The following is a 121,744-nucleotide window of genomic DNA, read 5'->3' as shown; positions in this document are numbered from 1 at the left end:
CAGAAATCATCATCAACCTTTTTCTATTTTTTGGTTCAGATTTTGTTTCCCAGAATGTTTTGCTTGATGCTGTTTTTTAGTTTTACTCTGTAAAGACAAAGACTTGTAAATGTTTAATGTTCATTTAACAAACTCTTGCCAGTAAATAACATAAATGTAAATCTACGGTAAATTACTGGCAACCCAGCTGCAATTTCTAATTTTTTTACAGTGTAACTGATTACAGTTACATTTATTTTGTAATTAAATGACATAAAATCGTTACATGTAACTAACTGACACTGCCTATACCACATATCAATGAGTGCTCTGGGTCAAGGGACTGCACTTCAGGAATGATACGCAGGTAAATGGCTTCGATCTTCACATAAAAATCTTTCTCAATGATGTTCTCGATAAGCAATGTGTATAATATGATGTGTGCAGTTGTTGCATAATTTCTATTTATTTCAACGTAACCCTTGCAAATTACATTTGTTGGTAAATCATGGGCATATTAGAATATTATAAGATTTCTGACTTTAATAAAAATGGGTTGGTCGTGAGCCAGTTTTTTACAGTTAAATAATTGGAGAATATGAATTTTCACTCAGTCAAGTCTGCATACCCTTTCAAAAACTACAAAAATGAAATACAACACACGCTCATGTGCACACGCGCACACACACAAACATTTCGTAAGAATTCATTGTTTTCAAAACAACATTTTATTTTTTATTTCAATATACCATCACATACATAACCTTTTGTTAATAAGTAAAAGGTTATAGGTAAATTAATCACTTCTTTTGGCTGAAAAAATCATTGCACAGCATGGTGATGCAAGCAACCAGGGTGACGTACTCCTGGAAGTCCACAGTTCCATCTCTATTAGCATCCAGATCCTTAAAGATCTTGTCGAGTGCAGTCTGGTCAGTGCTTTTCTTTAACAACAAAACCACATACACATCATTTTAACCAGATGCACACATTTGGATATTTTCATATTGTTAAACAGTACACAAAAAAGATACAAATCATTAATTTAAAAAAATAACAGAATGTTATAGACAGTCTGTATAGTAAATGTGTGCAGATTTTTACTGCCTTAGCTCTTACTGTATATAATGCAATTAATTGTCCTAATTTTCTAACTAAAATAAGAAACTACAACAGTCATTCAGTTCAATTTATAGTGCTTCTCACCCCAAAAATGTCAGCCATCTCAGCAGTAAGCAACTCCTTGAGCTCTCCTTTGGACAGGGTTGTTTTGTCTCCTTCCTTTCCAGAGTATTTATAAAAAACTGCAATAAGCGATGTCATTGCCTTTTGAAGTTCTGAAGCAGACATGTTGACTAGAAAAACAAAAGAGAGACACAAATAATGTTCATCTTTATATAAAGTATGTTGAAAAATTACCTAAGATATGTTAAAGCCAGCAAAAGCATATAGCATATGAAACAGGATATACCACTCTGTGCAACACAGAGTTAAAATACAAGGCGGAATAAGGATGGGTAAAGGGGCGGGTCTAAAATTGTTTAATGAAAAGAAAGAAAGAAGTGGGAGTTGTAAAAAGGAGGGCAGTTTTTAAACGCGGATTATGGCCAACACCCTAAGCACATCTAACTTAGCCATACAGAGAGAGAGGGAGAGAGATCGACATATTACTGAACGCATCATACTACAACTTTTTCCATGTTATAAATCCGATTCTTCCTCCAGCACCAACTTTCCTTCCTGTACATAAACTTTGCACAGTTTGTCAGCTCTTTAAACTGTTGCTGTGATGTTGGAATCTCAAAGATATCTTTAAAATCAAGGAATGTGAGAGAGATGCATATAGGAAGTGAAGCAAGAAAGACAGACGCCACAGATGAGTTTAAAGCATGATGGGAGGAGCCTGAGGGTGCAGTAACAAATTTAACCAAGCTAAGCATCAGACCAAAATCAGGAAGTAAAGGATGCCAGTGTGCAAATAATCTAACATTTTTCACACAGTAGCCTACAAATTTAAGTAGTATAGTAGCAGAGCAGCATTCAGGTCAAAATCGGTCAAGGATTCTTTACTTCTTTCTAAAGAAATACAATTGACCCAGAATAAAAGTTGCATGCAACACTTGATAACATTTTTAAAAAATTATGTTACTTATAACAAATCTGATAGCAGCAATAGCACACAAAACATAAACTCACCTTGGATTCTGTGGAGTTCACAAAGAGGAATAAGGAAAAGCAAGTGAAGCGAGGGAGTGAGGGCTGGGTAGACACACAGGGGGTTATATGCAAGAAATGCCACACCCTCTAATTTATCTCCTCCCACTGTATACAACCCCTAACACACACACCCACCCACCCATCTCTCTCTCTCTCTTTCTTTCTCTCTCTCTCTCTCTCTATCTATCTTTCTCTCTCTCAGTCTGTCACTCTCATTGTTTATCTTCTATAGAAACTTATGTTTACTTAATAATTAGGTTTGCAAAATAGAGCAGGTGGGCTTGACTTCTTTTGTTCATGTAAAGACTTTAACTAGACTGGTTAAACCAGCTCTCATTCACAGACGCTTATTAAATTTGGGCCTTCGGGAGAATTCATTCCTAAAACCTGACTTCAGTGTCAGATATATGCTGGGAGAACCATTCATACTAGTGAAACTGGAACCACTAAAAGTAAAAGCACATACTACAGTATAAAATGCATCACTAAGTTAACATGCAACTAATACTGATTATGTTGTCCAGTTATTCAAAATATATGGATTATAAATTATTCTATAGATAAGTTAATCTTTTTGGTGGTGGTATGTATGAAAGTATGCCAGTTAAAGAGATGTACTATTGTTTTGGTAACAAGTTTGCGGCATCAATATGGAAAACCAGATGAGACACTGAGACGAGACAAAATGATGTCAACCTTTAGAATTTTGAGGTATATTTTACACAGCTATAGGGCATAATATTACACCATTATTATGTTACGAAACCAACTTACGAGGGATATGTGTCATTAATCAGTAAAATAGGCTGCCGTAAGTTGTGTTGCAATAATTGTAAGCTGGTTTAACAATTCAACTAACTGCTCCCTCGTGTCTCCGCGGATGCAATCCAGTCTTCATTGTTTTTAAAGGACAATAACACAAACAAAAGAACAACTGGAGTATAAATGCACCTTACAGGATAAATGCAGTTCCTGTTTTGTTGGAAAACACAAAACAGCTGATAATCTGCAACAAATGTTGTGGAAGAACAACAAACAAAAACAGCGTCTTTTTTTCAAAACCGTTTTATCACACGCAGTGAAAAATCACTGCTAGATTACCAAGTCATTTTATTGTTTTTGTCATTTTTACTCTCCTCCACAGCCACTCACGTAAAATCCTTACGGGGAGAAAACTTAAAAACTGCACTTAAACAGAGATTTTCTTTTCTTTGAGGACTGATGTGAAAAGTAAATATGGCTTTTGAATACCAGGCCACTAGGTTGCAAAATGCACAATGCAGCGTTTCAACTTAATTACTATGTGGGGCAATAGGCTAGTTATAGCCTTTGTTGTATGGTATGCACTTAGGAGATGTAGAGAGAAAGAAAAGATTATAAGATTAAAGACTGTCAAAGTGAGGCAATGAAGATTGTAAATGAGATAAGTAATAGCAAAAGAACTTAAAGAAAGAAAAAAATTTATTCAAAAATACTATGAAAGAGTTTTAGACAGAGCGGGAACTGAGAAAAGTCAGGGAGGGAGAGAACATAAAAAAGGGGGCGGAGGAGATATGTGGACTAGTTTAACCTCTGTCATTATGTAAGAGTCTGATCGTGACTCATGCGGGTAGAATTTCAGTTTTTTTTATTGTGCCACAGTTGTTCGTTGTGCACATTTAACGTTAAGCACAGTTGAATGTGTGTTTAACTTGTTTTCACTGTGTTTTAATGAATGAGTGTGTATAAATTTACACGTTTTACACTTTCTTTGTAGCTGCTAGCCTGCTTATTTCTCTTGAATGAGCTATTCAGTCTCTTTGGAATACTCGCTCACACACAACTTTGCAACTTTGATACAACAGCAGGGAGAAGAGAAATAAGAGCTCATGATTCAATTTAGTGGATTTTCTTGTGAGTCATCCTCCAAAACTGTCTCTGAGTAAGTTGGGTGTTCCTGCTGCCACCAGCGCTTTAGCAACAAAGAAGAAAGAGAGGGCGGGTTACTTTTTCAGAACATATAGGTGAATCGAAATAATTATGGGAATAAAGGTAAATATGCAAAAGAATATACGTGAGCATGAGTTGAGTAGAAATATTGGATGTAGCACAAGGAAATAAAGTGCCAAGACAGCATCGGTATGAAAAGCCTTGCGGCAAACTGCGGTTACAGTACGTGTATGTATGTGCCCAAACGCCTACATACGCAAGTAAACTATGGTTTATTCGTTTATGTGTATGTGTTAAACAAAAAACCAGCTGCTCAACTTTTCCTGTAGCTTAACTCCTATGGCATTGTGTTGATTTCACAAAGGTCACGAATCTGATTTCAGGAAACACCCCTTGGACAGCATGCCCAATATCATATCGGATTACATGTTAATATGAACTGTAGTGTGATGTAATGGCATTCGGTCAATCTCATATTTTTCCCAGTACCCAAATGGTGAAAATGTTTAATAACAAACATTTTATGTGTGCATATACACAGGTGCTGGTCATATAATTAGAATATCAATAAAAAGTTTACTTATACAAGTTTCAAGAATGGGATATTATATTCATTCATTACACACAGACTGATATGTTAGTGGACTGCAGGACACTCTTTGTTAATTTCCCCCATATTTTTGAATGGGTTTTGTTTCATAATTCTCTCCAGGATGTGGTTATCCCTATTGCTTGCACACAGTTTTTTTACCACATCTTTTCCTTCCCTTCGCCTATCTATTAATGTGCTTTGAAAGGCTCTGTGAACAGCCAGCCTCTTTTGCAATGACCTTTTGTGCAAGGTGTCAATGGTCGTCTTTTGGACAGAACTAGACCATTTTAATGCCTTTGCAGGTGTTTTGAGTTAATTAGCTGATTACAGTGGGTGTCTTCAATATTGAACCTTTTCACAGTATTCAAATTTTGTGAGGTTGAATTTGGGATTTTCCTTAGTTGTCAGTTATAACCATGAACATTTAAAAAGGAAAAAAAACATTTGAAATATATCAGTCTGTGTCAGTGTCAGTCAACTTTATGATGATATTCTAATTATATGACCAGCACCTTTTTTATATAAATATATATTTATTACAACTAAAAACTTTAATAAAAGCCTTGTAATACAAGACAATTACTTTATTTCTTATTTCACAATATACACAATGAATAGACAAAAGAGCCTCAGTCTTATTTCATCCAACTTTAAATCTCTGTGTGCCAATTCAACCTTTCCTGCTGTGAATCTCTCCACCCTGGCACACTGGCACAGTCAACTTTACAAAAGGAAATCCTCCATCCTACTCCCTTTCTTTATTCTGTACTGTAGTGTCCTATACTCTATTGTGCAAGGGTGGGCATTCCTGATCCCGGAGGGCCACTGTAGCTCCAACCCTAATCAAAACACCCGAATGCTATTTCTAAGGCCCTGTTTACACGTTCATGGTTATTTTTAAAAACTGAGAGATTTACCTTCATTTGTGCCCCTCGTTTACACGCAAACTGAGAACTCGCCTCTGAAACCGATTGTTTCTAAAAACTTCGGCCAGAGTGGAGATCTTGAAAATCTTCGGTTGCACGGTTAAATGTAAACTGAGACAAACAGATGTTTAAGAAGGCAACGTCACAGAGTATGCGCCAGAGCTCGCATCTACGTCAAATGTGCGACCTATGTTTACATGTGACTGCTACTCTGAACGCTTCCAAGATCACATTTATGTTTGTGCAAAGTCGTTTCGTGTGTTTATGTCGAGGAGCAGAGACGAGTGCTCGGAGGTCAGCAATTTTATGCGTGTTCAAATTCATGCGCCGCTGCAAGAACCGACAGGCGGATGATGTCAACGTACTGTTGAGAAATCACACGTAATGGTCTAATTTCGAATCGCTCTCGCGGTACTTTGACGTCATCGAACACCTACTCCAACACAAAGAACCAGTCCACGTCACCACCAGCGCTGCCAGTGATTGGCTTACGTGGGCTTGAGCTTCTCTTGACGGCATATATGCACGGGTACGTGTAAATAAACACTTTTCTGAAAACCGACATGTGTGCACGATATTATTTTGCAAACCGGAGAGGTTGAAATGTCCGTTTATGAAAATAGCCGGCCACGTGTAAATGTAGCCTAAATCATCCTGCAGCCTTTGATTAGATTTTTCAGGTGTGTTTGATTAGGGTTGGAGCTAAATTTTGCAGGACAGTGACCCTCCAGGACCTTTCTCATGTCTATGGATGCAGGTAAAAGAAGCTCTTCTGCAATTGTGTCATTGTTTTTTATCTTTGCAATAAGTCACATAGTAAAAGGTGCAACAGTGTATTTGTTTGGAGCAATTCTCGATGCCTTTATCTTTGCAAGCTGGTTGTTATAAGTGTATTATTGTTTCAATGGTTTCAAACACACTTTGTAACATACCACAAACTGATGTTTATGTCATGTAAATCCATCATTTATATATCTGGAATCAATTATTCTTTGCCATACATGCCTTAAATAAATAATTATTCTTGTCACATTTCAATCAGGAGTAACCATCATTGTTAAAAATAAAGGTGCTTGAAAGGTTATTCACAGTGATGCCAAAATAACCAGTCGTTCAAAACAAGCTAGATGAACCATTTGCTTTATACTTTTTTATAATCTAAAGAACATTTTTTACTTTTTTTCAACAAAAGGATTCTTTGGGTGTTAAAGATTCTTTATGCAACCATTCACTCACAAATCTTGACACACCTTTAGTTTTAAGAGTAATGTCAACAGGTGTCACACATGCCTTTTTAAAAAATATTTTTTTTGATTGCTTCTTTGTTCTTTTGATAACTCTTTTCAAACTCTCATTCGACCCACCCGTTAAGAAACACTGCTATTGACACTGAACTCTATTAATCAACATTTATGTTATAGACCTGAATGTTATCTCAAATCGTGCGGCTTGTTTAATAAAGGTGTGCTATTTGAATATGCAATACATAGGGACTAGGGGATGGGCTCTTTTGACTCTGCATGGCACCCATAAGAACAACCTTATTTCAATGTGCTTAAAAACCCGATAACTGCAGATAAAGATCACTGCAATCAGCCACAAACCCTCTTTTATCATTTTAACAAGTTTGCATTGGCAGTCATTAATGTCATTTATTAAAGAACACATACGTGTATGGGTGGATATCCATTTATTGTACACCTCAGGTCATTACAGACCTGGGGTCTCATGTAAAAAGCGTGCAAATGCACAGATTTGATTGTAGATTGTACGCAAAAACGCACGAATTTAGGTTCTGTTGACAGTCAAATAGTTTTAGTTTAAATAAGGTGTCATCAAAGTCAGGCTCTACTTTGGTTTTGCACACGGACAGTATAAAGATGATAAGTATTATGTTTTTTAACAGGTTGCTGTGAAACTAATTTTTTTTTTAATTAAATTATTTCCTGCAGGCTATCAGGAAATGTTTTAGCAGGTAGACAGCAGATTGTACTGAATAGCGTGAGTCATTACCTGTCCATATTTGAATACTGTGATGAACCGAGACATTAAAAATATGACTGCACAGCTAATGGATTCAGACAGCCTTAATAGACATAATGTAATGTGGTGTAACTAAGTCTCAAAAGCTCTTTGTGGGTAGACTGTTCAAATAAGGGATTAGTTTTTTATTTCATCACAGATTTTAAACATTTAAGCATAAGCCTTTTGCAAATCTGTTATCATTCGAATAAGGAAACCATTTAAATTACAGCATTCCCGACCGTTGTGTGCATGTTACCTGCTTGATTATGAACTGTATGTAGAACTACTAGTTTGGGTGTGTCTACTTATCATGCTTTGAGAGTATCTTGGAGTACTTGACCCGAATCCTTTTCTAAAGTAATATTCATAACACAGTAAATACATTGTGCATGCATCATACAGTTGTGCATCATGTTGCAATCACAATGCCATAGGGCTAATTAAAATCACATTATGACTTCCTTCAGCGTTAAGTCAATGTTAATCTTTATTGGATACAATATTTTCCAGGTTACCTCATGAGAGGTGCAGGTACCAAAGGATTTCTTTCAAGCGTATAATAAACACCATCTGTTCCGTTTAAGCGAGTCTAATATAAATGCTGTGTACTTTGTGTGTTTGTTTTAGGCCCATGTGGGTGTGTTCCCTCTTAAATTAGGTTGTTAGATCGGTTGTACAGGTGCAAGGACAGGGACTGCAGTGTGGGAAAAACAATATTTACAGCTGAATGACACAGATGTGCCCGCAGAATAGTCCGCATGCAGCATCTCAATGTAATTTGTATGACGTCTAAAAAAATATGTGATTGAATATTTGGAAATATTGAGAGCATTTTTAAATAATGAGAAAAAATCATGCCAAATAAAGTAATACTTCTGGTAAGATTCTTTGCTATTAAACTTATGCTGATACAAATACAAATGCACGGAGACCACATTGCAAACACGCAAAGATTTTTAATATTAAAAGATGCATCACATTTATATGAATGTGGAAGGTCAAATAAGGCAAATGGCCGCTCTAATCCCGCCTTCCGATAAAGAGAGCCAATCATCAACCGTTAGAGGATGACATTATCTGGTTTATGAACTGCACATGTGCAGTATATAACAAGTCTTGTTGTAACAAGACCTAGGCTGTTTCTCAATGTCAAGGAAGGATCCTCGGAAGCCAGAATTTTGAGGATGCTACGTCATCGACATCCGTCGAAGGACTGTTCCAATGTCAAGGACCCTTGGAATTGAAAAATATACCATATACAGGAAAGGATGCATATGTGTATCCTTTGCGCCCTTTGCGCTCTCAAATCACCCAATCCTATGCGTGCAGCGCCGAAAGCACACCTTTTTACTGACGTAATGACGCAATGAAGTGCACTTGCTAGCCTGTTTCATTTACGTTTTCTTCGAATGCTACAGAGGAGCCTTGCCTAGCCTCTGAAGGGAGTGACTTGTAAGGACTGGTCCTGCCAAGGAAGTATCCTTGACATTGAGAAACGGCCCTAGAGGCATTGCAAACATGGTGGCGCAGTGACATGACTTTACTTAAAAAGACTTTAAAACCACTTACAAATGCCATTTGAGTCTATGTGGAAAAAGTAAATAAAAATGATAGACAACTGGATAAACATTATGCTTATAAAACAAGGGGGCCAACAAACAGGTAGACATATGGCACTTGTTTGACTCCACAATACAGTATTTTACATTGATTACTCATATATGGATGTTAAACGGTCTTGGTGTGTATACTTTCATAACCATCATGAGAGGTTAATTTGCAATGGTTTGTTGAGAAACAGCTGCGATACAATTACAGTATACACATAAACTGCAAATCCTTTATGCCTTTAAACTTGAGTGAAATATTGAGAATTTCAACATATATACTCTTCCCGACACTTCATCTTGTGTCTGTAAATGAATGATGTAACCCACTACACCCACTGTTAAACTCTCTTTGCAAATAATTAAGATGAATTGGCTTGTCAATATGGGTACATTATTTGTTTTTGCATTACTGCAAGACTTTGGGTTTGAATAAGGCCATAAAAACATGAGGTAGTATAGTTCAAACAGAACTTCCTGCATTTCTCATAGCACACCCATGTTTGAAAACCATTTATGAAATGAAAGCTGCAATCAGCGATGGAAGGCCCCTCGCACGCATGTGCATCGCCACCCAATGGCCTTAGGACAAACAGTGAACAGTGGGAATATGAATTTCAGTGTGTAAATATATGTGGATATTCTAATTAGACTGACCAAATATGATGTTGATAATTTTGTTAAATCTCTTAGAGCAGTGAATCACAGTGTTTCCTGCAGCCTCTTGGTGGCGCTATGACTGTATCTTTATTTTGCTATGTTGATGTGTTCAGGCCTGGACCCTCATTAAACGCGTGAAGCCTGGGGCAGGTCGGACATTGTATGCCTGAATTACAACAACTTCCAGTTTCATGGTGAAACATCAAACAAATACGCCCTTCAACGAAAAGTCAAGATCTTTGCAATTTATCATTGCAAAGTCCTTAAGATCTGTCTGACAAAAAAAGATGATGATCTAATTAAATTTCTATGAGTAAAACAGTGTAAAATCTGACATTTCCTGCTGCCAGCAGGTGGCTCTATGACTGTATTTGAATAATTCCATGTTGATGTGTTCAGGCCAGGGCACTTATCAAACAAGTGAAGCGTGGGAAGGGTGGCCATTCGTGCCAGTTCCGTCGGACACGTCCCGACCATGTTTTCGGGTGCGTTCTCCGGAAGTCGCGTTGGTCTACCGCATACGTCATTGAGGTTTAATATTTCGGGTTCAATTTCAGAAAAGCAACCGTTACATTTCATGGTAAGAATGAAACTACAATTTGTATGTCTTAAAAGAAATAAATCTTAATTTTCTAATGTATTTTAACTGAAACGAGAGAACCTCGATGACGTATGCGGTCGAGCAACGCGACTTCCGGAGAACGCACCCAAAAACATGTTCGGGACGTGTTCGGCGGAACTGGCACGAATGGCCATCCTAAGTGGGCCAGATTCGACATTGTAAGCCTGGGTTAGAACAACTTCCTGTTCAATGACACAGACCAAATATGGTTTTGATTTAATGAAATCTGTAGGAGGAGTTTGTTTTTTGTAGGTCTTGTTAAACCTTTTCATGTGTATACAGAGCGGCACATTTTTTAATGCTCTTTAGACGGAAGAAAATATGTTGGGGGACAGTTTTATGACATTTTATAAAATACATTCATTTATCATGAATTCTGTGTAATTAAACCTAAAAAAACAAGGCTACTAACCAACAGCACTACTTTGTATACTTTAATATGTTTTGTTTAATTAAATGTTACATTTTAGAACAGTTTTTTGGTCATAAATTTTCTTTGGGGGGGCCGCGAAGGAATGCACTGTACACAAGGGGGGCCGCACACAGAAAAAGTTTGAGAACCACTGCTGTAGCAGACACTGACTATACCAACATAAAAGTGAATTCATAGATGTTCACTTCTCCATCACCACTCCTATCCAGATTTACTCGTTCTCCGGAGAGAAGGAAGATTCAGTGCTATATTAATTTTTACATGATAAGCAGGACAGAGCTGTAGCTGGTGGGTTGAAATGTGGGAATTATTTCAAAATGTTACTTTTTAAAGCTTAGGGTCCAACATCAATAAACAAATTTCTTGTTGGGACTCCACATAGGGCAGCAGAATGTAAGAGATACTGAAAGCAGAATAGTTGCATTAAAGAAGTATAAAGATCAGGACTATTTTAAGAATCTCATGCAATCTTTTTCTTGTCAGATAATAAACCTCCACTTAACAAACATTCATCTTGAATTCGTTTTTTGCAGGACTGAGGATTTGAATAAAACCATGAAACATGAGACAGTTCAAACAAAACCCACGCCTTCTCAACAAATGCATGTTGGATTAATAAAACGAGAAATGTGAGTTTTTGTTATTTTCTCATTGGGGTGGAGTTTTTAACATGCATGCGCTCCGTATATGTTTATGAATTATCTGAAGTAAGTCTTACAACAGTGGTACAAGCAAGTTAAAAAATATTACAGCACATTCACAAAGGATGACAGTTTTCTGCCACCAGGCGTGGCAGAAAAAAATGAGTACATTTTACAGAGTGATCCTCACATACTTTTTTGCATGTGCATTTGCCTGCGACATGCATAGGTCAACTGTGGCAGAGCTGCAACATTAAAGTGTCAGTTTAGGATTGAATTCATTCAGGTTGTGTCTGTAAATTATTATTTTTTTATTTTATTTTATTTCTTGAACCAAAGTTACTTTCACTTGTATTTGACTACTGCTTTTATCTAAGCTGGGTTTTAGTGCACTTAGGCTATATATTTTATAAACACCCATTCATTCCTTTGAAAATGAACCTATGACTGAAATGCTCTTTCATTTAAGCTACAGGAATAAAATAACTTGTGTAACTATAAAAAAAGAGAAGAATACATGAGTAGCTCCAAAAGATTTTTATTAATATCCAGACAAAATCCAGAGAACAATAAATAACTATTGCATTTTATTCTTTATATTTGCAGATTTACAGATAGATAATTTCATGACTGGTTGATGATTAATTGTACTGTAGAATAACAATGAGAGATGCATTCAAGAACTACACAAAGATTAGAGACCCGATGGGATGTAGGTGATTGCTGTAAGACGGGCATCAAGATTTCAAGAAGCGCTCACTTCTTTTGTCGCTCACCCTTCCCGCCATGTGTCTTTACGTAGTAGCCTCTGGATAGACAAGCCACATACTGACTGAATTCCCGGAAGTTCACGTTTCCATCACGGTTCTTATCCAGAGCGTCCATGACCTCCTTAATATTCTCTGGGTCCAGTTTATCCTGAAAAAAAAGACACAGAGAAGGAAGATTCAGAGCTATATTCATTTAACATGATTGTTTGTGAGGACAGAGCTGCAGCTGGTGGGTTAATGTGGAAATTATTTAAACAGTTTTGAAATTTTATTTTTTAAAAGACTAAGACGGCAGCACAGTGTAGGTCGGAGATGCCGAAAGCATTTTAGTTGCATTCAAGAAGTGACTATTTAAAGACTCATGCATTACTGTTATGACTCATAATGGTAAACCCCCTTTTCTTTGGTTGCCATAATAAACCTCCACTGTGCAAACATTTATTATGCGATGGATTTGTTGTGACATGCTGGAAGACTCTCTTTTTTGTTATTTTTTTTTAAACTCTCTTACCTTGAAATCTGGACTGCTCAGTTGGCTTTTGATGAGATCTTTAAGCTCAGCTGAACTGAGCTCTGATTTCTTGTCGTCTTTTCCAGCAAACTCATCAAACACCTCCCCAATGGCCTTGATGGCTTTCTCCAGCTTAGACATATCTAGAAGAAAACATTTAAAATTAAATGAAGAACAATGAAAACAAAAGTGCATTACAATAAAATTGCAAGCTTTTCCATAAAATTATGATATTTAAATCAGAATGCAGTTTAAGCAGTAATGTACAAGCACACAAAGCCTGTTAAGTAAAACATTGTATATGAAGAGAAATGAATAAAAAATACCTCAAGGCTGTTGTGATCTGAAGTTTTGCAGAGAATAACAGTGTTTGCAAGGTCTAAAGCACAAATTTCTTACTCCTTACACACCCACAAACACTCAAATATATACACACAGGGTGATTCATTCTTGGGCAACAGGACTGGCAGCACACCCAAACAAAGTATGCCAATGCTTTACAAGGAAACAAACAAACATGTAAATAAACAAGTTAAACGGGGTGTTACCCGTCTAAACACTGAAAGTTTGTATTCTGCATTGTTACAGTTATTTCATGGGCGTTAATAATATATTCAAATCATGTGTTTTGCCCAAGAAAAATAAGGAATCTGAATCACATTTTACTATAGAGACGAGGCGTTTGTTTTTTCTGTGTCTGTTTCAGCCTCTGAGTTTATGTGCTATGGGTGTTGCCCATCCTGCCCGCCATTTTCCACGTTCTTTTCTTTTGTGATTACCCACTCTTTGAACCCTTTATATGTTTTGCATTTAACTCTAAAAATAAAGGACTCATTGTTATAAGACACAGAAAAATTATTTTGTGGTTACTGGAAATGTTTACTTCAAATAATGACTTTTTAGCATAGACCTGAATCACAAGCTTCTTATCTGAAGAAACAGACATTTCAAGTCTGGACTTCAGACATCAAAGGGGTTATTGCTATGGAGCATTGATTGCAGACATCCGATGACTAGTCCAGCCATGCAGGCCTTCAGCAGGAATGCATGCTTGCCACATTGCAAAAATATTTTCAAGCAATTTACAAACACACTATATATATAGCTTTAGAAGTAAATATGTCTTGTGAGTAAGCAATACATTTTTTTGTTGCATGCACAACTTTTGTAGGCCTCTTAAAGGGATAGTTCATGCAAAAATGAACATTTTGTCTTCATTTACTCAACCTTTATAAAATTTTCCATTCTGTTGAACTAAAAGAAATGTATAATGTGTTACATGTAGTATGTAATCAATCAGGAAAATGGACCACCGATGACTTTCAAAGTAGGAAAAAATACCACGGTCAAAGGTGCTCAAAAACGGTTTGGTTACAAACACATCTTCCTTTGTGTTTAGCAGAACAAAGAAATGTGGTTACTAACAACATGATGGCGAGTAAATGATGACAGAATTTTTGGGGAAACTCCCTTTAAACCAAATACAAACAGTGATGCACAAAACACATACTGGCCAATGACTGCAAATAATTTTATTGATCTTCATTAAAACAGATGTTGCTTTCAGCAACAGGATTATTCAGTATTTAATCTATTACTTAACATTTTAAAGACACATACGTGTCGACATGATATTCGTTTTTGGACCTTTAAAGAGTAAACATATAGTAACCACACCCTTTGCCATACTTTCACATTCAATGATAATCCCAACACACTTGAATAACTAGAATCGCAAGCATGTTAAAACAACAAAGTTAATGTCAATACTCCTAATCTCTGAGACTCTAGGGCATTTACTAAAGAGGGTGTGTACTGTATTGAAAATGCATTCACCTTATATAGCCTACCTTTTTGTTCATGTCAGGTTTTCCTACATTGTATTGTGTAAACCCATAAACACATGTCCTGCTTTAAACTGTAGTGCATACACGCACCCTCTTTCCCACACTGTAAAAAATGCAGAATTTTTGTCAAATCAACATATATTTTAATGTTACTTTAACTTAACGTGTCAAAACTTAAAATATATTGAGTTGCATTGCAAAACCAAGTTGTTTTAACTTAATGCAGCATTTTATTTTACAGTGCAGATGAACACACATACAAGAGAACATCACTGAAGCCGTTGCATGAGGATTTTAGGAGAGGAGAGATCAAAGCCACTATAAAACTTGTACATTTATATAATGGGTTCATTCAAATATCAAATGCATTCAAATGTGAAGAGCTGATACTGCATCAACACAGAGACAATGTGTGGCGCATGCAAACTACAACAAATGTGGTGTCTATGTTGGGTATCAGTTACTAGAAAAAACATTCACCTGAAAATGAAACCTCAGGGGCCTCATACATAAAGTATGCATACGCAAAAATCCACGGCCAAAAATCCATATTTATAAAAACTGTTTTTGACGTGGAAAGTGCTTATGTCAGGGTCTGAGCCATAGGCTGCGTCCGAAAATGCATACTGTATAGTAGGTACTGAATTAGATGAAGTACCTACTTACTTGGCATTAAAACAGTAGGTACTGTATAGTATGAATCCTGGTAGTATGAACGAGATTCGGACGTACTACATCCGCCATGTTGCTACATCACGTGACATATGTCGTCATCACGTCATGTCATTTCAGCGCGAAAACAGCTGCATGCCTCTTCTTTGTTGGATAAGTGCCGGTTCACACCGGCTGCGTGGCGTGCCTGTTGCGTGTCTTTCGCATGTCAGCTGCGTGGCATTTTCTATGCCCTTGCTTACCAGAAGCGTTTCTGACACTGCGCTGCTGCTGCAAGACTATGTATGTTTCCTATTGATAAACTGACTTGACGCTTCCAAGACGCTTGCGTGTGGCTTGAAAAATAGGCGTCGGTCCTATTCCTAGCATGCACGCGTTTTCGGTGCGGCTCGAGCCGCGTCTGAGACATGCGTGTCATGCAGGTGGTGTGCACGGTCAAACCTGCTAACATGGGAGCCTAACTAAAAATGGACACGCCACGCAGCTGAGATGCTCACGCCACGCAGCCGGTGTGAATTGGCCCTAACTCCTCTCTCGGGGCATCATGGGATAGTGAAGCGTCCATCGTATGCACACTGCAAAATCTAACCGGAAGTAGGTCATCCGGGTACTTTTCGCATACTGTTTTTCGAATACTATGTATTCGGACATACTACTCGCCTCGCCTACTGCTTTTCGCATACTATATAGTATGAAGTAGGCGGTTTCGGACGCAGCAATAGACAGTAAAAAAAGATGGACGATGCGACGTCGCCTCCCTCCATTGTAATGAATTGAAGCCAAAAATGTCCGACCACGGTCGCCGCCATGTTACGTAAAAACGTCCGTTTGGAGCCAAGGCATGCGCAGAAGGAATCGTCCGTGGAGCCAGAGGCGGAGCCGCGGTATCAAACTTCCGCCCAAACGTTTGCCCAACCAATTCAACCACGCCAGTCATAACGACACGCCCCGTTTCTAAAGCATTAAATTACGAGCTAAAATTAAACTTATCACAAAAATGAAAAATTGAACATATATCAGCGTGATAACTACTACTTTAAAGGACCAAAACCATCTTTCGTAAAATTTTATAGGAAGTGTAAATATTTTTTTTATTTAGAGCAGAGTCCCATTCGTTTCAATGGAGAGGGCGGGGTTTATGACTTGTACTGCAGCCAGCCACCAGGGGGCGATCAAAAAGCCAGAGGCTTCACTTTTCAAGGCTTATGAGGCACACCCGGTCTGAGCAGATGTACACACTTTGCTTGTATGATTGCTGCAGGTTTTTGGAAATATTAGCTTTTGAAAGGGGATTAAACATTTACAAGCGTTCTTTTATATGACATTAATTAGGCATCGTTTAAAGGCGGAGATCTGAAACTGCTCAGCTGCGCAAAAGTTCAAGATCATTTGCGATTTATAGATTTGAAATAAAGCGGTACACGCGTTTTCTGTGCGTACGTTCGTTTTATGAATCACACCTACGCAGGTGATCGTAAGATCAAATGTTGAATGGTTTCTACGCAGAATTTTATAAATGAGGCCCTAGAACTTTGCTTTGCTGTTCTTTACTGAACAAACGGTGCATTTTATTAAATGAATCAGATGCATTGAGGCATTCAAATTACATGACATGCCCTTTATCTCACGTAGGCTACTAAGTCAGTCATGGAGAAGGTGGTTGATAAGAGGAGAGGCCGATGTGAACGTTGTGTGGAACAGTGCTGACATCTCGTGGTCATTTTTTAAAACTACACCAGCACAACATGACGCAGTCTCTATTTCTACATCTTTACACTGATGAAAAATACAAATACTAAGATACTAACTCCTATGGAAGAATATTGAAACTATTTCTAAAATATTGAGTCCATTATTAATTTTTCTTCTGATTTCTCAACTTCCTTAAACATTTGTATTTGATGTAGATATACTTGCAGAATACATATACGAGTCATTTGTTTCTGAGTTATTAAAGCTATTATGTGGAAAATTAAGAGCAGTATTGTCCGACAAATCATGTGATTGTGGAAGAAAAAAAACATGTTTGTACTTGCTCGAATGATCTCATGTGGCTGACACACCCTAAAGTCATTCATGGTTGCTAGGCAACTTAAACATACTTTAAACACACCCACGTACGGTCATTGGTTCCTGCGGTTAGAGGAGTGGCTGGCTACTGAATAGCAATATAACGTCTGGATCCTAAAGCTTGTACAATCCATTCAGTTATAGAGTATATATAATCAGTAAATGCACAAACCAGTGAACATTTTGATATGTTTAGTAAAGGTATTTTAGCTGAATGTCTGTAAAAAGTTGTATACAGTAAGAATGTTAGTCAGTGTTAGTCTATCTATTGTTCTGCACTGCTAGGGCTGTTTAAATTTAAAGCTATATTATATAACTATAAAAACATCATGATATAAAATAAAATTGCTTTACGAGAATACTTATTTACTTTACTTTTTACTTTGCTGGAATAATAGACTTTTGTTGAGAATTATAAAGACTTAGGCAGGCCAGTATCGCCACTGACCACAAAATGTCCTTAAAGAAAGAAATATGATCATGTTAGGCATTATTGGATTGGTGGAAATCTGTTACAAGAGATTGTGCCACTGTATCTTGTGACATCCCTCATGTGAGTGATTCAAACTCTTTCTAAATTTTTGGTTCTAGATGGAAAAAATCAATCACAGCTGAGTTATTTTTGTACAGGATGTCACTATGGAGAGACCTTTAAAGGGGACATACCATGAAAATCTGACTTTTTCATGTTTAAGTGCTATAATTGGGTCCCCATTGCTTTTATCAACCTAGAAGATGAATAAGATCAACCCAGTAACTTTTGGTAAATCATTCTCTGCAAGCATGTGAAAAAATAGGTCATTGAAATTTGGCTCCCCTATTGATGTCAAAAGGGGATAATACCATCCCTTAATCTGCACTATCCAACCACACCACTGCCATTTAGTACAGAGATCAGCTCATTTGCATTTAATAGGATACACCCAAAAACGACACATTTTTGCACACACCTACAAAGTGAAATTTTTAACTAATAAATTATCTATATGATATTTTGAGCTAAAAAAATCCCAGAGATCATTTAATATAGCTTGTTAAAATTGCCACCATAGGTGTGAACAAAAATGTGCCGTTTTTGGGTGTGTCCTATTAAATGCATATGAGCTGATGAAATGCAAACACTTGATGGCAATGATGGATGACATCACAAGATCACAAATTTCAATGACCTATTTTTTCACACACTTGCAAAGAATGGATTACCAAAACTAAGTGCGTGCTTCTGGTGAGTATAGGGAGGAGGGACAATCGCGCTGGGACACAGTTTGGTTTGGGTGGTGTGAGTGCACCCAAGTTACTGGGTTGATCTTTTTCACATTTTCTAGGTTAATAGAAGCACTAGGGACCCAATTATAGCACTTAACCATGGACAAGTCTGATTTTTATCATATGTCCTCTTTAAGGTAGTCTGGAGATGACTATTGTCCTGTTACTTGAATATTTATTAGTGCTTGGTTACACTGCGGATACACTGCAGCTGTCCTGCAACCATTCATGTTAAATTAGGCACTTTATCTAACCTGAAGGAACTATTATTGTGAAATCACCCATATTACAGGTTTTTCTGATCTCCTGATTATAATCAGGTGCCAACTGCCAAGACAGACCTGATAAAAATATTTTTGCAAGATAATTTTTTTAATGACCAGTTTTCATAAATCTAATTTCTTTTTTTATTGGGGAGTGATTGCTATTAATACAATTTAGTATAATACACAAGTAATACAGTAAAATCTTAAACTTGTTAATTCAAAAATTGTCATCCACTACACACTAGAGGTCAGTCTACTGAATTGTGCCTCTTATTAGAGTGATATCCTGCAGTTGAATACTAACTGAACTTTCACGACACCGGCCCTGTCCCAAATGGCACAATCCGGATTTGTGGTCCTCCTCAGAGTCTACACTTTGATGACATCATAGAGTGCAGACTTTAGGTCCCCTTGATGCGAGTCCACGTGGGTGCACTGGAGTCGTGTTTTGGGACAGACTTGCTCTTTCGCAAGGACTTCTGGGTTGGTAAAGTGCGCGAAGCCTGCTGCATCAGGGGGGCAAAGAGGGTGCTGATGAGCACACTTCTAAGCGTAAAAATGACAGATGGGACACCCTACGGAATCGTAGATTAAGCGAGCACGTGCAATTTAAAGGAACAGTATGTAAGAAATTTATATCAATTAATCATAAAATGGCCCTGATAGATGTTAAGAAATCATTTTTATTTCCGATATTTATATCACTCACAACAGTGGTCTGGCCAGGATATTGTCATTTTAAAAGTGGAGTTGCAGCCCTCAACTGATGTTTATGTTGTAATTTTGTGTATGGGCCACCAGTTGTGTGATTGCAGTACCAGTTTTAGCCACAAGTTTTGTGATTGCAATACCGGTTTTGGCCACAATCCTACATACTGTTCCTTTAAAGGAATATTCCATTTTCTTAAAAGAAAAATCCAGATAATTTACTCACCAACATGTCATCCAAAATGTTGATGTCTTTCTTTGTTCAGTCGAGAAGAAATTATGTTTTTTTGAGGAAAACATTGCAGGATTGTTCTCATTTTAATGGATGTTAATGGACACCAACACTTAACACTTAACTCAACACTTAACAGTTTTTTTAACGGAGTTTCAAAGGACTATAAACGGTCCTTTGAAAAAAATATGCTCTTTTTAAACCACAACTTTTCGTCTAGGTCCGGTCCAGGGCGACCTAACGTAAATGCGTAGTGACGTAGGGAGGTCACGTGTTACATATATAAAACGCACATTTGCGGACCATTGTAAACAACAAACTGACACAAAGACATTAATTAGTATCAGTTGACATACAACAACGTAGGAACGGTCCTCTTTCAACAAACTTGTAAACATTGGGGCGGAGTCCTCTGTGACCTCTTGACGTCATGACGTATTGTGTGGGGTCACGCTGGCACATCACGACCGGATCTAGACGAGAAGTTGTGGTGTAAAAGTGTATATTTGTTATTTTTATTGTCAAAAATGACAATCGTTTTGCTAGATAAGACCCTTATGCCTCGTTTGGGATCGTAGTCCTTTGAAACTCCGTTGAAATAAACTGTTAAGTGTTGAGTTAAGTGTCCATGAGACTGAAAGTCCATATAAAGTGCACCATTTGGGACAGGGTCACAGACATGCACTCATGCAGAATCATGTCAGATAACATGATACTCCATATTTCAGCAGTGCAGCAGGCACAGTGACATTACGAAGGGCCTGAAAATACTTCCCTGTTATTGCAAAGAATTAAATAATAAATATTCTATTGAAAAGAAAGTTACCAAGGGGACTATTTTCGGGCACTGCGTAATATCATTGCGCCTGCTGCAGCCATGTTATGACAGCAAAGTTTATTTTGCCAGAATGAGTGCTAGCCATATCAACTTTTAATTTTCTGGCGGTTTTACTACTACTTAAGAGTAGGGATGCACAGATAGGATTTTTTTGGGCCGATACCGATTTAAACAGACAACTTCTGGTCGATACAGATGCCGATATTAAACACTTGTATAGAATACTATACAGTTGGTCTATTAGTTTATTTCTGCATCAAATTATTTTTACTGAACACGGATTGGATATAATTAACATTCAACTGACCAACATAATAAGAGAGACACAAATTAAGCTAAAACAAATATAATAAGACAACATGACAACCTACAAAGGTTGTTTTTGCTATTCAGCATTTCTTTTATTAACAACATTAACTCATTTTTTTTTTTACATATAATGGATTGCTTTAAACAGAGTATACTGTAAATATTGCTACTTCAAAAAAAGTTGGACTTCTTTTCCTCCACTAAAGTGCAGTCTGTTTTGTTTATTGTCTAAAACATTTGAGCCAGCTCAACAAAGGTTTTCTGTCTGTGCTTAAGTATAGTGCACACCAGAACATTAAATCATTTGAATTTAACAACAGACATGCAACTCATTACTTTTATACGGTTAATTAATAAACAATTGGTATCGGCCTTTCATTATTTACCACATACCGTACATTTTTGTAGCTCTAGATTTCACTCTGTTCCGTAAACGCACGGATTTTGTACAAAACTTATCGATTTGAAAAGCGCTGTGCCCCTGATTGGCCAGCTAATCTGTACGTTGTGATTGGCCTGAATACCTCTGACGTCAGCAGGAAATGTGACACTCTTTACCATGTTTGAAAGGCAGGCGTTAACTTACAGGCTGTGAGTCAAAGTGGGAGGAATTATGATAATCACCAATCCCAGGAAGTAAACTGTTGCCTACAATCCGTGTGTTTGTTGCAGTCCAAGAAAAGAGATTCATATCGGAGACAATAACTCACGTCATCGTTTACTTTGCGGTTTGTACTTTTTGCATATTGTTAACGTACTAATACACACCTACACTAGCCTGGGTGCCAGCCGATCTTAGCCCCGCCCACCACTATTTGAAAATCGGGGAAGATCGGTCTGGGGATTCACCGTTGAGGAGCTACTATGCGAATACCAAAACCGGCCGACGAATCAAATTGTGAGGGCGGGCTTTATACGATGATGGACAGATGTTCAACAGTAACGTATCACCCACGTCACCAAAGAGCGCGTGTGTTCAATCTGTTTACAATGAAATGGCTGCCGCTGGTGAATTCAGATGTGTGGATTCTGACATTGAGTCTGTTCTAAAAGATATCGACAGAGCATTGATTTAAAAAGCGGGACAGAGAAACGCGATCAAGGCATTTGTTTATGTTTTCGCCGTCCTTCCTATGGAAGACAAAGTTAAAGAAGCAACTGAAATGGGTATCACGTCGATGCAACTCGGCGTGCACGACGAGATGGATATAATTAGCGGTCGTTGCCAGCTTCTTTTCGGAAGCCTGGAATCGTGACTGCTGAATAAGTGGAGGGACATGCTAGGCTCCGATATTTTTCAAGCCAACGTAATGGGTAGCTGTCGCCGTGGATGAAGTTCACCTAACGTACAAATGGTAAGAGATAGTCTTACTGTATGACTTAGTAAATACTTAATGTTGTGATATAAATGAAATGTTGTAAACATGGAAGGTGTTGATGTACCTTCGCTAACTCAGACTTAGTATAATTACAATGATGTTAGTATCATTGTAGCGAAATTACTAGCAGTTCGGTCAGGCTGCTAAAGACGCCATTTCAACATAAGTCACACACTCCGTTGCTCTGATTGGTCGTAGGTCTATCCAATTGAGTGCAGAGGCATTTTTCGGTTGAGACACGCCTCATAATTTTAGCTCAATGGAGCGGTATCAGACTCAAATTCTGACTAGAATTGAGTATGACAACGTCAGGCTACACCTACACACCAAAGGAACTAAATTGTGAATCGGACAATAGGCACTCTTTAAACAATTGTTGGGTCAAATATAATAATTTGGGGTTAATTTTCAACTGGCTTGTTTAAACCAAACAGCTGGGTTTGTCCCATGGATATTCAACTAAAGATATTTTAAAATGTGACTTTGCCTGTGAAAACCCAGCTGTCTTTTTTGTGTTTTCTGCATAAAATCTTCCTACACATTATGTGAAAAATAACCTTGACAAATGTGGTGTTTATATGTAAAGATTGTCTTGTTTGACTAAATAAACTTGTCATAAACATAAAATAAAAGTGTCATAAATTTAAGTTAAATACAGAGCTTAATATTTGCAATAATCCAAAAGTCTATCAAATCAATGGGCTCTTTGGCAGGTGAACCATAACTTTCAGGTAGGGCTACAAAATGTGTCATCCCTGTGGCATTCTATATCCGAATTTAACATGCATTTCACATAAAGGGTCACAAATGTGGAAATAATTTGAATATTATATGTTATGATTTAAAAGCATCATCTGTTATTCTCTCTTATTCCACGCACAACGCATCAATCTGAGATGCTCTAATGCGTCTGCACCCTTGAGTGAATTGTGGAGGACACTTGATAAAGTCTTCAAGAGCCTGTCAGAGTTTTTAGGAGTGAAATTATGACTTTTAAATTGCACAGAGGATTGTGGGAGGTGCTTAGAGCTAGACTGCCAACAGACAACAGGAAGGCGAAGAAATAATGGAAATGTGAAATGTATTGAATGTTTATTTTCATTGTAAAAGTTTACAGTACATTTGGAGATCATATTTTTGTCTCTTTGCACATCCATTGGAAAGAATTAACCACATCAAAACATCATTTCATACACTGTATACTTTTCACAACAGTGATGGCTTCAAATCAAGGCAAGTGTCCATTTGAATAATCCATAAAAAAACAGCAACAGAAAAACAGACATATTTTCCTTCTCGTTTCACCGTTTAATTCTTTTTAACCCCTAACTTTGTCATGTGGAGCTGGTACATCTGTTCACAAGCAATGGACAGACCGACCACAAGAGCCACAAACTCCTCAAAATTCACCTCTCCATCACCATTAGCGTCTAGATCCTTCATAATCCTGTCTACTGCAGCAGGATCCTTCTGAGACTAGAGTGAAAGAGAAGAGATTCACCATCAGACAGAAATCAATGAAAGCGTGTTAAAATATGTAGGAAACTATTCATAACAAACATCTTAAAGCAGGAGAGGAATACATTTCTATGTGTGTAAAAGATGATGAAGTTGAACCTTAAGAAAGGTGGACAGCTCTTTCTCCATCAGCTGTCTGAGCTCTTTACGACTCAATGATGTTGCGCACCCCTCAGTGCCCGCGTAACGGTGAAACACAGTGATGAGAGTTTCCATCGCTCTCTCCAGATCAGACGGCATTGTGGTTGTCTGAAAAAATATAAAATATTCTCCATCATCACATAAACGTATACCAAACGTTCATGTGAATAAAATATGTGGCAAGTATTCATTGTTCCCTTGCAGTTTCCAGGGACATATTTGTATTATGTCTCTCAACACAACCTTATAAAACGGACAATGTGATTTAAAGACAATATTTGGCAAACACTTCATTGTTCTCTTCCTATCTCCAGGGGATTTGGAAACAGAGGTGGATTTTTTGGAAACACGCCAAGGAATGAGCACGCCTTTCATGCCCACCCCAAAAAATGCAATAAAACGCATTCTTAGGCGGTTTTTTTATAAATGCTGTTAATATTAATACTGCTACTATAAAATAATGGCACTGTTTTAGTTTTATGCTGTTTGATCAACATAGAACAACTGTGCAAATTCACTAGTCCATATGATTCAATTACTCTTGCTGACGTTCACGGAATCTGCACATCCATCCACGCTAATAAATATATCATAATGTCATCATTATTTATAACATGTTTTCGTACCTACTTCAGTTTATCGATCGTTTAACTTTAAGATACTTTATAAGTAAAACAACGACTTTTTAAGTTAATCACCAACGCTATCAATGTTGTGTAGGCTACATTTCTTTTCATCGTTAGGATGTTTATTTAAAAAATAAAGAAAAGGTTGTGCAGTAAAAAGTACTTACTGTAGTAAAGGCAGAGTGACACCTGAAAGACAGACAGAGAGAAAGTCCTGCGCAAGAGCTGGTCAAGACAGAGCCGAGGAATTTATACTGCGGCTCCGCCCGAGTTTCAGTGAGTCACATTAACCGTTTAAAGCTTACATTATACATAACACAGACATTATGAACGTAAAATATACACAATATTTTAATTTAAACACATGTTAACACAAAACAATCAGAAATGTGAATTGCACTTTCTTCTTATTTGCACAAAACCGACGTTTTCCACTGCTCCCAACGTATTTACGTCACAGTGCATGGAACTTAACACATACTTGTAGATTAACAAATAATGTAACATCAAATAATGTAAAAACACTGTGTAAGTTTACACAGAGAGGAACAGCCCTTCCACCATTTCCGAACGGAGTGACTCACAGCTTTTAATAACACCATTTGCCAAATGTGAGAAGTAGACTTATCATTATGTTTTGGAAAGGGTTGCTGTTTTTGGCTGAGATTACATGCCATTCCAGTCTGCCCAGTAGGATGGGAGACTTGCCTCTGTGTGTTCAGACTTTTAACCATTTCATGTTTGTGTGAACTGTACACTGACTATATATATAGTAATAGTTATCTCAACACCAATACCATACAGCACATATAATTGACTGAACAGTATTTATCCAATGCATGTACCAGATTAACATGTCTTAATAACAGCTAGAAATATTATACATGCAATTATTTGTATAAAATGTAAGATTTTTTGCAGGACAATAGAGAAAGGAAGCTAGAGAACATGGTGATGACACATGGTGTTTTGTTGGGGCTTGGTTGTGTTGTCATAGTAACTTTCTTGCAAGTACTACTCTGACTCTGTCTGAATTTTTTTCACTGCAAGATATGACACGCTGTTCCCTTAAATTGCCTAATCAGGAGTTTGGTCCACAATCTATTCTTAGTTCATAAAACACTATTAAAATAATTGATTCCGTTTCCAAAATACAACAACTATTAAGGAAATTATAAACTAGGTATTGTAAAAATGGACTGTTAGTTTCATATTTTTAAAGTGCTTTTGTATCTTTCGCCTATGACACTGGCATACTTGAGCTATTTCACAACTCTCTGCTTTAAAATGAAATACTTAAAAAAAAATATTTGGGTAGGTCTACTGTGGTGTTCCCATGCTTTGGATTCCATTCTGATTAGATCTCTTTCTCCTGTTTAAACTAAAAGATTTTGGATGAATAAAAAATAATGTGGCTCATGATATAGTCTACAAATGTATAATAATTTACAAATGCAATAGCAGTATTCAAAAATAATAATTTTTCTTTTCATACTGACTGTATTATATGGATTTGCATTAACAAGAAAACAGGATCAGCACTCAAACAGATTTGAAATCAGAGAGACCAGACTTCCTTATTTCAACTTTTAATAACAAATCCTTTAAACAAAAATATTCAACAAGCAGAACCAAAAATAAAGCCAGAACTGCCAAAACAAAAGATGCTTGGATATCTTAACAATGTGACTGGAATGACAAAGCCTGCCGGTTACAAAAACATCAGATATTGTAGTTTAAGTACACAGCAGTTTGGTGGCTGAATGGGTGACTGGGGGAGTAAGAGGATATCATAAGTGCTTCAGTTCTTTCTTTTGCCTTTGCTGGTGATTTTGGCTGGAGCTGGAGCAGGTGCGGCCTGGTACAGAGCTGCTGATACTTTGTTGATGTAATACAGTGCAAAGATCGAAAAGATCAAACATGTATGGAAGAGAAAAGAGAAACAAACAGTGTTGGTATATTTATATGCATGTTCTCTGTTAAATACAAATTAAAGGGGACATTTCACAAGACTTTTTTAAGATGTCAAATAAATCTTTGGTGTCCCCAGAATACATATGGAAAGTTTTTGCTCAAAATATCATATAGATCATTTATTATAACATGTTAAAATTGTCACTTTGTAGGTGTGAGCAAAAATGTGCCATTTTGGGTGTGTCCTTTAACATACAAATGAGCTGATCTCTGTACTAAATGGCAGTGGCGTGGTTGGATAGTGCAGATTAAGGGGCAGTATTATTCCCTTCTGACATCACCAGGGGAGCCAAATTTTAACTGGGTTAATCTTATTCACATTTTCTTGGTTGATAGAAGCACTGGGGACCCAATTATATTGAATGCTGTCAATTAACACAAAAAATATTTTAACTGTATAAAGAAAATGTATGCATTGACAGTGACACTCCATCAACAAATCTATGTAGTAGCAGCATACCCAATACAACTAAAATAGACTTGCACTTTTGGTCCTTGTATTGTATTCAATCTGTTACTCATTCATACTCACCATGTTGTCACACACACACGGTGCACCAAACCAGAGGCAAACAGCGAGAGGAACAGGCACACAAGAACTAATGGAGAAAAACAATTTCAGGCATGTACAAAACTTGTTTGTTAAAATCAAGGTGTGCATCATTGTTCTGTTATTATCGTTCCACCATTGAAACTTTTGGGTGTAATGGTACATCACTGAATGGAAAATTCTGGTCATATAATGCTCATACACATCTGTGAAAAACAGTCAAGTAGCTTTAGGTGGTAGACCATGGTGCTATGGCACTGGGAACACATGGATTGATCAAATGTATGCACTATAAATCACTCTGGATAGAATACATAAATGAGAACATCATACTTACTCTCTGGGAAGATCTTGGCTTGAAAGCCCTTGCCAAAGACAAGGTTCTCCAGGTTATTGAAAGCCTGTAAGTGCAAGTTAAGTAGTAACACACGTGTAGATAAAAACTACCCATGCCAACCTTTACAGTACAGGGAGTGCAGACTTACTAGGCAAGTTGCATTCCTGAGGACCACCTCCGCCACTGCACAACTACAGTGCTCTTGGTCAACCCAAAATGCCAACAAACCCTCAAACCCGAACATCCAAGCAGCAAAAGTGAAATTTTGGCCTTCCCAAGAGAACATTTCCATGTACATCATCACCAGGCAACCACCAGTGTGCACAACCACCAGGCAACCAAATGAAAAACAAAGATTCCACCATCTCGCCTGCTTCTTTTTCACCTGTTAAAGTCTACATTTACAAGAAAATAATAAATAATAAAAAATATATAGACTCAGTGACCAACATAGCCACCCTTCCCCTCGACAACAGTCACAAGCCCTCCATTCACAGATTCAGTCAGTTTCTTGATCTGGTCTGAACCAACATTTTGTGCAGCCACAACCACAGCCTCAGAGACACTGTTCAGAGAGGTGTACTGTTTACCTTCACTGTAAATGTCCTGCTTAAGAAGGGATCAAAAGGTCTCAATAGGGTTTAAGTCAGGTGAAGAAGGGGGCCATGGCATTCGTTTTTCACCTTTAAGGCCTTTACTGGCCAGCCATGCAGTTGAGTACTTTGATGCATGTGCTGAAGCGTTGTCTTGCATAAAAAAGTCTTCTTGAAAGATGCAGATTTTTTCCTGTACCACTGCTTGAAGAAACTGTCTTCTAAAAATTGGCAGTAGAGTTGTTTTTTATTTCCATTTTCAACCCAAAAAGGTCCAACAAGCTCATGTTTAATAATACCTGTCTGTGCCTGCCTGCCTCTAATGTAGAAGACACTTTGTTCAAGCAGTGGTACAGGAAAAAGTTTGCATCTTTCAAGAAGACCGATTATTTTGCAAGACAACGCTCCATCACATACACCACAAGCACTCCACTGCATGGCTGGCCAGCAAAGGCCCCAGAGATGAAAAACCAATGACATGGCCATCTTCTTCACCTGACTCAAACCCTTTTGAGACCTTTTGATCCCTTCTTAAGCAGGACATTTACAGTGAAGGTAAACAGTACACCTCTCTGAACAGTGTCTCTGAGGCTGTGGCTGCGTCCGCACAAACTGTCGGTTCAGACCAGATCAAGAAACCGACCGAATCCGTGAATGGAAGGCCCGCGACTGCCATCGAAAAGAAGGGCGGCCACATTGGTCACCGAGCCTACATATTTTTTTATTTTTTATTGTTTATTAATTTTTTTTGTAAATGTAGAGTTTGTTTATTATTCTCACTTTAACAGTTGAAAAAAAACAAGCGAGATGGCAAAATCCCTGCCCTTCACCCAGTTGCCCAACAATTCTGCACACCAACAGTTGCCCAACAATGATGTACATAGAAACACTCTCCCAACAAAGCCACATTTCACTCTTACTACCCAAATGTTCAGGTTTGAGGGCTCGTCAACACCCTGAATTGACCAAGAGCACTGCAGTTGCACAACAACAAAAGTAATCCTCAAAAATACAACCCGCCCAATAATTCTGCACTCCCTGTATAATGACAAGCACATTATAGAACATGATGACTGTATGCATGACAACACAGCAGGATACAGTGAGAGAGCAGACGAACAGCACAGAGCCCAGGAAGCCTCCTAGGATGGTTAGCACCTCGGATGAGCCAAGCTGCCGACTGAACATCTGCATTCCTGCAAAGACCAGGACTGACAGCAGACTAGACAAAACTAACGATGTGCTCGTGTTCACTGCTATGAGAACAGAAAAAAACAGTTAGGAGGACATTAAAACACTTTTTCTAAAAATCAAAGATTCAATTAGTTTTTGAATGTCATACAAAAATATTTATTCTGTATATAGAAACGATAGGAATAAACAACAACTACAGATCACTCCAATTAACAAACTACTCCCGTGAAATGTGAAAACCTATTTTTTATTCATTTGCAAAAATAATGACAAAGCAAGCAAAGTTCTCAATGGTCATTTACAACTGTTGACAATTGGTTCCGCTACGAACTTAATGTTCATTACGGAAGACTTCTAGTTGGGAACTTGAGCAGACGTTAACTTAAACAGAATTAAATACTATTTACACACTGAAAAGGTTTAAACGACAAAACAAAAAAAGTGAATCAATAATGTAAATAAAAAATATATACAGAGAAAATACTAAACAGAAAATGTCTAAGAATTAGGACACGTCAGTGTACGCTCGTTAATACGTTCCGTCTGGAAACCTTTACTGCATTGATAAAAACCATACGTTTAATAAAATAATAAAATGTATTCTATAAGTCTGTTATTATATTGTCGAATTTCATTTTTGTCTCTTTATATTTAACAATAACTAACATTAAACATTAACATTAATAAACATATACAGATTTGCGTAGACAAAATGCCAACGATACGTACAACGTTTGTTTTAATAGTATAATAAATGGGAAAAGCATTTACATTTTAAATATTAGATGATGTACCCTTTACTAGATGATGAACATTCACATCATTAACTAGAAACTTAAATTTTAGAAACTTATACGATCAAGCTTTCTCCAAGAGCTACTATCTTTCTTTTAATGCTAATGCATGTAGAATGTTATACATTTATCATTTTAATAGGTGTTATCTTGAGGCTAAGTGCAAAATCCTAACTTACCCATTTTTAACAACCGGCAAATAAAGAAATTGTACGCTCGTCTGTGTTCCGTCCAAGGGCCAGCAGAGCAGAGATGACGCGAACCTGACGTGTATAAACTGAGCCAGCTTCACTGCAGAAATCCTTGAGCTCCATCTGCTGGAAACATAAACGAAGTGCTGCCACGCGTTGTTTTTTAAATTCTTTAATTTTAATTTACATTAATTTCAAAGAAATATTAAATTTTTATCACTGCTATATTAAGCCACAATATAAATATAGAACTTTTATATTATATTATATTATATTATATTATATTACATTACATTATATTATATTATATTATATTATATTATATTATATTATATTATATTATATTATATTATATTAATCATAGTATATTTTTATATGTTTTACTTCAAGAAAGAAATAAATCCTATTTTTTTGCTTGCCTGGTACCTGACCGTTTGTCGTCTCAGCATCCAGTAAACTACGCATGCTCATTACTGCTCCTTCTCACAACATCTATCAGCTATATGGACAGTTATACATCCGTCAGTATAGCGAGAAGAATCTCTGAATCAACATGGATGGCGTTAAATTGGACCTTTCCGATATATTAGACCCTCACAATATCATTGCAACGTAAAGGTCTTGTACCAGTAGCTATTTAGGTTACAGGTACAGCGATTTCTTTTCGAGTTCGTGGTATCCTGATCACAGTACATTAACGATTCGTTTAATGTAGTTATTATATAAACATATCTATATATAGAGAGAAAACCGGATGCCGAATATTAATCGCAGATTTATTTGACATACACTGAACATATAATTTCAGCAATGGCAGATGCGGAGCTGCAAACCTTCACATCCATCATGGACGCTCTCGTGCGCATAAGCGTAAGTGTATTTGCATCAGTACCACATTTCCCACATTATCTGTTGTATGTATTTGCGCGAGGCTGGTATTTAAAAGTGTGTGTGTTTTTGTAAATGAATGCGCTTCATTGATCTGGTCAGATGTGTAATGAAGCGAAAAATGTGGTGTTTTCAGAAGACCATGTAGTTACAGTTAGGCTTGAATAGCGCAACCTAGATATAAACTCATGGTTTATTTACAACATAATACTTCTTAGACTATTTGTACATAGAACCAGTCTGTATTTCATGTTTCTTACCCCGTGCTACCTCGTGACCAACCTCTGTAGCTCATGTGGGCCGTGACTGTTTCTGATATATTCGTCTTTAAGAAGAAATAAACCGAGTATTGTATTCTGGCATTTAGTCGGGTGCATTATCTGTCAAATATAGCCTATCTTAGCAGCATTTGCATCCTCGAATTTGAATTTCATCTGACGCATTACGTTACAAATAATTTACTAATCTGATCCAGCATAGCCCTTGGTTTAAACATGATACATTCCTGCGTATTTACTAAAGAAGTCGTTAAAAGAAATATGCGAAGGGATATAAAATTAGATGAAGAAAAACCAGCTCTTATTGATGAACTGCTATAGCTCGACGGGATGCGTGTTGTCATGGAGACGGGATGCAGGCATGCTAAGGCCTAGAGAGGGAGGCAGGAGAGCCTGTGGGAAACGCCTGCATGAGGAAAACACGTGCTTCCTGTTCAATGTACAATTATTATTGCAATGAATCATATTTTCATATTAAAAAGTTGCAAGCTTTTGAGTGAAGTAAGTGCTTGAGTGTTTTTAATAATTGCATCAGGTCTATAAATATCATCACATTATCAATCATTCAGTAGAGCTTTGCCACCCACATACTGTGTCAACCATGCATCGTTAACCAAGTATAACTGCTGGTACAAGGAATGTGATCTTTCGGCATCAGTGTGACGTTTCCTATCAATCATTCATGTGACCAAGTCTCTTTCTCTTTCGTATTTCTAGTCCAATATGAAGAGCATAGCGAGGGAGCTACATTGTCCAGTGTGTGAGGAGATGGTGAAGCAGCCAATTGTGTTGCCATGTATGCACAGTGTGTGTGTGCTATGTGCGGCTGAAGTTTTGGTTCAAAAGGGTTACCCCTCACCTGAACTGCCCCCAGAGCCCAACACTCCAACCTCAAGCCCCAACACACGCTCTCCTCGACAGACACGCAGACCTCCGCCCAAAACCGACCGTTTGGACCGGGTGATCAGAACAGGTTTGAAACAGCCGAGAATCAGATTTTGTGTTTGAGAGAGGTCAATATTTATGATATTATGCTGACTGGTTAGCATCATAACTCAAATTGCAGTATAGTTTTAGCACTCATTGTTAGTGTATCACTGCTGAAGCAGACATATTGCATCTGTGCAGCTTTTTGCAAGTGCCTGTGTGGTTAAACGTAGCAGCCGTCGTGATGTGCTGATTCTGAATGTATCAGCACACACTAGATTCTGTTCTCTTTCTGCATTGATTAGCTTTTTCTTACTTCTTCCTGGCTTAGATTTATAGGGCATTAAAGAAGCTATAATGTTGAAAGCAGCTGTTTCTATTTGTATCCCCCTCTTTTTCCTTGTGCAGTGTGTGGGACACATCCAGGTCGCAGGCGTAAGGACACTCCCCCTGTGATCATGCTGTTCCCCTGTCCCACCTGCCGAAAAGACGTGGAGCTGGGAGAGAGAGGCCTTGCAGATTGCCTCAGAAACCTCACCCTGGAGCGAATCGTGGAGAGGTTTTTCTTTCATGTTAACTAACCGAAAGCGTTAAGAAGACATTCATTCCTGTAATCCGAGGCACAGAAATGTTGTTCTGCTGGTTTTGCATGCCAGATTAAGATGTTCTGATCGTGCATAGGGACATCGCCATGGAGACTGACAGGCCTCACAAGTCTTAACACTTTACGTGGACCAATCAAATCACCTTTACGTGTTACAATAGCATAGCAGAATGAGTTTGAACAAAGAGTTAGGGAACAAAAAGAAAAATAATGTTTCTTCCTTCCAGTAAATGAGCATACTTTTCATTCCGCACTTTAGAAAAAAATGCATACAAACAGCCCTAAAAGAGCCTGTTGGCAAATATCTTTAAGTTTCAATTTTAGCTTATTGAAGGAAAGAGCAGAGGAGATACATGAAAAAATGAAGCAAAAGAACGTGCACACACATACACAGACATTAAAAGTTAAATTAGTGAGCGCCTCTTATAGTAGTAAATTATAATAACTATACCCCGGTCCTAACTCTAGCCCTCAGGACCAGTTTATTATTTTATTTATTTCGTATAATGTATTCTGGATTCTGAACAATAGATGACTAATCTCTCTCTGTTTTTTTAGGTATAGACATACAGTAAGTCTCGGCAGCATGGCTATCATGTGTCAGTTCTGTAAGCCTCCTCATGTACTAGAGGCTACTAAAGGCTGTGCTGACTGCAGGTCCAACTTCTGCAATGAGTGCTTTAAGCTGTACCACCCCTGGGGTACACCGCGGGCCCAACACGAACATATTCTGCCTACACACAGCTTCAGACCCAAGGTCAGAGCACAGGGGTTCATTCCAAATGCAAAACACCATTGATGGGTGATTGTAATCTAAGATTCAAATTTCTGAGCCACAAACATTACAAGCACTACTGTACAGTGGTTTCCATATCCAACAAAATCAAATCTAGAACCAAAACCTATAAACAGTGTGTTACATATACACATTATACTGTATATATAACATATAACCCAATCTCATGGAAATTTGTGTTATTGTCACGTACATTTTTATTAATGTTTTTGTGTTATTGACACGATTTTTCTGCTGTTTTTCATGCCTCAGGGGCTCGAATGTTTTTTTTTGTGCCACCCAGCATGAATTCCTATAAACCGTTTTACAGCATACGTGATCAAATAGCCTGCTCGCACATTTTGGCAATGGAAGTGGTGTTGTTCCCCATTGGTTCTAACGTGTTAGCAACTCAGTAAGTTTATCAAAACGGTTTCCCGGCATCAAAATGTCTGGTTTTTACGTTTGGTTGCATTTATATAATATACTAATAGATGGTATGCATTGAAGTCACTTTTCCACGTGACCACGCCAAACTCGCTCTGTTGAGTGGCAAATATTCAATAAAATGTCTGGTTTTAATAGCGGGTGCTGCGAAAATGCCAGTAAAACTGACTGTAATCAGCTTAAATAGAATTTAGTTGGACTTAGGTGGACAATACTTTAGTTACATTAGTTACATTTTCCAATCATCTGTGCTTTATTAGGTTGTTTGTATTGGGAAAAACATTACTTCACTACATTCTAAAACATAGAATCATACTGTGTATTCTTTAATATTGCATATTAAAATGTATTTAATACCTAATTACATTAAAATTGTGTAATTTTACTTGAGTAAAAGTACGTTAATGTACTTAAATATTAAATGTATAACAAAAGCTTATTATTTATGAAATGTAATAGAGTAAAAATTATGATAATATGCTTTGGAATGTATGCTTTCCAAAGAAAAACACGGATAAGATTCAAATACTTGAAAAAATATGTTTAAGTAGAAAGTAAAACCTCTGCTTGATAGTGACCCTAGCAACCCACATGTGGTCTGTGGACGTTGAAATGAACGATCAATATACTTCTCCTTTCAGTGTTTTTTGGCAGTCTGTAAAACGATAGCTCAGAATTCTTGTTAATCTGTTAGTACAGTCTTGCGCACAACAGCTTTTTCCAATTTCAACGCGTTTTCACTGTGTTTTCGCCGATGTCACGCTGTACTCAAATGCTGCCACTCTGTCTTTTGCCACTCAGTGAGCGTAACCGCAGTCCATCTCGCCGGCGGTGACGTCATGTGCATGTATCTGGCCACTTTATATTTGGCCATCTGCTAACGTCTTCTATCCACTGATCTGGTAGCTGTGTTGGAAAAGTTGGTAAAGTCAACTTTTTAAAATAACTTTCTCTGTCTGTGTTGCTTCACTGCTGATACTTGCCATACTTCCTTTGCCAAAATGTACGTGCTTACGCTGCCACGTCATCATTGTGTACAAACAGTAAAAGGGTCTATAAATGGTTTTACGTGTCTGTGCAATGCATGGCTTTCTTTATCGTGTCATTTTATATTTTGTTTTCTCATAGTTTTTTCTTATTTTTTTTTACCATTGTCACTTGGGGTTTGGTTTAGAATCACTCTCTGTGACTTCCTAACCCAAACCCCAACTCTAACCCCAACTCCAGGCGAGAATAGTTTTAAAAGTGGATGAAAAACATGTAGAAACCAATGCATAAAATTACATCCTAATGCAAACCCCGTATCTAACCCTAACCCCAAGCGACAATGATTTAAAAATAGAAAAAAAACGATTAGAAAAAAAAAAATAACACAATAAAGAAAGTCGTGGCACAGACACGAATAAACATTTATAGAAATTCGTGCTGGGTGGCTTGAAAAAGACATTCGTGCTCCAGAGGCACAAAAAACGAGATCACCAACACAAATCATTAATAACATTTTTCTTGACAATAACACGACTTGCCATGAGATAGGGTAGCATATATAACAATGTTGTTTTCCATTGCATTATTAGGGCAAAAGCTCATGGGTTTAAACCCAAAGAACACACATACTGATAAAAAAATTATGGCACTGTAAAAAGGAAGTAATATGTCATTTAAAGTCCTTTTGAGAAAAGGTTCATATTTGGGTGAACTACTCCTTTAAATAGCACAGAGCAACGGTGTATAGGGCTTATTGTTTCTCAGTAGTTTAAATGGTAGAGCATCCAAAGGACCACACATATTGATCAAATGTATACCTTAAATGAACTGTAAGTCACTTTGGATTTAGAAGTGCCTTTCAAATGCATAAATGTCAAATGTTACAGGATAGGAATAAATCCCACACAGGTATTTAAATTTTTTTTTTGCTCAAAGCACTCAACAGAAGGTTTTTTATAAACAATTATAGTTTCCCTTTAACCCCATCTTAGTCATTTTACTTAGACCATCTCTCTCTCTCTCTCATATCCAGGTATTAGTGTGTGTCGAGCATGAGCAGGAGAAGTTGCAGTTTTACTGCAGGTCATGTCAGCGTCTGTTGTGCTCGCTTTGTAAACTGCGTCGTGCCCACAGCGGACACAAGATCATGCCTATTGCCCTGGCTTACCAAACTTTAAAGGTATCTGCTCTTAATGTTAACAAAATCCTTAAACGCTTACATCATAGCCCACTTTAGTCTTCAACATAGAAGTACCCATCATGAGGTATAAAATAGCTATTTGGGCTAATCTTAAGAAGCTTTAGCACTGCACAACTCTCAATGTTGTCTACAGTGTTGTTTTTATTATAACCCATCATGTTGTGAACTTACAGGAGAAAATTACCAAGGAGATGAACTACATCTTGGCCAATCAGGATGCTGTACAGGCACAGATAACCCAAGTAGAGAGTGGCATCGCTCAGACTGAGGTATACACTATATCGATATAAATCAATTTTATCAGATCTCTCCATGTAGGACCTTAACTACACATCATGACATTTATTATTTCTTTCTCTCCTCTTCAATATCCTACTTTTGCTGTTCAGGTAAATAGCGCAGTGGCCAACGAGCAGTTGAATCAGTGTGTGAGTGAAATGCGGGGGGTGCTGGGGGAGCGTCAAGGTGTTTTGGCCATGTCGCTGGAGGAGGCCCGTGCACAGAGGGCAGAGGCTCTGAATTCCCAGCTGTCCGAAAAACAGAGTCTTTTGGAAAATGCGGGACTGCTCACATATGCTCAAGAGCTGCTCAAAGAAACCGACCAGCCTTGCTTTGTGCAGGCTGCCAGAATCACACACAACAGGTTAGGGAGTTTTTGTGGGTGTGTTCTGCTGTCATTGTGTGTTTGTTCATGACTTAACCATATTGAGTGTTTTCATAGAGACTTCTGTGATTATTCAAACAAAAAAAATGTTGAAATGTTAGGTTACAATTAATTACAGCTTTTATTCAGCAAGGTTTCTTTATATGGTTTCTATTGATCTTTTTCTCTTTAGATTGGTCAAAGCGATAGAAAATCTTCAGCATTTCTCTCTATCTGCTGATCCCTCGTTTCGACACTTTCAGATCGATGTCTCCAGAGAACTCAAGGCACTCTCTAGCATGAACTTCATACAAGGTTCATAAAAACTTCACTTCCAAATGCCTTCTCTAGGTTTCTTTACCACAATCTTAGACTTTGCAATAGAGAGCTGCAGGGATTATGCATTTTGTACGCCATTTTTGTTAGCTTCACATGGTCCATTGACAAAAGTCAAGAGTATTTTTCCAAACCCTTTTGCTTTATCACAAAAATCAGCTCTTTTATCAGCAAAAGGTTTTGTCTATCAAAATAATCTTCAGAATTGAATACAACTTTTATGAATTTAAAAGTAAAAATATCATCACCAGAAATTAAAGGCTAACCTTATGTAACTGAAGTGTATCACTGTCACTTGACTTTATCGTCATCACCACCAGGCTTCTGACAACTTTTAAAAACATTTTAAACATGTTTTCTGATAAGGAACTTCCATGTGAATAAATTCCCATCCACATTTTTGGGAAACTGTACGCATGTAGCATTATGTTTGAGATTTTTTTGTGTGATGATGTAAATGTCGCATTATCTAGCAACTTGTTAAGCAAAAACCTTTTTTAAATTTTTTTTACCTTTTATAAATTAATATTTTAACCTTTTAAAATATAACAAGGCGGGTATTACTGATGTGTTTAAAGCTTTAAAATAAAATGAAAATATCTTGATTTTGTGTTAACCGCAGAACTTATTTAAGTCGTTTAACCAAAAACCCATTTGAATCAAACCATTGATATTGGGACAAGAGAACTGGAAGTGCTAAAATGCAAAACTTGATTCTGGGTTTTGCTTACAAAAATACATAATCCCTGCAGCTCTTTATTAGATGCACATTCACACTAGAGTGCGGCAGGGATGACATATTTTTGTAGGCCAACCTGAAAGAGAGTGGAACACTGGTTCCCTTGCAAAAAAGCCCATACATTTTTCCCATAGACTTTTGGATTAATATATAAGCTCTTAAAATAAGTTAAAGGAATATTCCATTTTCTTAAAAGAAAAATCCAGATAATCCACTCACCACAACGCCATCCAAAATGCCGATGTCCCTCTTTGCTCAGTCGAGAAGAAATTATGTTTTTTGAGAAAAACATTGCAGGATTTTTCTCATTTTAATGGACTTTAATAGACACCAACAATTAACACTTAACTCAACACTTAAAAGTTTTTTTCAACGGAGTTTCAAAGGACTATAAACAATCCCAAACGAGGCATAAGGGTCTTATCTAGCAAAATGATTGTCATTTTTGACAATAAAAATAACAAATATACACTTTTAAAGCACAACTTTTCGTTTAGGTCAGGTCCAGCGCGACCTAACAAATGCATAGTGACGTAGGGAGGTCACGTGTTACATATATAAAACGCACATTTGCGGACCATTTTAAACAATAAACTGACACAAAGACATTAATTAGTATCAGTTGACATACAACAACGTAGGAACGGTCCTCTTTCACCACACTTGTAAACACTGGGGCGGAGTTTCGTGTTCGTCCTCTGTGACCTCTTGACGTCATGACGTATTGTGTCGGGTCACGCTAGCGCATGACGACCGGATCTAAACGAGAAGTTGTGCTTTAGTGGATATTTGTTATTTTTATTGTCAAAAATGACAATCGTTTTGCTAGATAAGACCCTTACGCCTCGTTTGGGATTGTTTATAGTCCTTTGAAACTCCGTTGAAAAAAACTGTTAAGTGTTGAGTTAAGTATTAATTGTTGGTGTCTATTAAAGTCCATTAAAATGAGAAAAATCCTGCAATGTTTTCCTCAAAAAACATAATTTCTTCTCGACTGAACAAAGAAAGACATCAACATTTTGGATGACATGGTGGTGAGTAAATTATCTGGATTTTTCTTTTAATAAAAATTGTATGAATTTTGAATGGGATTGTCACGATTCTCCAAATCCTCGATTCGATTACATTTTCGATTCGTAGGTCAGAGCCCCTAAGGGCACGTGGGGCAAAAATGTAATAAAATTTAGTTTTGCGTGCGCATGTGAAACTATTGCATGCGCACATGAAACTATCGTGTGTAGTTTCGCATGCTCACGTTAATCTATCGTGTGCGCACGTGAAAGCGAAAGCCATGGCATGAAAATTTGACTATTTCCATGTTTAAGTGCTATGATTGTGTCTCCATGCAGTGCTTCTATCAACCTAGAAAATGTAATGTAATACCACCCCTTAATCTACACTATCCAATCACAGCACGGCCATTTGGTGCACAGAAAAAGAGAGAGAGAAAATAATTCACAGCACAATTGAGTTTCAATTGCAACAAACTGCTCATTTGCATTTAAAAGGACACACCCAAAATGGCACATTTTTGCGCACACCTACAAAGTGGCAATTTTAACATGCCATAATAAATTATCTGTGGGGTATTTTGAGCTGAAACTTCACATATGTGCTCTGGGGACACCAAAGATTTATTTCACATCTTAAAAAAGTCTTGTGCCATTGCCCCTTTAAAAATAAATTCTGCCCATGAAGGATTCGCGTGAGCACATGAAAGTTTCAAGTGAGCACATGAAACTAAACTTTAGTTTTTTTTTACTCCAATGTTACCTTAGGGGCTCGGTACGATTCAATTCTCGATTTTTTTTTTTTTTTTGAAAGCACAAAAAATGCTATGCCATTTTTAGACTAGACTTTTATGAAATATAATATCTGACCTCGAACCCGGAGATGCCCTGCCATGTTAGTCGTGGTGCCAGTGGCAATGGTACACGCACATACCTGATAAAACGAACCTTCCTGTCAGATGAACATTCCTGTCAGTACTTTGCACTTTAAAAACGCGCTTTTATTATAGTCAGATGAGATTGTGAGACTATACCCCAATAAGTCATGTTTAAATGCTGTTTTCATAACTCTTAAGCAACTGAAATAAGTTGTTGTGAAACTTAAACCGATCTCAGTTTAGAGAAATGACCGGTCCTGGCACAGATGTCGCTCTGCTGTGCACGCCCGCGTGCTCTGATTGAGTTCAGCTGAAGGCGGGAGGCGCATGCTGTTTTTTTGTTTCTCGTGTGGTTTCTCCTGGATCTGCCATGCTATCTTTTAACTGGCTGAAGCTAGCTAGAGTTAGAGAGGTTGACTTGCAGCACTCAACACGTGTTTTTTTTCGCTTGGCAAGTCGACCGGACGTAACATGGGGGCGTGGCAGCATCAACAAATCCATTTTTTATCTGAAATTCAACGTTGTGACTTACTTTCGATCGATTACGATTTATCGTGACACCGTTTATTCTGCAGTGTAAATGCGTTTTCTAGAATAATAAAAAGCAGAATTTTTACATCAAGCAGTTGTGTTCATCTGTAAAGATTAACTTTGTTGGACAAAACGTGTAAGAGTCATAAACTTTTGTTAAACACAGAGCTTACTTTTGCGATAATCAAAAAGTCAATTGGAAAAATGTGTTTTTTTTTGCGAGGCAATTAGTAACCCACTAACGTCTGGGTTAGCCTACAAAAATACGTAATCCCAGTAGAACTCTTTTTTTAATCCACCTCCTTACTTTTCCTTTTGCAGCCCCATTGGCTCCTGTGATTGACACTCAAAAGACACTGGCCTATGATCAGCTCTATTTGTGCTGGCGCCTCCCACAGGACTCCGCCCCTGCCTGGCACTACTCAGTGGAGTTTCAGAGAAAGGTGGGTGGGGCTGGGGCACTATGGGGTGCAGTGCGGTCCGAGGGAGGACCTGGCAGCAATGGCACACACTGTCTGTGGCAGCGTCTGGATGATGTGGGTGGGACTTGTGCAGTGATTGACAAGCTGGAGATGGACAGCGTCTATGTCCTAAGAGTCAGAGGCTGTAATAAGGCAGGGTATGGAGAGTACAGTGAGGAAGTGTATCTACACACACCACCTGCACCAGGTAAGGCACACCTGGACAATATAATTCAATTAAGCTGTTATAAACCAAATGTACTTCATACTTCACATTTATTTCCTTATCTTTTTTTCCAGTTTCTCTTGTTATTAAACGTTTTAGATTTAGTTCACCTTGAAAATCTTGCAAATCATTTTGTCTTCCATCCATCCATCCATGCATTGATCCCACAGGATTACTCTGTAATGTTTAGTTGCTTCTCTAAGACACAAGTAAGAGCAAACAGAGACTTTTACTGATATCTCCTGGTACTCTTGAGAAAAAGACTGCATTCATTTGACACATCTCTTCTAGTCTAGAGTTTCAAACAATATCTTAAATATGTGGTCAAGATGTGCCATCATACCAAAGTCAGCATTCCTTACCCTACATTCCTTATCAAATTCTCCAAGTTTTCCAGATAATCTATATGCTGTCCATTCTTTCTCTCATACATTTTTGTATTCCTTAGTAGTTTTCTTCTCATTACACAGCCATCTGCTCTCTGACACTGACATTTTTTTGCTATTTTGTTTTTTTCTCTTGTGTCTCCACCTTTCGTTACTCCTGCTGATTCTTTGACTTGTATTCCTATTCAAATGGAATATATCAGCTGCTTGATTTCCTGTATCCTATAATCCTGGATTATGTACAAGTTCCTGCTATGTGTCCTCTTTGTTTCCCCTCTCTCTCTCTCTCTTCCAAAATCCCCTAATTTCTTCCCCTTGACTTTCCTCCTTACACTTTCCCTCATTTTCTCCCACTTAATATATGTCGCCCTACCCATTTCTTTACTTTCCCTTCCTAACTCTCTTTTAATTTTGCGTCCTGCCTCCCTGCGTCCTCGCCTTTCCGATCCTTCTCCTCCTTCAATTCCTCTCCTCCTGCATACCTCAATCTCAGTGTTGTCCTTCTGCCTGGATTCTCGCTGGGGTCTGCATGCGGAGCGGGTGGCGCTGGGCAAAGGGCAGACGTATGCCCGTAGTGTTCCCGGGATGACTCTGTTACAGGCAGCCGATCGAGCCCTGACGTCCTGTCACCTCACCTCGGACCTTCTCGTGGCTGACGTTTCCATCACGCAAGGACGTCACTACTGGGCATGCTCAGTGGAGCCTGGATCCTACTTAGTAAAGGTGAACATGCAGAAGGCTAATACATATCTATTATCTAAGTAACGTGTTACGTAATCCAACATGTTACGTATAAAGTAAATTTACATCTTATTCTTTAAACAATCAACATGTGCTTTTCTGTCTATATCATTTATTTAGTGATTAACTTTATATACAGCATAATATCATTATACACTCACCTAAAGGATTATTAGGAACACCATACTAATACTGTGTTTTACCCTTCAGAACTGTCTTAATTCTACGTGGCATTGATTCAACAAGGTGCTGAAAGCATTTTTAGAAATGTTAGCCCATATTGATAGGATAGCATCTTGCAGTTGGTGGAGATTTGTGGGGTGCACATCCAGGGCACAAAGCTCTCGTTCCACCACATCCCAAAGATGCTCTATTGGGTTCAGATCTGGTGACTGTGGGGGCCATTTTAGTAAAGTGAACTCATTGTCATGTTCAAGAAACCAATTTGAAATGATTCGAGCTTTGTGACACAGTGCATTATCCTGCTAGAAGTAGCCATCAGCGGATGGGTACATGGTGGTAGTAAAGGGATGGACATGGTCAGAAACAATGCTCAGGTAGGCCGTGGCATTTAAACAATGCCCAATTGGCACTAAGGGGCCTAAAGTGTGCCAACAAAACATCCCCCACACCATTACACCATGCATTAATGAGAAATTTAACAGGTGTTCCTAATAATCCTTTAGGTGAGTGTACAGCTTTCTATTCTGAATGATTAGCCTTCTTTCAAAGATGTAATATTTGGTTGCGTGAGACAATGTTTTTTTGTAATTATAATCCTGTGTAGATACACACACAGTATGCTGCTACTGTGTTACACTGTATCTTACCGTTAAAGATCATAAAAGCATTGCCTGAGAGAATTGTGTTTTGTTTACCTGTAGGTGGGAGTGGGTTTAGAAGCAAAACTACAGGAGTGGTTTCATCTTCCACAAGACATGGCGAGTCCACGGTAAGGAGGATTAAATATAACAACAATTATACATAAATACATATAATTTTATAATCTGTCTTATCCCCTCATTTCTCTAGGTACGATCCAGACAGTGGTCATGACAGCGGGGCAGAAGATGCTCAGGAATATCCTCCGTTCTGTTTTCTAACAATAGGCATGGGCAAAATCTTACTCCCCAAATGTGGGACATCTAGCACTTCTACCGGCCCCCTAACCATCCCCCTGCCACCGCGCCTCGGACTCTGCTTGGACTTCGAGAAGGGACGGCTGACTTTCTACGATGCGCATTCTCTGCGAGTGCTGTGGGAGGGGACTGTCGATTGCTCCGCCCCTGTTTGCCCAGCCTTTTGTTTCATTGGTGGAGGGGCTCTGCAGCTGCAGGAGTTAATAGCCAATCACAGTACAGAGCAGAACCCGCCAAGAAGAGTGACCATTCAGACACGTTCAACGGATCTCAAACACTGAAACAAATTTTGGCCATGAATCCAGTCTACTACTCGGCACCTTTAAGCAAATCTTCTTTTATCGTTTTCTAATGACTATTTGTCTACCTGCTTATTTTGTAGATGATTATGCATTCATTAGCGCTATTTTATATTAAGATTCATTTGATTTGTAAAAACTGAATAGCAAAGTGTTTATGGATGCTGTTAACCTGTAGCATGCTAACAACCTGTGATAAATAATGAGGAATTATTGCCAAAATTAAACTAATTAATGATCAGGACTAACCTTTTGAATGTATGATAGCCAATGAATCCTCAGTATTTACAAACTTGTTTTTCAGCATTGTTAGCATGTGTACCGCCCAGTATGGGTGTTATGATAATGACTAAACACTTAGGTCAGTGTATGTGCTTTAAAGAAAGGTCAAAATGACATTTTGATCACATTTATTTTCATTTGATGACAACTAAAGATGTTACAGCAGCATATTGAGTTTCATCTGTGTTATAAGCAGTTTTTTAAATGGAGTGTCCGTAGCCTACTTTGAGGTTAAACTTAACGTTGGGCATATTGTGTTGGTGTCAATACATATCTTGTGTATAGAGACCATTGTCTTTGTGCTTTGTTTGGACCAGAACAGGGCTGTATGAAACAATAAAACGATCTGAGCTACTTGTTACTTCTGCTTTCGTGTGGGATTCCTATTTCAACGCAACACAACCGTGACCGTCTCACCCATCCAGTGGACTACTGTCTGTACTGACACACACACCTCATACATTTTTAAAACTTATTGTCATAATCATGACATATGTATTGTTTTATGATAACAGAGTGGTTATAATAACAACAAGCAGATCAGAGTAGGCTGGATGCTGCTTTTGACTCTCCTGAGTGTATATGTGTGTGGGTCAATGTGAGGACCTAAAGTTTGAATTGTATGCTGACTGTGAATATTTTGTTTATATTGATTGTTTGTGTGCGTGCGTGCGTGCGTGTGTGTGTGTGTGTAATGTTGCAATAAAGACTGTTGTCAGTGTCTGAAAGCTCTGCTTTTGGTCATGTTCTGTGCTGTTTAAATATACTAGTCAACATTTGAATTGGATCAAAAAGGTTCATCAAATTGTCCCAAGACAAGAACAGGTATTGGGTATTGGTTTGGACACCTTTTATTTAAGGTCTTGATCCACTTTAAATGTTGACTAGTGTACATTAATTCTGATTGATGTCTTGTTTGATTTTGTTGATGTTAAAGATCTGTAGCATTTCATATTTGAGCCTTTTAAAATTGGCAAAATGTTTGTAAAAGACACATTTAACAGCAAAAAAAGAAGAAGAAATAAATCAGCAACATTTCTCACTTGTATTATTTTCACGAGCCTTGATTTTTATCCTGAACCAGTAAACACTCCCTTGTTCATATTAATGGCCATCATAATACTTTTACATAATCTTTATGACAAATAAATAATAAGATAATAAGTAGAAGTAACAGATGTATTAGGAACAAAATGCCAGTGTATGCAATGAACAGGATTTAATGGCAACATTACCATAGTAGTGCAAGTTTGTTGGTCAATGAAAGTGACAAGGCTACGTGGCACATTAGTGAATTGGTGTGTTTGGTTTAAATATATGAAGAGCCCTAAGCTCAGTGTAATAGCTGATACACATTAGATATGATATAAAAATAAAGGTAATTTACTTGTCATTTTTTTCTTGTTATCAGAAATAAACAGGGTTCCCACACCGTAACTTCAAATTCAAGGACTAAATGTGGGGACACATTTCAAGTGAGAGCAAGGTTACATCGTGTTAGCTTTTAAAATAAATTGTTACAGTCCCAGTAACACTTTGGGGACTCCTCCAGGGCTAAGTGCGTCTGAATGTGTATAACAAATTCAACCAATGGTGAGGCTTAACGACAAAGACAGGGTGACGCGGGAGCCAGGAAGTATATTGCTATCTGAAATAAGACGGCGTGGGATGCATGAAGTATGGCAAGGGAGACGCAGCGTCTCGTTCCCTTCTCAGGGAACAACAATTACATACGTAACCCGAGACGTTTTCATGTGTCAAACACAACTATACAAAAAAGCATTTTGGTATGAATCAACATTCGCATACAGAAGATATAAGCATTTAAACAGTTTACATGTGTGTTAAAAAGTGTAGAATTTTTATGATATTAACCTACACTACACAGGGAATAATATGGATTTTTTTCCAGAAAACTTCTTGCATAGAATAGATTCAAGCAGTTTCAATGACCTGTCTATGTATATTTTCAGAAAATTTCCAGGGTCTTGAACCCCCCCCCCCCCCAGATTCACAAACTTTCAAGGATTTCAAGGACCCGTGGGAACCTTGAATAAAGGACTGTTTAGCCCACAAAAGCTGTTTATGTTACTGCTACTGAAACTCTGCAGAAAATATCAAAGAGTTTGGTTCCAAAATGAGACAACAGCTTTTTTAAATTTTTGGCAAAACATGTTTATTATTACGTTGTCATGTTTTTATTGTGTTTTATTGTGCTGTATTTTTTAGTTATGCAGGCTTAAATCAGAACAAACCAACTGCAGTTTGATTGATATTAATTGGAATGTACAATCAGAAAAGAGTAATCTCGTTTTGGAATCAAACTCTTCATATATACATTTTTAAGGTTCTTAGTATGTAAATTCAACAATCAATCTGTTAAATGTCTGACAAATTAAATGATAGATTTTGTCTGTATACCTGTAATTTCATATAATCATACACTGTAAAAATTTGCTGTAGTTATGCAGTTGTTTGCGAGTAACTTACTGTAGAAGATAAAGACTGAAAATGTTTCATGTTCATTTAACTTTAAACAAATTGTTGCCAGTAAATAACATAAATGTAAAATCTAAGTTACTGGCAGGTAGTTGCCAGTAATACCCAGTAATACTGTCATTTCTACAGAATTATTTTACAGTGTAGTTATGACTGTAATACCTTTTATACTATAATCCTAACAAAACAGTAGATCATGGTCATCACTAAAACGCTGAATAACCTGAAGAACCAGGAAGCATGCCTAACAACATGAAGATCAGTGTTAAAAATGAGGACTCATTTGTTTAACTGTCAAACTGTAATAAAGGAATTTAACGTCAAAGTTTAATGAATAACAACACAGTATGATGGATTAGTAATCACATATTTATATTCAAAGTTATAAAAGAAAATGGTAACACTTTACAATAAGGTTCATTAGTTAACATTAGTTAACTAGTTAACAATGAACTGCACTTATACAGCATTTATTAATCTTTGTTAATTTCAACAATTACTACTACTTTATTAAAATCTTGTTAACATTAGTTAATGCACTGTGAACTAACATGAACAAACAATTAAAAGCTTTATGTCTATTAACTAACATTAAAGGAACAGTATGTAAGAAATTTATATTAATTAATCATAAAATGGCCCTGATATGTCACTAGACATTAAGAAATAATTTTCATTTCAAATACTTATATCACTGACAACAGTGGTCTGGCCAGGACATTGTCTTTGAAAAACTGGAGTTGCAGCCCTCAACTGACGTTTATGTTGTCATGTTGTGTATTGGCCACCAGTTGTGTGATTGCAGTACCAGTTTTAGCCACAAGTTTTGTGATTGCAATACCAGTTTTGGCCACAATCCTACATACTGTTCCTTTAACAAAGATTAATAAATACTGTAACAAATGTATTGCTCATGGTTTGTTCATGTTAGGTTATACATTAACTAATGTTAACTAATGAACCTTATTGTAAAGTGTAACCAATTAAGAAAATAAATCCTTAATATTTAAAATCTTGTTTTTATTATTATCATGTGAACTGCCCAATATGGGTATTAAAATAATACAAATACACATTCACATTCACACCTTTATGTGATTTATCTCCATTTAAACAGATGGTTGTCGTATTGATCAGAGTTTCATCTGTTTTAAGCAGTTCCCAGTGTTTTCAAACTGAGTGTTAGTACTTTCAGGCTAAAGCAGGAGTTGGTATACACTGTCATATAAAAATGGTAAAAAAAAATTCCCAAGCTGTCACTGCGGCTGTACTCTTTATAAAGGTTGTATGTGTACCATTCAGCTACAAATATGTATACATTTGGTGCAAATATGTACTTCTGAGATACTAATATGGCTCTTTCGGTGCACTTTTTGAAAAGGGTACCACCCCAGTGACAGCTAGAGACACATGTTTTTTTTTTTTAGTTGTATATTTATTTGGGACCCTTGTATATGTGGTTGTTTGAGTCCAAATAGGGCTAAATTAAACATCCATTGAGTAACCAGAATGTCAACTAAACAATCTGACATACTTGTTATTCCTGCTTTTGTATGCGACTCACATTTTAGTGCTACACAATCCAGCCACCACTTATTTACTTTCTTCTCATCACTGTAAAACATTACAAGCAGGTTAAACTTAGAAATAAAAGTTCATCTGCTGCCTTAAAAATGTCAGTCAAATAAACTTAAAGATATGATTTGTTTCAACTCACAAGTACTCGGAGCCCATGTGTAACTACATTGGAAACATGAGTTTAACATTTAAAACTTGCCATGATTATCTGAATAAAAGTAGTAAGTACACATAACTTAATGAGACTATCATGTTTTACAGTTGCTTAATAACTTCTGTCAATGCCAATTCCAACTCTGATAACCTGACAGGATGGTTGAGAGTATAGAAGTGTGTATATAGGTCATTACACTGAAGGTTCTGAATCTGAATGTATTTAAAGATTATGGCTATTTTTGTTTTATAACTGATAGCCAGGTCTTGTTCTGTACATTTCTATTAATGTTGAGGTTATTATGTACAGCAAAAGTGCATTAAAACATGACTTGTTTCTCACAAATGGCTTCTGTGGCTCAGTATTTGCACTAAAAACACTATAAGCAACGTTTTGTGTTCAATCCCAGGGAATGATTTTATACCTAAAACCAGAAACCTGCAGCAAAACACACCCTGATTCCCTGTCTTTCCGGCTCCAATTAAATGACCTTCCCAGTATTTATCCTTTTACGTAATCTTAATCACATATAAAAACTGAGAAAACAGGTGATACCTAGATCACACAATTTCTGGATTTCTTGTTCAGTGCAGGTGTGGGTGCAGGTTCAATATTTCTTTTCTGTTTTACAGTTCCTCGGCTTCAAGAAATCTGTTAATATGGCACAATTTGGACAGCGGTTACTTATATTGAGTCTGTGCTTGCTGGCTGCTGTGATCAACACTGAACAAAGTGAGTATTCAATGTCATTGAAGATCATTTAAAAGCATTTTTTGTTATGTAGATTTCAGTGCTTTGCCATGAGATAACTGAATGTCCTCATTATATTGAGTTGCATGTTTAGCTTTGCCATCTGAAACTCACTCTTTTGCTCTCTGTGGTTAATAGGGTATCTAGAAAATGATCAGAGTTATGAGGTATGCCTGAAGTACATGGAGCTTGGCATTGTACTGGACTCGCCGGGGGTTTTTAACATGGTGATGCAGGAGTTTGGATTGGGCATGCAGGTCTGTCAGAAAACTGGGATATGTGGACAAATGAAAAATATTATCTTTAATATTTACATTTAAAAAAGAATTAGTGATGAAGAAAAGAAGCATACACATGTTCATTATTCAACTCTCTCTCTCTCTCTCTCTCTCTCTTCTCTCGATAGGACGAAGAAATTATTTGGCTGAAGAATATGTTTCAACGTTCAGATCTAAATCGTGACAGACACCTTAGCCTTCATGAGTGTGCAAGTTTCATAAAACAAATGGGATATGGGAAATAAAATACTGTAACACTAAGCAAAGTTGTTCTAAGTTAATTGAATGCATGTACTATGTGGGAAAGATTTTCTTTTTTTATTATAAACACTCAGTTATTGTTTAATATCTTTGTTGGTGGATTTATGTGATGTTCTATTAAGTAAAAATAAAAGTAAAAAATTGCTGCTGAAAATAAACATTTACCAACACTGCTGTTTACTGCTATGCATATTTGAGGGATTTGCAAACAGCAAAATCTTTAAAACAAACAAACTAAAATATCCTTATGTTACTTGGATGGTGCTTGGCTCTTAATGGAGAAAACGTCCAGTAAGTAAAAGCCCCAAATATGGGAAAGGCCTATTTCTTCAATGTAACCCTGTCTGTAAAACACCTAAAACATTTATTAAAATTGACTGTTTTCTACAAAAAAATCACTCTATACTGTAAATAACTTTCTTAAAATATAACCTTGATATCTTTCATTTAAACTATGGCCATAATTTGATAATGAGACTCACACAAATAGCAAAATTGAAATCAATGGAATATTGCATGAAATTGTTCATTAATTTATTCAGGTAAAGATGACGTGTAATGTATCATTTGTCACAATCATTAACCATAACTTCAGAAACACAATACACACACACACATGATGCGAAAGTGACAATATTACACAATTTGATTAAGAGGTCATAATTGAAGTATGTAAAAGAATGTCAAATTAAATCCTCTTCAGACGGACATTCACTGTTTCATATGTAAGTAAGTTTTATTGATTTAAATCTTTAGTGTCACATCAAACACTAAAAAAACAACCTAAAGAACCAACCAGGACGAACCAAATATCTATCACGTTTCTCTTGTTAAAACACACATATGCCCTAAAAACTCTTGGGGGGGGGGGGTTCCCGTACAGTGCTTATTCTAATCCCAGACTTAAATGCATGTTTAAGATGCCTTCATTTAAAAACATACCGGTATATAACATATATATGTTACGATATGTTTGTAAAAACAACTAAATATTTTAATCTAACTAAGGAGTCCTGCTATAATTTAAACCCTGTCCAGGAAACTGCCCCTTTATGTAATGTACTAAAACATGACTTTGGGCATCCAAATTCACTTTTCTTCTAAACTGGGTTGGATCATTAACAGATTATTTGAATGCACATATTAGCCTGGATAAGTTTCATATAAAATCACATAATCTAACCTACACTGTAAAAAAATCCGCAGAAATTACAGTGTTATTGCAGCTGGGTTGCCGGTAATTTACTGTAGATTTAAATGTATGTTATTTTCTGGCAGGAGTTTGCTCAAAGTTAAATAAATGTTAAATATTAACAAGTCTTTATCTTTACAGAACAAAACCATACACAACAGCCTCATGCAAAGCATTCAGGGAACCAGAAATCATCATCAACCTGTTGCTGTTTTTTGCTTCAATTTTGTTTCCCAGAATGTTTTGCTTGATGCAGTTTTTTTAGTTTTACTCTGTAAAGACAAAGACTTGTAATTGAGCAAAATGTTGCCAGTGAATGGCATGGATTTGGATCTGCGGTGGGTTGCCGGCAGCCCAGCTGCAATTTCTACGGATTTTTTTTCAGTGTAACCACATGGTTTTATAATTAATTTGTTGGTCTTTTGGTTTTTCCATATAATAATGTTTCATAAAAGCACCTATGTGATCTTTACTTCAGATTGTGATTGTTGTCATTTACAGTAAAGCAAGTGATTAAAGTGAAAGTAAAAGAATGAAAGAGCTGTTTTGTCAGATTCCTACAGGTGCCTATTGAAAACACATAACCCTTTTGATAAACCTGTCATATTATCATTGTTCTTTTTATGTATTGTTTTGCAGACTGACAACCCACAGACGTAAAAGTTTGGGACATACATTTCTTGATGTTCACCTTGAATGTGTGTGTGATAACTGCGATAAAAACAGCTGTCAGTTATTAAAAGGTTTTGTTTCCGGTGTTTCTCAATTCTGGTCGAGGACCTCCTCCCAGAAAGTTTTAGATGTATTTTAAACACCTGAACCTGGATTATATAAACCAATAACCACAAAGACTGGCACAGAGACCACACATATAGCATAGACAAGATCCGACACTGAACACAGGCAAAGGACAAATTTATACTAGACAAATAAATGATTAAACAAGACACAGGTGGATGGCACACGAGAAACAGGTGAGGGTGATGAAATGATAATTAAATTATTAAATCAAGTCCATGTCACGGTCTCAAGTGTCTTTTACATTTTTAAATTTTGGAAATTCTACAAAGGCTTCTTTTCTTACACACATTTGAGTGTTTGTATTATTTGTATGTTGTTTCATGACATTAATCAGGAAAAGGAAGCCTAATATCTAACCACCAGTAAACACACCCGCTGTCATGTTTCTGTATGTCCCTCCCACTTTGGTCATTGTTGTAGTGAGTAGGTGGTGATATGTAAATCACATGATTACTTGCTTTTCTATTCAGTGCAAGTGTAGTTTGTGGTAGTTTCTCTTCAGACGTGATACAGGTAAGAGACACCTGCACTCGATCACTTTCTATATATTGCACTTCTGACTCTGTTCTGTTCTGCTTTACATTACCAGGTATGGTAATATACATTTAGTATTATTTTTAAACAATACTATTAGATTATATTATTTGGTTTTATTATAAAAATACAAATGTAATTAAATAATGAATTTTAATAATTTAAACACGTTATAATTTAATGGATTAGATCGTGTTTATTTTTAATTTTTATTTTATAAAGAGTTTGTTCTTCTTATTTGTGAACTAAGTTGTCTATTTTGACCATATGCGAAGTGATATTTCATATTTACATTAATTTGTAGGTTTAAATACACTTGCAGAAAAATGGTCAAGATATTGTCCCATAGCTGTCACTGGGGCCCTTTAAAAAGATCCTAATATGTACCATTTAGGTACAGATATGTATATGTTTGGTACCAATATGTATACCTTTGAGGTACTATTATGAACTCTTTAGGTACATATGTGTACTTATCGAAAGGGTTTCTGTTTGGGTGACAACTGGGGACCTTTTTTTTGACAGAATAATACAATGAATGCAAACTAAATTGGGACACCTTTTGCTTATTTCTAATACAATACAATACAATACAAGTTTATTTGTATAGCACATTTAAAAACAATTTAAAATTGACCAAAGTGCTTTACAAAGACGAGAAACAAAATTAGATAAAACAATTTAAAATAGAAAATATGGTATGAAACAACAGCTAGTATCAAATGACATTAAATGCCAACGAGAAAAGGTAAGTTTTCAGGGCAGATTTAAAAATAGAGAGTGTTTGAGCAGCTTTTATGTGGAGACTGTTCCACAACTTCGGACCAATGACCACAAAAGCGCGGTCACCCCTGTTTTTAAGTCTAGTTCTAGGAATTGTGAAAGCCTTGTTAAAATGGTTTGTTGTTTGTCATTCTCTTGTTTAGAATGCACTTGATGCTGACTTTTCTTTCTAAAGAAAATAAAATAATAAACAATTAAGGAATTAATTAATTAAGAAATAACTAATCTTTTTACTCCAAGCGTCTAGAGACACAATGTTTTTGCCTGAATCTGAAATGATGTTGGTTTCCTGGTCACATTTCGGAATTGAACAAAACCTTGTAAAACTGGATCAACGGCTTAAACAATGCCCAGTGTGCATTCTAGAGTCACACGCACACATGCTATGCATGCAACCTTATTGTATTAATAGCTGAACTGAACAATACACTAATCTATACATGAAGAAGTGAAAGCATTTTTCTTTTTGTGCCACAATCTGACCTCACAGAAAACCATTTCATCAGAATTGAATACTGGAGTCATGAGGGGTAAAAGCATTTAGGAAATCGCAAACATATTTGGTGTAACCATTTCTAACCAACTTTGCCAATCATTTAGCCTACAGTACATTTCAGTAACTCTTTCCAATAAGACTGTATTTGTTAACATGAGTAAATGCATTGATTTACATGAACAAACAATTAGCAATATAGTTTCAGCATTAATTACTCTTTAATGTTAATGTTAATGTCAACAATACAGCTGTTCATGTTAGTTTTTTGGGAATTAACTAATGTTAAAAGTGACAAGTGTATTAGTAAATGCTGAAAATAATATAAATGAAGATTAATAAATGCTGTAGACGTAGTATTGTTCATTGTTAGTTACAATACAACCTCATTAAAAAGCATTATCTAGGTCTCTATTTCTTGCGTGACTTTATTGATGCCTACATTGTGACCTTATTATGAAGTAATAATAGCAGCGAAAAATTAGAGGAACTTTCTTTTGTAGAGTTCCTTATATTTCCTATTTAGTTCCTGCTATTACCTTTATTAAATTTCAGATTTAACACCACTGCGGGCGACATACAATATATACACAATGTTAAATATATTTTTGCCAGTCCATTTAAACCTACTATTTTAAGTTTTCACTTGTGATAAGTAGATGTAACATAAAATATTTTTTAAGGTAAAATAATGTTGATTTTTACATCATTTTTCACAGGCTTCTCATAATTTATTCATCATTTATGTTTACATTTCTTGCCATATTGAACAGAAGCTTTTCATTACCATTTATATACACATTCAGTAGCTAATGTTGTTGAACCAGTGTATCAACTGTGAATATTTCTTTCTTATTTCCTTGTTCATTACAGGTTCTCCATCCCAGTCTAGCTGTCTTGAGCTTTTTGAAATATCTCTGACAATGGCAAGATCTAGCCAGTTGGTGGCAGTATTGGGCCTGTTTTTGCTGGTTGCTTTGGTGAATTGTGACGGTGAACACAAGCTTTCATCTTATAGCTTTCATTGGAGACAATACTGATCGTTTACTAGTCTGAAGATCAGTTAACAGCATTAAGTATATCACTGTCAATGTTTTAAAATCCATCTAAAACTTTTCTTTTGCTATTTCTTATTTGTTTCACAGGACCACCACCACTTGGAAATGAGATTTGCAATCACTACACTCAGTCTGGAGCTTCTGATCTGGACATGCCAATGATCTTTGACATGGTCATGATTGAGTTTGGAAGGCAAATCCAGGTCTGGACATTTATTCTCAAACAACACTGTAAAAAATATGTTTGCATTATTTACACTCTAAAAAATTAGCTGTAATTTTGCAGCTGGTTGCCAGTAACTTAATGTAGAAGATAAAGTCAAAAAATGTTTCATGTTCATTTAACTTTGAACAAAATGTTGCCAGTAAATAACATAAATGTAAAATCTACAGTAAGTTACTGGCAGCTAGTTGTCTGTAATTTCTACAGACATTTTTTACAGTGTATTTTCTGGATGTATTCTAATAAAAAGACTAAGAAATAATTATGATCACTATACAATTGCAAAAACAACACATCTATTGGTAGCATGGTGGCCTAAGACTTTTGCATCGTAACTGTATATTACTATGCTATAATATGAATATTTTGGTATTAAAATCTCCTCTTCTCTTTCTATAGACACTGAACCCCATGCAGGTTGAGCAGTGGGTGCGTGATGTTGATGGAGATCATGACAGACGCCTTAACCAGGCAGAGTGTTCCCAACTCATTCAGAACATCCTCAGCACCCTCACAATGCCATAAACATGCACACAAAAACTGTTATTTTTAACTACTATATACATGTCAGTAGCTTAAGCTTATGTAATCTGTGATGTAGCACTTAGCACTTCTACACAAATGAATTCTTTGATCGCTTAAGAAATTACTTAAACATGCATTAAATCAGAAATAAATTCTGTTGAAAAACATTGTTGTGTTGTATTGCAATAATTTCCAATTATAGGGATACTTGAAAGATTTTTATGTAACTTTGTTAAATGTAAGAAAAGTAATTTTGACTTTTTGTAATTAAAATGACCTTTTAATGAAAATCTGCAACATCACTCTATATTTACAGCCAAACAAACCAAAATCAACTAAATGTAGTTATAAAATAAAAAATACAGTATTTCCATTTAATTAAAGGTGCAGTGTGTAATTTTTAAAAGGATCTCTTGACAGAAATGCAAAATGATATACAAAACTATACTATCAGGGGTGTATAAAGACCTTTCATAATGAACCGTTACGTGTTTATTACCTTAGAACGAGACCTTTTTATCTACATACACAGAGGGTCCCCTTACATGGAAGTCACCGTTTTTCTACAGAAGCCCTTAACGGACAATTTTTTTTACTAAGTTGTCTCCGACGATGACATGTTTGTCCGGTGGCGGCTACAGTAGCTCCTCTATGTGTTTCAAAAGCGTGGGGTGAGCAGTGGATTAAGCCGTTGGTTGCAATTCGCAACCTCACCACTAGATGGCCCTAAATTTACACAATGCACCTTTAAATGAAACATTGGGAGAAATTACTGATCACACGTCACTTTAAAACATCTGAAGTGCTTTGGGGCTTTGCTACGCAGCGGAGTACAAAAATGCTATGATAACGAAAAAGTCAGAAAACCTTTAAAGGGATAGTTCACTCCAAAACTAAAACTCTATCATTATTTACTCATCCTCATGTTGTTCCGAACCTGTATGAATTTGTTTTTTTTTATGAACACAAAAGAAGACAGTTTGAGAAACGATGGCAAACACACAGCAAAGATAGTTACCACTGACTTCCATAGTAGGAAAAAATATTTTGGAAGTATTGTGATAAATGATGCAGAAAATATTTTGATAAATGATGGTTAGCACACAGTTGATGGTACCGATTAAATTCCATCAGATTTTTATTCCTACTATGGAAGTATACGGTCACTTACTGCTGTGTGTTTACCATCATTTCTCAAAATATCTTCTTTTGTGTTCATCAGAAAAAGAAATTCATAAAGGTTCAAAACAACACGAGGATGAGGAAATGACAGAATTCCATTCCAAAGTGAACTATCCCTTTAAACAGCAGCTCAAACATTTTGCGTCTGCATGTTGCTCATAATAAATACCATAAAGCAACTGCACATAAAACAAAGAGAGGGAAAGGTGGCGTGCAAGACAGTTGCACAGGAGAAAAACAAGGTCACCATTATAGTCAGTGACCTCTGGCATCACCTGTTTTAGTAGCTATAAGGTTAAACGCCCAAAAAACTGTGACAGAGGTTGACAGGTGCCAGAGGGGTGTTGCCTGTCTGTGCTTGTTTTTCTTATTGTTTATGACTTTTCTCTATATATTTGGAGAACATAATCTATCTATTAAAAACACATTAGTACAAGTTGTGGTGTTTTGAGGCGTCTGGGTTTATGGTGTTACATCTAAAGTGCTGGCATTGAGAAGGCGAACAGTAGGGATACAGAAGAATGAAGAGAGCAGCAGATTTTTGTTCATCTGTTTCTTCTTACGCTGTTCAAACTCTTCACAACAACAGCTGGAGATCTCACAGGTGTGTTTTACTTGCTGAAGCTCAAACACATGAGCTGACATTGCACACGCACACACATGCAAGCATGCTGATACAGCAAACACACACACATACTACTGTTTTTAGAGTTCAGCAAACACAACTCATCACAGTTTAAAGTGCTCCGCTGGCACTTTTTTAACATTTTTGTAAGTGACCAAATGTATTTCCACATCTTGAATGTTTAATAACATCATATTGAAAAAAAATAAACAGTAGCATTCATTAAAAATGACACTAGTATGCATAGTACTGTAGCTAGCTAGCCATCCAGACAGCTACAAGGTTGTGTATGTTTCTTTGTGTGTCCCAGAGACAGTCTCTACTACAGGAAACAGTGGTATCCTGTTTTTGAGTAGACTCCCATTGTTGCATTGATTAAACATACAAACACACACATGTGCACACACACATCCACATGTACACACTCCAGAAACTGTGCTGTAAACCATAAAGTGTTCGAGATCAATCAGATGGTATTCGTAACACACACATTTACACAGATGCTTTCACACGAGATTTCCCATCTCAGCCGACAAAGGAAGAAACAGTGTACGATGAACTGCATCACACACACACACACTTACTGTAAACACATACACAATCTTGAGCAGTGTGAGTCTAGAGGTTGTCTAGTCTCTGTGTCTCCACAGGGTCATTCATCATTGCCGCCCCGGCCCCCCTGACACCCCCGTCTTGGTCTGTTGTGCAAGAGAGCTGGGTATTGAAGTTGTAAATGCGCAAAATTGTTTCGGCTAGTCATGTGCTCGCCGGATTAACCATAGTTACTGTGAGTTAGTAGGAGTGTAAATATTTGCACTAGCAATTATTTGATTGCTATTCTTAAGTAAAGACGCAATAAATCAGGTAATCTGACATTTTAATGTCTGTTTTGATTATTTTGGCGTGTTTCATGTGGTTGTGGTATCATTTACATTTATGCATTGTCGGGTATCAAAGCTGGGAAGGCAAATCCTGAAGCAGTATACTGACATTGCACTATTCTGCATATCTCACTCTCCTTTTAAAGCAACACTAAAGAGTTTTTGCTCTTTGCTCCCCCTACAGGTTAGAAGCGGAACTGTCCATTACCACTGTCGTAAATAATTTATCCTACTGCAGCATAGCTGGCTCTGATTGGATTGTAGGTTTGCCGTAAAGCAAGTTTTTGTAGTTTTCACTCGAACTACAGGACCGTGACCCGACGGTTGGAAACTTCTTTAGCGTGGTTTTGGCCGATAGAGGGCTGCAAAGCGAATGTGAAAGTGCCGTTCACCCGGTTTCCAGTAGATAAACGACCTAACACAATTTTAAAGCAACACTATGTAGTTTCCATTTAAAAATGACTTACAGCTCCCCCATGTGGTTGAAAAGCGCAACAGTGCCTGGTATCAGACACTCTTCTGCAGGCAGGGGGAGGGGCGGGGCTTTGTGCTATACCCTCCACCGCCACTTTCAGAGTGTGCTTGTAGCAGCTAGGAGGCTGCTCTGGTTGCAGCAACAGTACAATTTGGCCAATTAAAAGTTGTTCTATCACTGAAATAATTTTAGAGACATTATTTAAAGGTAAAAAAAACTACATAGTGTTGCTTTAAGTAAATATTTCAATAATTTAATAGCACATTTGCAAAACATCAAAAACATTTATTTTTCAACAGTTTTTAGTATTTTACATAATTATTGTTGTTATTACCCGTTAGTAGACCATCTGGTAATTTTCTCTTATTGGTACGCACTACGCACATTAAAATCTCTCTATTTTGCACAAGTTCTTAGTTTTCTGTAATGTTGTGTAATTGTCACATGACATGTAAATAAATAATAAAAACATATATTTTTGTTGGTGTTTTATTTAGATTTTAAAATTATTTATTAATTTTTTTAATTTAATTGTATTAAATGTTTTTCGCAATATGATCTCACAGAAAGTCATTATAGCAGTGGCGGCTTGTGACTGCTCATGTGAGGGGAGCAAATTCAAAAATATTTGTACGGAGTGTCATGTGTGTTGCTTGCGTTTTCAAAATATGTGTTTGTTGCATCATGTGAACCATGTGCATCACGTGTCTTGTCAAAACAAGCGCCTGCTGCACACACGTCAAAACCGATTATGATAAAAGAGACGCTCACAAAATACACTCAAGACACTCCCTTAACAGTAAACTCTGATTACGCATGAGATTATGCGAGTATCTGGCAAACGCGAGCGTCTCTTTTATCATAAAAGCACTTATTTTGACAAGACACGCGATGCACATAGGTCCACTCGACGCGCCGAACACATATTTTGAAATTACGAACCACACACATGACGGGCTACATGTTATGATGAACTTCGCATCGAGTGCCCTCGAAGAAAGAAATCACCGGCCGCCATTGTGTTATAGTCACGCAATTGTATTAATTTATTCATGTCCATGGAACGAAGTTCAGCCTTTTTTTCGTGCCTTGAGCACAAATGTGTTTTTTTCACGACACCCGCGCACATTTCTATAAAAAAAGTGTGTCTGTGGCACGTGTCTGTGCCATTTTAAGTATTACATTTGGGGTTTGGGTAAGGATGTACTTTTATGTATTGGTTTCTACGTGATTTTCTTCCGCTTTTAAAACTATTTTCGTCTGGAGTTGGAGTTTGGGTTAGGTTGTCTAAAAATGTAACAGAAAGTGATTCAAACTCCAACCCCAAGTGACAATGGTAAGAAAATAGGAAAAAAAATAATGAGAAAACAACACAGAAAATAACGAAAAAGAAAGTCGTGCAACGGACACAAAAAACTATTTATAAAAATGTTGTGCAAGTGACACGAAAAAGACAAAAAAGCGGAATTTCATGCCATGGACATGAATAAATAAAATTTTGCGTTACTATAACACGAGATCAGTCTGGTTTTTCATCACCTCAAACGCCCCCTGCAATTCCCCCATAAACAGCCAGGGGCTTGGGCTTGCAAACCCCGCAGTTTGGGAAACCCTGCATCCATTCTGGGTTTATGCATTTTCAGATCATAACTCTGTTGAACACCACTTTAATCTTTTGCTTATCATTTACAAGTTCACATATTTACATACTTATTCCAAACAACTTCTAACAGTGCTTTTGTTTTCATGTGGACGACAATGGTCAACGTTGTTTCTTTCACAACTCAGGTTTCTCCACTTAAATCCCAAATACGTTTTTGTCTTTCACAGACATTGTCCTGACAAACAATCAGCACCTACTATGTTTTGCCGCTTTCATCTCTCTCTGTACGCAGCGGGCAGGAAAAGCATGCACAAGCACTGAGAACACAGCGAACAGACTGTTCCCACTGCACTTACTTGTGTTAACCTAGTCCTAGACAAACATCACACTTGTGCATGTTTGACAAGAGCTTACAAAACACCTAATAGGAGGAGTCAATTATACTGTAATTTCCCACAGAAATAAAAATGTCAAAACATGTAACACTTTTTAGTTTAACTTTGGTGTTGAGAGTTTTCTTTGCTTGCAATTGGCACTTTTAAGACAAGAAACCAACTCGCATTTTACTGCTGAGCTAGACACAGATTTCATATTGAGTTTGATATTATATAAAATTTATTCATTTTTCATAAAGAACATCCCTTTAAATCCCATTTGATATAATGTAGCTTTGCTTCATAAGATATAAAACAGTACAAAGAAAATGCTAAATGTAAAGCACAAAACATAAATGTACAACCCATAAACAAAACAATTAACCCATAAAAAACAAAACAATTTTTTAATATCTTTAACAATGTGTTTCAGTAAATAAAGTACCAAATGATATGTTTGGTAACAACGTTGACATACATTTAGAGCCTGGTTATTTGTGTCTTCATGGTTGTCAAACCTCATTTACAGCCAGTGACTGTTTAAGATTTTCATCCGGCCATATTATAGGTCATGAATATGTAAATATGTAATCTGGCGAATTTGCTGATGTTTGTTCCTCTTGAATCCTGCATTTATGATCCTATAATAAGAAGTGTCTACATTACGTTTTGTGCAACTTTGCAGCAGCCGCTGAGGGTTTATATTTAGTTTAATATTATTTTTATGTGCTTTTGTAATTTAATTTAAAGGACTGAAAAGATGCATGTAAAAATGAGGAGTAGTTGGTAAATGGACAGTAAACAACCAAGACTTGGCATTAAAACTTGGTGCCTATACACATAAGCGCCATATAAGCTGCTACATCATGTAAACTAACCACCTTTAAACTCTTTTTAAAGAGTTTTCTACTTTGTTGCAGATTTAGCAATCTTCATTTTTTTTATTTCTTCATAATTTCACGCTGCACACATATAAAAGGTTTTAGGGTGTGACATCTTATTCCAAGTTGGGCCCCATTTAACCAGCTGCCGAACTGTCACTTAGACACAAAATGTATCGCTTGGTTATGACATTACACAGCTTAGGTAGCTTTCAATTAACTTTCCTTAAGAATGTTTTTCTGTTCAGACTCGTGTACCATACGTAAAAAAATAAATACCTGCTTAAGGTCTATCTTTAAGAGAAAGAGTTAAAACAGTAAACATAATGGAGTTGAGCTATCATGTTTGTAAATTGTTAACTTGGCAAATGTCAACCTTGCTGGCCTGTATAGATGCAATCTACACCGAAACAAAATAAAAAACGTTTGTTATTGTAGAATTTAAAGTTGCAGTTTCTCGAATGTGGGGAACTGAGAATGACATTCAGAGAGAGAAAGGGGGGCTGGGACATCATGAGTGTTGTTTGGAGGGTATGATGATAGTCTGAGCTCAGGGGACCAGAGATGAAACTCATTCTTGTTGGGTAAAGGAAAGTGGAGAAGGCACTTATTTAGATTCAATCAGAAAAAGAAAAACTTCACCTCCGTCAGATCGGGATGAGTTTATAAGAGGGCTTGTTTTCAAAGAGAGCTCCAAACCTCCAGAAGAGAAAGAAGCGGATGAGGCTAGTTAAGATGCCTGGGGTATTGGGCACCTAAAAGGCAAGAGAGATAAAGTTACCAAACATATCGTTTCTTCCTTCACCACAAACTACTCCGGATGTTTTTTTTTAGCTTCTTACCATGATATAATAGTCTTGCAGCTGAAGGCCATACAACGTCCAAGATGTGGATGTAAAAAATGTAGCGACAGTCAGGGAAAATGACAGCCGCTCTACAGACTTACTGCGCACAATCTGCAACTGGTGGACACACAAAGCAAAAATGTGCACTGTTAATGCTAATTTAATGATGCAAGATGAGTTTAATTTGATATTTGTCCCTCACAGAAAAAGTAGAACATATCAGGTGTAAGAGAGGAAGAAAGTAATCGAAACCTAGATAGAGACATGATTTGAACTGGTGTCTCTCAATGGAGCGGCAAGGTTCAACGTGTCTGCACCTCAGATCTAATGAGAATTTGTTACTGACACTCTCACAGGCATACACACATAAGTCTTCTCCATAACAAGCAGATATTGACACTTGAAGACATTGACAGAAGGAAAAACAGGAAACAACAAAAGAAGGTAAGAGAATGACAGGAAAGAGACCGCAGGGCACACGAGAGATAGATACAGCTGGACTGAAAAAATATAGAAGAGAAAGACCAAAAACAGGAAGATGGAGACGGTGCGAGGGTAAAGGATGGATGGCGTGATTAACAACAGATGGCATGCTGGAATGTTATTAATAGTAATAACACTATTATTTTTGGTGCACAAATGATAACAGGAGAACATATTTATTTTAAAATTGATGTATGCTTTGTGCAAAATGTAGGTCTGTCAAGAATTATAAGTCATACTTTTATTTGCTTATACATTCATTCAACATTCGTTATTTTGTAAATTAAATGATGACACAATGGGTCCATAGAACAGCTCTGGCTTATCAGTATACATGAAAAATTACCCAATACCTACTTTATGCTAAATGTATTTTTTTAAAACACTGATAATAAAAAACTGATGGCACAATACACTAAATTTAAAGTCCCCTTGTGGTGAGAATCAAGTTTTAGTTGTTGTTTAAAGCAACACTATGTAGTTTCCATGTAAAAATGAATTACAGCTCCCCCATGTGGTTGAAAAGCGCAACAGTGCCTGGTATCAGACACTCTTCTGCAGGCAGGGGGAGGGGCGGGGCTGTGTGCTATACCCTCCACCGCCACTTTCAGAGTGTGCTTGTAGCAGCTAGGAGGCTGCTCAGGTTGCAGCAACAGTACAATTTGTTCAGTTAAAAGTTGTTCTATCACTGAAATAATTTTAGAGACATTATTTAAAGGTAAAAAAACTACATAGTGTTTAGACAAACCATCTTCAAATTCACCAGTTTTCCAAAGACCACTGTTTGAAATCGCCACGTCACAAACATGCAACCCATCACATTAACAAAGTTTAATGAGTAGATCAAGTAGTTTGATGCATAGATATTATGCCACATAATCGATCGCTGCACTGTTGCTTCAGGTCTACTTCTGTGATGCGAGCTCTCGCTGTGAATGCTCTTACATGTTAACATCAGCACCAAAAAAGTGCTGCAAATGCTTATGTACATATATATCGATGGTCTGAGCTGGTGCGAACGAGTGAAGGAGGGGACTAAGGGTGTTTTCACATATAGTTCATTTTAAAAGAACCAAACCCAGTTCACTTAAAGTGAACCCGAAAAGGAACTAGGGATGCTTTCACACCTGCCTTATTTAGTTCGGTGGATTCATACAAGAGTTCGATTGCTTACGTAGTGCGGTTCATTTGGTCAGGTGAGAATGCAGCAATCGAACTCTGGTGCTCTCCAAAAGTGGACCAAACAAGTGGACCGAGACTTCCTTTGAAGAGGTACGCTTTCAAACGAACTCTGGAGCAGCTTGTTTGTGGTGAGAACACGATCCGAGATCGAACTGACCTAAATGCAAAAGTAATGTGCATTTATGGACATGTGACCTCAGTCCTTTTGGTGTTTACAATATAGTGGACTCCAAAGAGGACGCAGTTCTTTCTGGGTTCTCTTCAGAACTGAATTGATCTCATACCCTTTCTTGTTTCACATCACAACTTCATAAGAACTCAGAGCCCAGTTTTCTGTGCCGCAGTTGATTTTGATACATGTTAAAACGACACACAAAGCGGACCAGGGCGAAATCGAACCACAAAAAAACAGAAAAGCGAACTATACTCAGAACACCTCCAGATAGAAAGACTTTGTCTTAACACTTGTAAGATATTGCGTTTCCACCGAGGGGCAACCTTCCGATCTCTCTGATGAAGCCAATACAGAAGTGATTTAAACGGCAATTCATCGACCGGCCGCTAGATGCTGGCTCCAAAAGGAAGTCAAATACCATAGACCTCCATGGCCAACTTTACAATAGAAAATAATAGGTTTACAGTCGGGAAAAAATATTTATTACTATTACCATTTTTTACAGTCTATGGTTTCTACGTATAGTGATGAATTACTATGAAATACTTATCTGCAAGTAATATCTTATAATATACAATATTAAATAGAGTCTCAAATAAATTATTTCAATGTTTATGTGTTACACGTTACACTGAGCAAACAAGAGCAGATACTGGTTTCCTGTGTGTTTCAACTATTAATATTGCTAGTTACAAATATAAGTGTGAACTTACCAGATCAGCGAGGGGAGAGAGGTACATGCTGATGGTGAACACACTACAGGCAAGACCCAGCTGGGACAGCTGTTCTTTTCCAGGAGGAATCACCATACTAAAATACACCCAGCCTACACACAACACACACACCATCACCAGCGTCTGCACCAACACGACCTTCTGAAATACACAAACATATGTACAACAGCATTTAAACATGGGTACAACAGCTCTTTTCGGTTTGTTTAGTGGCCAAACCAACTTCTTATTCAAGCTTCCTAATTTTTGTAGATACAATGCGGCCCAAAAGGCTGAGAGCATTAAATTTGTAAAAATTCACGGAACGTTTTTTGATCACAGAATCAATTTTCTGACATTGACCAATAAACTTCTTTATGCAAAAGGTCAGATTTGCCTGCTTACACTGCAGCACAAGATGCTCTGATGAACATTCTCAAACCATGCTTGCAAGAAATCATCTTGTTTTTCTTAAATTTGTGTAGTCCATGCTTTCATTAAAGCAAAATGGGGACATAATAAATAATTCTCACTTAAATTGTTATGCTTATAATTTGTATTGAAGATAAAGTTGTGTTACGTAAAAATATAAAGAAAAGCATTAGTGGAACAGAGGCATTTTCACTAATGGTCTAAGTCTTTAAGACCTCGCTGTATAATCACTATCACTAATTAAAAGTTGAATGATTGGAAACAGAAGTGGACTGTATTTCAAAGACAAACCTTCTCTTTGGTATAATGCAAGTAGGTGATGATATATATGGTCTGTAAAATGGCCCCAATGGTATTTACAAATATAACCGTTCCATCGTGCTTTAGTAATCCATAGTACAGCCAACCTAGATTGTTTACACAAAAACACAAAGATACAAGATGACTGTCACAGATCATTCAGAGTCAATGGACTTGGACATTAAACCTTTGCAATATTTGGATTGAAAATATATGGATGCATGCTTGCACATAAACATAATTTTAATATGACATTGCTAGTCCCTATAAAAATATACAAATACATACTTTACACAAGTGGTAAGAAAAGGCAGGAACTGAACATTATCTGCACTTTGGGTGAGCTTCATTTTCTTCAAGTCTGTCCTGCAAAGTTAAACACAGAGAAGGAACAATGAGGAAACATTGTGTTACATACACAGACAATGAATTATGCATGCAAACTACATGCTTTATTTATCACACTATAGGTACTGTCCTTATCATTACTACAGTACAATTATATAGTTTTGCTTATTTATTTATTTCTAGGTCAGTGGGTAGTTATCACAGTTTTGCTGTAGTAATAATAATAATAATAATCCATGGTATTTTGGGTGGTTATCAATGCTATGTTTTTTGTAAGGTGAATTCAATGTATGCATGGGGATCTATGATACGACACTTTTGAACTCCACTAGTTACTACTGTAGGTACTGCTGTTTATAACAGATGCAAACATACAGTATTTAAACTGTGTGTATTTAAATCAACTACACAATCGTACTAACAGTAACTTAACTTACGTGTATTATTACTTTTACAACTACTTTTGCGTTATATATGCGTGTTTGTGTGAGTAAACGTGTATATTTAATGTTACTTTGCTTTGGTAACGTCAACAGCTGTAATGTATTTGTATATTCGTGATAAAGTACTGCAAAATGTATAACTTACAATCCAGTCGAGAACATCCCGACGGTAAATACGATGCACGCACATGATAGCAGCTGCAGAAAATCCATAGACCGAAAAAAAGTAGATTAAGTAACACCTGTGTGCTGTCTTACTATACAGATACCTGTACAATCTCGCGAACTCAATTATATTTATATATAAAACATATGAATCGTCCACACATACAAAGATGACGTCTACGCTCACTATTTCCGTGTTTGTAATCAGCGTCACCGAGCCCTCCAATCTGATTGGTTATCGCGGAGTTCTGATAACATACGCCCACGTGTAGTCCGGAGTTGTAGTTTTATGCTATGTTCCAGACAACTCGGATTTAAGATATCCCTTATGCAACAAAAATATACTGCAGTATATTGGAAAATATCATGTAATATATTAGGCAATATATTCCCATATATCGGATTTAATATTTATATTTCCCAATCTATTGTAATATAGGCATAGAAAATATCATGTAATATATTAGGCAGTATATTCCCATATAAAGGATTTAATATGTATATTTTCCATTATATTGCAGTATATGAATAGACCATACATGTATATATTGATACAAAATATATTGTAACCAAGACCAAAAAGGGCACTATGTTTTTCCATGTAATAGTTTGTCTTTATATGATTAATATACTGCAATATATGCAGGGGCGTCGCTAGATCCCTTTTACTGGGGCACATGCCCCAGTGTAAATCTTTTGTGTCCCGGTGTAAATCTCAAGTTTAAATTTGAGCAGTTAACTAGTGTATTCCTATACAAAGATAATCGCGGCAAAAACGGATGTATATGCAATGTAATTACCCAATTTACGCTTGCAAAAGCAACGAAGCAGTCGCATTGACTCGTGCACAAACGTATCCATGACCACGCACGTCTTTGCGTTCATCGGCGCACAACCGCATTCAACAGGTGACACCACGCGAGTGACTTAGCTTATGAAAACATGACCAGACTAAAGAAAGTTTCTAAATAATAATGTTAATCTTATTTTGACTCGATCATTATTGGCTTCTTTAGATGAACATGTTTTGTGCAAAGCAGGGAAAGCGAAGCAGACAAGAGAGATGATGAGTTTTAAGGAGGTAAGACAAACTACATCCTCACCCGGTCAGGTCTGAAACATTAGAGGAAAAATCTCAGGAAAACCTTGTCAAGTCTGTAGAATTGAATTGTTGCTGAGACAGATGTAAGATGTTCTTAAGATTATCTAAGTGTACTTCACTGTGCTATTTTGAGGCACCACGAATATGAACCAACATGCACTTTTAACATACTATCTCTGTATAAAAAAATGCATTTAGTTTACACCTGTATCAAACCTGAACACAACTTTTATACAAAGATGGGTTTCAAGTTTACTACAAGTGGTACCTAAATACATTTTTTAATTACCTTTTTAGCACATTTTAGTTCATATTTATGGTGTCTCAAAATAGCACAGCGAAGTACACTAAGATGATCTTAAGAACATCTTAAGAAGTACTAAAGATTAATTTTTAGTATATTAGGTACAAAATTAGTGTCCGGAAATAAAGCACTTTAAATACACTATGGAAGTGTACTACTTTTTCACCTGGGTTAACACATGAGTCAGTTTTGGTGAACTGTTACTTCAAAACTCTACACACAAATCCTTACATTTCTCAGTGCTTACACCATCTGGTCATATGGAAAGCACTAGCATTCAATACTGTTCACTCAAGTCAGCACAGCTTAGCAAACAATTACCAAGCTGGAAACACTAAAAGTCAAAATTGAACACACAGCAATAAGATCCTTCAATAGATACATAAAAGGGCCTGAATCTGTTCATTGAGCTTTGAAACAATGGATCCACAGAGAAATGAAGGAATAGGTCGAGGAGAAGGAGGAGGAAGAGGAGGAGGGAGAGGAAGAGGAGGAGGGAAAGAAGGAGGACGTGTAGAAGGAGGAGAAAGAGGACATGGTGAAGGTGAAGGGAGAGGACATGATGAAGAAATAGGTCGAGGAGGAGGAGTAGGAATAGGAGGAGGGAGAGGAGAAGGGAAAGGAGGAGGACGTGGTGAAGGAGGAGGAAGAGGAGGAGGACGTGGTGAAAGAGGAGGAAGGAGATGAAGGGCAAGGTGACAAGCAATTTCAAGGTGAAATTCAAGCCACTCTAGTTGACCATGTCCTGGTCCATGGTATGACTATGATGGAGGCTGAGCAACGAATAAAGCCTAATTTGAGTCGCTTCACTTATGCCTCAATCTTCAGAGGCTTCAGGGAGGAAAACAGATAGGTGTACTTACAGTAAGACTGCTCTATACAGTTACATTACAGTTTTTTCCAATTGCTAACACACTAAAATGACATGAACAGCACAACTATTTAAACTGACACACAGAGAGCAACACCTCTTCTCAAGTCTCCAAAAGTCTAAACACATTTTCTGCTTTACACACATTTTGCAATTCACAATGGCACTTTTTAAATGCACTGAAGACACAACAATCTGACATAAAGTCACATGTTTGCCTTTTCAAAACACTACCATTTAAAATGACACTACACGAGCTAAATGGCCAATATATGTGCCACCTGCCCAAACACCTGAATGGTTCATTGTTAACACTTCAATCAGGATGTAAGAACTAGAAAAGACCACAGGAACGTCATTGGCCACAAAGCCATTATAGATGTTCCTGGCTAACGTGGTGGGAACATCACAATGTGTGCTGCCATCTCCAATGTGGATGGTGTCCTCCACCGTCATGCCAACCTTGATACAACACAGCCCATATTCTCACATTTCTAGAAAGACTCCACAACATTCTCATACCATCAGAGTGTATGAATGATGTAGACCAAAGAAACCGGTATGTTGTAATATGGCACAACATGAGCTTTCATCGTGTAGCTCCAGTCCAAAACTGGTTTGCTGACTACCAAACATTTATCGTGCAATACCTCCCACCATACTTGCCATTTTTGAACCCCATTGAAGAGTTATATGGAAGGTATATGACCAGCAGCCCTTTGTGCGCATGCCTCTTTTGCAGACTATGGAAGAGGCATGTGATGAGATTGATGTTGGTGCAATTTAGGGATGGATAAGGCGCTCAAGGTGCTTCTTCCCTCGATGTCTGGCAAGTGAATATATTGCCTGTGATGTGGACAAGGCGTTGTGACTTGTTTGGTGAAAAATAAAAAAAATTCAACAGCATGTGTGTGTATCCGCAAATATTTTTGTGCATGCGAACAATCTAATACATATTTTAGTATTATGGCAAAGCATACTAAAGAAAAGTGCACTTTTCATTATGCCCAACTGTGTGTAGTTGGTTAGACAAAAATCTGGTAATATGAATGAAGTGTGTTCCAATTTGTGTCAAAGTTTGATTTTGATAATGTTATATGTAGTTTCGGTTGCAGTGCTTCATTTTGCAGGATATATGTGGTATTTGGGTATTTGGGTGTGTGGTTTTGTAAATTGTGTTATGTTTTTTGATAAAACCAGACTAGTTTGCAAAATTGTGTGTTAGCAATTGGAAAAAACTGTAGTGTGCATAAACTGTTGGACTATCCCTACTGAAAAATCCAGCTAAAACCAGCATAAGCTGGTAGCTGGCCCCAGCTGGTGTAAGGTGGTTTACGCTGGTCCTCCCAGTCTGACAAAGCTGGTCATGCTGGTGGGACAGCTGGTATTCCAGCATGACCAGCTAAGTCCAGCTAGACCAGCTTAAAATGTGACCAAAACACACCTAGACCAGCTTGCTACACCAGCAAAACCAGCTTCCTACACCAGCAAAACAAGCTAAAACCAAGCTGGGGACCAGCTAAAACCAGCTCACCAGCTTATGCTGGTCTTAGCTGGATTTTTTAGTAGGGATGCTACTGGAATAAAGAAATGCATCAAATTGCCTTCCATACAGATAGACATATCAGCAGATGAATGCAGAGGGTGGATCAGGCAAGAGGATTTTACCCTCGCTGTTTGGCTAGGACCAATATAGCCTGTGATGTGAATGAGATTCTCTGGCCTGACCCATAACTAAGACGGGATGTTGAGGCGAAATAATAAAAAAATTACAGTAGTGCTGTGTATAGCACATGAATGAATAAAAATGTGCTAATGCATACATTGATTGTGTCTTATTTGGTCATGTGAAAATGTTTTTGAGGGGGAGAACCACAAGCAACACTACCAGTTTTGAATATATTGTTTTGGATTTATTGCACCAGTGTGTAATACTATGTTGTAGTGTGTGTGTTTTGAAAGCTTGTGTGTGTTGTCTGAGGGAAAAGTTTGGTATTTCAGTAAGAGTGAATGGTTTTGAGTGTAGAGCTTCATTTTGACCTGAAAATATGATGTTTGGAGTATTGTGTGTGACTTTATGGAATTGTCTTTACTGTTTTGAGAATATGAGGCATAGTTTCAAGAAATGTGTAATAATGTTAGGTATAATGAAGATTATACTTGTATATGTATCTTTTGCAGTAACTGTTGAACTGTAGAATGTAGGTTAAGCAAAGGACATTGTATAGAAGTGTTGCACACTTCTTGCACACAGCAGGCTTTCAAAAAAAGTCAGCAAAAAATGAGGGGCCTGTGCCCCAGTAGAGCTTTATATCTAGCAATGCCCATGAATATATGCATGTGCTATGTATGTATGTATGTATGTATATATGTATGTATGATTTAACAATTTTTACTTTCCAAATAAACAACTACAGCATATTCATGAATATGCATGGCATATAGCCTAAAGAAAATATTAAAGACAAAAATCTGCATTACACAAATAACAGTTTTATTGAAACAGCAGAGACATTTCTTTCATTTTCTACGTTTGTCAGTACTCTACTCAGCACCGACTGCTTCAACCAGAACGCATGCCAAAGGCGATGGAGCATAATGCTTGAGTAGGACGCTGAGATTCAGGCGCGAGGAGAGGACAGGACACATAAGAGAGACTAGGAACAAGGAGGCTGATAGGTCCTGACCTATAGTCCTAACTCATACTCCTAATCAGTAGGTGGCGGTACTGCACCTAAAAGCTGTTTGCTAACCACCAGTAAAACTCGAGAAGGAGACTGATGGTTGGCATGCTCTCAACCCAGGGAAACTTCAAGCTTTACAAGGTACATAGTTTTCAGAAGTGGTGCTTTCCAGTTTTGATTGCATCTCTTCCAGGAGAGATTTTTGTGAACCAGAGAGGAAGGAGTGAGAAGGGAGAGAGTAATCATTGTTGTTTTGTTCCACAGATGCTGTTTTAAACCAGTTTCCACGGCCGAAGCTGATGTTAGAAAATCCATCAACAGTAGAATATGCGAGCTAAGACACCAGGTGAAGTGCAAAAGCATGGGTATATAAGTCATTTCAATCAGTGAAGAGCCAAGATGGACTCCTAGCCAGGATAAAGGCCTGTTCTTTTGGCATTTTATTTCTTTGCTTTTACACATTGCCAAAGCTCCTTGAAAGTTTGTTTATTATTTATTTATCTATTATTGTCTGTGCATTTTGTTTATATTGTATTTTAACTGTATAACGGCACTGCTGAAAGTTTGAAATAAATAGACCTTGGTAATTTAAATTGCTTTAATTTATATTTTGTATATTTTCTGTTTTATGTCACTCTTTTAAAATGTAATTTATGTTAATGTAATGCAAGACATTTATGTAATGTAAAGCAAACCACATTGTCTGACCATGTGCAAAACCTCTTGTGGTTGTAATAGGTCTGTTTAGCTCTCTACCTAAAATTAGTTTTAGTATGTGTGCCTGATTAAAGAAAATAAAGGTGGCTTTTGATAGATTATCCATTAGTGTTAATATGTGGTATAAATGTGTGTAGATATTTTTATGTATATATTTCTATATAATTTTACATATTATTTAAAATATATTCTACCATATAGTAAACATACATGTGACACTATATCTGTACATATATTGTTAATACATTTTTGCATATCAATCGGAATACAATATGGTGGATATTTATAAATATAATATTGCATATATTTTGAGATATATAAACACATATATTATATTCACGGGCAATATATTAAAAGCGGCAATTATTTATATTTATCAATATTCTGCAATAAATTACATATATATAGAATATATGTATCAACATATTACTCATGTATTTTACAATATACTGCAATATATTGCATACATAAAGAATATATGCATCAACATATTACTCCATATATCGCCAATATATACTGCAATATATTACATACATTAAGATTATATTTATCAACATATTACTCCATATATTGCCAATATATACTGCAATATATTACATACATAAAGAATATATGTATCAACATATTACTCCATATATTGCCAATATATACTGCAATATATTACATACATAAAGAATATATGTATCAACATATTACTCCATATATTGCCAATATATACTGCAATCTATTACATACATGTAGAATATATGTATCAATATATTACATACATTTAAAATATATGTATCAACATATTACTATATTGCCAATATATACTCCAATATATTACATACATTTAGAATATATGCATCAATATATTACTTCATATATTTCCAATATATTATGGGATATATTAAATAGTATAATGAGATGTATTTAATCAATATATGAAAACGGCAATAATTGCAGTATTGTATAATATATTGCAATATATCACTTACATATATTAAATATATTTTTATATAATATATCATGATATATATATTACTATGTAAATTTCACAATATATGGAGACACATTAAATATATTGTCATGTAATATATTGAGAAATATATTTTTGTTGCATAAGGGATGCCCCATCCCAATTATGAATTATTATCGGGAACTATTCTCTTAATATTAATAAAATGTTTAAGGGGCGGCTTCTCGGACAGGGTTGAGATTAAGGATTATATTAGGACATTTAAATTGTTTTTATAAACATATTTGCACTGTGTGCAACTTGAGACAAAATAATGACACTGATATATTGAAGATATGCCAGTGCAAGCTGTTTTTTAGTTAAACATTTTAGTCTGGGGCTGGAAACGGACTGTCTGGAAACTGTCCATAAATGTTTTGATGGTAGATCAATTGTAGCATGTTTACAAAATACTTTGTTACTTAATTCCAACTTTATTTCCGGTTTTGAGGTGGAAAAGTTGTCTGGAACAGTAATCATCAGGAGCTCAATGTGTCTTTAATGAGGAAAATACATTTTGTGTTTTTTATAAACAGTTTTTACAATTTACCGTTTTGTTTTACAATAATATTTAAAACCACTGACGTTTTAAGGCTTAGAATTGACGTGTATTAATTGTCAACGCTTGTCCCTCAGGTGGCGCTTTAACAACACCTGAAATCTCGTCATGAATAGATCTCATATGAAGATGAAAACACCTTCTGCTCTGAACTATATTGGTGTTCATGAATACACATTGAGCGGACTTAGGGAACACGTACATAGTGAGTCTATGTGAACTTTTTTGTGGCACTGCACTTTCTTTGCCTTGAAACTATCAGTGTAAAGTGATTTTTTTCCATTGACGTATTTGGTTAAATATAGAAGAGCTGTCTTCTGAATGTTCTCATCTGTCAAAGAAAGAGGTGAGAGGGCCCGTGAAAATACACAAGTTACATCCTGGCACCCAAGTGCCAGTTTACTCTTTCTCTCTAGGGCCTCCAACTCTCCTTTCATTCATCTCGTACCCATTTGACTGTTTGGTTAAAAGCTGTGAAGTCATGGCTAGGATAGAGAGATGAAAAGAGAACAAAAGAAGAGTGAAATAGAAGAGTGATTTAAGTGTGTTTAAACTTTGATGCGACCACAAATTCTCCAGAAAAACTGTATGCTCCCTTAGCAGTTTTGGAGATGGATTAAATGGTGTTTTTTTCCATTTAATTCATGTGGGGTTGAACAAATACACATTACACATTTTCATAATTAACAAAGGTTTTTATTTTATATAACTCTCAATATGTACATTTTTACAGAACTATTTACAAGTGTACAAACCAATAGTTCAAAACACAAACTTTTTACAAAAGCAAATTTCCATTTAACTTAGAGCATTTGTTAAATCAATTGAATAGTTTCTGTGTGCAAGTACAGTTTTGCTCTCTGTCAGAATCAGAGAAGACCAGCCTCTCTCACGCACATACACACTCTCACACACACAATGCACAACTTAACATAGCTGACCAAATGTTGTTATGAAAGAAATCAAATCTGATATTATCTATATCTTTGCAGTATGATTAGTGGCTTTCTGAATTAGTGGCAGTATATTTTGTAGGGTGTGTTCACATTACATCACAGAAACCAACTAAAACAACAGCAACAACAGATTGAAACAGGAAAACATCAATGCTTCACAACTGTTTTAGATTTACAAACACTGTTATATGCACGAACATCAATTCTTTATAAGGTGCAAAGTCAGGGTAAGGTTAAAGTGATACCCGTGATCTTTGGCTCAAAGGTCTTAAGCTTGGTACATTAAAGAGATTATGTCTATCAAACACAATATATAGCCATTCTTGAATTCATTATTTGGTAAACAACAAGATCTCCAGACTTTAAGGTTTGTTTTTAACATTGGTAAGTATATTTGTGATGATTTTCAGGTAGAATAAACACACAGTGGTGGTTTCCCAGACTGGGCTTAAGTCTAGTCCAAGACTAAAAAGTTTGAGATGCCCTAACTGAAAACAGTTTGCACTCACATATCTTAAAATATATCAACTACTTAAATTTATGAATTGTAAAAATTACTTAAATAATATAACTTAAGGCCTAGTCCTGACTTAAACTAAACCCTGTCTGGGAAACTGCCCCATACAGTCTACAAAACAAGTGTGGAAGGAGCTAAAGAGGGAAATAATTTCAGAATGGTAAATACTCTTCAAAAACAAATAGGTTTTTCAAAAACACCATTCTCTGGTCACAATGTCACTCTCACAAACACATCACGCAACACACACAATACTTTCACACCAGCACCAAAACTTCAGTCTATTTACTTCGTATAAAAAATTCTTGGTATAAAATTTTTGTAGAGCCAGTGACCAGCACCGGCATTAAGTCTGTTGTGTCCCAATGGACAAAAAGTTCTTATAAGGCTCAGTGTAGAAGCACAATGAGCAACAAAGAGGCCAACGTGACCAAAATTGAGACGGAAGCAGTGCGGACACCAGAATCGCCCACACTCCTCTCCACAACTGGGATCATTGCGATGGGGTCATCTGCAAGAAAGAAAGAAAGACGATGAGAACATTTCACAACTGTGTAATTGAAGTCACACCTTTGCTTAGAGAATGCAAAGTCTCTCTGAATTCCAAATGGATGTGCTGACAGAAGCAAGAGAAAGAAGTGCTCACCTGCTGGAAGCCTGTTAGATGGGTTGTGAACGCCTCCTACAGCCATCCTTATTTCTTCTTCCTTTTTCACTGTAATTTTCTTGTTCTTGGAACCTAAAACAACAAATAATAATAATAATAAGATCCAGTAATCCAATAAACACTGGCAATGGTGATGCGAAGAATCGATCCGACTCTTACCATGAGCTCCAACCACATCCACCTTCAGTCTCAAACACTCTTGTCCATGATGGTGAAGAGGCTTGGCTGTGAAAAGAAAAAAATCATTCAAAATTAAAATCAAAACATGATATTTATCCTTCTTAAAGGGACACTCATAGTTATGGTAAGATTTTTACCATTTTGGAATCCATTCAGCTGATCTCCAGGTCTGGCGCTACCACCTTTAGCATAGCCCAGCACAATCCACCGAATCTGATTAGACCATTAGCATCGCGCTAAAAACAACCAAGGAGTTTCAATATTTTTCCTATTTAAAACTTCCCAAAAATAGTCCCCTTGGTTTCTTTCAATAGCAGGGGACTATTTTCAGGCGCTGCGTAATATCACTATGCCTGCTGCAGCCATGTTACAGCAGCAAAGTCCTTGATTATTACACCAGAATGACAGTATAGTTCCTCTTTGGTTATTTTTGAGCGTGGTGCTAATGGTCTCTATAAGATTCTATGGATTGTGCTAAGCTATGCTAAAAGTGTTAGTGCCAGACCCGAAGATCAGCCGAATGGACTCCAAAACCGTAAAAATCAAATGTTCAACTCCAGGGGAGCTGGAAAATGAGCATATTTAAAAAAAAAAGTTTTTAAGTTTACAGATATGAATGTAGACACTTACAAATATAGTAGTAACTTTCTCCCTGGCGAAACTCCTTGCCCAGGGTGAAGGGAGTGTAGCGCTGGAACTTCTCCGAGAACTTCTCAGGAGCGTGGGCAGCGAAGGGTCTGGAGCACTCCCAACGCAGCTGGTCGAAGGACTGGGGCTTGCAGGCCTCGTAGTCCTCCAGCTCCACCATGTACAGCACGTAGCGCTCGGCCTCCTGGGATGGGATCTTGCCACGAGTGTAGTGTGGGCACACGATGTCTAAGTAGTCATTGATGCGGACCTCCACGGTGTAATCGTTCCACAGAAAACTAAAGGAAGAAAGAGAGAAAAACAACGTTGAGGGAAATGCCCCGAAAGTGTTTTCCTGTCAATGTTTATTGGATACTGCTTACAACACAGACACACCTCGGGACTTAAAGGGCTCAGGCGGAAAAAAAAGAAACTCGAAGTGCACAAACAATTAGAAAGAAATCGTGGAAACACCAAAGTGCCCCAGGCGAACGTCAGTGCCAGCTAAACGCAAGGGTTACACACCCTGACACACGTGGGTGTCAGTGACTGATGTTCAGCCGTCACCTGGTCCTTTTATTGATTTGAATGACTGAAAACACCCTGTGAAATCCCGTTTTTCTTTATTGCACTGTCTGTATTGTTTGTGTCACATTGGATGAAGGAGTGTAGAAAGGAACAAAGTGTTTCTTTCTTTTCTGATAAAAAGACAGTTTCTCTCTTTATGCGACTGTTTTCATCCCTCTTTGTTTTGTCAATTTTGCTCTTAATCATTCACTTTACATCTTAAGCGTTTATCCACACTGTGATGTTGTTTGACTCATGACCTCTTCCTCGTTCTCCTCGGGGATGGAGCCGCCAAGACTGACTGACTCTTTGAATCTACTCTAAGTGTTTTTATGACCTACTGTCTGTCCTTTTATTATTGTCTTGTTTGCTTTTCTCATTTTTGTGAGATCTAAGCCTCCCTCCTGCTGTCACTGAATGTGAATTTCAAATGTCTAAATGAGAAAACCACAGCCTTCCACATCTTTATTGTATCTTGTTATATCAGTGATTTATTAATGTGATTTTTGGTAACAGTTGTGAATACATAACATATCTGAATGAATTTGAAAGGTGCCACCGCTAACTTCTATTGAGTTTCGTATCCTATATTATATTTCCATACAACTCTTTTAACCCGTACCATAACATTTACTTACACCCAAAAATCACATGGCCCCATGAGAACTGCTATCAAAACACATGGCAGTTTCTTCCCCCCACATGCCCTTTGCTCTGTCACTTTCTCCCTTTTGGTAGTCGTTGTTGCCATCGGCAGACGTGGTCAAATGACGGACAGACACACAGGCTCCTGACGGGCCCCCTGTGTGTCCCCCTCCAACCCCCTTCATCTCGCTCTCTTTCCCACTGTGCTTCTGTGGCAAGCATTAGGTGACCTGTCTAAACAGCTTCACAGTCTATTCAGATAGGGGTAAACATACACATCATTGCTCTCATTAGCGCTGGTTAATGTGGAGATTAGACTCTGTCTCGCACTGCTTCTAATCATTGGCTTGTTCAAAAGGCAGGTTGTATGGCTTGCTAAGCTCCCTGACTTTTCGGTGTGTGGGAAAGCCGTGTTTCTGTGCATTCAGTAAACCGTTTAATGGTCACCAGAGATAAGAACACACCAAGGCACCAAGTATCAATGCCAATTGAAAAATTAATCTTAAACTTAATGGGACAGTTCACCCAAAAATGAAAATTCGGTTTAAATTTACTCACTCTCATGTTGTTACAAACCTGTATACATTTATTTGTTATGATGAACACAAAGGAAGATATTTTGAAGAATGCTTGTAACCAAACCGATTGTGCCCCATTTAGTTCCATAGTAGGAAAAAAGAATACTATAGAAGTGAATGGGTCTCAGGAACAGTTTGGTTACAAGCATTTCTCAAAACAAAGAAATTTATACAGGTGAGAGTGAGTAAATGTTGGCAGAATTTTCATTTTTTGGATGAACTATCCCTTTAAATATGGTATCACTGGCGTCTTCACTAGCTTTGCTTTGTTTTACTATGCGTTAGACTGCATGGTTAATTCCCTCTGTCTCTTTTCCTCTACTCCTTTGAAGATCTGGAGCTGTTGAGAACCGATTACAATGTGTTTCCGAGACCAAGACGACAACGTGAATTGGGTGTTATTAACTCCCCTATTTCACACACACACGCTCACCGGCCTCTGGGTTGGGTTTGGTCTTGCGCCTTTGGCCACTGACATGTTTAGAAATGAGAGGGTCTGCAGGGTCCTCATGCTGCCAATCGCATGCCTGTCTAATCTCCCTAAACTGATCCAAGGTCAATCGCTGAAAGCTCTAACAATCACACAGGAGCTCTGTTTTTCTTTTCCCACCTACTGATCTGTCACATCAAAGGCCACTTTCTCTACGTGTACCCCGCTTGTTCCCGTGTGACAGTTTAGTCTGCTACGGGTTGAGCGCGACAGTGGCGCTCGCTGTTTTGAGAGGCATCTACTAAATCCAGGTAAACAACAATTGATCTCTCCTGATCTCTCCTGGCCTCTACTTTTTTGGTTCATTATGGTCTGCCAGAGTAGCGTCTGTACTTGTGGACCCTGAGGGCCACATCACTCATCGGTTTATCAGAAGACACAGTGGAGCCTTGGAGTTTAAACTGGCTGCTCGATCCATCATGGCCCTTGAGTAGATTTTTATTTAAGGAAAATATATGTTTAGTCTGGATGTAAAATCAAAGCTGAACCAGATAACCAGTGAACTCAAGGCAAAATTGCACTCTAAAATCCAATATATTTAAAATTATAAAATATAATGGGTCAAACAACCCTCTGTTTAAAAGACCATGATGCACCTGGTTTTCTTTCTGTGGTAACCAACAGGTTATGTTTAAATGGCAAATAATTTTCAATTCTTAGTCTCAAACCTTCTGATTGGTGTTTGGCCCCAAACTTTCCTTCACTCTTGCCCTGTTTTTCTTTATAGTCTCTCAGGCGGGTCAGAAGTGTCAAAGTTCGGGGTCAGATTTTTCAGGCACGTCTTTACTGACTCAGCAGGGCACACACAAGTCAAACTAACGTACGGTCAGCGCCGTGCGCTTCACAACACATGCACGCACACTGCCAACTGCACTAATCTCGCTGTCAGCACACGCACGCACCCGAGTGTTCAGTTACTAAAACCTTTAAGAGCTTCTGCTTGTCATGACACGCATTGTGATCCTATTTTAGTGGCTTGTTCCCACACTATCAAGTAATAAAACCTGTCTGTTCAAGCACACTCATAAACCTTCACACTATTTGTGTCTGTCTCTCTCCATTACGCGGTGAAATACACAGAGAAGTCTCAATCTTACACCTTCGTCCTATTAGAAATCTGACAGGTTCAGGGTGCTAAGCTGTCACTAAGTCATTTTAACCTCAAGGCTCTCTCACTTTCTTCTCGATCAGTACGCTCCTGTCCTTCTCACCTATTATTACATGTCAGTAATTACTACAGCCGAAGCGGAGCGAGTTGGAATGCCGGGCAGCTAATCCGTTCTTCCAAACGAGGGATTATCATGCTGAACACACGGATCATACCGCTGCTATTCACCAGCTCCAGACCCGTATAATACGAGCCGTTTACTGGCTTTAATGGTGGAAGTTACAGGCACACGGTTCAAGTAAAGTTGCAATGGGGGTTGTGTGACTACATGGGTGTAAAATACAATTGGCTGTTTATAAACTGTTATAAAGTTGATTTCTCAGGACATCCATCTATGTCTTTTTGCTCCACCCTTATCTTATGTATAAATATATTATATCTTTCTATCTTCCATCCCCCTCTTCATCCATCTTCTCCTCCCTCTTTCTTTATTCTCTCTGTTTAAAATCACATTATAAACCAGGGCCTCTTCATTCAGGCTAATTTTTAGAGAAACACTCTTTCTCTCCGTCTGACCTCTGACCCCCCACCCATCCCCCGGTCGTGTTTTACTCAGTCTGTCCCTTACAAATGCCTGATTTTCCCCTTCCTCCAGTCTTCTTTCACTTTTAAATGAATGCTAATTGCCTGCTGTTACGTCGGCTCGTTGTTTGCTAGCATACTGTGAGCTTTGTTCAAAGTCAGCACCATTGGTGTGAAAAGTATCTAACGCACTGAAAAAGTACAATTTCTTTCGGTTTAAGGAACATGAATCAAGTTATTTGTCATATTGCACTTGAGTGGTCTGTAGGTGGTGATAGTGAGCTACTTTAAGATGTTAAATGCCGACGGCACGGTAATGGCACGGCATGCAACAGGCTGCTGACTTTGTTGTTTACATTCTGACACAGGTCACGCACCTTACTACGACAACTACACAATCTAGTACGCTGTACTACTGGCTCAAAAACAGGAAAACTTCAACTCAACAGTGCAGTGGGAATCAAAACAGCAATCAGGGACGGAGCAAGACAGACAAATGGATAGGCATGTGTGGGAAAACGAGTGCAGGGAAAAATGGAGCAGGAAGGGAATGAGGAGACATAGCAAGGAAGTCTGCAATGGAGATAAGGAGAAAAAACAGAGAAAGAGGTGGAGGAGGGGACTTTAAGGGTTAAATGGATGCAAACATAATGTAGAAAAGAAACAAATGAAAAAGGTATACATGACTGATGACTTATGACACTGACATAGCTAGAATAAAGATTTTGGAGAAATGTCTATGGTTCTTATTAGTCAAGTACAAGAAACCTTAAAATGAAATATAAAGTGTTTCCTAAATCAAACCCCCCTAGATGGTAGTGCATTCCATAAAAAAAAAATTTGGTTTTCCATACAAATCCAGTTCTGATTGCAGTGGGATTATGCAGCACTGGATTACAAGGCCTATAAATATAACACTGATTTTGTGTGAATGGGTTACTGACTCGGATAACAAACATCTACCTATAAACTGAGGTTGAACACTGTCCGTTTCACAGATTATAGACCAGTTCACATAGTTGGCTTGAGGCCATGTGTTTGTGTCTGTGCTTGTGAGTGTCTATGAGACTGAGACAAATAACAAAGAGTTCAGAAAGATGGATTTATGGTCTATCTGTGGAATCTGAATTTCTATGCTGATCTTCTTTTAAAGCCTTTCACAAATGCTTAGGAGATCAAATCAAGGAGGAGAAACAGGAAATGAAATGGACAATGAGTGGACAGCTGAAAGGTCAAGTATAGTAACATGCTTTCAGGAAGGAATCCCTGCCTATTAAATATACACAAATCACAAATTCCCTCCTGTGCCACATTGGGTCTGTTTTGACAGTGATATCGTTGCTCATTATTAAAACCACTCCCCTCCACTACCAGTCAAACTGTAAACTGTAAAGTACATACAGACAAAAATAAACGCATAAAATTACTTCTTGTGTATAGGGATTGGGGACAAAGCAAGGATTAGGCGAAGTTAACGTGACAGGACTTTTAAACTTTAGCGTGCAAGCACTGGCATGCGATGAGCACGACAACAGACTCTCGAAAACAACATCCACCTGTCACTCATCTAGCATCAGACCTGAAAATCCAGACACACTCACGCACATACCCGCCAAACCAGAGATGCCGCTTGCCAAAGGACACGCGCAGGAGATTAAATCATTATCGATTACGCACGCAAACGCCCAGTGCATGTGTTTATCTGTTTGTGTTTGTAAATACTTTTCTGTTACAGGCGAAAACAGAAAATCATCTCTATTAATATTTAACACCTAATTGGCTTCCGAGGTCTGGCATTGATTTGCCAAGCCTTGCTAATCCACTTTGCATACAGACTGATTGCGTTTCATGGTCTGATTGAATAATCACCGGCTGTAGTAGAAAGTCATTAAAGCGTGAATAGAAAGGAAAGAAAACAAAAGGAGAGGCCTGAAAATCCCATTAATGGGAATATCATTGTTTCTGTTTTTCTTAGGATATGTGATTAATGCAAGAGGATTAACTTCAAAGTGCTATAAAAGCCCAGATCCTAACACATCTGCCAGCTCAAGATGGGTTTATACTTTTTACTGTAGTTAAATGTTTGTACTCTTCTAAAAGGACATACTGTATACATGATTTGTGTGTGCTTTAAAAATAAAAATAAAATTACACACAGATGTATAATCATTTTTGGGGTATGCAACCCTGCCTGTGAATGTGAACCATTTTGCCATAATCTCATCCACCTCTTTTCTCAATCACCATCTTCCACTTTAACTCAGGTTACCATTCCTTTACCCTTTCCATTTTTGAGCCAATAAATCTGATCGGCTTCCGTTACCCCTTTTTCATCACCTTCCTTCCACAGTGGATCCTAAAAGAGTTTCAGCTTCTAGTCATTCTATTTCTCCTTCTTCAGCTTCTGCCGTGACTGCCTCTCGCTCTCTCTGCGTGTCTGGTTATGGCTGGTACGCTAACATTGCGCAATGACATTGATGAATTACTCACTCAACAACACGGAGAGCTCCTGAATCATAACACACACTATGAATCACTATTATTGACATCAGTTAATCTTTCATTGGGTCATGACTCTTAGTCCAGAGTCCCTTGCTAGTAGAGTTACTACGAACTACCTTTATGATTAAAGGTGCAATATAGCCATATCTAAAGAGGTGTTTACGTGGAAATACAGGTGAAGTCACTGCAGAAAGTTCAAAGTCAATAACAGTTAACTAAACAAGGAAATAGATCCAGGTAATATCCAATCAGCAGGATCTGCATGTCAGTTTACGGTCAAAAATGCTGTTTTACAGTAAATAAGATGACACTGATAGCACTTGATACAAGACCCACTATCTATTAAAGCCCATTTTCTCTTTCTTAAGTTTCCTACTAAAAGCATAATAAATCGCACCGATCGCTGTCATTGGTATTGATCTTTATAAAGTGCTTGATGACCAGTCCTTCCTTGCTATCGAAAATATGTCTTTAAGGTTTATGAAGCACCCTCATTTGTAGACAGCAACACAGCTTCATAACACACAGTAATAAGATACTTGTAAATGTGCAAGCTACTACTAGCTGTACATATTCTAGTCCAGACTGCTCATGACTGTCTATTTATTGCTGTGTGTGTGTGTCTGTGTATATGTACGAACAGTGTGTGCGTGCGTGTGTGTGTATATTTAGGCTGGTCTGTCTGTCCATCTGTCTGGATTTCTTTCCATGTACTACTTTGACCAACTGTTGTCTCAAATACAACAATAGTCATGTATTAGACGTTAAAGGTTAGATGCAGAGATAAGCAAAGTGTAAGAGGTAAACACGATGTGTAAACAACATGAGACATTTAAGAACAGAGATTGCAAAAATATGTTAATGTTAATATGTGTTTCTGCAAAGTTGTATTCATATTAATTTAGGTTGGCTACACTGTGCTTATGACAAATAAAGCTCTAATAATAAAGATTTGCCTAAAAAAACGACAAGGGTTCGTACAATGCATTTCTAATCAATACCAAAGGCAAATGCGAGCAGAATTACAAATTAAAGGGGGGAAGGAAAACCAAGTCTGAAATAAATATATTAGTTAAAATGATAGAAAAGCGATAAAACTTACTGTGGGTTTGAACTGTTCCAGTATACACTGTGTCGCTCCCCAGACGCGTGCCAGGCGCTGACGCTCACCGTTACACACAGCAACCACAACAAATCCATCGAGCTCGAGATATAATACTTCAAAACGAGAATATATTCGAGCGCAGAAAATATTTTGCACAAACTAACGTGCACTAATGCAGTGCAAGCAACGTTGAAACGCAAGTGAAAAGGTTTGCTAAATAACAGTTTTGTAATTCTCTCCGTCTGATACAATCTCAGTAGCTGAGTGAAATGTGCGCCGAGTCCTTTTTATACTCAGCGTATAAAGCCACGCCCCTTAGCCAATGAGTGAAGAGAATCGCTCTTCTCTGACACGCCTTTTACGCACAAGCTTAAAAGATCGAAGTGAACAGACTATCTGTATTAATGAATAAAGTTATTTATATATTTTTTAATTCAGTAATGGAGACGAACACATAATTCCGTACTTTACTTGATATGCATATAAATTGCTTATTCAATGCACTTTTAATTTCAATGTAACATTTGCCATTTCTGTTTCATTTTACTTTGTTAAATAAGAACAGTGAATGCTAAATATTTGTATACCCTAAATCTAACCTGTTAGCAGGAAGTAAGATTATATTCCTGTGCTACATTAATCAGTCTGACAGCAAGTTGAGTAATTTTACCCTGGGCAGCTGCATTCAGTTACTTATGAAATATTACATTTGGAAATGCACCCATTGTGCATTAGTGTCACTGACAATGGAGGATTTTTCTGGCTATCAATCAAAAACTATAATCCTTTAAATCCCTTTACACTTGATAACGGTATTATGACATCAAATCTGCAGTCATCAAGCCCCCCACTCTGCCCCTTGTGCCTTGGTGCTCTCTAATACACTCCTACCTACTCATCCTGGGTCAAAGTGGACACCAATTATCCCATGTCCAGATTTCTTCAGTCGGGGTTGAAAGGTAAGCCGAGTAGAAAGTGTTTACCTGTGGACTATTCTGGGATAGGCTGGGCAGGCTCATACATGTTATATGTTGCTAAAGGCTTCAGTTTGCGACAATTAGTCAGGGCTGAGTGTGTACGCACGAGCAAGGGTGCTCCAGCTGTTATGATGAGCACAATGCGTCACCTTTATCAGGTGAGCAGTCAGATTGGTGATGCATCTGGAGTTTCCATTTTAAGAACTCAGTCTGAACTTACTGAGTATGACAGGATGGAGTATGCTTATGAGTTACATTAGTGTAGGAGGTAGAGCTCTGAGCAAATGTTCAGGAACAGATCTGCCCACAGCAGGCTTCCCTTTTACAGCAGAATCTGGCACTATGCATTGAGCCAAATCACAATCTTTGACAGAAGCTGCAATCTTCTTCTCTTTTCATTTTACTCTTCTGGTTAGTTATCTCTCATTCTTCTCCTCCGCAGTAGCCGTTGCTGTCTGTCGAGTATGGATAGATTCGTGTGGGAGTATTTTGCATTTGTTGGCCACAGTGTCCACTTTGTGTGTAAGTGTGCGTGTATGTGAATGGGCAGTGGTCCAGTGTTCTGAACGATGGCCGAACAAAGGCCGCATTTGCATAATGGACCTCAGTTTTACACAGTAACAAAGGCACGAACGACTTTGCCATTCAGCACGGAAGCACTGTATCCACTTTAACACAAATTCTCTAATGTCTTGTTAATGTCACTATGTAAAGTGTTTCTTTATTGTAGATGCAGCTTTTTTAATGGCTCTCAGAATCATTCGCTATAAAACTTTTGGAGTTAAAAACTTGAAGAATATCCAGCAAGATGATTAATGAGAAGAAGAGCGATAATTAAATCACAACACATAATGAAGTGCTGTTTAGAGTTTATTGAGACTTGAGTTGCCAGTACATATTCATAGGGGCTCGGTTCGATTTTATCCATACAACAAAGAAAATAATTCATTCCTTAGATTACCTCCTTACTTCAGATGACGAAATATCTCATGAAAAATTTATTTATTCCTCATTGTGAAACAAGCCCATAGCTGTTATCACTCGCTAAATGTGTCCCTACGGAACATTAACTCTGTTTGCTAGCTCTCTGACATGCAAAATTAGCACCACAGTTATATAACAAGAACGATGACAACAATAATAACATTTGCAAACTTTGGACAACCTTTATACTGCGCTTCAAGCTGTGTCTGCCCTTCTGGCACCTGCAGAAAGTATTTGAAAACACAGTGTTTGTGTTTCTAGGCACCTCAGTGAATAATTACTGAGATATAATTACTGTTTTGATAATAGCACAACAACTCTCCTGAAACAGAGAAGTCAAGATAGTGGGCGAGTAAACTAAAGTGATTTATTTATCAAAACCACAGGCCAGGCCGGGATAGACAGAAACAATGAAAAGCGAGGGTTGACAACAGGTGAAGACCTATTAAGGGTGGAGATGGCAATCCGTTGAGGGTTTGGTTGAAAATAAGGAGTGGATCTCTGTATCGTTCTTCTAAGATACACCCTGAGGCTTATAGAGAATCTGCTATTGCCAAACACTGAGGGGGAGAGATGGAGCGATGGGTTGAGTGAGGAAAAACAAAGAGCAAAATGTGGGTTTAAAATTACATAATATAAATGAACAACAGTGAAGGATGACCCGGAGAATGGAGTAGGTGTTTATGTAGGAGAGACAGAATAGCCACGATACTTAATATACTGCAGTGCAAAAACATAAAAATGTAAAAAGTCTATCACAGGATTACTTCAAGAAGGCTGACCTGAGAATAAAACTTTCTGTGTGCACAAGAGATGGCAAAATATTGAATAAAAGAAGAATGAACATGTTTTTATTTGAAAATAACAATTAGATTGAAAAAAAATACAACATTTTTAAATGAGAAAAGTGTACACATGTCTCTAAAATGTGATACAGAGAGCTTCCATGCAATTGTATTAAAATCAAAGCTTGTTTTCTATGTCCTCCATCTGAGGTCATCAATTAGAAGCACCGCGGTCTGACCCCACGGCATACATACACACTTCTGTCGCCCTATTTATCCCTCTGCTCCGTCTCATTGCGGCACACTCCAACAAGCTGTTCTCCTTTGGCACATACAATAGGATGACCACTCATTAGCATACAGGTGGTCTGCATTGTGGGCCAGGCTCTGGTAGAAGGCACACTCCTGTACAAAGGGGCTCCTGTTACTTCACAGGGGGTAAATGAGCGACCAGAAGTGTTTTCTAAAGATGATGCTTACACACACGCACACTTCTGTTTTAACTATTAGACACAGGCAAATAATTAACTCAACTTTTCGTTGCACAGACATTTGGTCATTTTCTCTACCTCTTTCAGACCCTTTTCAATCCTCATGTCATTCCTCCCAATAACACTTGATTTCTCCTGCTGTTTAGACAAGTATCAGAAATGGACCAGGAGTTGGGACAAAATCAATGTATTGGTAATACTGTACATTTCTAATACACTGAAAAAAATGATTTATTTTTTTTAAGATAAGTTGTTGCAATCAATTTATTTAAGTTACATTTAAACAAAAACAATTAGTAAAATAAAATAAAATAAAAAACTTTTGTTTAAATGTAGCTTAAATAAATTGATTGCAACCACTTACCTTAAAAAAATTGAGAAAATTGAAAATTTCAGTGTCAGATATGCTGTCTGTAATGGCAAAGTTTTTTTTTTTGAAGTTGAAAATACTGTGTTAAAGTTTTATACCGACAGTGTAAAAAAATTCAGCATTTTTTGTCAACATATATTTTTATGCTACTTTAACTTAAAAATATTAAGTTAAACAATTTCAACTTGTTTTTATAAGTTATGTCAACTACTCACATGTCAAAACTTTGAAAAACTATTTTTTACCATAATGCTGCATTTTTTTACAGGTATTATGATGAAATTTGTGTGAAATAAAACTAAAGTCTCATAATCTAATTGTGATTTCATCATTGATTTTATATAGATTTTTATTTCTGATATAACCTTATTCCTTCAGTATTAGAGATATAAGGGTTATGTTTTCTCAAAATGTTCTTTACATTATGTAGGATGTTTTTTAAACAGTACATCACAAAAACATCATTGGGGTTTTACAGACTGGGTCACATTTTGTTAACAGTTTTGACTGACATTGATTCAATTGAATGTACATGAAAAGACACATCTATCAAAAGATTGACTCTTAATAAAACACATAGATTATTCAGGACACTGTTTTTCACTATTTTTTAAAGTTTTATTCATCTTTATTCATTAAATGTTTAGGTTGTGACATCCTTTTCATTTTCTTCTCATGGTCTTTTATTTTTTCATTTTGTGTCACTGTCTCTTCATCACATATGTTATTCTTGTCTATTTTCTTGTTCTCTCTCAGTTTGCTTAAAAGCCCATCTAAATTTAGAGGTGGTCAGAAGGCTTAGTATCATGATTATGAATTTTCTTGTTTTGGTTATGCAAGCCCAAGCTTTATCACGAATGTGGACCATGTCAGGATTAAAAGCAGCAGATGAAAGATTACTCTATGTGCCAGACGACTGCCACCGTTTTTTATATCTTTCTACTTAGCGCCTTTTTCAACACACGCGCACAAATACACACACACACAAACACACACGCACGCACATACTATCACTACCACCAATTATCATACATATAAGTTCTCTGTTGTTTTTCATGTTTCATCAGGTGGCGTCTGACATGTCTCCCTCTTTACTCATTCTTTTCTTACTGAGCAGCTTGTGTGCTTTGTTGTCTCACTTCAGTTACACACACACATGCATACTCTCAGACCTGTTACTCATATGCAGCCTAAGCTTAAGCAATGCGTGGCATTGATTCTTGACTGGACTTTTGCGGCGCTGGTCTTCCAGACAACTAAACCATTAAAAAGATTCTGAATGTAGGAGCTTGAATGTTCATCTGTCAGTCCAGAAGAGTGCATGTCACACCTCTCTTCATCTCTCTCTATTGGCTGCCATTTGCTGCATGCATAAAGTTTAAATCATTGCTGCTTGCGTAAAAGATGGCCACTGGCTCTGCACCCTCATACATTCACCCCATCCAGAACCATGTGTTGAGCAAACAAGTGGCACCTTTTGGTACCCCCACAAAAGGGAACAAATCCCTATGCTGTTCATTCGCTTTTGCTGTTCATTGTTGATGGAATGGTCCTCCAAACACAGTCTGATAAGCCACTTTCCTCACAAAAAAAGATAAAAATGTATTCTGTAAACACTTGACAGGAACATGTTATATTTACAGGGACATAATACTTTATTGCTTTATTAGCATTTCTTTTATTATTGCCCTCTTAAAATGTATTGCTTCATTTTCCTAATTTTTCCCCATTTCCACTTTTGGAAAAAGTGTCTGCTAAATGGTTAAATGTAAATGTCTTAGGGGTGATTTACCAGACAGGGCTAATAGTCCCAGACTAAAATGCAAGTTTGAGCAGCTCCTTAATTTAAAAACACATTGTACTTTTTGTAAGGTTTGTTTAAACAACTTTAATGTCCTAATATACCTACGGTCTACACTCCAAAAAAAGACTTATTTAGAATTTTTGTCTTGTTTTTAGTAGAAATATCTTTAAAAATCTTGGAAATTACAAAAAGAAAGAAAACTAGTTTTTAGACCAAAAATATACAAAGTCAATTTGTGCATACAACAAGCAAAATATCTGCCAATGGGGTAAGAACATTTTTCTTGAATTAAGTGTTTAAGAAAAAGGTAACTTGGCATATATTTTTGCTCGTTTTAGGCACAAATTGACTTAAATTGAATATTTTTGGTTCATTCAGACATTCAGAAATGTTTTGCTGTAGTACTTGATTAATCTAAACCCTGTTCGGGAAACCACCCATAATGCCCAAGACAGCAATAACAATAAGTACAAATTAAGTTGAAGTTTCAGGCTGATCTCACAGGAATGTGTATGTATCATCCAAAAATGTTCGAATATTATAAAAACAATAATAAAACCCCACTCCTAACCCTTATGTCAGGAGCGAAAGCATGAAAAACATCAGAAGAAAAATTGTCACTGGGACGGTACCTTTTTAAAAGATCCTAAAATTTACAATTTTGGAACAGACGTACATTTGGGTACCAGTATGCACCTTTAAGTTTACCTTTTGAAAAGGTACCACCCCAGTTACAACTTTTGCACCTTCTTGTACCTTTTTTTCTGATTGTGTACTGTATAAATGTGGTTGTATGAATTAATACGAATTTGCCACCTCATAAAATACGTATACTGTATGAATTGCCATGAGATTGCATTTGCAAAGAGATCTCAATATTTTAAAGTTTGTCAAGATCACAAAGTCAGTAATTAAAAAAAAATACTTTTGTTGCCATGCATTGTAAAATTTATACTTATAAACTTAACAAATAACTAAGAACTCTGAATCTACTGTGAAATAGCAACATCTGAGCCATATACAGTATATTTACTTCAGGGTTTCATAACATTTCACAGACTCCATTGTCTTCAGTCCTCTGTCCTGGTAAGACCCAGACGAACAGGTCTCGCTGTCTTTCCATGTGTTTGCACTCTATTCATCAGCAATGAAATAGACACATATTCAAGGATCCCAGATGGGCTGACTTGTACTGTATATTGTGGAGGCGAGGTGTGACAAGTGACAATTTATACACACTATCACACACAAGCAAGTACACGCACAAAGCACGCCATTTTAAGGTGATATTGCCTGTGTGCCTGTGATTGTATGTTTTCGGCTTTGTGTGATTTGAGGACAGACTGAACAGAACAAATAATACAACGAGAACAAAGAGGCAGATGTAGGGATGCTGGATCATCTTCTGAGATAAAGTGCTACTGTTATTCACATATTCATCCGCATGACTCAGGCGAAAACAGCTGCGTGCTACTGACTCACTTACCATAAATGTATGTTTTAGATTATGTGCTCACATTAAAATAGAAGTAGCATTGTCATACGGTCAGGGTATTGCCTGCATTACTGGAAAGCACACAGAGATGATCATGCTATCAGTTTGTACTTCTGCCACATTAATATATGCATTACAAGGTGTTATGTAGTCAGGCATTTTGTACCACCAGTGATGCCAAAAAGGATTGCAAAATAATGATTAAATAATTTGTTACAATATGGCTACATTTCCTGTTCTTGTAGCTCAACTGGAAAACCACAGTGCTTTAGTAACAGAAAGGTCAATGAGTTTAATTCCCAGGAAAAACATTAAATGATAAAATCTATACCCTGATTGCACTTTAAATTACTTCACGTCTCTGGCAAATGCAGAAAATAGTGAAAGTGCTCTCTGCTTTATTTATATACTTGCAGATGCTGAGCTGTACAGCATGAAGTCTTTATGATTTAAATGAGGTCATGACCTGGTGAAGTTTTACACTTCTGCAGACATGCTATAGTCATTTGGATGTATGTGTGACTGATGTGTTCATGAACATGTGTATCATAAAAATACATGCATAGCATAACACATGTAACATGAGAGTGTATTCTGTAAATACATGCTTGCCTTATGCAGCACAATTTTATGCATATACTAGAAGATTTTTATAACACATATGTGCACAGAACACAACCTGTCCCCTACAGTTTCTTGATCTCTCAATAAAAAGTATAGTAGTACTGGTGACAAAATCTGTATATGTTTAGGAGAGAGACAATGTATTGCATAACAGTCCCTGACCACACAAGCCTCAGTGGTCTACTGTACTTCTCGTCTGCCCATTCACTTTCACCTTTTCATCCATGTTTCTCACATTCTATGGCACCTTTAAAAACAACATATTATATTGCACAGTGTTATACACTTACCTAAAGGATTATTAGGAACACCATACTAATACTGTGTTTGACCCCCTTTCACCTTTGAACTGCCTTAATTCTACGTGGCATTGATTCAACAAGGTGCTGAAAGCTTTCTTTAAAAATGTTGACCCATATTGATAGGATAGCATTTTGCAATTGATGGAGCTTTGTGGGATGCACATCCAGGGCATGAAGCTCCTGTTCCACCACATCCCAAATATGCTCTATTGGATTGAAATCTGGTGACTGTGGGGGCCATTTTCGTACAGTGAACTCATTGTCATGTTCAAGAAACCAGTTTGAAATGATTCGAGCTTTGTGACATGGTGCATTATCCTACTGGGAGTAGCCATCAGAGGATGGGTACATGGTGGTCATAAAGGCATGGACATGGTCAGAAACAATGCTCAGGTAGGCTGTGGCATTTAAACGATGCCCAATTGGCACTAAGGGCCCTTAAGTGTGGCAAGAAATCATCCCTCACACCATTACACCACTACCACCAGCATGCACAGTGGTAACAAGGCATGATGGATCAATTTTTTCATTCTGTTTACGCCAAATTCTGACTCTACCATCTGAATGTCTCAACAGAAATCGAGACTCATCAGACCAGGCAACATTTTTCCAGTCTTCAACTGTCCAATTTTGGTGAGCTTGTGCAAATTGTTGGCTCTTTTTCCTATTTGTAGTGGAGATGAGTGGTACCCGGTGGGGTTTTCTGTTGTTGTAGCCCATCCGCATCAAGGTTGTGCGTGTTGTGGCTTCACAAATGCTTTGCTGCATACCTTGGTTGTAACGAGTGTTTATTTCAGTCAAAGTTGCTCCTCTTTCAGCTTGAATCAGTCGGCTCATTCTCCTCTGACCTTTAGCATCAACAAGGTATTTTCGCTCACAGGACTGCTGCATACTGGATGTTTTTCCCTTTTGACACCATTCTTTGTAAACCCTAGAAATGTTTGTGCATGAAAATCCCAGTAACTGAGCAGATTGTGAAATACTCGAACTGGCCCGTCTGGCACTAACAAGCATGCCATGCTCAAAATTGCTTAAATCAGCTTTCTTTCCCATTCAGTTTGGAGTTCAGGAGATTGACCAGGACCACACCCCTAAATGCAGTGAAGCAACTGCCATGTGATTGGTTGATTAGATAATTGCATTAATGAGAAATTGAACAGGTGTTCCTAATAATCCTTTAGGTGAGTGTATATTAATAAAGTATAATTTGTGTGACTGTAGTTTACATGTAAGTGTCCACAGAATGGGTGTCTACAGATCCACTCCACCAATGCAAAATAGATTTACAGTGTTGCTGTGATTTTTTCTTGCTCTTGACATATCCCAGGTATTTGTTTTGTTGCTGTTAATCTGTGCATTAGATTGCATTGCATTGCATTGTCAGACAGATTGTCTTATGTAATTGTGTTGTTTTTCTAAGTTACCGCCTGTGATATGTGACTGTTTACAGTTCGGCTTAATCTGTGACAAGTTGCATTGTGTGATTGTGTAATTGTTCTATGTGGCAAGTGTGGTTGTGTTATATTTCTATTTAAAATACTGTTATGTACTTTTGATGTGGCATGTCGTGTTGCATGCTTGTGTTATGTTGTATTTGTGCCGTTGTTCTATTTGGCGGGGTGTTTGGGACAGCCTGTGTAATTGGCAGGAAGAAGTGTGTGAAACTTGTTGCATAACTGACACATAATTAACAAGAACTCAATGTCTAACACTTACATTGCTTGTGAAGGGCTCTCCCTCTGGCCATACACACTGGAGCCGTAATATATACACAAAATGCACTTATACACACACCTGGTGTTGAATATTTGGGACGGTCTGTTCTGTGTTATGGATCTTCCCACAGGACATAAACTAGAAACCCATGATTGATATTATGAGCTCATGAAGAAGAGAAAGAGTGTGTGTGTGTATATTTAATGCATAAATATGATGTGTGTTGCTGTGAGAGAAATTAGCCCACCAGAAAGAATGAATTTGATCAGTGGTTGAGATATCTTTACCTCCAGAGTAATATTTCTGATCCTAATTTACATTTTTATGTGGCGGCCTATATGAACAAAGTAAACTTAGCATGTGCCAATTTTTAGATTAGATAATGAACCAGATAAATCTAGATTTTATAGAATTTGTTGCACAACAATATACCTTATAAGGAATAGAATAACTTAAAAAAATAGTGAGAATTTTTGATTTATTTTAAATCATCCGGGAAACACATTCGGGGGATTCTCACGAAATGAGACTCATGAGGTGTCATGAAACATTTTGATAAAAAAAAGTAAATGCAAAGTAAGTATCAAAATAACAAGCATACAGTTACAAACATTTCTTCATGTTTTGCACATGATTTTAAATGACATCATACAAACCAATTTTGTATTTTTCCACATTTAAGGGGAAAAGTTTCATTACCGCAACCATACCTGGATTTGGGTTCCTTGACATGGAAATATTTATAATTAAAAAATCTAAAAATGTAAAAGCTTCAGTGCATGTTATACTATAAACATTTGCAGTAAAGAAACATGTGGTATTTGGTGATCATTGGTAAATGTAGAGACAATTATAAGAAATATAAATGTGGCCAAGACCAATTTTCTCATCCTCCTTAACAAATTTCAATTATTGTTTTAGCCCTCAAGGAACTAACATTAAAAAAAATGTTGGAAGGGACATATTGAGTGACACTCATTATGGCTACCAGGTAAGCAGTTCTTATTTTTTCTCTCCAAATAAAAGTTGCAATTTTGTTTGTCATAGTACCAAGACAACTTTTTAGTTCTCATTACAAAACATGAGTTTGTAAATGCATATATTTAGTGTAATATCATGGTGCGTATGGTGATAATGATATTTTTTGATAATGATAATCTAAAAAATTTAAATAATTCTATAGGAAATATTTTTTAAATCCTCTAAAAATAATGCTTATAGTAAGTTCAAACCTTAATCTTATATGTGCAAAAAAATTGGCTTCAATGGCTTCACCCATTCGCACAGTCTTCACATTTCATAGGCAATGTAACGAAATTTAGTTTGAAATATAAACAGACAGTGCCCTTATAATAACTTATCCCATATTTGAAAACTACAATGCTAGTTTCTTACTAGTAATGCAATCAAAAGGTGCAAAAAGTGAAAAAGGAACTTTATTTACACTAAATTTGTGCTCCAGCCGCTTCCTTGGCTGACTTTTAATTATTTCGAACTCGACCAATCACATTTCACGCACACACACACATAGAATTGTGGGACAAGAAGATGAAGGTATCTCAGGAGACAGGAAGTTAAGAAAACATTGGATTCGGATGTGCCTTGATGCCTTTATGCCCATGAATGCTGCGCCAGAATGCAGCATTTTAGAGCTTTCGGACGTAGCCCATGATTGTTTAATATTATTAAAGAAAGTTATTATTAACTTTCTCGAATTTTGTAATATACTGTAAAAAGTAAACATGTAACCAAGGCTATTGTCATTATTAACCCGGATGATCTTCTAGGGTTAAAGGTCAAAGTGTGTGATGAGCCTCTGGTATTTTTCAGTTAAGTCAGTGGTTGAATTGGTTAGTTTTTTTTACATGCGCGTGATTGAGTAGATTAGGATCATTCTACAGTGTGACGTTTTGGGGGAGTGGGAGACAGATGCTGTTTATTTTACCCAATTATAGGATTAGCTCGTCTACGCATTGGCTATTGCTAACCCTTAAACCGGAAATCATAGAGCAATTATGGGTTTAGGACAAAGAGTACGTTAGATGACCACCGTAGAGTCTCTCTGACATATCCACATCATTTGCTACAACAGGTCTTAGTATGTGTGTAAATGCCTGTGTTATGTCTAGATATTCAATCACATCAAGTAGCTTTAATACAATTACACTTACGATTAAACTTATTATGTGATTGTCAATCTATCTCCGTCAAGATGCACACAAATGCAGTTGATTAAAACTATTTAATATAACCAAAATACAATATAAACATGTAAAAAAATGAAATTCTTCAAAGTCAAATCTTCGTATTTTGAAAATGTACCAAGCAAATTCAGTAACCATCTGGATGCATTTATTTTTCAAACAAACTCTTCTTTTTGTTTGTGAGAGAAGCAGAAGTTATAAACAAACTAATGTGGGAGCTGAAAAATAAACATACTTCAAATATATTTCAAAATCAAAACAGAAATTATGTTTGGCCTTTAGTTTCTCAAGCGTAACTCAACCAAATCTACAACAAATATTTAACAACACATGCTTGACATTAGTCTATTGATGTTACTATGGCAACTTATGCATGGACTTACTATGGTTTCAAGTTTTTAACTTAAAATGTGTGTGAATAGAAAACTGTTCATTGTTTATTCAAGCTTTTTGTGAAAAATAGACACGCAGCATGTCAGCCTTCCTTAAGTACCAGTTTGCATGATGAATGTGATTTGTTGATGGCACACAAAGCAAACAGGAAGTTTACCATTTGTATTCCAGGTTTTAGTTTTGCGTGACTTGATTTTGCTTTTATTTTTCTCAGATTTCTCTCCTCTTAGGGTTTCCTCTATTCTGGGATGCTCATAATTACAGTTCTCCAATGTGTGGCTGGACTTTGTGGCAGAACTGAGAGGCCTTTCACTTACTATTACTGACTCTCTCTCTCTCTTTCTCTCTCTCTAACCTGCCATTATGTCACTCCTCTGCTTTTCTGATTTACATTCATTCAGATTCTCCTTTGCTACCAAAAGTGATTTCCTTCCACACACTCTCTCCTTCATTGAATTTCCTGCGTTTCACCACCTTTCCACCCACATAAATCTGACATTAACATGCATTTGCTGTTCCCACAGCTGTTCCTGTTTATTCTGGGCATGCATTACAGTAATCGGGCTGTTAATGAGAGTCAGCGGCCCCTGCGTAACTCAGCACCTGCACTGGAATCAACAGAGAACAGACCCCGATTAAATAGAGAATTGTGTTAATGTTTGTTTAGGTCCGACCCCCATGCTCTTACACAGCTTGGCGTATTATTGCCATTGCTCAATACTTATGAATGAAACCAAAGATTTTTACATGTATCTTATTCAACAGGCATGTACCTTCTCTGGTTCTGTTCCTCATCTGTGGAATGATCCGTCGGTTGCGACAAGATCTGCTGACTGTGTAACAGTCTTTAAGAATCGGCTAAAACTCATCTTTTACCCAACACCTCACTTGCTTATATCTTTTCTTTTTTCTATCTTTATCATTATCTGATATTTATCTGTCAAAAAAATAAAATAAATACTAACCCTTGGCTATGTATACTGTGTTAGACTTGATGAAACTAGTTCTAGTGCACTTATGTATTGCTGTTCTTGTGTTTCTCTAATGGCTTCTTTTGTTACTTCATTTCGAAGCCTTGGACAAAAGCATCTGCTAAATGACTAAATGTAATTTTTTTCAATTCATGCATACACAGATAAAAACATGATCTGGGCCAAATCCAGGGCTGGAGTGGGGCCACTTTTCAGCACGGGAGTTTTATGGCCAAGACCAGCCAACTTGGTGGAATCCAAATTAGCCCTTTTGCCAAATTGTATTTAACAGTTCAGCTCTTACTTTTGTGTAGTTTTTATTAATACCATGGTTCAACAAATAATGTAAAGCAGTGGTTTTCAAACTGGGGGCCGGGGCCCCCAGGGGGCCCGCGAGATGGTGCCAGGGGGGCCCCAGTTTTATGACACTTTATGAAATGCATTAATTTATCATGAATTCTGTGACATTAAACCTAAAACAAATAAGGCTACTAACCAAAAAGCACTACTTTTTTGTATAATTTAATGTTTTTTTTATTAAAATGTTGAGTTTTAGAACAGTTTTTTTTCACAAATTTTCTTTGGGGGGCCACGAAGGAATGCATCGTACACAAGGGGGGCCGCACGCTGAAAAAGTTTGGGACCCACTGATGTAAAGGTTAAATAATAATTAAATAATAATACACTTATTCACTACAAAAAATGATTAGTAATAAAAATAAAATAATAATAAAAAGTAACTTTACTGCATACACAGATCAAGCTTGAGTTTTGTTATCAATATTAAACTGCATAATATTTGCAAAGTCTATGAATTGCCATGTATTGGGTAATAGAGAAAAGGCTAATGTTTTGATAAAATTTTATATTTTGCTTGTGAATAGGTTGACAACCTCCTGGCCTCTTCGACCCATCCTCCCTGAAACACGTACCGTTACGGTAGGTGCCAGCAGTAGCCTACCTGAGAAAAGTTTTTGAAAAGCAGGGAATGGACCGAACCAACTCTATGGGATGGGAGAACTCCCTCACATGGTACAACCCATGCAGAGGCTGTGCGCTGCAGTGTCAGAATGCGTAACGTATATTGTGTTATTTAAGAGAAGATAAACTCACTAATGTGACAAATGTAAAAAAAACAAAAACCTCAACCAGCCCAAAAGTAAAGCGGCCCACCAGGAATTCTTCCGGTTATTCCGATCACCCACCCCAGGCCTTGCCAAATCTGACTTACATTGGGAATTTCTGGCTTACTTATGGCTCTCTTTTGTTCACAGCCTTGTGTGAAACAGCATTCGGCTGAGTGTCACGAGTCTACGCAACCAAAAGCAAAAGGCACCTTTTTGGCTTAGAGGTTTGGTTGGCCAAAGAGTGAAAAAAAAAGAATAATGACATAACAACTTGACATCAATTCCAACTTTGTCAACCCAATGTAACAGCGCAATGTCAGTCCCACCTTGGTTTGTGACGTTACAAATAGACATCAGGTAGGGTTAGGGATAGGGTAACCCAACGTAACAGCTTATCAGTCCGACATTGGTTTTGATGTTTACCCAATGTTACATATAGACATCAATCTGACATTGGGTTTTGATATCAACCCGACGTTATAGATTGACATCAAGCCGACGTTGGTTTGTGACGTCATACCGAGGTTACATCTGGCTGTCCGGCCGGTGTTGGTTTTTGAAGTCAACTTAACGTAACAGCTTGATGTCAGTCTGACGTTGATTTGTGACATCAACCTGATGTTACAGATAGACATCAGTTAGGGATAGGTTTACCGACGTAACAGTTTGATGTCAGTCCGACATTGGTTTGTGACGCCAACCCAACGTTACTGTGCATTCAGACCGCCACCCGCGAGAGCGTCAATAAAAGCTCGGGCTGCCCTGCCAACGATGCTAAAGAAAAGGTGTAGTGGACGCTCTGACGCTCGAACGCATTCTCTGAACTCCTCTCAGGCGGAGGTTTCCGCCATCCGATTGGTTGCCGCCGAACATTTCCGCCTTCCGATTGGTTGCCGCCGAACCGCGTCATATCTCATTACCATAAAGTTGAGCTGATTTTAACTCTCCTCGATGCTCACGCTGTACATGACACACCGCGCCGCTGCTCACCGGAGCTCGCCGCCGGCTCTCATTGAAAATGAATGACTTCCGGCCACTTTGACGCTCTCGCCGGTGGCAGTCTGAATGCACAGTTACAGCTTGATGTCAGTCCGACGTTGGTTTGTGGCATCAACCCGACGTTAAAGATAGACATCAGTTAGGGTTAGGGGTTAGGGTAACCCGACATAACAGCTTGACGTCAGTTCGACATGGTTTTTGATGTTAACTTGATGTTACATCTGGACATCAATCTGACATTGGGTTTTGACATCAACCCGACGTTATAGCTTGATGTCAGACCAACGTTGGTTTGTGACGTCATACCAAGGTTACATCTGGACATCAGGCCGGTGTTGGTTTTTGAAATCAACTTGACATAACAGCTTAATGTTGGTCTGACGTTGGTTTGTGGCATCAACCCGACATTACAGATAGACATCAGTTAGGGTTAGGGATAGGTTAACCCGACTTAACAGCTTGACGTCAGTCCAACATTGGTTTGTGACATCCCGCCGTTACATCTGAATGTCAGTACGCCGTTGCGTTTTTGATGACAACTCAAGGTTACAGCTTTACGTCAGGCAGGCGTTTATTTATGACATCAAGTCGATGTAACATTATATAGAAAAAAATAAACATAGTTACTGTTAATGTCTAGGTTTTTTTTAATATTATAACAGTTTTGTTATTTATTACCCAGTGTGCAGCTTAAGCCATTTTTGGGGATTTACACATAAAATCATTTTACACAATGTAAAGAACATTCTGTAAAATATAACCTTGATATCTTTAATATTATTAAGGTGAAGTCAAATCAATGATTAAAATCAAACTTTGATTCTCATAATCTTATCATAATGTTAATAATCTTATCATAAGATTATGAAACCTTAGCCCAGATTTCACAGACAGGGTCACATTTACAGACACAAGATAAAATGTAATGACATTAGACCCATTAGGCATAGTCACTTATACACACACACACGTCAAACCAATAAAATGAAAATAATGTGAAAAAAATATATATATTCCATGCACAGGCTGTTTACTCCACTATACTGTAATTGCAGATTACACTTTTCTAACATTGTTAAATAAGAGGTCTCTATACTGTAGCTTAGCATGTCTGGACAAACTGAACTAGGTCACATTCTGGAACTGTTTAACTAACCAACATAAATTAAACACACAGTTCAGACCTTCTCAAGAATAACACTTCTGTAAGAGCTTAATCAAGATCACGTGACCCTTGATGAGTCTCCGTTCTAGACAGTCTAGTACACGCCATATGTTGCTCCGATGTGACATTTAGCCTTGATATCCACTGATACCAACACACACACCCAAACATACCCTCTCCTGACCGACCACACAATATACAGCAAACTGCACAACACGTTTCATCACTCCGACCCTAACATGAGCTTATCATTAAGAAATGCTTCCATCCTCTAGGCGTAATCCACAGTTTGGCCTGCCAAATGTCCAGCACACCCTTATTCTGGCCTGAATTTGCAAATCGCACATTGCAGACACTGCCCATGTTTTTGCAGTCTTGTCCAATAATGAATCAGTCTATCCTTCTCTCACTCCAACCCAGATCTCCACCCAACCTGTCAGTTTAACCCATATCTCCACTCAATCCCTTAAGAATGATGACAGTCTCAAAGCATCTTTACATCACAAGTAGATCCACATGTTGTGGCCGAATCATTTTCTGACATATTCAGAGGATGAGGGGGTTCAGAGAATGGATGGATGTATTCTGTAGGCCTATATACAGTTTAGAGGATATGCATCGATGTCACTTTAACACGTGAACACGCAGGAAGAAGACCCTGTCCGAAAGAATGAGTGGAAAAACATTGAACAAAATGGCTGGGTTTTAAAAGAAAACGGCAGTATAATGGACAATTATAAGCTTAATTTAAATTTTGTTAGCATTGACAGCGACCCTAACAACCAGTAGTCCGAGGACCTTGGCAGGTGACCAAACATCTCTTTTCTCGACATATGTTTGTCCTGCCTAATACTACTAAACGATCGCGATGTGCTGTTTCCACAGTCGATCACACAACATCTTCCCCCATTTTAGACGCGCGTTTTCCATGCTACACGCTAATGCTGTCGCTCAGACTTTAGCCACTCAGTGGGCGTAACCGCAGTCACTTTCGCCGAAGGTGACGTCACGTGCATACCCTCTATATCATCCATCTATTTTCTGAACTTCTTCATTCTAGCCAAGATCACAGGGGCTGAAGACCAACCCAGCATTTTGGGCCACAAGGCTTATATAGAGGGTAAGCATTTACGTCACTTTTCCACGTGACCACACCCGAGCATGCACTGTTGAGTGGCAAACGTTTAACAAAATGGCTGGTTTTCATAGCGGCTGCTGTGAAAATGGCAGTAAAACTGACTATTGTCAGCTTAAATTTAATTTAGTTGGACTTGAGGTGGACAATACTTTTCCAACATTTTCCAAGCATCTGTGCTTTATTAGGGTGTTTGTCTTGAGAAATTTTTTACTTCATTACATTCTAAGGCATAGAATCATACTGTGTATTCTTTAATATTGCATATTAAAATTTATTTAATACCTAATTACATTAAAATTGTGTACTTTTACTTGAGTAAAGGTATGTTAATGTACTTAAATGTTAAATATCAAACAAAAACTTGTATTTAGGAAATGTAATAAAGTAAAATTATGATAATATGCTTTGGAATGTATGTTTTCCAAAGAAAAACACTGATAAAATACAAATACTTGAAAAATACTTTTAAGTAGAAAGTAAAACCTCTGCTTGATAGTGACAGCAACTTGTCAACCCACCTGTGGTCAGTGGACGGGTGATTCTCACGAAAACTTGGTTTTAAAAATGTCAAGCAGAAAATGTAAAAATTGCTTAAATTTACTTTTTTCCCCACCAGACATTGAAAAACAAAGTCTGGAGTAAATGGGAACATTAATTTAAAAACTTTTACTTATCATTTAACACTTTTTGTAACATAATTTAAAAAATTAGTCCTAAAAAATCTCATTACCGCAACAGTCAGAAAACATCAACACTTTTATATTATTAATATTTTCAAAATGACATGACAAACCTGAAAGAACATAATTTGGAGATTCTGCACATGCATTTAAAATCAAAGTATTATGCTTCTATTAATTAAATTAACATTTAATAAGCATCTGTTGCGGTAATGATAATCAAAATGTTGTGTAAGCATTCTGACAAGACAATATTTCAAATTAACTGTAAAAAATGATCTTACCTGGTAGCCATCTTGACGTAACTGGTCCATGTGCTTGGTCACTCAAAATCAAACTTTATTAAAATTCTGTAATTGTGCTTAAACTGTTCTCAAAAAGTGTTGCGGAGGATGAGAACATCAGGCATGGACACATCATTTTCCTATTTTTTCTTCATTATTATTATACATGAATATTCAGTAAATATTTTTTCTGTCATCTAAAGTAGTCTAGCAAAACATCCATTTTTTTTCTTAATATTTTTGTGTTAATTAGATTAAATTACAACATAACGCATGTTCAAACACAGCCAGACACATTGCGGTAATGAGAATTTCAGCAGAAAATGAGATAAAATTTACAATTATAAATTCTTATGTTGAAATCACACATTGTGCAAGGTAGAACACAGTATTGTGTTAATTCTGATGCTTTTTAATGTTACTATATTACACATTTTAAAGCTTTAATCATTAGTGCCGTGGTGTTTCAATGGTTTCGTGAGAATCACCCGGACGTTGGCATGAACGATCAATTCTTTCGGTGTTTTTTGATGGTTTGTAAAACGATAGCTCCGAATTCCTGATAAATCTGTTAGTACAGTCTATCGTAAAACAGATTTTTCCAATTTCCAGTTTTCTTCGTGTATCGCTGATTTCACACTGTACACAAATGCTGCCGCTCTGTCTTTTGCCACTCAGTGGGCATAACCATTTTCGCCAAACGTGACGTCACATGCATACCCTCTATATAGGTATATAGATACATAAATGTGTCTGTCTAGATGTATTTGTTAAAAACAAACAAACAAACGTATTACCTGAAACACTAAACTTTTGTGTGCATGTTTGATGTTTCTCAGCAGGGCTTGTGCTGGCATTCATTTAAAGATTTACATTAAAAAAACTGTACTGCTCTCATCATTCTCACATTCATTATTCTGTTGCATGTGGTGAGCGCTCAGCAGGAGAAAACCTGAAAAAGAGAACTAACGGGTCGAGGTTCAGGCCACAGGGTGTTGGGTATTAATGAAGTCCAGCTCATTACCGGCTCCTGACAGTCTGGTTTGCTGCGACAAATCCAAAACAGCTGGCTCACATTATGGAATACCAACCCCCATACAAGTTAACAGAAGCACAAATCCAAATATGTTAAGGTGTTCTTGATATGTTTGTGTGGGCATCACTGCATTCACTAATTCCTCATTCACCTATTATTGAGGCAAATACAGTCACCTTAGACAGCATGATCAATGTCCTATTCAAGTTTCAGTGCCTACGTGCCTTTAGGTGAACCTTCAATTCGTGTGTGTGCTTGTGAGCACGTTCTACGCTGCGATAAGGGTAGCGGACTGAGAAATCGTTTTCGGTGATATTCCTTATCTTAATATGATGATGTATTCCATGTGTTTATGGCCTGAGGTACACTTTAGTATTTACACAGGAAGGACCTTTACCCCACCGTAAAACTCTTGAGAGCACCTGCAGGGAGTCGAGAGCCAAAACGAATCGTAAACAGCCATTTTGGTTTATTCTCGAACATAGCTTCTTACACATGTTTAATAATGAAGTGAGGCAGATAGGAACCGTACAGGGCTAGTCACAAACTTTTGGGGCCTCCCTTTTCATTTTATTTGTCACGGCAGGGCGCCCCTTTTTGCAACATTTCCGCTGTTGGTGCCCCCCTGATGTATTCAGGGCTTTTATTAATTGAGGTATAGCTCAGGACCTCTGTAGCTCTCACAAAGTGAACTTGAATATCTTAGTCTGCATTTTAAACTAGCCGGTTAACGCTATAAGAGCACAGTGTTACATTTTAAATCTACTGTATGGGTGATTCTCACGAAAACTTGGTTTTAAAAATGTCAAGCATGAAAATGTAAAAATTGCTTAAATTTACTTTTTTTCCCACCAGACATTGAAAAACAAAGTCTGGAGTAAATGGGAACATTAATTTAAAAACTTTTACTTATCATTTAACACTTTTTATAACATAATTAAAAAAATTGTCCTAAAAAATCTCATTACCGCAACAGTCAGAAAACATCAACACTGACATTTTTTCAAAATGACATGACAAACCGGAAAGAACATAATTTGGAGATTCTGCACATGCATTTAAAATCAAAGTATTATGCTTCTATTAATTAAATTAACATTTAATAAGCATCTGTTGCGGTAATGATAATCAAAATGTCGTGTAAGCATTCTGACAAGACAATATTTTAAATTAACTGTAAAAAATGATCTTACCTGGTAGCCATCTTGAAGTAACTGGTCCATGTGCTTGGTCACTCAAAATCAAACTTTATTAAAATTCTGTATGTGTGCTTAAACTGTTCTCAAAAAAAGTGTTGCGGAGGATGAGAATATCAGGCATGGACACATCATTTTCCTAATTTTTCTTCATTATTATTATACATGAATATTCAGTAAATATTTTTTCTGTCATCTAAAGTAGTCTAGCAAAACATCCATTTATTTTTTTCTTAATATTTTTGTGTTAATTTGATTAAATTACAACATAACGCATGTTCAAACACAGCCGGACACATTGCGGTAATGAGAATTTAAGCAGAAAATGAGATAAAATTTACAATTATAAATTCTTATGTTGAAATCACACATTGTGCAAGGTAGAACACAGTATTGTGTTAATTCTGATGCCTTTTAATGTTACTATATTACACATTTTAAAGCTAAAATCATTAGTGCCGTGGTGTTTCAATGGTTTCGTGAGAATCACCCGTATAAACTTGGAAGGAAGGGTGTTATGATATCTCATAAATCTGTGCTTATTCCTCCATAGTTCCTCTTTCCCTGGTGCGCTTGTGTTTATTGTTCTTTTATTCGTAAACAGTTTGCAGACACATTTTAACGCAGGAAAAAGCCATAATCATTTGTATGACTGTTAATGTTGGTGAACTTTCTCATTTAACTTTTTGCTTAGCAGCATCACTTCAGTAAGATTGATGATTTCCAAAGCATCTCTGTAGAGCAATGGCTCTTATTTGATTCAGCGTGACATTTAAAGACTAATTAGTTTCTGGAAATGTATGCAAATAGCGGTATTTAGGATTGGAAGCCGTTTTTTCATTGCATGGTGGCAAATGACTTTTGTAAAGATTTGCCATCCAGTGGGGTTGAAGAGGCGTATGACTATATGTCGGTGAAAAGTGAAGTTTAAAATGATCTGCATGAAGAAGTAGAATTGTGGAGGTGGGTGGGTTGATAAGTGAAGTTCTTCAACAAAGTCTCACAGCATGTAACAATTTCACAGCATCTCTATAAATCTCACTTCCTATTAATTGCAATTTGTTATATAAATACACAGTGTATACACACACAGCTCTCTGTTCTTCATCATCTCTAAGACAATGATTCTGTTTGAATATAGTTATATACAGTTATAGTGTTTATGCTTCTTGTTACTTTTGTGTGTGTGTGCACACATGCCGACTGATGTCATTGAATTTATACTGTGGGTTTTGGGCACGGTCTTGTGCGATTTTAAACAAAAGGACTTTCAGATTCAAACCAGACAGTAAATATATTAATCTGAGCATATGCCATTGAGTCAAAATTATAAACAAACTGTGAAAAATCTGTGAGAAATCACAAGGCAAAAGAAATCAAAATTAAACTTGATGTCTTTGTTATGACAACTTGACATTACCAAGACAACATAGCCTAACTTGTCATAAATATTTTAGGCATCACAATTTAGGCGCAACCACTTAAAATGCTGGTTTCCTCTGTTGTTACGCCTAGACCGTGGAACATCGAGAAGCATCCGATTGGACGACATCAATGATCTAGCCTGAGTATGACATATAGCATGTAGTCATTAAGTGTTAATACTAATTGTTAATAAACAAACACGTCAAAAGATTATATTTAACTTTATGTATGTGCACAATACATAAACAACTGACAACTAACAGAACTTGTTTCTCCTCACACAGAGGGTTCTGAAATTTTCTGACATAGAAGAAAAAACTAACAACAAATTTGTTAGTTCAAATTTAATTTAATTAACATTAAGTTAAAGGCACACCATAGAACTTTTTGGCCACTAGGGGGTGCTAGACATGTATTTTTCATGTCTAGCGCCCCTAGAGGTCACAAGCGCCGCAGCACTGTCGCAAAGGAAAAGAAGACAACTCTTTAGGTCACAAAGTGTGCCTTTCAGCATGTCATGTGTCATATAATATAATTTCATCACGTAGCCCACGTTTACAAGCCAGTTGTCACGGTGGTCGCTTGGTTAAAGTTTATATAAAAAAAACATTGCCTTTAAGGTGAATCGAACCCGGATCGCTTGTGTCATAGGTCCATGACGCCACCACAGCGCCACAATGTCACGTAATATCCAAGTAGCCTCCAGTAAAATTCACGTAAAAAAATTTTGTTCGGGCGCCAGATAGGACTTATATATGCAAGCATTATTATAACATTACTTAGAAGTACAAAAGCATGAGGGCCAAGTCAGCATCGGTCAGAAACCCCTCCTCCTTCTTTAGTTCACTCTAGCTAGCGAACGCTGGCCCAATATAATTTCCTCGTCCTTCTTTTTATTCTGTCACTCTCCCATTTTCGCTTTCTGGTCTCCTCTGACAAAACCTTGGGTTTCTTTTTCTTAGTTGCTGCTTCGGCAAAAAACATCAGGAAAACATCAGGAAAATAAATAGTTGCGCTCTCACGTCCGAATTTGAGGAAGTGTAGGAAGTGACGTAGCAGATTTTTGTAGTTTTTTGTTTTGTGCTAGGGTTACTACCCAAAACCCCAAGTTTAAAAGTACGAGTAAAAACGATACAGACCCCGTCAGGCTATGGTGAACATGTCATTCAACCTATTTTAAGTCGATGTACCATCACAAGGGTCTTGAAAATATATTATGAAGGTTGAAAAACTACAAAGTGTCACTTTAAGATTCGCAGCGAAATGGACCAAACGCTGCATGGCATAACCCACCATTGTACCCACCATTTTCATTTAATTTTAGGTGAATATGTCTCCAAATGTAAAACAATATAATTGTATGCATTTTATTAGTATTATTATTATTGGATGATTAATTTTATTTCTTTAAGACCTGGAGGAAACAAAAAAAAATATGGAAAGGAAGAATATTCATGACACAGAGTATTAACACTTTATGACATTTTAATGACAAATTTATTTTGTACGACTGTAGTTGAGGTCAAGAAAAATATTTATGACGCTATTATAAAACTACTTGACGGAGTATTAACACTTAATGATATTTTAATGACAAGTTCAATTGGTATCACTGGTAAAAATTGGGCAGACACATGACACAATTATAATGGCCTCATGACAGCCAATGTCAAATCCAACCACATGACAGTTTATTGTAATGTTTACCCATAAAGCTAGATAATTACTTAATTTGAATTAGTGCTGGGCAAAGATTAATCTAGATTAATCACATTCAAAATCAAAAGTGATTTGTTTGCATAATATATGAGTGTGTGCTGTGTGTAATTATTATGTATAAATACACACACATTCATGTATGTATTTAAGAAACATTTACATGTGTATATATATATTTATTTAGATTTTTATATATTCTATATAATATATAAATACAAAAATTCTATGTATACTAATGTATACATGTATGTGTGTGTGTTAAAATATACATAATAATTACACACAGTAAACACACACATATTTTATGCAAAAACTGTTTATGACATAAAAAAAAGTTACCAAGTATACCAATTTACATTGTCTTGGTAATGTCAAGCTGTCATGACAAGTTATGTTGTATTTGTTTATGTCAAGTTGTAATAACAAAGACATCTCAAACAATGTCATCTTTGCATTGAAAATGACACAATTGAGTGAATGACACCAGTTGTCATATATGTGCATAAATTCTCCTTCCTGTTCATGAAACGATTATGAAGATGCCATGTCAGTCATATGAACACCCCTTCAAGTAAAGTGTTACCCAAAAGTCTTTTAAAACTTTGTTGGATAAGCATTAATAATCGCAGCACAGCAGTCCTGTAGGCCGCCATTGCCATTTTGGTTATTCTTGCGCATGTAAATTAACACATGCGCATGACATCACCATTCTCACAGATTCACATTGACGTAGTTTACACTGAAACAACAGGGCGTCGTTATTAAAAACTTTGAAACGAAAATTAACTACCAAGGTACACATAAGAGTAATGACATCACTTCAACATTGAATGATGCAGGTAGTCACGTATGCTCTTTCCACACACCTGTAAACACATCCACACACATACCTTTATTATATAACCCTCATTTATCTTTCTCATTACAAGTCACAACCTTCAGTGACTAAGCATCGGAATACCATCCATAAATAGCCAATAGTGATTAAAGTGCTATTTATGGGAAAGCCCTTACTACAAGCAATATTAGAAACAATATTTCCAACATTGGGAGTGTCATACGTTAGTCTTAACTTAAGCATTAACATTTTATGTTGAGCAATTGCCCTTTAACTGCTTCAGAAGTGTTTGTGTCATTGAATTGTTTGTTTTCATGACCAGTAAATCTGTGTCTCTCTCATTCTTATCATCACACACTCATGAACATAAATACATACTGAAAAACACGACTGTTGAACACACTTAAGCCTTCATTGTTGACCAGGTGTGGGCTGTTTTGTTAAATTCCATGACTGACTCACAAGTTACAATCAATTGGTCTCGACTGCAAAGCTTCACAAAGTTATTATTCGCAGACCTGAGTGATTGTTGCTAAATAATTGTATCTCCTCGCAAGAGGTTAAGTTTGTATCGCTTCCCAGAAATCTTGTTAAAAGCAAATAAAACTTTTACTCATGTTCCACGTCCTGCAAATATCAACTCTCTCTCTCTCCCACACACACACACTCCTTCTCTCTCTCTCTCTCTCTCTCTCTCTCTCTCTCTCTCTCTCTCTCTCTCTCTATTTATCTACACAGTAGTTTCTCTGTTTCCCAGTCTTTTGAAGGATGGTGTGATGTTTGTGAACTTTCGTGATTTGACATCACTGACACCGCAGAGATCCGAGTGTGTGTGTGTGTGTGTGTGTGTGTGTGTGTGTGTGTGTGTGTGTGTGTGTGTGTGTGTGTTTAACAATCGGACAAATAGCCTCTGTGACTGTGTGAGAACTCAAGGGCAGAACAGGGGAGATGTTTCATGGATGAATTGGGGGAGGGACAAGTGAGGAAAAACAGCTGTCAGAGTGAACAAGTGCATCTGTCCCTTTGAGAAAATGTGAATAATCCGAAATTGATTAAAGGAAGTAACTTGCCCTACTTTGAATATGTTTTGTATGTGAGAGGCAGTCTGAAGTTTCAGAGATTATAATGTATGTTTTGTGTCTGGGAGCATTTATCTGTTACTGGATCTATTGTCCTGTTTTATTTCTCATTTTTATATGACCCCTTTCTATCAATTTAATGGCATGATTTCCCTTTCTTATATAAAAATTTGTATGCAAATGTTATGAGACATAAACAGAGAGTCTGTGAAATGAATGGAAACTGTTTTTCAAAAAGCAGCTCCATGAATGATAAAATACAGTGCCTTACAAATGCAACAGTAGCAAGCAAACTTCCTAAGTTTTAAGGATAGACTCAGCTAACTTACCATGCAAGCTTTGTTCAGAGATCATTCATTTCCTAATTTACAACCGGTTGATCCGAATCATGACCTTGCTTCCACCCCCCTCTATTTTCCAACTCTTTTTCTATTTATGTGTCCATCAGTGTAAGGCGTATAGCTGAATGAATTTAAGTCAAGCTTATATAAGTGCTGTTTTACATTTTAAGTCTCATCAAATGTCATTCCACAGGATTAAAGATCTATCTAATGGTAAAATGCAAGAATATCAGATTGAGATTTATTAACAAATTCTCAGTATTTTTCCATTTATAGTGGAATAATGATTTATCCATTTGTGACCATCATACCACAATAATTCAGAACATGCCGTATTCAACAACTGCATTACACAATGTAAAAACAGACTGAGAAGTCGTATATGTTAGTGCAGTGGTTCCCAAACTTTTTCAGCGTATCCTTCACGGCCCCCTAAAGAAAATTTGTGACAAAAAACTATTCTAAAACTCAACATTTCAATAAAAAAAACATTAACTTATACAAAAAAGTAGTGCTTTTGGTTACTAGCCTATTTTTTTAGGTTTAATTACAAAGAATTCATGATAAATTAATGTATTTCATAAAATGTCAGAAAACTGGGGGCCTCCTGGCACCATCTTGCAGCCCCCCTGGCGGCCCCGGCCCCCAGTTTGAAAACCACTGTGTTAGTGCATCATTTTGACCCAGCATTTGTTTATATGTGTGTGTATTTGCGTGTGCATGCATGTGTATTTCTGCATGTTCATTACCCGCCGTTTCATCAGACTTTAAAGAGACATCAAGACCTCATTCTGAATCCTTTGATGAATGTGTTTTTACAGCATTAAATCCCTATACTGTATCTGTCAACTAGTTTAATATTGAAAATAACCACTGAATTTTCTAGCTACAGTAATAGGTTAACAGTAGCAGTGATTTGTGATATAATTGCTATTCTAATCTTTGTTAGTGCGTTGGTAGGTGCGAGACAACGCATTTGTTTTTCTGTTTTCCTTGTGCCATCCTTATGTGATTAGGGACTCTTAATTCACACCCACAAGGCAGAATCTGAGCTCTGAAATTTACTTATGTAAAGGATCAAGTTAGTCCAAACATGCACCTTAGAGTCATTCAGGGACAGATCCGACACGAAAGGTCATTAGATTGACACCCTGCCCACAAAATGCACTTTAGAGGGTCCTGTCATTTCGATGGTGCGCCCACGAGCGTCCTCCTTACTCAGACCTCATTCAACCCCAATCACACAAACCAACAGCATCATCAGCATCATTTATGAGATGGAATGGCAGGATGCAAGGCTATGGCCAGGGATGACCCGAAGTCTCAGGCCAGTCAGTGTCACTTGAGGACAGACTGACCACTACATTGAGCTGCTTTTCTGACCTTTAGGAGATTACTGGGCACATCAGATTGTAATAGAGTTTACTAAATGAATTAGTGCTCTATGAATAAAGTGATTGACTGAGTTTATAAATACACACAATCACATAATAGGACAACAAAACATGCCAGCATTAAATCTGCACCTCTTTATCTGTACATTATTGTTGGGCTTTAAAATGGTTGTGTAATGGATGTTGTTGTTGTTTTATTATCAGCAAAGCTGGAGCATTTGATCTGTCCTGATTTGACCGTAAGGGAATGTGAATACCAAATTGAACTCTGAACCCAGCAAATTTTTGCAATCTAAACATAATTCACAGCTGACACATTCAAGCACTTTTTAGTTCAAGAAAAATGCTGTTTGTCATTCAACGAATAGGGAACATCACGAGATAAGAATGTGAATTTATAGATTTTTAGTTTTTGGGGGAAATTTCACAGCAATACTGCTTTGAATAATGCATTGTGTAAATATTTCCAGATGTCTACATTGCATCTTTTAAAGTAAAGAGGGACCTGTTGAAAAATGGCCTGGAAAAGAAATACATTCACCATGAGTCTACTAATCACAGGACATTTTTCATCCTCAGTAAATTTAGAAGACAGCTCCTGAATCTCTTATGGCACTGTAATGTCCAATTTGAACCTCATTAAGTGACCAGTTTAAAATGCTCTGCATTACTTTAATAAGCATAAATAGATGTAGATAGTTTAAATACATATAAAGAGTACAAAACATTAAAGGAATAGTCCATTTTCTTAAAAGAAAAATCTACTCACCACCATGGCATCAAAAATGTTGATGTCTTTCTTTGTTCGGTCGAGAGGAGATTGTGTTTTTTGGGAAAGCATTGCAGGATTTTTCTCATTTTGATGGACTTTGATGGAGCCCAACACTTAATACTTAACACGTAACAGTTTTTTTCAACGGAGTTTTAAAGGACTATAAACAATCCCAAACGAGGCATAAGTGTCTTATCTAGCAAAACGAGTGTCATTTTTGACAAGAGGGATGGCAAATATCCACTTTTGAACCACAACTTCTCGTCTAGATCTGGTCGTGATGCGCTAGCGTGACCTGACGCAATACGTCATCACGTCAAGAGGTCACAGAAAACGAACGTGAAACTCCGCCCCAGTGTTTACAAGTGTGTTGAAAGAGGACCGTTCCTACGTTGTTGTATGTCAACTGATACTAATTAATGTCTTTGTGTCAGTTTATCGCTTAAAATGGTCCGCAAATGTGCGTTTTATATATGTAACACGTGACCTCCCTACGTCACTACGCATTTACGTTAGGTCGCGCAGGACCGGACCTAGACGAAAAGTTGTGGTTTAAAAGAGCATATTTTTTATTTTTCTTGTCAAAAATGACAATCGTTTCGCTAGATAAGACCCTTATGCCTCGTTTGGGATTGTTTATAGTCATTTGAAACTCAGTTGAAAAAAACTGTTACGTGTTGAGTTAAGTGTTAATTGTTGGTGTCTATTAAAGTCCATTAAAATGCTGAACAAAGAAAGACATCAACATTTTGGATGACATGGTGGTGAGTTAATTATCTGGATTTTTCTTTTAAGAAAATGTAATATTCCTTTAACAGTACCTGGAATTTGAAGATATGTATGTTCTTAAAAGATACACTTTTTTAATAAATTGTTTGTCCCAACCCAGACTTTAAGGATTACACACTTCTGCACACAAAAACAAAGCGTGCACAGAAATCACATGACTGCATAACATAAGGACTGTGCTGTATGTTTTGATAATGACATTTGAAGTAGCAAAGTATTTCAGTTGAAGTGCTTAAAAGAGTGAAATGAAATAAACATACCTTGTTGCCAGTCATGCATGCTGTATGACGTAAATGTGTGCGTGTCTGAGTTTTTGCTGTCTTTACACGAGTTGACCTTTGACCTTTGAAGTTTTAACTAAGAATAAAGTATCTGCACTGATATGAACACATTGGACTATATTCATTTTCATTCTTATGAAAGTGCTGCTGATGCCCGTAAAGGTTTCCTTTGGTTGTAAATGCAGTATGCTAAATTTATTATATGTACAGAATTTGTTTGTTTAAGTGTCAGACATAATTTTGTGCTTATGCAATGATGCACTTAATGCAACAGACATAAATATGTCCAAAATACAAATAAATGAATATTAAACTCAGATTAGTCAAAGAGCATGTATTAGTGCTTTTTGATAAAATCATTTTAAAAATCTTTGGAGCCAAATAAATAATATTGCTATTGTTTCCTTTGATGGTGTTTTCATTCATTGTAACAAAATAAATGTCATTACATGACTTTGACAAATGGAAAGAACATCCTTGTAGAGTGACATTAAATGGATGAATCACTGCTATTGTCCAGTCAAAGGACAGTGTAATTCTATTAGTCTGTATGGTCTTAAGAGCTCAGGTGGATGTCAGCTCTTATCCTGCTCTATAAGGCCTTCATCACAGTGACGACAATACCAGGTCAACCGAGCTGTTCATACACACACGTAAACATGCATGAACACAAACACAGCTCAGTTGTTACATGCAAACATATGGTGTTAAAATCACAGGATGCGTATTTAATACTAATAAAATTTTGATAGTTTCTAATAAACAAAGTGCAGAGGATGCACATGCTGGTTTGACATTTCCTTTATCTAAGACATGGATGCTTGTAATGATCTGCGATTGTATAACTGCATGAGTGAATATTTATGTGTAACAGGGGCAGATATCTGATAGCAACCCATTCAAACAAGAGCTAAAACATTGATGGTAAAAACTTGAATCAAACCAAATCAAATCCGTTTTAATTTGAAACATTATAAGCTTTAACATTATGATCTGATGTTAAATGTCTAAAGGTTTATGATTTTTTGTAAATCAGATTGACTGATATTTTTATTTCTCATCCACAATATGATCAAAATAGCTTTTTTTTCTGATTTCTAAAATTGACAATCCTTCTAAATCATAAAAACATATATTGTACATCGCAAACTCTTCTCAGACAGCAGACAACTCTGGGCCGGAACCAGCAGCTTAGTCATCTGCTGTCTGGGTTATTTCAAAAATAAAATAAAAGCATTAAACAGCTTTTTTGCTTTCTCTCTGTGGATTTCTTCGAGTAAATGGAACACGGAAATGACAGAAAAGCGACTTAGAAAGCATTAAGCTGGGCGTAATAATTCATATTTTTAGATACAGATTTTGAGATTTCAACTCCAAAAATACACTTTATATGCTGAGGATTTTCATAATACTTCCCAGTTATTGACAATCAAAGAATAAATGACAGGAAATGGCATAAATGCATTTCTCATAGGAACGCTATTATGAGGGCCTCTAATGGTTTGGTATTAGTTCAGCATATTTGTGCTTGCATAATTCATGTACTGGACTCCTGCATTTATTAAATGAAAACAAATAGACATTGATGTGCGAAACACCTGTTTATTTTTCTATAAGTCAAGAATGCCAGAGAAAAATAAATGACATGGCTATAAAACAGTGGATCAGCATGTTTGCTATAGCACGATGTTGTAAACATGATCTTAATCATTCAAATTAGGTTATTTCTTCTACAATCCAACAATCTGTGTTGTATGTCAAATGAGTGCTCACTATGAAGTGAGCCAGTGTCTATATATAACCCCCATCTGTTGAGAGCTAAATGGATGCAGAATTAAAAAAAGAAGATTATGAGTAAATATAGGGAGAAGGGCGGGGGGAGAGAGTGTAGGATTGCATGGTTATGCTTTGATGACTAGAGGGTTAAAAACAGAAAAGAAGGGGAAACGGGATGACAAAACTTTGCAGCAGTTGGCGAGTGAAACATTTTAGTCATTTTTGCCTCGATACACACTGACTAACGAAACCCTCTTTGCTGTATATAGACCACCCGTATGACTGAAAGCTCACATGCTTGCCTGGAATAGAGGGGACAAGAACGGTGATGATGTCGCACAGAAATATGAAATCGCCACTGGCGATGATTGCGATTGGACAGTTATTAATATCATTAGTGCCTTATTAGCAATTTGGATTTCCCCCACTTCAATTCCTCTATTGCCAATTGCTAGCATGCAGCCAGCACACCTTTAATCTCATCTGCTCCCGGTAATGACACATTTGTTTTCTAGTGTTTATGCTCGTTTTGAAAATTACAGAGCAAAAAAAAAACACTTGATGCCGGGTGCTAAGGCAAGGTTAATTCTCAGTGTGAAAAATGGCACGATATGAAGCTTTTGGGAAGAGCTTACACACAGTAATGAAGCTACTGATCGCTGTAATGAGCATGCAGGATTCATTATGCCCGGAGTTGGATAAAGTCATCACTTTCTCAGAAGTATTTTAAGTCTCGCGCAGCATGTTGCCTTCGTGACTAATCATTCTGAGTGAACTAATGAATGCTAATGCATGCTAATTTAGTTTCACTGAAAGATCATTTTTGATTGGGCCATATGGTTGAGGGGGCAGGTCCTATTCACACGCTTTAAATTCTCATAACAGATTCCCCTCATTTCACTGAGTCAAGACGGAAACCGCGGCAATCCTGGTGCCAATCCTGGTGCCACGGAAAGCAACAGATATAGCACTGAGCAATACAAAGTGGGTGGAGATGCTTCCTCTGAAAGTTCAGATCAGGGAATATCCAGGGGAGAAATAAATATATACGCATTTTGTTCTCAAGATTCTTGCAAACGTATCCCCTTTATTACATGCCTTATAAAAGCAGACCCTCCTAATTCCTCTCAGAGGTTTAGGATTTATTTTGCAAATTTAAGATATTCTGTTTTAATCAACTGTATTATTATGTGGATTGATCACTTGGAAAGAATTAAAGACTGCAAAAAAAGATCACTAAGGAAACCATGAATAAGAGTGCAATTCTTTCAATCATTTATTCAGTTAGTCCCTTATGAAAATTAAAGATGGTTTACTACACCAGTAGTTCTTAAACTGGGGCCATGGCACCCTGGGGGGACCTGAGATGGTGCAAAGGGGCCCCAATTTAATGACATTTTATAAAATACATTCATTTATCATAAATTCTGTGCACTGTAAAAAATTTGCAGCATTTTTGTCAAACCAACACAAAAGTTAAACAATTTCAACTTAAATTTATAAGTTATGTCAACTTTTTTTAACCCAAACCTTTTAATAGTAGGTTGAATTGACTTGCCAAACCAAGTTGTTTTAACTTTATGCTGAATTTTTTATACAATGTTGTACAGTGGTTCTCAAACTTTTCGGTGTGCGGCCCCCCTTGTATATGATGCATACAATTGTGCCTCCTCCAATAAAAATGTATGCCATAAAACATTACATAACTTTAAATGTTAATTAAAATATATTAAATTATACAATGTAGTGTTGTAACCTCATTTTCTGAGGTTTAAATTAAACTAAAACACCATATAATTACAACAAATTAACCATGGTTAGTTTAATTATTGTTTTGTTGTAAAATGCTAGATTTACAAATCAATAATCAATACGTATTTTTCATTTATAGCCTACTGTAATAAATCAATGGTTCATTTTTGTAAGGGTTTTACTGACACAGCAAACAATAATGTGAAAACACGTGTGTTTAACCACTGTGCTTGTTTCACATAAAGATTATATCATAAACTAGATTTAATCCAAATAGTGTAACCCTTGACCCACACACCACTCTTACACAACAGATACGATTGGATTTGTTCAGTTCATGTTTTAGGATAATTATCTGAAGTGTTATTATTATTCTAGATACACGACCAGTGAAACAGCGACATCTGGTGATTAAAGTTAAACTGCACCTTCTTCAATGTTTTGGAATTTGAATGTTTTAGACATGTGATTTGTGTATAATAGTTGTAATAATGTAATTGTAATAATGAATAATTGTAAATGTGTTTTTACTGCAAAATGTAATGAAAATATGATATTAATATATATTAACACACTCATCAACTTGGTCTCCAGATCCATGTTTCTCAATTATAGGGTACCATGACCCACTAGAGGCCTCAACAAATTTCCAAGGAGGCCTCAAGATGACTTGAAATTACTTCAAATAAGACGAAACAGCATTAAAATAATCAAATACTAGAAATCATGAAGTTACTTTTTTTACAGATATAAAATATTTTATTGGGGAGAAATTGTGAGTGGGGGCCATCAATTATTGGTGTAGACTATGAGGGGGTAAAACATGCAGAGATCCACTGTTATAAAATAAGTTACATATATATGCAACAGAGCCCAAGGATACGGTTGCAAGTAAATAAGTGTTAAAAAAGTATAAAAGTAGTGTTCTACAGTATCAGCATGCTTTGCAGAATCTATTAAATGCCACCTTAAAATAATGGCTGAATTGAAAATAGGTTTTCATTACATGGGGAGTTAAAACACGTCTGGGTTCTGAGCTCACCCGTGTTCAGTTGATAAAATGATGTTACGGTATTAAAGAACTGGATCACAGTTTGTGGTCAGAGGTTGAAAACAATTTTATGAAATTTAATCTCATCTTTTACAATCTTGATGTGGAAAATAATGTTGTCATGGACTTTATGTGGACCACTGTATTTAAATACTCCATTCAGCATGATGCTTACTGTAAACCTCTACATGGTGACTATTTCTGCCAAAATACCACATATACTACTCTTACCACAGTTAGGAGAAGAAAGGTACAAAGCTGTCACTGGGGTGACTCTAAGGTTCTGTTTTTTACCTTTACAGGTATACTAAACATACAATGCTGTACCTTTTGGGGTAAATTACTGTACCCTATGGATCTATTGTGTACCTTTAAAGGTACAGTTAACTGTTTTGTACCCCTGTACTGGTACAAAATTGCTCCTTAATAGGTCCTTACAATATTATATTGTACCCCAAAAAGTATAACATCTTAATGTGTTGAATACCAATAAAGCTGCACCACCCCAGCAACAGAAAATGTACAGTTTAATTTTTCTGTACCTCTATTTAAAACAAACAGATTTGAAGAGCTTTATTAAATACATCTTTAGTCATATCTGTTTAAAATACAAAAATGCATGTTACTTTACGTATTTATGTGGGTTAAAGTCAAATGATGTCTGACAGTTCCCAGGAAATTGTACCCGAAAGCGCAAGATAGCATAGGTACTTTTGTAAGATGTCTGCTAAAGATCTGGAGTGTAAAAACATCTGATAAGTCTCAGTTTTACATTCCAAATCTTCCAGACATCTTCTGAATGTCTATAACATTTGACACGAAACGTTTTAAAGGCGCACTGCAGATGAGCAAACACTCTAATAACACATTTTATGCTTATTTTTAACCAAAAAGTTTACAGCTGCAACTGAATTATTGTAATTTAGTGAAGACTCTGTAATGAGTTATTGTGGTTGTTAAGCCGGACTGGTCTGCTTTGTGTATTTTATTCATAAGCTCCATCGCTTCATTTAATGAGGAATCTTTGCCCTCTCATTGCTGATGAAGTCAGCGTCTGTTCTGTATGGCACTCGGTGTCTGGGTGAATCCATCGCTGTTATTGTTGCATCGTGTTCAGACTGTTTAGTCACGCACCATGGTTTAGGGCATTTTGTGGAAAGTCAGTGTGAAGGAGTTTGCGTGTCTCAACACTTCACACTGAATCAATTGGGCTCTAATGAGATGAGAAAAAAATCTAATGATTGTAATTCAGAGACATTTGTTCTGCCTCGTTCCTCACTTATTTCATTATAGCCAGCAAACTGAAATGATCGCAAATCACATTTCTTGAGGGATCTGTTTGTTTTAATTTAATTGTGAAATTACTTAATGCAACATCATGTATAGATTTGTATGCATTTAAATATAGAATTTTTTTACAGTCTTAATATTTCATTATGTTTTGAAATGGTGTTTTTCTGGCCTTGTCTTATTTGTTGTACATTACCTAAAGGATTATTAGAAACCCCATACTAATACTGTGTTTGACCCCCTTTCGCCTTCAGAACTGCCTTAATTCTATGTGGCATTGATTCAACAAGGTGCTGAAAGCATTTTTTAGAAATGTTGGCCCATATTGATAAGATGGAATCTTGCAGTTGATGGAGATTTGTGGGATGCACATTCAGGGCACGAAGCTCCCGTTCCACCACATCCCAAAGATGCTCTATTGGGTTGAGATCTGGGGACTGTGGGGGCCATTTTAGTACAGTGAACTCATTAATATGTTCAAGAAACCAATTTGAAATGATTCGAGCTTTGTGACATGGTGCATTATCCAGCTGGAAGTAGCCATCAGAGGATGGTACATGGTGGTCATAAAGGGATGGACATAGTCAGAAATAATGCTCAGGTAGGATGTGTCATTTAAAAGGGGCCTAAAGTGTGCCAAGAAAACATCCCCCACACCATTACACCATCAACACCAGCCTGCACAGTGGTAACAAGACATGATGGATCCATGTTCTCATTCTGTTTACGCCAAATTCTGACTCTACTGTTCCTATTTGTAGTGGAGATGAGTGGTACCTGGTGGGGTCTTCTGCTGTTGTAGCTCATTCGCCTAATTCAAGGTTGTGCGTGTTGTGGCTTCACAAATGCTTTGCTGCATACCTTGGTTGTAACGAGTGGTTATTTCAGTCAAAGTTGCTCTTCTATCAGCTTGAATCACTCGTCCCATTCTCCTCTGACCTCTGGCATCAACAAGGCATTTTCGCCCACAGGACTGCCACATACTGGATGTTTTCCCTTTTTACACCATTCTTTGTAAACCCTATAAATGGTTGTGCATGAAAATCCTAGTAACTGAGCAGATTGTGAAATACTCAGACCGGTCCGTCTGGCACCAACAACCATGGCACGCTCAAAATGGCTTAAATCACCTTTCTTTCCTATTCTGACATTGAGTTTGGAGTTCAGGAGATTGACCAGGACCACACCCCTAAATGCATTGAAGCAACTGCCATGTGATTGTTTGATTAGGTAATTGCTTTAATGAGAAATTGAACAGGTGTTCCTAATAATCCTTTAGGTGAGTGTATATGTATGCACATTAACCCTCAAGGATATGCTGGCTTAAGATATAGGTTACTCAAAATGTCTTTTGAAAAGTGAAACATCAATCCCCACATAGATACTCACTGTAGAAAAAGTTGGTTCAACTTAAGAGTAAGTTACCAACTAATATTTTTAAGCAGATGAACTCAAAATTTTAAGGCAACCAGGTACTTTTTTAAGTTTAACCAACAAATCTTTTTTACAGTGTAGAATATGTAAAAGTATATACAATAGTAAAAATTCAATTTACAATATAGTTTGCTACAGTATACCATAGTATTTTTATGTTGGCCTTTGTTAGAAATCCATCTATCTTTAGGTGGCTCATTGATCAAATACTGGATGTTGTGAGTGCAGACGATGGAGACTGCTAGCGTTGTTATTAACATCAGAAGTGTAAAGGAAATCCAAAAGAAAACTAAATTATACAAGCAATTTTAAAAAGTCAGATGGGGTGAAGATGAATGACCTTTATAAGAGCAGCGTTTATGAACTCATTTGATAAGGTCCTTTAGTTTCATCTAACAGTGATTGAATTTAGATGATCATTTCAATCGCATACAAAACATACAAGTGCATAAATTACATTGTGTTTGTACCAAATAAGAATCAAAGGTTGAATGTGCAAAAAATAACAAATGCTTGTTATCATTATTATAGGCTTTGTTATGGTTTGTTCAGTTAACAGTTTATTTTTTTCAAGTTCCTCAAATTCATTCCAGTTGAAGGTAAACATGATTGTAATTCGTTGTTTCCAACACTAATAAATGCTTTTGTTGTTTCCCCCAAAACAATGCAATTTCTCTTGTGTCTCACCCACTCACACACAATATGCTTAGTCTAAATAATGCAAAACAATACTAAACACACACATACACATAAACGTACACTCTGGCCTCTTTCTTTATTACCTCTTTGAGCTCTCATTCTTTCACACACACATAAAAGATGGAAAGGTTATTTTCATTTAAGACAAATGACAACTTCTCTCACACACACACA

General features: G+C 37.0%; 8 protein-coding genes across 9 annotated transcripts; 2 read left to right on the top strand and 6 right to left on the bottom strand.

The window, feature by feature from the left end:
• Nucleotides 1-688: 688 nt before the first annotated feature.
• icn (ictacalcin) lies at nucleotides 689-2,308 on the bottom strand. The gene is made up of 3 exons (XM_055210523.2): nucleotides 2,176-2,308; nucleotides 1,186-1,334; nucleotides 689-923 (listed from the first exon to the last, which is right to left on the bottom strand). The coding sequence occupies exons 2-3, from the start codon at nucleotides 1,327-1,329 to the stop codon at nucleotides 780-782; spliced, it is 288 nt and encodes a 95-aa protein (XP_055066498.2). The 5' UTR covers nucleotides 1,330-1,334; nucleotides 2,176-2,308; the 3' UTR covers nucleotides 689-779.
• Nucleotides 2,309-12,153: 9,845 nt separating this feature from the next.
• s100w (S100 calcium binding protein W) lies at nucleotides 12,154-13,396 on the bottom strand. Its single transcript, XM_055210521.2, has 3 exons — nucleotides 13,239-13,396; nucleotides 12,913-13,055; nucleotides 12,154-12,549 (listed from the first exon to the last, which is right to left on the bottom strand). The coding sequence occupies exons 2-3, from the start codon at nucleotides 13,051-13,053 to the stop codon at nucleotides 12,388-12,390; spliced, it is 303 nt and encodes a 100-aa protein (XP_055066496.1). The 5' UTR covers nucleotides 13,054-13,055; nucleotides 13,239-13,396; the 3' UTR covers nucleotides 12,154-12,387.
• Nucleotides 13,397-23,574: 10,178 nt separating this feature from the next.
• s100a10b (S100 calcium binding protein A10b) lies at nucleotides 23,575-25,109 on the bottom strand. Its single transcript, XM_055210403.2, has 3 exons — nucleotides 24,952-25,109; nucleotides 24,117-24,266; nucleotides 23,575-23,975 (listed from the first exon to the last, which is right to left on the bottom strand). Exons 2-3 carry the CDS (start codon nucleotides 24,255-24,257, stop codon nucleotides 23,808-23,810), a joined length of 309 nt encoding a protein of 102 aa, XP_055066378.1. The 5' UTR covers nucleotides 24,258-24,266; nucleotides 24,952-25,109; the 3' UTR covers nucleotides 23,575-23,807.
• A 1,248-nt stretch (nucleotides 25,110-26,357) lies between these two features.
• krtcap2 (keratinocyte associated protein 2) lies at nucleotides 26,358-30,543 on the bottom strand. The gene is made up of 5 exons (XM_073872088.1): nucleotides 30,406-30,543; nucleotides 29,340-29,494; nucleotides 27,646-27,709; nucleotides 27,296-27,357; nucleotides 26,358-26,708 (listed from the first exon to the last, which is right to left on the bottom strand). The coding sequence occupies exons 1-5, from the start codon at nucleotides 30,407-30,409 to the stop codon at nucleotides 26,586-26,588; spliced, it is 408 nt and encodes a 135-aa protein (XP_073728189.1). The 5' UTR covers nucleotides 30,410-30,543; the 3' UTR covers nucleotides 26,358-26,585.
• Nucleotides 30,544-30,894: 351 nt separating this feature from the next.
• trim46a (tripartite motif containing 46a) lies at nucleotides 30,895-44,552 on the top strand. 2 transcript variants are annotated; one of them, XM_055210400.2, is made up of 13 exons: nucleotides 30,897-31,065; nucleotides 31,226-31,287; nucleotides 32,301-32,556; nucleotides 32,919-33,069; nucleotides 33,673-33,871; nucleotides 36,357-36,503; nucleotides 36,698-36,793; nucleotides 36,914-37,167; nucleotides 37,361-37,482; nucleotides 40,983-41,330; nucleotides 42,228-42,457; nucleotides 43,360-43,427; nucleotides 43,508-44,552. In XM_055210400.2, exons 2-13 carry the CDS (start codon nucleotides 31,228-31,230, stop codon nucleotides 43,893-43,895), a joined length of 2,319 nt encoding a protein of 772 aa, XP_055066375.2. In that variant the 5' UTR covers nucleotides 30,897-31,065; nucleotides 31,226-31,227; the 3' UTR covers nucleotides 43,896-44,552. The 2 variants fall into 2 exon arrangements, with proteins under 2 accessions (XP_055066376.1, XP_055066375.2); XM_055210401.2 differs by lacking the exons at nucleotides 42,228-42,457; nucleotides 43,360-43,427; nucleotides 43,508-44,552 and adding an exon at nucleotides 41,938-42,071 and having other exon boundaries at nucleotides 30,895-31,287.
• A 4,441-nt stretch (nucleotides 44,553-48,993) lies between these two features.
• Nucleotides 48,994-55,485, top strand: LOC129449194 (uncharacterized). The gene is made up of 7 exons (XM_073872722.1): nucleotides 48,994-49,158; nucleotides 49,315-49,433; nucleotides 49,583-49,698; nucleotides 52,179-52,297; nucleotides 54,392-54,511; nucleotides 54,664-54,779; nucleotides 55,199-55,485. Exons 1-7 carry the CDS (start codon nucleotides 49,086-49,088, stop codon nucleotides 55,322-55,324), a joined length of 789 nt encoding a protein of 262 aa, XP_073728823.1. The 5' UTR covers nucleotides 48,994-49,085; the 3' UTR covers nucleotides 55,325-55,485.
• A 5,197-nt stretch (nucleotides 55,486-60,682) lies between these two features.
• Nucleotides 60,683-66,651, bottom strand: slc50a1 (solute carrier family 50 member 1). The gene is made up of 6 exons (XM_073872087.1): nucleotides 66,412-66,651; nucleotides 65,773-65,841; nucleotides 65,467-65,599; nucleotides 64,744-64,905; nucleotides 62,188-62,307; nucleotides 60,683-62,100 (listed from the first exon to the last, which is right to left on the bottom strand). Exons 1-6 carry the CDS (start codon nucleotides 66,477-66,479, stop codon nucleotides 61,993-61,995), a joined length of 660 nt encoding a protein of 219 aa, XP_073728188.1. The 5' UTR covers nucleotides 66,480-66,651; the 3' UTR covers nucleotides 60,683-61,992.
• A 7,688-nt stretch (nucleotides 66,652-74,339) lies between these two features.
• efna1b (ephrin-A1b) lies at nucleotides 74,340-84,470 on the bottom strand. The gene is made up of 5 exons (XM_055211222.2): nucleotides 84,187-84,470; nucleotides 76,616-76,911; nucleotides 75,965-76,030; nucleotides 75,785-75,877; nucleotides 74,340-75,649 (listed from the first exon to the last, which is right to left on the bottom strand). The coding sequence occupies exons 1-5, from the start codon at nucleotides 84,282-84,284 to the stop codon at nucleotides 75,528-75,530; spliced, it is 675 nt and encodes a 224-aa protein (XP_055067197.2). The 5' UTR covers nucleotides 84,285-84,470; the 3' UTR covers nucleotides 74,340-75,527.
• Between the last annotated feature and the right edge of the window lie 37,274 nt (nucleotides 84,471-121,744).

This window comes from Misgurnus anguillicaudatus, chromosome 10 (assembly GCF_027580225.2).
Source record: "Misgurnus anguillicaudatus chromosome 10, ASM2758022v2, whole genome shotgun sequence".
Classification (NCBI taxonomy): domain Eukaryota; kingdom Metazoa; phylum Chordata; class Actinopteri; order Cypriniformes; family Cobitidae; genus Misgurnus; species Misgurnus anguillicaudatus.
Note: the sequence above shows the minus strand (reverse complement) of the source record. Positions and strands in the feature narration are given on the sequence as shown.

Coding starts and splice junctions, on each gene's coding strand:
- icn (XM_055210523.2), bottom strand. CDS start 1,329: ATGTCTGCTTCAGAACTTCAAAAGGCAATGACATCGCTTATTGCAGTT. Junction 924..1,185: donor AGATGGCTGACATTTTTGGG/GTGAGAAGCACT, acceptor TTGTTGTTAAAG/AAAAGCACTGACCAGACTGC.
- s100w (XM_055210521.2), bottom strand. CDS start 13,053: ATGTCTAAGCTGGAGAAAGCCATCAAGGCCATTGGGGAGGTGTTTGAT. Junction 12,550..12,912: donor TGAGCAGTCCAGATTTCAAG/GTAAGAGAGTTT, acceptor CTTTTTTTTCAG/GATAAACTGGACCCAGAGAA.
- s100a10b (XM_055210403.2), bottom strand. CDS start 24,257: ATGCCGTCTGATCTGGAGAGAGCGATGGAAACTCTCATCACTGTGTTT. Junction 23,976..24,116: donor AGCTGTCCACCTTTCTTAAG/GTTCAACTTCAT, acceptor CTTTCACTCTAG/TCTCAGAAGGATCCTGCTGC.
- krtcap2 (XM_073872088.1), bottom strand. Junction 27,710..29,339: donor TGTTCGTCTGCTCTCTCACT/GTATCCTGCTGT, acceptor TTGCACTTACAG/GCTTTCAATAACCTGGAGAA. Junction 27,358..27,645: donor AGCCAAGATCTTCCCAGAGA/GTAAGTATGATG, acceptor TTTCTCCATTAG/TTCTTGTGTGCCTGTTCCTC.
- trim46a (XM_055210400.2), top strand. CDS start 31,228: ATGGCAGATGCGGAGCTGCAAACCTTCACATCCATCATGGACGCTCTC. Junction 32,557..32,918: donor GGACCGGGTGATCAGAACAG/GTTTGAAACAGC, acceptor TTCCTTGTGCAG/TGTGTGGGACACATCCAGGT. Junction 33,070..33,672: donor CTGGAGCGAATCGTGGAGAG/GTTTTTCTTTCA, acceptor CTGTTTTTTTAG/GTATAGACATACAGTAAGTC.
- LOC129449194 (XM_073872722.1), top strand. CDS start 49,086: ATGGCACAATTTGGACAGCGGTTACTTATATTGAGTCTGTGCTTGCTG. Junction 52,298..54,391: donor GTTCTGCTTTACATTACCAG/GTATGGTAATAT, acceptor TGTTCATTACAG/GTTCTCCATCCCAGTCTAGC. Junction 54,512..54,663: donor TGCTTTGGTGAATTGTGACG/GTGAACACAAGC, acceptor TTTGTTTCACAG/GACCACCACCACTTGGAAAT.
- slc50a1 (XM_073872087.1), bottom strand. CDS start 66,479: ATGGATTTTCTGCAGCTGCTATCATGTGCGTGCATCGTATTTACCGTC. Junction 65,600..65,772: donor TTCCTGCCTTTTCTTACCAC/TTGTGTAAAGTA, acceptor ATCTTTGTGTTT/TTGTGTAAACAATCTAGGTT. Junction 64,906..65,466: donor TGCATTATACCAAAGAGAAG/GTTTGTCTTTGA, acceptor TGTGTATTTCAG/AAGGTCGTGTTGGTGCAGAC.
- efna1b (XM_055211222.2), bottom strand. CDS start 84,284: ATGGATTTGTTGTGGTTGCTGTGTGTAACGGTGAGCGTCAGCGCCTGG. Junction 76,031..76,615: donor AGAAAGTTACTACTATATTT/GTAAGTGTCTAC, acceptor TTCTTTTCACAG/CCAAGCCTCTTCACCATCAT. Junction 75,650..75,784: donor ATCTAACAGGCTTCCAGCAG/GTGAGCACTTCT, acceptor TCTTTCTTGCAG/ATGACCCCATCGCAATGATC.